The sequence below is a fragment of the Ambystoma mexicanum genome, chromosome 3p (genome assembly GCF_040938575.1).
Source record: "Ambystoma mexicanum isolate Mex_15411 chromosome 3p, UKY_AmexF1_1, whole genome shotgun sequence".
Classification (NCBI taxonomy): domain Eukaryota; kingdom Metazoa; phylum Chordata; class Amphibia; order Caudata; family Ambystomatidae; genus Ambystoma; species Ambystoma mexicanum.
The window spans coordinates 1,081,962,098-1,082,106,276 of NC_090925.1; positions in this window are offsets into that span (position 1 = coordinate 1,081,962,098).

The following is a 144,179-nucleotide window of genomic DNA, read 5'->3' on the forward strand; positions in this document are numbered from 1 at the left end:
CTGCCCCGATCAACACAGTTAAATGCAGCAGTTAAGTCGATCAAGGCCATATACGTGCATCCCCTAGTCGAAATCCATGCCTCCTCCTGTACACATTTGAGAACGAGGCTGTTAATGTTGGTAGAATGGCCCCTCCAAAAGCCTGTCTGAAATCGGTCCAATGGATGAGTGGTGTGTGCCCATTCTTCAAGGTGTGAGAGCAGAAACGCAGAAAAGATCTTGCAGTCGGCACTAATAAGCGAAACGGGCCAATAGTTGGCTGGATCCGTCCTGCTCCCACATTTGAAGATGGGGCCCACATCGGCCGTATTCCAGGAAGTGGTGGTTACACCTGTGGATATGATGTCCTTGAATTCCAGATACAAGAGATTCACCCAGATGTTTTGATCATCTTTAAAGGTGTTGTTCGTAAATCCATTAGGCCCTGGGGCTCGAGATCTCTTGCATTTGGTGATCAGATAAGGGATGGTATTAATATCTAATTGGGGATCCCAAGTGTCAGCTCCAGATAGATCAGGGGCCATCAAGGTAGCAATCCTAGGTGGCCCAAACCTGTCCTCCTAGAACAGTACCCAATCCTGTTCTGAGATTGAGTTAAATTGGGAGATTACATAATTGGGATCTTGTCAATTTACTAGGTGCCAGAAGACACTAACCTCAGCGTCAATCAGAATCCCCAGCATCATTTCTGTGTCACGCTGTAGCAGACAGTGTTTCAGTGATTTACAGTAGTTCTTATAGGACTGCTTGACCTTCCTAATCAACTCATTGCAAATACCCTGATCTGAGTTAGTACGTTGGATCAATCTCACTTCCCGCCTCAGTTTTTTTCTTTGCATCAACTAACTTCCCGTTGTAGCAATGAGTGTGTCTAGCAAGTCCTTGCCCCTGTTACCAGTCCCTGCGTCAAGCCCAGAGATTAGTGCTCAGATAAAAGTCTGAAACTCGTTTGCATTAAAACTATTAAGTTTCCACTTCAAGGTGGATACATTGAGTGCACTTTTTACGTTCAAATTCAGATGACGTATATTTATGTCTGTCCATCTAACTGCATTGCCCGCCACATTAACAGTGACTCAGGGCTGAAGCTGAAATTCTCTGGAGCACAACGGCCAATCAAACGAGGCCGTTAAGATGGAGTGATCACTCCAGTCATTTCTCAGTACATCAAATGACAGACAGAGATTCATTAGGAACGGGTCAACATAGATGTAGTCAAATAGGGAGGAACTATTACCTCTGTGCCACGTGTGCCAATCCCGGTCAAAGAGGAAATCAGCCTTCCTTCCCACTAAGGGTTGTAGCCCCCGTCCCCCAGAACTACATACCATTTTTGGCCCAAGTATCGCTTCCCTGAATGGCCAGTAGATATCCCAAAAAAAAGTTCCACGGGGAATGCTGTAAGTCACAATCTGCGTTTAGATCTCCCACCACAATGATTTTACCATTTAGAAATCTCCCGGACCACTCCTTGATGACATGACACACCTTCCCCACAAAGGCATACACCTGAATGATGCACCTATGCCAATAGATATTAATAATAATCAAAATATTGGTCATGTCATCTGCAGTACAAAAGTTCACTCCCAGATCCCCAAATGGCAAATTCTCCATTTTGAACACATTTAGACCCTGGGAGTTTTCAATTGCAATCAGAAGACCCCGAGGGCCTCCCCGAACACTATCTTTGGCTAGTTAAACAAAGACACTATAGCCATCCAAAGTAGGTAGAGAAGTCAGCCATGTCTCTTGGAGGTATATGCAATTTGCAAGTCTCAAGTTATTCATGCAAGACGGATTAGAAAAGAGGTGGGAGTTGCCATGAGTGTTCCAAGACTTTAGGCATAATGGCATCCCCTCCCAGGAGGTATCGACTCCAATTCCCTTTTCACACGACCGATTTTTGCCACAGGGAGGAGATAATAGTAGCCCAGTCCATATTCTTCCCGCTACATTTGGCATTCCTCCGGTCCATTTTCACTGAGTCAATTAATTGTGGCACAATATTTCGCTCATCTCCATTGGCAATAGTGCCCCCTTCTTCCCATCGAACATAAATGTGTTTTTATTTTGTAGTATTTACTTAAGGTTGACTGAGTTAAGCCTTTAAATTGCAAACATGGTTATAATGGAGTGGGTTTAACCTGAGCTTGCATTAAGAGTCATGTAAAAGTAAACAATTTATCTATGAGAAAGTTACAGCATTTTCCAGTGTTTTAACTTTCTCTTGTGTTGACTAGCTGTTGAGGCAACAAAACTCCTCTCAGAGAGGAAGTGTCTTGTTGAAAAAATCTTGCCTGGAAATTGTATTGTTGTTCCCTGTTTGCTTTTGAAGACATAATGCAGTCAATACCAGCAGTTATTGACTGCACTCTGAGCATTATGATTAGCTGTGAGGAGGCCAATAACGATCTCCATATGTTAATGAACAGTGCTTGGATGTATTGCTAAAACGCCTTTATTTTGAGTTGAGGCATTCGCTGGTGCACTTTTGAGTCCAGAAAGGAGCACTGTGTCGCACTGCTTTTGATGCAGTAAAACATAGAATCACATCTAATTGAAATGGCCCAATGACCTGGCTTTCACAGAGAAAGGAGCCTTCACTCCTGCATTGTATACTGCTAGATTCTGCTAGGGAATACCTAACCCCTGCTAAAAGGGGTCAAACGCAGCTCATGGTGCAAAGGACCACCAGCCAACTATTTTGCACTATACACAAATGTCTATGCTATCCTGCCAGAGACCGTCCATCTTTATAACGTTCTCTGTTAAGGCAGGTGCTCAGAAGGGACAGCGAGGGACTTGCAACACAGCCCAAAACCCAGAATAAATAATTAACTAAATCATGGTTAAAACACTTTCTTTACATGCAAATCGTGAGAGCTCTTAGAAGGAGGCTAATTGCAGAAATTGGGCGGATCTGAAAGCTGGCCATTTTCATCAGCTCCAATAGGAAACTTAAGGGTAGGCACTTTGGGGCCCTAACTTCAGGTTTGTGCCCGCTGGGGTAGTGAGAAACAAAGGGGAACATCCAAGTTGATCAAGTGGCTTGCCTCTCTGCTGAGTGGCACGGTGGCTATTCTAGCCACACGCAATGACATCAGAGCATGACTTTGAGTAGCTGCAAGGAAAGGCTAGATTATTCTCAAAATACTCTGCGAGGCTGCTAATACACCCTGTAAGCACACCGCAGGGACTTGTCGTGGCACTTTCCTGTTTTGTATTGGAAAATACATCATATGGCCCTTCGATTACACCCATGGGACTGCACTGAGCAAAACACGAGTCTGGCCTGCAAGCAAAACATCTTTTCAACATCCCCTCTCTTCCAGTGCTGTTTCCGCTTTTCTTCCAATTATCTGTTGCTTAAAATATTGCATTTGCATGTAGTACGGCACATATTTTAATGATTTCCGACAGTTCATTTACAATACAAAAAATGTATATTGATAACAGTGCATGCGTGTGTGTTACAGAGGGTGGGGGTTGTTGATGAGCAGGGAGTCTGGGCTATTCGACCCTCAGCCTGGCTGGCGGCACAAATCAAATATGCATCTGGCTATGTGGGTTCGGGCTGATGGGGTTCTGTTTGGCTGGCCTGAAAGTCATTGGGTCACCCGGGGAGATTCGGTGTGCTCTTGGATCCTCAGGAGCCCCATACAAGGGCCACACTGCTTTCACTTTCTCTTGTGAGATCGTATTAGGCTGTAGGAGTAGCAGTTTACAGGGCAAGCCCACAACGTGTTTCAAAGAGGTTTTGGTAGCTTTATTTTGGAGGAGTTAAGCCATCTTCTTTCACTAGTCTCGGGAGGATAGCTCAGCAGCAAAGTGCTCGCCTTGGAAGCAAGACACCACGGAACAAGATCCCTGGGTCTGCGCATAGAAACCTCTGGGTATTAAGTGCGTTATAAATAACCTATCATCTCACAGTGAAATAGATCTGGGTGCTTTGTGGTCGCCATTTCCCCTGTTTTGTCTGTGTCTTTATTAGGCCTACTTTGTCATCTTTCCTTTCAAACTTTCTTTGTCTCAAAAGAAGAAAGAGGGTAAGACATCTACATCAGTTAATTGTGAGACAGATCAATGGTTACTGATCAGTCACCCGCACTGAGTTGAAATGGAACAATATCCTCCAAAATCAGTTCAAGAATGGATTCATACTTATTCATGCTTTTGAAGTAATGTAAATTGAATACACAATGGTTCCAACTTAATGCTCCATTGTTGACCATGGCATATATTGGGGCCAATGGCCCTTTCCTAGATGGACTACAATAGACCAAAAATCAAAAAGAAATTCTTAGTATCCAACTACAAAATAATACAATACCTCATTGAAGCATTGTACAGCGCTTCCTCATCTGAACCTATCCCTGTTCTTACAGAAGGGTTAAGCCAGGCACAGTCAACCCATGTCAAGGGTAAGGCAGGTAGGGGGCATCCTGGGTCCAGGCAGTGTTCACTTCATCATGAGCCTGGGAGCACTTTAGGTTTCTGGAGGGGAAAACAGTGTGTGGGGGCAGGAAGACACTGTCATATGTAACCTATTCAACATGCCAATCAAGTTGGATACACCAAAGATGTGTTGTTCCTTGGGGACCACAACAATGCACAAATACATAGAACAGAAGCATGGCTTGACTTGTCCAATTTCCAATGAACCATCTACCACTTCACCTTCATTACTATCCTGGACAGATTTGAAATAGCAAATATCAGTAACTCTGCCCTCTCATCCTGCCCAAGCACTTCTGCTCTCTTGGTAAACTTTTCCATTGGCATCATCCACCAGTAGGGCCTAGTTCTCACTTCTAAAACCACCTCTAGAGCTAATTTCTGTTGGTATCCTTGTTGGAGTGTTGCTATTTAGCAGACATGGAGGGACCAAATGAGGTGGTGTTACATGACGAGCAACCAAGGAGAGCTGAACCACACAGCAGTGGTAGATGCATTGGAGGGTCACATGCTTCAGCAACACCCTATCCTCTTCTAGGTGACTGGCTGGGTGATGGGTAACAGGGTAGGAAAATGTCAGGTGGAGACACCGTCCCCATAGCCAGAAGGATAGTTCACAAATATTGCAGAATTGGATCTCCAAGATTTTAAGAGCGTCACAATGGGCTTATTACGACCCAGGCGGTAAGTTACCGCCTGGGTCGTACCCTTACCACCATGGCGTAATCTACGTTTACGCCATGGTGGTTGGCGGATTTACCGCCCCATTCCAAGCTGAGTGGGGCGGTAAATCCCCATTTCCCATTTTACCCTTCCCCATTCCCATTTTTGCCCCATAGGGCATAATGGGAATGGGGAAAGGCGCTAATTACGCCACCGTAAATTACGGTGGCGTAATTAGCACCAAGGTCCCTTTGCGACATGGGTTTTAACGCCTGCAAAAAGCAGGCGTTAAAATCACCATCCCGCAAAGGGACCTTGAAATCAGGCGTTAAGGGTCGGCGCCGTTTACGGCGCCGTAAACCCCTTAACGCCTGGGTCCTAATGAGGGCCAATGAGTTGCAGAAGCCACCTAGTTGCAGCACTGTCTACAATATTAAAAAGGGAGTGGACAAAGTTGAAAAAGATGTCAAGGAGCTCATTGGAGTAAAAAAGCAAGTACAGGCGGGACAAGATTTTGGTCTGCGTAGTTGTGATCTGCGAACTTAAGTTGCCTTGCGACTGTCTAAAAATGTTTAATGTTTTAATGGGTGGAATCCAATGACAGATATTCCTCCTGTTCTTTTGGTACATGTTTGCATTTACCATCAGCAGAATGCAAAATGCTGCCAGCTAGGAAAAAGCCCTTATATCATTCACTGTTCTTCATGGATGGAAGAGAGGACAATGTGGAGACATTTGGAAAATGTATCAAGCCACCCATTAATTCAATGTCAGTATTACCTGTGAAGAATAAAGTGGAGGTTATACTCTAAACCTTTGAAGAGGATTTAAGGCCATATAACACAGCAGAACATTGCCTGGCCTATTTATATTATTTTAGCTCAAACCACCGGTAGCAGAGAAACTAACCGAAAGTAGAAAAAAAGGACAAAACCATGTCGACATATCCCCCATGACAGAAGGGGATACAACAAGTTATGTATTCCACCACCAGACCTACAGGGCACAGTCCCTGAGGTCAATGTTCAATGTGTGCACAAACAACAAGAAGCACATTGACTGATATTGGGTGGCACATCCCATGGGAACAGAGGCAATTCACAAATTGCAACACATCCAATGTCATTTATTTAATAGCAAGTCCCTGTGATCTGAAATACATTGGTATGACAAATGGTCCAATTAAAATGTACATTATTGAACATAAGTCATGTATAACAACACGTAAATTGACTGCATCGATGGTTGAACATTTTGTCAATTACAATCAATCACCTAGTGATTTCACATGAATGGTATTGGAAAAGGTCTGCATACCCCTAAGAGGTGGAGACCTTACTGTACTCTTGCTAAACAGAGAACAGCAGGGGATTTTTCAGATAACGACTGCAACAAGTGGCTTCAACGAGATGATTGGCTGGCAAGCTTTAACCACCCTTTAGACTGCTAGATGTTCGCATGAGAAAAACATGAGATTCCTTACATTTAGGTCTTCATCCCACTAGGAATGATGGTAATGATTTGTACACTAAAGATTAGAGATTTAACGCTGGTGCCAGTATTAACACTGCACACAGAAGAGAGATAACCACAAAGTTTACAAGGTACTCTTTCCTGGGAATGTGCCAGTAATTTTGATAGGCTTATGAACATGGCCAGGATTTATAGAGCGGTTATTTCCCCTCGATGTATAGTCTGTGTGGATTTATGGATGAATAATACAGGAGGTATGATGCATTTTGTATGCTACATACACATTCAGTAATGGCCGCCAGCATGGATGGAAGCTCCAGATTGTCCTTGCAGGTAACGCAATGCCATTACGTGAAAATACATGTGTCCGTATTAAAATAGATTAGGGCTTAGAGCAGCACCATTTTGAGATGATGAATGAACCGGAGACACACTGGCAAGCAGCGCAGAGTGTGAAATGGAGCAGGTAAGCAGGAAAACGGATACAAGCTGTCTGATGCGATATTCGCATGCACGCTCTGTATGAATGGGATGTTTATGCAATACCAGCGTAAGAAAATCACCCCACGACATTCTAACGGTGGTGATCTTTGTTATAGATAAACCAGAGTGCCTGTCTGAATCTGTCCAGTAAATAAATAGACAAATGAGATGCTGGCAAATGAAAGGTAAGTGAAAAAGTGAGGCTTTCATATGACACCACTGATCTTGTGGGGTTGATATAGCTACAAAATATCTCAGATTTATGTCTCCTATACAGAAATCAGCACGAAGAAACTAATGTTAGTACTGAAAATAGCAAGAGAAGCATATATCCAAGGATACCTTTGCTGTTGTGTGCCAAGAATTGGGTAGCACCCTGACACTTTTATTGTTGTATGCTATATTTTGTGAGCATTTTAAAGTTAGCTCCTATAACGTTGTGTTTTGGGTCCTGAAGAAAGCGGCAGAAGTTGAAAAGGAGCCACTGAAACCGGTTGATCATATTAGATGCGGATATCAGTAAAACTAGGAGCTATCCCCTCATTCTTATTAACAAACAATTCTGCTTTTAATGTGCCAATTCATTTAGATAATTTGAAAAGATGAGGGGGAGTAAATTAAGGAAGAAATGCTTCCAACTGTTTCACTCTTTGTTAATTGACAGAGAGCTTTTTTATTAAGAGCTGTGTGTTTCACTGTCACCTGCTGGCTTTTGGAGTGTATGTGCTACTGCACACATACACTGAGGTGTCAATATGGGACTACATCCCCTGGGACCTCTTGGTTGGCCTATTTCTAATTGTATTGCAAATAAGATAGGGACAGTTGCTCTTATCTACCCCTCTACTAGATAGGTGGCACACCACGGCCAACCACGGTAAGTCTGGTCAGGCAGGGATAGTTAGCCTTTCTGAAGGGCGACATAATCAGTGATAGGCAATTGAAAATAACTGAGAACGAATACAGGGTTCATGAGAACATGCCCACACCATCTCCAAGTTCCTTGAGGATATACTAGACACATCTGAATATTTGTAAGAGAGCATGCGAACATAAACCACATGGTTTCAAGAGAGCATGCACATAGCATCTAAATGATTTATTGTAAGAAAAAAGAGTGGGGGAAGAGTTACATGGCAAGTCAAGTTATGTCAAAAAGTGAAGGCGAGATAGCAGGTGGTGAAAAGAGAAGCGGTTCAGGAAGAAACTGCCATCAGTGGTTAGCCAAGAGGCAGAGGAAGATAGAGCCAGGGGAGGAGGAGGTGTGGCTAAGGAGAGAGAGAGACAAAGCCAGTGAATTTGCAGAGGTGGGGAGTCCGTGGTGGAAGAGCTTGGGATAGGGGAAAGACTCCTATCTGAAATGGTGGAAGGAGAAACAAGCTTGTGGCATGGCAGTGAGGAGAGAAGGCTGGGTTCAGAGATAGGACAGGTCACCTGAAAGACCCAGAGGCTAGGTAACTCCAAATCCAAGCTCTCCACCAAGGCTTACACCTGCCGGTGTTAGACCTTTTCGAACATTTGTCTTTTCTCATGAAAGCCCAAAAGAATCTGAGACTGTGGAGAGTTGCTACATAAGACTGACTAAACCATTAATAATTATCTAAACACTGACGAATATGTGGTGAGGGGGCCATTCTGATGTGTGTGGGTAAACCACCATTTTAATATATGAACCATGGAAATATGTAGTCCTGTGGGGCCAGGTGCCAGCAATTGGTGTACAGGAGTTCTCTATCACAGCCTTAATATGCAGCATTGTGCAGTTGGGCATCAACATTAGATGCTCATGGTTGCCGGTAATAGGTGGCACTGTGCAGTTTGGCACTACCACATGCATACAGCAGTCGAGTACCAGACATGGTTAATAGGTGGTGCTGTTTAGTCGTTCTCAAGTAATCTACTCGCAGACAAGCTACCCGTGTGTCATGTTTTTCCAGGTGAAAGATGGGGCTGTGAATCTGTGCTTCTCTACATTTCTGAGGCTTTTGAACCAGCAGTGTTGGTCTATTACTGCAAGACTGTAATGTCAGCATAGTGCACTTGGGCACAGAATTGGCTGCATGGCCATGCGCTACTACACGCTGTTAGCAAGGGGTGCTGTGCAGTCTGGCATGAGTATTGGGAGTCCAGCCAAACTAAATGAAGGCCTCTGTTCCATTTGAAACGATGAAACATCCGCTTGTGTATATGTGCTTCCTTGTCACAGGCCTTTGCCCCAGCATGGCTGCAGTTTTTATTAATTGACCATTTGTCGAATTGTCCTGTTTGTGCTGTTGTACAAAACATATTTGGAAAGCACACAGACATGTGCCCTTATATGTGTATTTGCTATTGCAAGCACAATTCTCTAACTGTTACTATTCACACAGTGTTTGTGCTATTGGAGAAATTCTGCACATAGAATGGTTGCTACACACACATATATATCATAGAATACAAACATGAACTCCTTAAAAACGTGTGTTCCTCTACACATGTGTCCAAGGGACTCTAGCAATGATAGCCACAAATCAGGAGTACAGGAGACACATAAAGTATGGGGTGAGGAAAAAAGAAACCCTGGGGCTTTTCTATTGACACAGCCAATCTTAACCCAAAACAAATTGCAATAATCCTGTGCACCTTTGGCCCTATAGGTGTTACTATATTTATTGGGTAAAAGCAAAGTATGCCAGTTTTACAAACGTACTCTCTGAATTGTTGTTTATTCACACATTGCACACTCTGTATTGGCAATTTTAAACAGATGTTTGCTTCCAACTGGTAGTTTTCTTTTACTCAGGACAGCACTGTCACCACTCTAGGCCAGCATTATACATCTTTATATATAAAGCTGAATGTATGTATGTGCGTTTGTTTGTCCGACTATACAAATCCACACAGTTGAAGCCACGTCTACCAGATTTTGCATGGATTCCTCTTTTGTCTGGAGTAGGGAGCGTAGTCTATGTTTGGATGCAAAAATCTTATATGCAAAAATAATGTTTTATGTGTGTGTGTATGTTTATCCGGCTATACAAATCCACGTGGTTGAACCCACGTCTACCAAATTTTGAATGGATTCCTCATTTGTATAGGGCAAGATTGTAGTCTATGTTTGGATACAAAAAAATGAATCTGCAGACACCCTCATTTACTGATGCTCACCCCGATTCACGACTAGAAGGAGGTAAAATTTGAAAAAAGTGTATGAAGCAAAATGTTCGATCTGTACTCATTTCTGGAACGTTTCATGTAGATTCGTCAAACAGTTAAAAATGTTTGAATAATAGAATTTTGCAGATGTCGTGACATGACAGTGAAGTTTAAAAAAGCAAACCTCTGTAGCCACCATGCACTGCTCATTAAATCTCGGTGTAAATGTTTCCCTTTATAAATCGGGAGTGCTCTCCTTAAACATTGTGTTCCTGTACACATTTGTCCAAGGGACTCTAGCAATGATAGCATCAAAGCAGGAGCTTACGAGACACAACATCTCTGGGGCGAGGACAAGAGAAAGCGTAACAACAATGAATGTGTATTTTTAGTGTGTTTTTCCTCACTTTACATTTTAAATGACCCTATCCACTCTGGGGTTCTCTTTTCTTACTTACCTCTGTTTTGTTACTCAAGTCCTGTTGGAAGTGGTTGCAACTGCATATTGTTTGTGTTGACATATGTTGCAACTTGATCAGTGCATGATGGCGGTGGAGTTATATTTTTTTATGACAGTGTTTCAGTTATGGCTCCTTTAGAATCCATAGCTGACAATTGTATTGGGTTTAATTATTTTGCGGTGCAAACATATCATTCTTTTAATTAATTTAATTGATCAGCCTTTTTCAGGGAAACATAACTATAACACCCCTTTAAGCAAATGCTATTTTTAATGTTGTACAATATAATCTCAACAGTGAATGTTGCTACTTTGACCAAGATTGGGGCTTTGGCTCTGACCCAGAAACCTCTGAACCATCCAACAGGCCCATTGTGCATGTGTCTACTGGATGGGGGCTGTGACCTCGACCCTACCCCAGGAAAACACAAACCATGCAATTGATCCACTGGGCATGACCTGCAGCCATGTCTCGGGGCTACTTTGACTGGGCCCGGACCCCTGTTACGCTCATAGAGTAGTCACTGGCCACTGTACCCCTGCAGTGACACCTATCAATAGTCAGTGGCCAGTGTGCTAGTACCAGTGGCTTTAGCTATAGCACAGGCCTCTCACATGATTCCTCCTTTAACCAGTGGTCATGTCTTGTGGCATGAGGGACTCTTCTGACCTTTAAGGGACACAGTGCCCTTCCCACTACTAACTGGGGAGCCAAAACCTTATCGCTCCAGAAAGCTGTGCCACCCTGGTCACGAATCTCAAGTCAGTACAAATAGTACAACCTTGCTTGAGCCACTTCCACAGCAATGTTGCCCTTCAATCCAGCAGCCACAGTACTCCTCCCAGGCCCTCTCTTAGGCTCTCCTGCCCATATGCTGCCTGATGGATCACAGCCTATTTTGCAGCTCCTCTTGCTTTTCTAGCTTCTTCTGGGTTTCTCTCCTCCTTTGCTCCTGTTTCCCTTGTCTCTTTAATACCAGCGCTGCCTTCCACCATCCAACTCTCACAGCTCCTACAGCTCTAACTACATGTTTTCTAAGGCCTTGTAAAGGCCTTCTCAAATGATATCCATTCTCTTGCTGTTTCTGATTACACATTAGCCAGGCCTGCCACTGTCTCTTTCCCCCTCCCGCTGTGGTTCCACAGTTCTACAATATTATAAAAGGCTTTGTGGCCATATTTGTTATGTTATATGTCATTTGTATAGCATCTACTGCCTTTGGTATGGCCTCAAAATGCTGTGTGGATGAACGCCCTTCAGCAGACCATAGTCAGAGATGTGAGAAGTGAATAAAGGATTTCTAAAATGCGTGTGCGCATTAGCTAGTCCAAAGGCAGGTAGGGAATGGCTCGGTCCCTAACAGCAGCCCATAGTTATCAGATGAGAGAATGGGCGCCGTGACAAATTGTCAAGGGAGTAGGAGAGTCGAGGAGACAGATTATGTGAACAGCTGAAGTGAATTCTGCATGGGACTCAGCTGTATTGTGTTGGCAGTGGTGATGTCTGTTTGGTCGAGTGTAGTGGCGCAGTTTTGCAGATGTATGGAGGTGGGTGGGCCGTGTTCCATTGCGATGGAGTACTTGATGTTCCAGTGAACTAAAGCTGATAGCTAGTTAGAAATGGACTTGCTCAGCTTATTATATTGCCTGACTGAGATGCATTTAGTGTGGGGGCATCCTGTGAAGGGGTGCGCAATAGCCAGGTTTTGAGAGCCTTCCTGAAGGAAAGGTGATCTTCTATGCAGCGGATGGTAAATGGGATTAAGTTCCAGATGGTGGATGGTTGGACTGAGAAAGAGGAGCCCCCTATTCTGGTTGATATTGTCACTGGAATGACGAGGAGAAGTGCAGTGCCTGATCTGAGGTTTCTGGTGCACCTATGGCGGTTACATTTATGCTGCAGATATTCTGGTCCTGTGTTGTGGCGAGGTTGTTGGGTGATGCCTTGAAGGTGGATCATTGCCTGATTGGAACAAGTGAAGGGAATGGAGGGCAGGTGTGATGTGTTCTCTGGGGCCTGGTGCTACGAGGAGCCTCACAACAGTGGTTTGTACCCGTTCAAGTGTTCTTAGCTGTGTTGTGGGGGCCCCCAGGTATTGGGCATTAGCATAGTCTAAATGTGAAAGGATGATAGCAACGATTGCAGAGACTCTGTGAGGGAAGGCCAGGTAGGGAAAAATGCAGCAGACAATGCGAATGTGTAGGGAGCAGCTTTTCATCACACTTCACAGATTACAATGCTAATTTGCATATCTAATATTAATAATCACATAGGTGCTTCATTTATTGGTAGGCTCTTTCAGAGTGGGTTAAAGGGATGCGAGAGAGCTCAAGGGATGCTAGAGACAATTGAGGCAGCACTTTGGCACACCCACCCCAATACAATGTGATGTTTGAAGCTCTTTCTAGTAACCCCTTCCTCCGATTGCTCAAGGGTTATCACATGTGCCACATTACAATTTCACAACAAACATTGTAGAAATCCTCAAAACCTGGTAATTTTGCTCTGATGCCCATGCTATATATTTTTCAAAGTGTGAGGAGAAACTTGCACTGCTGCTGCGCAGTCTAAATATTCACCAGTTTCCTTTATGAGGGCTTGTACTGCTACTGTATATTCTGTATCTGTAACCTGCTCTGCATTATGCTGAAGGGAGGATTCCATATTTGCTGCCTGCATTCTACCTATTTAGTGCATGGAGTGATTTTGCAGTGCACCTGACTGCTCTACATGTTCTGTGAATGTGTGGGAAGCATGTGCCGTACCTCTTCAGCTTGTGAAGGAAGCTTGCACTGTGCCTGCCTTGCTGTGCATTTTCTGTGCATGAGGGAAACATGCACTGCTGTTATGGTTATAGCTTTCCAGTGTGTGAGAGAATTCTGAACGGCAAGTGCATATGCTGCATTTTGAGTGAGTGAATCTTGCACTCCTTTACTGTATCTGTTTGTGTTAAGGAAGGGTACACTAAGGCCTGCTTTTAAGTCTGGCACATTTTGTGAGCAGCACTCTCCCAGTTACAGAGGAGCCATGCAAAGGGGGACAGGTCTCTTGAAATGTGGCAGTGAAGTCAGTAGCTGGCTGTTAGATAGAAGTAAGAGTTCATAAAAAATATATTGCTGTGTGGCGAGGTGCAATTGCCAGGTACACAGTATCACCTGTACTCATGTGCACCCATGAGTCATGTGAAAACCTATTGAACCCTAGAGGCCCTTTTACTCAAGGTAACATGTCGTACTTTGGATGGGACAGAGAATAACTTCTTACACAAAGCAGTAAAAGCGACTCAGGAAGTCTGTTTTAATAACAATAGTCTAAAACTAGGAGTACAACGGACATCAACGGAGGTCACACAGCATGATCTCAAAGTATTTCATAAAAAACAACACATTTATATTAAAGATTCGTCATAAGTGATGTCATACTACGTGGCAAATTAAGAAAACCTACGGGAGATTGTGGTTGGCACAAGGGGAACATCTAAGTATAATTTCTACATGGGATAGGTTTGTGATTGGGCCTCTACAGTCAGGTGGGCACTCATGCCTTCCCCAAGTGCAAGTCATAGTGCAGGTCATCTTCAACAGTAATTAGAAACACAACACCTCATTGGTTCTTAAACTGTTATATGGCCTTCTATAATTGGTTGACATGCGTTTACCCCTCTGGAACATTCGATGCTCTAGCAGCACGTAAGATGGCACCCCAGGTGCTGGTGGGTGGACTTCACTGTATCTTCCTACCTAATTAGACTGACATCTCTCATTAGTCATGCCGTCTACCATTCACATTGTCTTGAACTCAGCCTTGTAGTAGCTTCTCATCTCTGGGAATATAAGGAAGTTGAGCACTCGTTATCTTCAATCTGGTGCACCATGCCCATTGTCTATTTTCACCCTCGTTTCACGTGATCAGAGACCGTGAATTTGCTTGTATTACGGTATTAAATTGTCCTTAATAAAGAAACTTGGCACTCATGGTGTTTTCTCCTTGCAACTTATTAAGGGATGCCTCAGCTTCTCACGTTTTACTGTTCTTCGCAGCTGTTGACCAGTTCTTGGCTGCTTCCAGTCTTTGACATCAAGCGAGACAGCCTCTTTGGTCTTGCTCTGAATTCGAGCCTATTCTATGCTGCGACACACATAACTTCCAATCCATCTTTCTTCATGGAGACTCACTTACTAAAATGTATCATCGAATGTCCAGAACTCTATATACAGTATGTTGGCGGCACCGCCTGCAGTAATATATACTACGTAAGGCCAGCCTTATGAATACTTAATCTACTAGCGTTGCAGCATCTGTACACTTGTAAAACGGCTTGTGTTTTCTGCAGTGCTCTTCACACATGCAATCTCCATTCCGCACATGAAAGTCTTCTCGATTCTTTACATCATCATCAGATTCTATATCCCCTATGCATTCTCTTCTCTAGTCATCCTTTTCAGTGCATCACACTCACTTCTCGTGACGTCACCAGCTTCTCCTTTTACATGTTCACACTTTTCCCGGCACTCCTTTTAGGAGACCATCAGTCTTACGGGGGTATTTCTCATAGGGTCTTCTCAATGGATACATTGTCTCGAAGATTCTTCATGGTATACGTACCATTACTGGTGTTGCACATGTCGCAATTTCTGATTTCCAGCAAATAGGCAGAATAGGGACAGGACTTCCTGTAGAGACATTCGGCTGCACCTCTACACTATCTTACAAACATCATATAATCGTGTAACACTTGCACTGGCTTTTTTTTGACGGAACTAGATATTTAAGATTCCTAAAACAGGAGAGCTCTGCATATAATAATTTGAGCATACTGCCTAAAACCTGGTGTTTCATGCAGTTGTTGCAGCAAGAACTTTATGTAAATTGGCTAGATCTTTTAGCATACAAGGCTCAAGAAATCTTTACCAAAAATATATAGCTTTGTATGACAGATGTATTGCAGGCAGTATGTGTCAAAATTGCCAAAGTGTCTCCTCCCTTCAAGTAGCCCTTCAAGGGATTTCTCAACATATTTGTGACAGTAAACAACTACAACAACTCAAGGTGAGGTGTGATACGAGCAATCACCATGGTTATGGTTGCTGTAATGCTCTGGGCATAGTAACCATACCTAGGAGCATAAGAGTGGACAATCAGAGGACCAAACTGTTGCTCGCAGTAAAAGGTGAAAACTATACCTCGAGTAACGAATAACTTCAAATACTCTGCAGATGCTCGCCCCACTTTGCCAGTACCCACTCTGAACCAACAGACGCCGCCACACTCAAAATCCGAAACTTTGAGTGTCTGCATGTGGATTTGTGGTAATAGCGTTTAGGATTCGAATGTAAGATTTGATGAGCAGCAGGAGCTGAAAGCAGCCCCTGGGTGTCGGGCCTCACCCAGTAGACAGGCGCTACCTCTAGGGAGCCAGGCGTGAGTGCATAACATGCTGTAAACCTAACAAACACGAAATACAAACTTTGACTTTTGGGAATCGCATATAATGCATTGTTCTTTAAAAGTCTACTAGATATGTTCTAATGCTTCTTTATACAATTGCCCAAACACACAAAGTTGTTATCACATAGGTATGATTGCATGGCACTGTTTGGCTGGGGAAGCAAAACGTAGCTCCTGGTAGGTGTTGGCGGCAAGCTAACCATGCTCTCCTGGGCTTCAAGCAGGAGCTAAATAGCACCCAGCTCCCAGCAACTTCGAAACCCTGGCGCGCCTGTTGTTAATAGCTTCTTATCCTATCTGGTATGATCAATGTTTATAATTGTGATGAGTTATTTCAGAAACTGAATGAATGTGAGAGAGTTGCATGTAAGAGTGTGAATTAATTTGATAGTCTTTTAACAAGATAGTGCAAAACATGAGGTTTATATATGTATTAACTTCACAAGGTACGCGCGCCCAGCTTGTGAATGGCAGGAAAAATGCTTGCACCAACCCTGTTAGTTGTACTTAGAGAGTGCTTTTAAGCATTTGTGCATATGATCGAGTGGAGTCCATTTCATCACATTAAATCAGCATTTGCAGGAAAAGGCCTCTACATGGGAGCAATGTAATAATATTGAACATCTAACACCCTACAAGTACATGCAAAGTTTAATAGAATGTACATATATTAAAGATCTACTTCAAAGCCATTTACTAAAATGCACTTGCCCCGGACTAGTAGGCTCTTTATGTAACTAAGATTGAATTTACTCCCGTGCCTGGCAGTGACAGGAGCGCGCTTAAAAATAGAATGGAAAGACCGTCACAGCAGGGCATGTGGAAACACCGAAATATTGGAAACTTTTAGACACCTTATCAAATGCGTTGAATTGACCAATGAAAGGATACTATTTTTAAGTATAGTTGTACATAAACTTTAGAACACATTGCCACAGATAATGTTGGGATACATTGCTTGTCTGGAGAGAATGTATCGTTAGCAACTGCACTAATGGCACTTTGGCAAGAAATAATTAGATGAATTTTAAGGTTTAATAGAAAGGATTATCAATGAGATTGTTAATAATGTTAACATATTCTCGCTTTTAATACTTATATGTTGTTGTATGTGCTTGAAGAAATGGTTGCCAAATGTATAAAGTTGTCAAACTGGATTACACGTGAAATTAAATTTTAAATCTTTTTTTTAAAAGTTAATCCAGCCATTGCTTTTTCAGAATGTGGCAGCAACAATCTCTAAAATGCCCAAAACTCCCCCACCAAAAAAAAACACACTGATATATAAGGTTTGTACAGTTTCATCTAACAGCGCTTGAGGTAGATGTGTCTGAAAGTGCTCTTCTAATGTAGAGTTCAACTTGACCATGACTACAGAGTTCCTTCTACTGACTCTGGGTCAGATGAAAGTTCCTCCACTCACCTGTTCCATGTTGTCCAACTGCAAGCTCCCAACTCATTTGCCTGAGTGATATATGATTTTGCAGGGGTTTGTTCCCCACGGTAACTTGTTACACGAGATGCTGATCTCTCTCATCCAATCCGGCATAGGTGTTCCCACAGGCTCTTGTTTTCAATCACAGAGTTTTCACAAGGCGGTGAAGTCTTCTTGGGCAAATTATTCTTTGGGCCGCAATATTCGCAGGCTTACAGCACCCGATGAATCCCTGGGTCTGCCGCGATCCTTACCAAGCCAATAGCTCTGTAGTAGAGCTCATTCCTTTCATGGATCTGCATAGAGGGGCTAGGGATTTGGCATTGGCCGTACCCCACCGGTACATTGTTCTCATACGAATCCAGACGCTTACTCACGGAATTGCTCTGAAGATGAAGAAGACTCTACAGCACCCACCCTGTACAGCCCCCAGGTTTCTCATGGCTCTGGCTAGATTACCCGGAGTGGCAGGATTTCTGGGCTCTGGAGATCCCCTCTCGTCCTTGGAATGAAGTTAGAGGTCAGTCATCACAGAGTTTTCAGAATTTGGGACTGCTGCCTTTAGTTCTCAGAAAGCACAGCCCAGCAGCTTCATGTTTCTGAGAGAGCATGTTCCAGCATCTCAATGATTCTTATAGAGGAGGCCCACAGTGCCTCACTATTCACGGCAAGTACGCACACTGCAACTAAATTTCTGTGAGAAAACCTGCAGGATCTCACTGGTTCTGAGCAAGCATGCCCATATAATGTGAACTAATCTAAAACCGTGCGCCTGCTGCATCTCCACAGCAACAGGCTAGTAGGACCTGCTGGATTACGGTTGGCACCTATCCAAAAGGTACAACGCACTCCGGTAATTTCTCTCGCCTCCGTCTCCCCTCGCCTCAGACTCCTGTGCTGTTTTCTTTCTCTCGCTCATAGCAACGCTAAACCCCCAGAGGGGGGCTAGCATTAAGAAGCTTCAACTTTACCCCAGAGTATCAATTGTTCCCCCTGTCAGGGGAAGATAGCACCGTCCTCCATTTCACGACCTGGGCAAAACCTAAACCTCGACACCCAGTTATAACAAAATGGATGAACAGGTGAGGAGAAAAAGAAATCAAAATGTGATTGCACGCAAAACATATATATGTGTTTTCAAAGGAACTGGCTGTCAGTTATTCGAGGAGCACTCTCATTCATACCATGCTTGAAAAATCAGACAGTCACCAGCATATCCGTAATGGCCTTTTTATTAGTAAAAATACATCTTTCAGTCTTACCAAAAAAAGTCGACGCGTTTCGCGGCGTTACTTGCCGCTTGCTCACACTATATATTCAGTAAAAATACTTTGTTAATGGGACGTTATGGTTAAGTTGCGCTACTAAAAACCTGTGAAATCCAGTAAAAAAACTTTGTTAAAGGGACGTTATGGTTCAGTTGCGCTACTAAAAACCTGTGAAATTCAGTAAAAAAAACTTTGTTAAAGGGACATTATGGTTCCAAGTACAACCAAAAAAACCCTTGAAATTCACCAGTTATGATCAGCTAAGCAACCATAACTTGCGCCACTTTGTGCACTGCTAAGACTAAAACCCAGGATATCAAAGATGACATCAGAAATATCGTAAATGAAAAAAATGGGAGTGTCCTAAGGACACTACCTGTCCGTACCGTTCGCAGCCAAGATGGAACTGTCCATAGAACAGGCGCGGTGTCCACGATGTCCGTAGTCAAACAAAATGGAGGTGTCCTAAGGACACAATACCTGGCCGTACAGTCAGCAGAACATCTACGCACATGCGCACCACACCCGTAAGTCCTGCGAACATTGCACCTGTCCGTAACTGTCCGTCTCACTTGTGTCGCACTTTTAATTCGTTTCAGGACCCGAACACTGTCCGTAGAACACCCGCGCACTTGCGCACGGCCGTTACTGCACATTTGGTGTCCTCCGGGCACCCATTTCCTTCGTGAATGTGTTCACGACGTCATCATGTGACCGCACCCACGCTGAGCGTGTGTCCTAATTTGCGCACTTCGTCCGCTTCCCCAACATTTTAAAAGAACTTATGCAGACAAGCCAAATTATTTTACAGTAAAAAATCACCATTTCACATGTCCCATACAATGGCCCTAGCGTTCCACATATTTTTTGGAACTTTTTGAACGCTTTTGAGTGATCGATATGATCATGAGGCACACCCCTCTACCCCTATAAAAGGCCACACCCCAGAGCTCATCTTCATTGTACTTCTGCCGATTGCAGATTGACTCTTGCTGCCTTTAGTGCTCTAGCGGAGATTACCTCACCAACCCTAATGGCATCCATGGCTGCATCAGCCTCAGCAAGAACCCCAAAAAATCCACCGACACCACCTCCCCAAGGGCCTGCAGAGGTGAATACGCGTGAGGATGTAGAGAGCGAGGATGAAGAGGATGAAGAGAATGAGGTCGAGGAACTCCCCACTACCAGCACTCGCCAGGAGTCATGGGTGTGGCGGTTGTTTACCATTTATGGTAACGTACCAAAAGCATGTGTGAACCAGGTCACCTGTAACCAGTACAAGTTGGTGCTGAGTCGTGGGAGACCTGGTTCTTACAGTTTTGGTACGACATCCATGAAGCGACACCTAACTTTGTTCCACGGTACGGACATTCGCAAGGTTGTACCTTGTGATGAACGTAGTATTTTGAGTTCCTCCGCAGCATCCTCCATTTCCGATCCTCTCACCAAAAGAGACACTCCTGTGGGAGAGCGCATCCCTCCAGCTGCTTCGCAGGCCATTCGCAATGCTCTTTACCCTTACCTTTCGAGGGTCACAATATTGTGTATGTACTGCGACGCAGTACTCTCCAGGGGGAGAGTCTTCGAAGTGCTTTCGAGACTACTGTCACGGAGCACCAGAAGAGTTGCTACCTACCTAAATAAGGCCCACCCTACATCTTTCTCTCACCACCTGCCCTTTCTTATCCCTGTGGTTGGTGTCCCTTCCTTACCCTCCTTTCCCCTTCTCTCCTAGTGTGTTGGGTGTAGAAAAAGCCAAAAAAATATATAAAACAACAAAAAGGAGAAAATAAAGGCTCTTTTCAGAGCTGCCTTTCTTAGTTTAAAAATAAAACTCTCAAGTAAACGGTGCAGGCCCCAGCGCATTTTTTAAAAGTCCATGGACAGTCTTAGGACACAAAAGATTTTGGGGTGCAACCCTAGCAAACCCAATGCTCTTTTCTCTGAGAGTAAGTGGTGGCTCTGAAAAGAGCCTTATGGTGGTGTTTTGTGTGTTTGAAAAACTGAGAATCGTCAACATGTAATAAAAAATAGATAACTATATTTCCAAAAAAGGTTGCAATGCATTTTGTACATTTTGAATAAAAATCTGATTGCATGCATATGTAAGATGGACTCCATCTCTGCGAAAAATGAATGTGCTATGAAACATAATATTTTCATTGTCGAAAGAGGACATGCCAACATCTCTTAGAAAGGCACAAACAGCCTTATTGACATTGCGCCTCACTTTCTCCATTTGTGGACCAAATGAAGAAGAACGGAGCCACATTTGTCTTTGCGCAATACGAGAAAAAACTACTTGGCAATTTGGAAACATGTCCATCACCTTTGCAAGTCCTTCCTTCATTGCAAATTGCAAAGAAATTCCGGACACATTTCCTAAACTGTTCCCTCCACAATGAATTATAATTATGTCAGGATGACGCTCTGTCTCTAAAGTAGCACAGAGAGGTACCAAGTCCAGCTTCTTCATTCCACGCACTCCATGCCAGTGCACTTCAACATGAGGGAATCCAAGATCTGCAGATATACCACAACGTTCTGCATGCACCTTCATCCAATGTATCCATGAGTCTCCCAAAATCCAGATAATCTGTTTTCAAGCACACACAGCCATAGCTGTCTGTTCTCCTCTTAGGAAAAAGACGTCCTCACTAAATCTCTCCATACACAACACACCCACTAAACTTTACTGACCAATCCCTAGCTCTGATCATTCTCATCTGCATGCCTCTCCACCCCAGAATCCCTGTATGTAATACGCGCTGTCTGCAGACTACCACCATGTCCGCGGACATGTAGAAGATCTGAGTGTGGCGAATGTACATTTAAATAGTGTTCCCCATTCCCCTTTAAGGTGGGCTCTGAAAAGAGCCATTTTTTTTGGTTTTTTTGCAGATGACTGACAGACACCTGTTATTTTGTATTTTTTGGGGATTGTTTTCTTCTTATTTTACAACTAAAATCTTCACATAACCTTCTCCAAAGCAACCCTTACATTCCAAAAAACATAGAACTTCCCAAAAAAGATAAAGAAACACCATCTGCTTCAAAACAAGCCGCATTACTCGAAACAATGCTCTCGTGGCTACAGAAAAAAATACCAGTTCTTAGCATGAAAGCAAGCATGCCTTGATTGATTGCACACCTAGCAATGCTTTGATCAGGACAAAAAACAGAACTATTGTCCCATTTTGCTCTAGGAAGTAATCCAGAAAAAAATACTTTTGCAGTTGGAAAAATGTTGATTACTGCTTCAACCAACTGTTCCAAATCTCCCAACAACTCACGTACCCCAAATGGAAAGCACCATAGTGCAAAAGTACCACATGGGGACTGTTCATCCTACGCATATCTCTGCAAACTTGGAGAATTCCCTCTACATTGCAGTCATTTGCAGCGCTCCACACCACCTCCATTCCTCTAGTATCGAAATTGTTTGCCACAGTGCTGTAAACCATGGACAAACATATCTCCGAGCACCAACAGCCTGACTGCCTCCACCTCTGCCATCTTCACTACACACACACACTCTCTTTCTACACAAATCAACAACGTCAACATCTGATTGGCTTATCCCTACAGTCCCCTTTCCATGCTGGATTTGCTGTAAAACCCTGTATGTGGCACACCCTACCCGCGGACAGGTGCGGTGTCCACACGGCACGTAACTCTTAGCCAGGCCTTCTACCCTTTCCACAGCACTTGCAAATCCATTCCCTCATTGTACACAACTAAGCAGTCACACAACCATCCACCAATCACATCCAAGACCTCTACATCTAACTCCAGCATCAGAGCTCCGCACTTCAAATGTACTGTTGATCACTCTGAATGCAAGTCTCATATCATTGGAAAGCACCTACTACAAAAACTACTCTGCAAGTCTCGAAGAATCCTACTTACAGCTACATGCATATCCACATGCATGATTACAAAGTACAGGTATGCATATTTTATTCAGAGTACATGTACAACTCTTATGAATCCATATAAAAAAAGTAATGCCACTAAATCTGCATAGACAATACATACAGGCCAACGCTCCCGCTTTAAGCGCGAGACTTCCGATTTTTCATTGAAAAATCCCACTACTTTTTACTATCTCCCCCATAACCTATACATACATGCCAACCCTCCCAATTTAAGCGCGAAACTCGATTTTTCATTAAAAAATGTCACAATTTTTTAGTGTCTCCCACCTAAATTAATGCTAATCCCAATGCGATCGTAAGAGAAAAATAAACGTTCCCGATTGCTGTGGTGAAATATCCCTCTCAGGTGCTTCCGATACTTTGCATGTCTAGTTATAATATGAAATTATTCAAATTTTTCCCATCTACTATAATGAACTATCACTTCCAATCCTCTCTGCTATCTACAACACAGATGCAAAACAACAAGTGAACTTCATGAACTTAAAATTGTACTCATTTGCGAAGCAGGTTGAACTAACATACTGCAAATAACATATAAAGGCTGCACATAGTCAAATAAAACATAAAAGTTAACGTGTACATTAATATCAGTGCTTTAAACAAACAAAATTACTAACTTCTTCCTTTTATAATTGCAGTGAAGACCACTCTCCTGAAAATCAACAGCATCTAAACTACAAACAACATGTCCGAAGAAACCTGCTCATTCTACAAAGAAAAAGGAAGTTGATTAATACCTTTATATTCTTACTGTTCCTCAAAAGAGACTGTGTGGGTCATTCATGTAATTTGCACACCAAAAAAAAACATTGATTTCTAAACCATTCTGCCCACAAATCCCCATTTAGTAAACAGAGATTAACAGGCAGAATGGCACAGAAATCCCTGTTTTTTTGGAACACAAATAACCTGCTGAAGCCTTAGAATGTTAGCACTACAAAACAAATAACTGTTTAATTTTATACCATTACGTTTACTATTAATGCTTCTCTTCACAACTAGCTCACTTTCTACTCTCATCTGAACCAGAGTGTAGCAACATACAAACAGAATAATAGCCTTCCCAACTCATTGTAACTGCCCAATGGACATTCACACACCGCCACAAACAACTTCCCCCTCTTCCCCATCAAATTCATACACGCATGAACACAGCACACATACATTGTAAAATAGACCAACCCATACCTTCTTTTTTTTAACAGACCCCAAAGAATGTGTAGTATTTGGGGTTCTTTAAAGTATGTAGGGACCAGTCAGGAGACAGGCAGGTACAAATGGGAGTAGGCTTTATTTGTTTCAGGGTACAGTTATGAAGAGGGAGTAGGAGCTATAAGATATACATCTTACTTCATGCAATCTCCCACCCTGAATCCTTAACTGCCATTCATGGAATCCTGAACCCAGCAGGATTCCATGCTTACCTCATACATTCTACTGCCTGCATCAGTGCACTTGAAGCAGAGCAGCTACATCCCAAAACAAGATACTACACATCCCTTTCCTTTCAACAAGCACACACAACCATAACAAAAGAACAGTCTCTCTCCGCAACACATCACATCCACCACAAACCAACCCGACACAACTGCTACACTCAAAACCATCACGGCGTAACTAACATTCCACGTAACTAACATTCCCCAACAATCATAAAAACACTAATCCACCATTTATTCAGATCTCTCACACCTGAGTCTCACAGCTGCCACCTGCAAGCACTAACCAACATCAAACCACATTCTATCACCTTTGCAGCTCTTACGTCAGACATACACTCCTTCCAATCTGCCTGCCACACGGAGACTCGGGCCTGCGACACCCACAACACTAAACTTCATCAACCACAACTTACTAACAATCAAATACACACTAACATACATCATCTTTCCTCACCAAGACCACCACGCATCACAACAATAGAAACCTGTAAATAGCATGGCATAACACTTCGACAACCATTCTCACATTCGCTCACTAACTACCCGGAAGAAAACATTGAAAAGTAGGAAATATAGGAAAAGTAACAAACAACACAAAGATCACATAAAAACAACGCAACTGCAGAGACACAGCACGTGAAAAGAACACACCATGGCAGAAAGTTGGCCAAACTACACGTCATGTGTACAGAACTCTCCATTAGAATAAATGCATTCACCAACATATGCGCAATTTTTCTTTTATACTTCATCTCACCATAGATTTATAAATATATGTTATTATGCCATATAACCAATATCCATACACATTGACTCAGAGTTCTTCCACAAATTACTCCTTGGGCATTACATACATCCAAATAACACTTAACTCTGGCTCAATTTTGATTAACAGACTAACATACCTCACATTGACCAGGAGCGCTACCACCCAGACAGCATAACTAATGTTGTAATCACAATGGCAATTTACTAATGCCTACTCTTACAATGGCATTGTAATTTTTAAACATGCCTAAATCATTTCACTATGACCAATATTCACCTATACACCCAATGTCATGGTCACCTATTTACTAAACACAAACATCACTATATGCCCATATGGATTATACTCAAAAATATTTGAACCAAAGTAATATCAAAAGTAAAGTAAACCCTTGCACAATACATCTTATTTCTTTTACAAATACCGTATATGCATTTGTTGCTATTAGACATCTTATTTTCAAACAAAATCATTGCCAAAGTCCTTAAATTCACATTAAAAACAATTCAAGTCCTTAAATTACACGTCGTCTTGTTCGCATCTCAGTATTGCTCCACAACATTCCATAAAATGAGAAACAATAAACGAAATTACTTCAGCCCAAACAACATTCCCAAAGTCATTTTTTTTTTATGTCACTGAAACTAAAACCAAAACATCACACTGTGACATTCCATAAACTGCTCATTGGCTCCTGAATCTGCCGACATCCACAGGAAATAAAAAAAAATAAACAGTACCTAATTTTCAAAAAGAGACGTAACATTACTTTCAAAGGCAGTACCACGCATTTCACTTCCTTGCCATTGCCTTCCATTTCATCTTCTTTTTCCTTTGAAAACAAATGCCTGCAGTTCTTCGTTGCCGACATAATAATATAAAAGCAATCTCTTCACGGCATACTTTAAGTGATACTGAAGTGCTTCATCATCCAATCCAACGTCACGTCAATTGGGCTTTTCACCGCAGTCCTTCCGCATTCGTCATGGCGTCAGGCCATTAACACTGCCTTTCCTCTGAAGTAGACTCTCATTAGGAATGCTGCATTCATCACATAAAGCGGAATACACAGAGCACGGTGTTCGCAGCTTCACCAACTCCCTGCATTTTTCCACTACGTCATCATTTCTCTCCTAGCAGTTGAACACAACGGAGCTCCAGGCCAACAACCGTATTAACGGTAACATAGATTCCAAAAGTTAGAATTGCAGTACTTTACTTGTACGCCCATACAGTATTGAACATTTTATTTTTACAGTACTTAAAAGGAGCTGGGATTTACTACAATCTTCCTTCCTTTATCCCTGCATTAGTAACACACTGATTTCTCTTCAGCATTCCCATTAGTTTTATATGGGGCCATTCTCAAACTTGCAATTGGGCAATTCACAGTACATATGATGCCTAATGCTGCATTTTCTTGGCTGTCATTCCTCATAGCAGTAATGCACACCTTACTTTACAGTACTTTAAGCAGTTTCTTTCTTTCTGCACTGCACTTGCTGCCTGCTTTAAGTATATGTCTCTTTTTTTTCTATTTTTTTTTTTTTTAAATAAGTCCAGTCCTCAATGCCCTTAATTTTGCTTAATGACTTTCCTTCATATCTCCTCTTCTCAGTAATCCTTTCACGGCATTTACAGTACCTTATTTTTCTTGTGAAAGAAAGGAGGGAAAGGCAGGCATTTTCCAGCTCACCACTTCTTTGGCAGCCTGCAAGGGAGAGTGTGTCCTCCCATGCCAAACAGGATTTAGGCCACGTCGCTGCTCAAATAATCTGTGTTTTCCTGGGCACATTTCTTCCTCTATCATTTTCTGCTATACCAGTGGGCGCCATCTCACCACTGAATTGCCAACTGCCATCTGCCATCTCTGGACCCTCATTTAAAAACATCCTTGTCGCCACTTGTAGTATTTGGGGTTCTTTAAAGTATGTAGGGACCAGTCAGGAGACAGGCAGGTACAAATGGAAGTAGGCTTTATTTGTTTCAGGGTACAGTTATGAAGAGGGAGTAGGAGCTATAAAATATACATCTTACTTCATGCAATCTCCCATCCTGAATCCTTAACTGCCATTCATGGAATCCTGAACCCAGCAGGGTTCCATGCTTACCTCATACATTCTACTGCCTGCATCAGTGCACTTGAAGCAGAGCAGCTACATCCCAACACAAGATACTACAGAATGCCTACCAAAAAGCAAGTCCTTAGAAAGGAACGCAGAAATAGAGCAAATGAAAATAAAGTGTCCAAAATAAGCATCCATCTCTACCAGAGTTTGTACAAAACGTTGAAACAAAACAGCTAATGCAGTCATTTAGCGAAACAAAAGAAGCTTCAACTACAGAAACTTTGCCTTCTCTATCAAAATGTGAAACGAAACAGAAAATGCTTAACACGAATTCGGCTACCACTACTGCCAACACTGCCCCTATAAATCCTCATGCATGAAACCATACTAAAAAAAGTATTTTAGCAAAAATGTTCCGCCACAGAGTCCTTCAGAATCTAATAAGAACAGGAGCGAAACCATCCACAACCCTTAGAAAATGAATCCTAGAAGCTCTCATCGACAGTGCAATCCTTCTCAAAAGGAAGTTATTTATTTTAGTTTTAAACAGGATGAAACCACTAACAAAACTAAGTACTAAACTACAAAAGAAACTTCTCAATAAACGGAATGTCAACAAAAATAACTTCTTAAATATCTGTGGAGGTGAATGGAGTCACACCATGACCACAGAACCATATTTTAATGAAGAAGCATACAAACAAAACCAAACAAACACAATTGCCATCCATAGCAGTGGACGAGGATATGAAAAAATCAATAATACCATCATGGAACAAGAAACACTGCTTACAAAAATAACCCCAGAAAACTCAGAATTACCTCTCCATTTGACTGAACCTAAACGTCCAGTATGCAAATGGCCTTGCACGTCAATGTGTAACATTCCCAACAAATGTTTCAAATTTTTCTGCCAGTTCCTCAATCAGTATGTGAAAGGTAAAGACAACATCAAAATGAAAGTGCTGCAAAATATGGATACCTGCCCAGTGCGCAAATACACAGGACTACAAGGACATTCATTAGCCTGCATTTCAGGACCTATTTGCAAAAGCACCTTCATGATATCAAAATGATATCAACACATCATTCAAATGTAAGAAATCTAGTATATAAACTGTACTATGCTAAAAGTCCTGCTTTATAACTAGCCAATTTAAATAACACTCTTCTACATGGTACACCCAAATACCTACAAGAAGAAATCGTCTGTATCCAGAGAAAATATTTTGGAAGTGAAAGCCACTTACAAAATGCAATAGCTTTAGAACAGACTAGCAACAATTGTGTACATGGCAACCTTCTATTACACACATACAAAAAAGAAATATGAAAATGTAAAAGTACATCTGCTTAAGTACCAAACCATGTGTGTGTGTGTTGCCGCAGAACTTTTTACAAAAGTAACATAAAAACTATAGACGTAACATACAAAATAGAAGACAATGAAGATTCCAAATTGTTTGAATTAGCTCTCTAGCTTTTAGCAGAAAACAAATAAGAAATAAGTGAATTCTTAATATGTTGCAGTTACTGCACTACAAAACTTGACAACAACCAAACTCCTTCACATGCTATCACAAATAACTTTGAATTATTCCCACTACCAAAACCCCTGCAACAACTCAATTTGTATGAGAGCATCATAAATCAAACAGTACACCAATTTCAAGCAATAATACGCCTTCAACCAAAAACAGCAAAATTACTTCCCTCTGAATTGGTGAAAGGCATTTGTGGCAAAGTAGTTTATTTGCCATTAGATCTGACAGAAAATGTGCACACTCTAGGAGTGCAACGTCCAATAGAGCATACTTTAATTGTCTTAGTAAATGGTGTACCAACAAAAGACAAACACATGTGGCAACAACTCGTGGACTTATATAAAGTTAGACAAGCCTTGCAATATCTGAAAGATAGTAATGAATTCTACAAAGAAATAAATATTGAAGAATGCTTTAGGGAAACAACTGAAATAATTCAAGAGTCATCAGAAACTGGTCAATGTGAACTTCTGGATCCTGCTGCAGTAACCACTCTTTTGGACCATTATACAATTCATCCATTGCACTCTAATGAGAGCATAGATGATGCACTAGAAACTTACCAAATGCGACAAACCAAAGTTTTACCAATGAGCATATGTGAAAAAAGTATAGAAGCACATGCTTTTCCACTACTATTTCCTACTGGCAAAGGAGCAAGATACGATGATAGACCCACTCAGATAACAGCATCAGAATATCACTCATTACGAATGTATTCTGAAGATCCCAGTTTTAGACACAATGTAGACACAATGTGGAATACATATTCCACCTACTCTTTGAAAGTGAACTAGCAACCCTATGTTACGGAGTTGCACACATATTGAAATCTGGAACACACTTTCAAAATACGTCAGCTACACAATAAATACAAAAAGTGCAAGAAAAAGATGACGTTTTACAATCAAGCATAACTAATCTGTTTGCAAACATGCGTGGTACAAAAGAATACTGGGTCTGACGTCACGGAGATGTACGTTGTATGATCAGAAACCTTGGACCACCCACTTGGTTTGTTACGTTAAGCTGTGCAGAATATGCATGAGAAGATTTACATGATTTCCTACGCATATCAAACAACAACAAAACCAACATAGATATACTAACACATGGAGAACTTTGCTCTCTAGATCGTGTTAATGTTTCCAGATATTTCCAACATCGTTTCATTGCTATGCTACACTTTATTTGTAATAAAACTGTTCCTCCCCTCGGAGAAGTGCAACACTTCTTTTGGAGAAAAGAATACCAAGCCAGAGGAGCACCACATATCTTCATGCTTTTATGGATTAAAGGTGCACCTAAATTTGGTCAGGACAGTGATGCCACTGTTTTGCAGTTCATCCAAAAAATATGTCACTTTTGAAATCCCTTCACAAACGACACATAGTGACCTTCATGGACAAATTGTACAATTTCAAAGACACAAATTTGGCAAATATTGTCGTCGCAAATACAAAAACAAAAGGAAATACTACACCAAATGCTGCTTTGGTTTCCCTAGACCAGTTACAAAAACAGATGAAGTCAACACCTTCATGTCTTCAGTTCAACATAGTGTTAAAGGTAAATCACCTAAGAACATGTATAACATAAAAAAACAGAAGAATCAAAATATATCAATGATCACAATGCAATCAATGCCCTCTTATGGAATGCAAACATAGATGTGCAGTACATTGCAGACAATTCCACTGCAGTTGCCTAATACGTTACAGCCTACTTAACTAAAGCAGAAAAAAAACAGAGCTTCAAGACCTCTGGAATGACCTATCATCAGACAAAACACTATCTCATAAATTGTACAGGCTAGGCATAAAAATGCTCTATCATAGAGAATGTGGCGCCTACGAAGCAGAAGATCGTTTAACCGGTACTGCTTTGTATGGAAAATCTGAAAATATAGTATGGGTAAGTCCTGGTCCTGCTAAATCTAGAAAAAGAGTTCTCAAATCATATGAGGACATCGAAACAATAGCCAAAAATGATCTCAACAGCCAAGACATTTTGAAAAACAATTTAATTTCACACATACTACCCGAACAGCAGTACCACTTTGGAAACCATGTGTCTATACCACATAGCCCAAAACTTTGCATACAAAAATAATATAAAACCCGGTGAAAAAAAGGTAGATATAGAGTGACAGATTGTGAAGGCAGCTTAGTAAAACTTACCTAACGAAGCTTAATAAATCATGTCAAATTGACATTAAAACTCCTCAACAGAAAGAACTATATTACATGTCCCTGCTACCACTTTGTAAACCAAACCATGGAGAAAAGAAGAAGAGCTACTAGATAACTATGACTGCTATGAAGATGCTTTCAAAGCAAATGAAAGCACTATCACCGATGTGAACTTTACGCAGTACAAAACAATGTTGCACAATGAACAGCAAAACGAAGAAGAACTCCAGGCCCAACTAGATAAGGACACTTCCGACAGTAGTCAACCTTCTGTAACAAGAAGCCAAGAACTACTGGGACAGCCACTAATAGCAAATGAGGCAGAATTAGCTATGACAGAAGTAGAAAACACCATATGCCACTATGAAGAACATACAGAAGACTTAACTGTACTACAATCAAAACTTAACAAAGACCAGCGCACCATTTTATAAGAAGTAACAAAAGAAATTGCACAGGGTGTACAACATGAAATTAAAGAATGTACCTGCCAACATTATAAACCTATACTGCTGTACGTCAGTGGTGAAGCTAGTTCAGGCAATACATTCTTAATCAAAATCATCAGAAAGTTCCTTCAACAATTGACAAACAACAAACTGTCAGCTGTTGTAACTGCCCCCACAGGTTTAGCTGCCTACAACATAGGCGATGTCACTTTACACCTATTACTACTCCTTCCAGTAGAACACCAAAACAAATTAGACTATTACAAACTTTCTACAGAAGCTGCAATGGAACTACACAGAGTATTAAAACAAATGAAAATGCTACTAATAGATGAAGTCAGCATGGTCTCCAACCTAATGTTGGCCTTGATTCACCTCAGATTGCAAGAAGTACTTAAAACAAACTACGAAGAACTCTTTGGAGGAAAACACATTATTTTTTTCAGAGATCTTCTGCAATTGACACCAGTGAAAGGTGAACCTATTTCTAAAACCTTAGGACACAAACTCTGCCGTAAAACTGTTGGCAGCATAGGAAATGTCAACCTTTGGCAACATTTCCAATACAGAGAATTAAAAGAAAACATGCATCAATCTGCAGACCTCACTTACACCAACATTTTAAAAAGTATTAGAGTTGGTGTACTATCTCAAGAAGCACAAGCAATATTGAAAACCCGCCACATCCATTCACTTTATGGCGATAACGCAAGTGCTACTGATGTTATGGAACAATTAGCGCACAAAAATGTCAATTGTATGGCCTTAATGTCAACTCTTGCGAGCTGTTCCAAATTCAATGAAACAATGTTAAAACAGAAATGCAACCAACAATTGAAATGTGCTCCACAGACAAACTGGACGTACATGGTATGACACTACCCATGTGTCAACAAGTCACAACAAGACTAAATACCTTAGAAAATTCAATCTCCAACACTGCTGGGTTGGAAAAAATATTAAAATTATCCTTAAATTGTAGAGTAATGCTTAAATGTAACCTTGACGTGGAGCAAGGACTAGTTAATGGAGCACTGGGTACAGTTGTTGGCTTTCAAACATACCCACGTGACAACAACATTCAGTTTATCAATATTCTCTTTGACAAACTTTCAGAAGTAAAAAGGATAGGGCGATCAACAGCTCGATTCCTTCTCTTCAAAGACATGTATGTACGTAGAGAACAATTTTCTCTAACTCTGGCATATGCAGTCACCATTCATAAATCCCAAGGTCTTACCCGGCCTAGACAAAGCATTTATAGATATTGGAAACACAGTCTTTAAAGAAAGCATGAGCTACGTAGCACTATCACGCTTACGTACACTTGACGGTCTATTTCTAATCAACTTTGATGCAAGTAAAGTAAACGCTGATATTCCGTGCATTTTATAATACAATAGACTACGTTCAATGTTCACTCCCCATCTGAAATCATATCCTGTTCCACAAAAAGGAAACCGTTGTAAAAGAAAAGTAATTCAAACAGAAATGCAACAGAATCTGACTGCAAATCCTTCAAAGACAGTAAAAGAAGCTAATACTTCATCAATTACCACAACCAAAGAACAACCTACTTCTTCAAAGAAGCAACACAAACTCCGAAAAAATGACTCGGACACAGAATGATCTGGTCCATTCAAATTTTCAAATGTAACTGGTGTAAGTTGCTACACAAATGTAGCAATGAATATTCTATTTCAATTGCAACCAATTGTTAACAACATTTACTTACACAGTACAGACCAATTGTGTTTGAAAATGTTAGTCCTTCATAGAAACCCAACAAACAATCCTGACAACACGTATAGTGGTCACAGAATAAGACAAGAATTGGACTACTGTGCTGGAATGGTGAGGTTCACTATGAACTCACAAGAAGATCCACAAGAATTTCTAATGTACTTACTAAAAGTACTGGAAAACAAAAACATACCGAGAAATGAAATCTTCTAGATTTCATACATGTTGAAACATACATGCACTCTCTGCAACAATGTGACACAGGAACAAATCCCTAATGAGCGCTTTGTGTATGTATCCATATCTAATTGTGAATCCATTCCATTTCAACAACTTGTACAAAATGCAAACCATGGCAGATTATGTACTATCTGCAATTAAGATAATCGCTCCACCTTAGTAATACAAACACATAGTAACTACGTGATACTAATGCTTCTACGTTACAGTGCAGATGGTACCAAAAACAACTACAAGCTGACTGTATTCACACACGGTCAAGTGTCACTTGGTAAGAAAACCTTCACAACAATAGGTATAATCTACCACGCAGGAGCCACAACCAATGCAGGTCACTACACTGCATATATTAAAAAGAAATGTGGATGGGTCGAATGTAATGGTAGTACCATTACTCTAAAGCAGAGATTACCAGCAAATCTTACAAACGCTGATTTAATCTTCTTAAAGCCAACATTTAATAACTAATCTGTACTTCAACATTTACAAAAATGCAATTAAAAGACTATAAAAAGTTAGAATACGCCAACAGGTATCTAACTGCCCAAGATTGTATAACAACCACAAAGATAAATGTAGAGCACTGAATTGAAAAAAAAAGACACAGTTAGAATACGCCAACAGGTATCTAACTGCTTCGAAAATCTGCAACAAGCCAACAGATAGGACATTAACCGGAAACAACAAGTGAACACTGAAAAGAAACAAACAAATAGTTTGTAGCATAGCAAAAAAAGTTTTTTTTTTTAATCCGACAAAGATTCCCCCCCCCCCCCCCAGACCCAATGATTTGAAAAACAAACACAGAAACTGAGCAAAATGCACAGTACACTGGTTTGTAAAGTAAATATGAGGGTACATAAAAAGCTAAAATGTCTATTATGCAATGTAATAAGTCTTTACAAAATACATACACTAACATGCTCTTTTCTTTTATCACAGAAATTGAAAAAGAATATTTCCTCCAAGTACTAAAGTCATGTAAAAAATATATCGAATCTCAACAAATGAAACAGTAAGTATAATTTCAAACATTTCATACATATTCAAATCTATACGTGTGATCTATGGCTGTAATATGGTGCGGTGGTTGTGGCCAGGGCCTAGAGGGTTGGGTGTATACCCTACGGCCTACAGCCTGCGACTATGCACCCAAGACTCTAGGTCCTAGCCACAACCACCGCAGCATATCACACCCATTGTGGCTTTTAACTTCAGTACTTACAACTTTGGTCTTGGGTGCATGGCCTTGGGCCATGCACCCAAGACTCTGCATCCTGCCCACAACCACCACACTATGTAAAACCCATGGTAGCTTATAACTTCACTGCTTATAACTTTGGTATTGGGTGCACGGCCTTCGGCCATGTACCCAAGACTCTAGGTCTTAGCCACAAGCACCACAACATATGAAACCCATGGTGGCTTATAACTTCACTTCTTATAAATTTGGTCTTGGGTGCATGGCCTTTGACCATGCACTCAAGACTCTAGTCCAGTGGTCTTCAAACTTTTTTGGCCAGGGCCCCCCTGAGCAAAATTTGGGCAGGTCGGGACCCCCCAGAAATGCCAAATGGACAGTATATATTGCGCGCCGTCACCTGCTCCCATCAAAGTCGCTGGGCTCCCTCATCCCACTCCTACCCAGTCGCTGGTCTCTCCCCACCCCATCACACACCCAGGGCTCTCCCCACTCTGCTCCCATCACTATCCCATGGTTCCCGCCCATTGTGCTCCCACCATAGTCCCTCGGTTCCCCCATCCCGTTCCCAACACAGTCCGAGGGCCAGTGGCGGCTGGTGAATCTTTTTTAAGTGGAGGGGCATTAAAGGGAGGTTCGGGGGGGTTTCCCCCTGTGAATTTTTTTTTAAATTTTTTTTTAAATAATAGGTTAAAATGTTGCATTGTAGACCATACTTTTAACAAAAAATGGGTAAATAGCCAAACAGTTTGCAATTGTTGCTGGGAGTCCAGGGGGCAGGCATTGATATTTTATTTCTATCGCGCTCGTACACAAGTGTTTCAGAGCGTGACAAGGCAAGGGAGGGGAACAGAGGAGAATAAAACAGCGATCTTACTAGGCCCAGTGACATTGAGAACGCGCAAGTGTGAGGGGAAAAGTGCATGGAAGGGGGGAGAAGTGGAAAGTGTGAAGCAGAGGAGAAACAGATAAATAACAATAAATAAATAATAAAGGCAACAAACAGTGGTAGTGCAGCCAGCAATTTGCAAGTGCTACGTTTAAGGCAGCAGACAGGGTAGGTCTGATAAGTGCAGGAAGAAAGATGGTTCTCCTCAAGTTTTAGAGTGGCAGGGCGCTGTTCCAGAGGGAGGCCCCAGCCGAAGACGGAGATCTACCCCCAGCTCGTTTCTTTGATAAACGACTGACCCTGAGGGAGTTGGAGGTAGAGGAGTGAAGAGCTCGAGAGGGGAGGTATTTGCGGAGGAATAGCTGAAGGTATTTTGGACCCAGGCCCCAGAAAGCCTTGTGGACAAGGCAGAGGGTTTTGAATGATAGATGTCCGGTAAAAAGATACCATCCCTGTCCCCTGGGCCCCACTGGTCCTAACACAATGAACATGATTATGTGTATATGCAAGGCGCTGCACATTCATACAGCAATCACTCTATCATTCACATGAGCATCCATCACCATACACTCACTCATAACGCATCCATACACATGTTTAAATAAAAACAATGAACATAAACGTACCTTCTACATTGGCCTGTGTGTGGGTGCTGAAACGGCCTGCTCCAGCTGCTCTGTCCGTATGTGCGAGGAGGCGCAGGAGCTCCCCCTCGGACATACAGACATGCAGTTCCCCAGCCAGCATTTCCAATGAGCTATGCATTACATTTTAACACAAAGCACCCCTTTGGGTACTATTGAAACAGTGGGCTTCATAACTACTCTGGCGGTAGCTGTGCCGGTAAAACCGGCACGGCTGCCACTGGAGTTGCATCCGGGTCTGGCACCCGCGAATGGGCACTTACTAGGTCATGCCGAGTTAGGCGGACATGATAATTGCCCTTTCGAAGGTGCCGGTAGATCCCCATTCCCATTTGAGCCCCATATGGCTCAAATGGGAATGGGGAGCTCGGATGCACCGGCACTGTTAATAACGGTGCTGGTGCATCCGACGAGCTGAGGTCAGACCTGGCGGGGGCTGTCAAGCACCCACGAGCACAACTCTTACTATGGCGGAACGGTAGCAACGGTGCCGGTAGCTTACCAGCACCGTTGTTACTGGTCCGCCATAGTAGTAATGAGGCCCAGTCTGTGACTAAAGGAATGAATATCCATTTACAACTGTGGGCCACTTTTTCATTGTTGCCTGAGACAGTTTCATGCTTCAGCCCGCCCATGTGGGCCACCCCTGCCAATTTCTTCCAATCTAAAAAAAAAAAAAAAAAAAAAAAAAAAAAAAAATCTTTTTTCATGCTGAGCTCTCAGGGCCCCCCTGGGATGCACCTGCGGACCCCTAGGGGGTCGCGACCCACAGTTTGAATACCACTGCTCTAGTCCCTCCCCACAACCACCTGATACATATTCGATACTACGGGTGTATCTATTGCTGTCATATGCTGTGGCGGTTGTGGCCAGGCCCTACAGGCTTGGGTGTATGGCCTACAGCCTACGGCCTATGGCCATGTACCCAAGACTCTAGGCCCTGCCCAAAACCACCTGATAGATATTTAATACTACGGGTGTATCTATTGCTGTGATGTGCTGCGGTGGTTGTGACCAGGGCCTAGTGTCTTGGGTGTATGGGCGTAGATCTTCGAATCTATGGGTGTGATGTATGGGTGTGATATGCTGCGGTGGTTGTGGCCAGGGCCTACAGGCTTGGGTGTATGGCCTACGGCCTACGGCCTATGGCCATGTACCCAAGACTCTAGGCCCTGGCCAAAACCACCGCAGCATATCACACCCATGGCAGCTTATAACTCAGTACCACACCCATAGAATAAAAAATATTAACTGTGGCATGTACTCAGTTTTAATGTCCGCTTATACCACGCATGTCCTTAGAACAGTTTCAACTTGCCTGCTCACAGCACGGACAGAAATACTATCCTTATGAGACCCCTCATTTTCAGTAATTACAAACATCCCAGACAGCGCAGGCATGGCGAATACATCATTAGCACCAGCCGCCTAAACAAATACAGTATTTCACCCATCTCTTACTCCCTAAACCTCCCGAAGCACTCTGGCACATCAAAACACTCCCCAAAACTGCATTTCGCCTCTGTTTGGCGCCACGCTGTCGGCGGATCCAAGATGTCAGGCGCATCAACCACCGCAGCATACCACACCCATAGTGTCTTATAACTTCAGTACTTATAACTTTGGTTTTGGGTGCATGGCCTCTGGCCATGCACCCAAGACTCCAGGTCCTGGCCACAACCACTGCAGTACAGGAAACCCATGGTGGCTTATAACTTCAGTGCTTATAACTTTGTTCTTGGGTGCATTACCTTTGGCCATGCACCCAATACTCTAGATCCTTACCACAACCAGTATAGGAAACCCATGGTGGCTTATAACTTCAGTGCTGATAACTTTGAAGGCCATGCACCCAAGACTCTAGGTCCTGGCCACAACCACTGCAGCATATCACACCCATTGTTGCTTGTAGCTTCACTACTTATAAATTTGGTCTTGGGTGCATGGCCTTCGACCATGCACCCAAGACTCTAATCCCTCCCCACAACCACCTGATAGATATTCAATACTACGGGTGTATCTATTGCTGTGATGTGCTGCGGTGGTTGTGACCAGGGCCTAGAGTCTTGGGTGTATGGGCGTAGATCTTTGAATCTATGGGTGTGATGTATGGGTGTGATATGCTGCGGTGGTTGTGGCCAGGGCCTAGAGTCTTGGGTGTCTGGCATACGGCCTATGGCCATGTACCCAAGACTCTAGGCCCTGGCCACAACCACCGCAGCATATCACACCCATGGCAAATCACCAAAATTTGCAAAAAAATTCAGAGTGGGCCATATACTTTTTTTGCAAAGTTTGGTGAGGATTCATCCAGGGGGAGCGGAGTTATAAGCCGCCCAAAAAGGGTTCTTCCTATGGTAATATATATATATATATATATATATATATATATATATATATATATATATATATATATATATATATATATTACACAGCCACAGTAGTGGCCGTGTAGTTATGGTTAAGTTGCTGTTTCCATAGGAAGAGCACTTTTTGGGTGGCTTATAACTCTGCTCCCCTTGGACGAATCTTCATTGCAAAAAAAGTATATGTCCCACTCTGAATTTTTTTGCAAAGTTTGGTGATGTTTGGTCCAGGGGGGGTAAAGCTATAGGGGGGGTCCCAAAACGTCTTTTTTTGCCATAGACTGAATGGGGGAAAACTTTGCGCACGGCTACAGGCCAAACCACTGGACGGATTTGCCCCAAATTTGCGGCAGGGGCAGGGGCTTGGTCGCGAAAGCGTGCTATTGTAAATTTTGTGACATCCGTCCAGTAGTTTCCTTAAAAACGATCAAAAAGTATGTCCCTTAAAATTTGTGATATCTATGTCCACTCCGCGGTCACACTTCCCTGTTCGCTCCGTGGAGAAGATTTCAATTGGCTATTCCGTGACGTGCTGCCCGCGACCATGTTACGCTTTCACCGATTGGTTGTGCCACAGCATGAAGTGCGTCATAATCTTTCCATACGCCTGCCATGTTTACTTCGTTTTCTGTTGTACGCGGACATCGCCGCCAACATACATAAACAAAGAAGACACCAATGCACTTGTTACTCTTATGGAACACTGTTTCGAAATGTGAGCGTTAATGAGATGTGGCAGTAGAAAGTCAAACATTGGTGTATTCTTGTTACCACTGTCATACGGTACAGTGGGACTTGCTACTCATTGTACGAAATGAACTTACTGCGTCCATGTTACAATACATAAACAACATTACTGCGGTTGGACTGGCGTCCTACAGTTTGAAATCGAAGCACGCCACCTGCACTTTTTCATACACACAACACTTCTGCACGTATACGGAGTAGCGCTTCTCATGAATAGCTGCTGATATGTTGTTGCAAAATGAGAATGTATTTGCATTCGGAGTGAAGGTCACTTGATGTTCTCTTTTCAATACGAGTTCTGTACGGCCACATATTTGTCGGCACCCATAAGGGTCAGTTGAGCAACAGAGAAACAGCAGAAAGAATGCAGAGAGTAACTGTTTGAAAAACATATCGTTTGATAAGGTTATGCTTCAAAAACGTTTGTAACGAACATGAAATATCAGTTCCCGAAGAGGCACTGTTCCAAAAACACTACTGTCTGACTGAATTGAACGCAATGGAGGCAGTCCACATCATGCACGTTTATTTTTGACGCCTGTATACCGACATGGAATTAAATTTAGAATTTCAAACAGAAAAAAAACATTTTTGCTAATGATTTTCAACTTTTCTGTGCCGTTGATTTTTTTTTCCCATTATGGATAGTGCACATTGTCGCTGTTTGTAGGGTGCCACTACATTTCCCAAAACAAATTAATATTTAGTAAAAATGGTAAGTGCTACAACTTTATTTTGTGCAGAGGTTGCGTATTGATACATGCTTTATTTCCCCTTTCACCGCTCAGCTACTTCCAAACAAAAATGTTATTATAAATGAAGATGTTCCAGCTTTCTGTGCCGTTGACATTTTTTTCCCATTATGGAGATTGCACATTGTCGCCGTCCATAGTGTCCCACACCATTACCTCCTATTGAATTATTTTTTACTAAACATGTTATGTATTACAACTTTGGTTTGTCCAAAGGTTGCGTATTGATTTTATTTCCCCTTTCTCCCTCAGCTACTTCCTTCCCTATTGTGATTGTCACGGATTGCAGCTGCCGAGTGACGGCTTTTTGAACCGTCAAATGCAACTGTTCTTCACCGGTTGTCTGTGCGTCATAATTCAGTGGGATGACCGTGTCGGACCTCTATGTCCTTACACTGCTGTCGCCATAAGGAGTAACATTCCATCCTTTCTGGTGGTGTAGATCACAGCTATTGACGTCGTCTTACAAATCAATGTGTGAGGAAACTGACTACTGTGCCGGCAACGCTTACTTTCTGTGTGCGAAAACAACAACGTGGCCATTACCATTAACATTTTCATTGTCGCCCAAAGAGACAAACTTAGTACTTCTATGGAAATGTGAATAGGATGATAATTTTGCAGTTTATTGTGAAACAAATCTACTTTACTAATTGCATAGGGCGATGATTTCGCTCAGTTTATTGTCAAATAAAACTACTTTACTAATTCTTAAATGTTAGTGTTTTTTTTACAAATTGCAGGTCGTAATGTGTTCTTTTGTTGGTGATGCATCACAGCACGTAAGTCCTTATGGATGCAATTGTTTACGCTGCCAAGGAACGTTATGGAGAAAGGTTTTGCATACCACTTCCTTTGGCTACGGGAAGGTGAGGCCCATCTCTTATGCTTTAGTGCCGTCAGGCCAATTTCTGTCACCGTTAGGCCAATTTCTGTCACCCAGATGCCCCATTAACCAACATTAGTTCAGAATGATTACTATCTTTCTAAAAAAAGGAGAAATGAGGTAAGGTCCACTGAAAGTGTTTGCTGTACAGAAATGTTTGTAAAATAATACATGGTTACACCCTCCCAATAGACATATCTTCACACCTTTCAACCTGTGCCACTTACGAAATTATGTGCCGAAAGGTGAGTGGTAATGGTGTTGTTTACTGTCATGAACCATGGACATAGCCCCTTCTGGTCTTCCTGGTCCTGGTCCAGACGAAGAGTGTGCTCCTTGATACTTCCAACATGGCCGTGCCCAGTGCCGTGTTCCGTACTAGCCTGTACGTCGGACACGGCACGTTCTATAAATGGGCCACGGCCCGCTCCTCCGTGCGTCTCAACGCTATCTCTAGGTAGTGTCTCGACGTGTGTGTGCTGCTCGGCGTTACCCTTCCAAGGTCCTGGCCAACTCCCTTATTCTTTCTTCCCTTTTCCCCTGTTTCCAGTATCTCTTACCTTTCTTCGATCCTCTTCCTGGATGTCCTGGAATACGCGACTTCCTGGAACTTTGAACGCTCGCGCTGGAGTCAGACTCGACTTGTGTGCACTTATACAAGTCCCGGTCCGGCCGGGAGAAGGAGTCCTCCGTGGAACGCCACAAGAAGAGAACTCAGGTGAGCCGGGGGGAAACCTTTGACAGATTGAGACGCCAAACGATCAACACTGATACCGCTATGGAGAAAGTGGTCCAGGACCTCATGCGCGGCATGCAGGAGCTAACAACCGAGGTACAGAACTTAAAGGCAGAAAACGCAGCCTTGAAACAATTAGTGCTGTCACGTGACTCTGCCAATAAGGAAAGCGTGATACTGGGTGGAGTGGTAGACAAATACGATGGCTCGCCAAAATCCTTACGTGGATTTCTGGATTCCTGCTTGGTGCATTTTACATTCAAGCCCTATTATTTTTCAACTTCCAGGGCCAAGGTGGGCTTCATAACCTCCCACCTTACAGGGAATGCGTTATCTTGGGCCACTCCCCTAGTGAACTCTGGAGACGTCCTCCTGGACGATTATGATGCATTTATTCAGGCGCTCAAGTCTATGTTTGACCGCCCCGAACAAGTGTTCAGCGCCCAGGAACGCCTACTTGATTTTCGGCAAGGATCCCAGGATATGCTAACTTTCGTTACCATATTCAAACAGCTGGTAAAGGAGGCTGATTGGGGCCCTGAAGCGAGTTTCACCTTATTTCGCAGGGGTCTAAATGACGATATCAAGGATGAATTAGCCAGAGTGGCTCGCCCCAGTTCGTTTCAGGCTTTGGTAGATCTAGCCTTACAAATAGACTTTCGTATCCAGGAAAGAAGGGCTGAAAGGAAAAAGGCTAAGACTGCCTTTCAACGAATCCCTCTGGAGTCGACTGTGAAATCCGATCCTGTCTCAACCCCTGATAACGACTCCGAACCAATGCAAATAGGCGCCTTTCGTGGGCCAATTACTCCACAAGAAAGGATGAGAAGAATTCACACTGGCCTGTGTATGTATTGTGCCTCAGACAAGCATCTCGTTAGAGAATGTCCTTTAGCCCCTCCACAGCGTTCGGGAAACGCCAGCTCCCGGTCCTAGATGGAGCGAGGTTTCGGGAGAACTCTCCTGGACAGAATAACCTGGTGGTGCTACAGGCCTTTCTATCGACCTCCAAGCACAAGACCTATCCCATACTGGCCCTGGTGGACTGTGGAGCTATGGGAATTTTCATTGATCAAGACTGGGTTATCAGACATAAAATACCATATGAGTCACGGAACATTAAACAGCCGGTAGAAGCAATTGATGGGAGATCTCTCTCTTCAGGACCCATAACCCTACAGACAAAAGAGGTCCGTCTCTCCATAAACCACCACTAAGAGCAGATTACATTCGACATCATCAAATCAGCCCATTACCCTATGGTTCTCGGTATGCCCTGGCTTCAAAGAAATAATCCGTACATTAATTGGACAGCAGGGTCATTGTTTCTGGGCTCTGAGTTTTGTATGTCCCACTGTTTATCCCTGGATCTCTCATTAACACCAGCTATTGAACATTCAGGTGAGCAAAAAACCTCACTCATGGTTTCCAACATTGTACAAGTCCCAGAGGTCTACCAAGGATATAATGATGTCTTTTTCGACTGCCATAGTCCAGGCTTTACCCCCTCACAGACCTGAAGATTGTGCCATTGAGACAGATCCCTCGGCAGTAATTCCCTTTGGCAGAATGTTTATCCTTTCAGAACCTGAGAAAAAGGCCCTCCGAGAATACCTGGACATCAATTTGGAAAATGGCACCATAAGACCCTCAAAATCTCCAGCGGGTGCCTCATTGTTCTTCGTTCCTAAGAAGGATTCCAAGGAACTCAGACCCTGCCTCGACTACCGTGGTCTAAATCAATGCACCCTCAAAGATCGGTACCCTCTGCCTCTGATTTCAGATATCCTGGAAGCTGTCAGAGGCGCCGTAATATTCACGAAGTTGGACCTCCGGGGTGCCTATCACTTAATCCGTATCCGGGAAGGGGACGAATGGAAGACCGCCTTTAGAACGCCCTTTGGTCACTTTGAATATCTAGTCATGCCCTTTGGATTAGCTAATGCCCCTGCAGTTTTTCAATGTTTCATGGATAGGGTGTTTTCTGACATGCTTTTTCTCTTTGTCATTGTCTATCTAGACGACATTTTGATTTATTCCAAGGATCCCTTGAAACATGAAGAACATGTCATGGTGGTACTACAACGGCTCAGTGAAAACAAGCTCTTGGTCAAACCTGAGAAATGTCTTTTTCACGTGACTTCAGTTCATTACCTTGGATTCATCCTCAGCCCAGAAGGAGTTGGAATGGACCCTTCAAAGGTAAAGGCCATACTGGCCTGGCCTGCTCCTACATCGGTGAAACAGGTTCAGTCTTTCTTGGGACTTGCTAACTTTTATCGAAAGTTCATTCCTACCTTTTCTGAGCTCGTCCAACCGATCGTTGTTCTGCTGAAGAAGGATGTTCCCTTCATCTGGTCTTCCTCGCAAGAGAAGGCTTTTCAACGCTTGAAGACAAGATTCACGCAAGCCCCCGTCCTGGCTCAGCCTGACTTAGATCGCCCTTTCATAGTGGAAACGGATGCCTCCAACCATGCCATAGGAGCAGTCTTGAAACAGGTGCTTGAGGACAAGATGGACCACCCAGTGGCTTACCTCTCTAGAACCCTAACAACCAGCGAAACCCATTACTCCGTCCTGGAAAAGGAGCTGTTGGCAATCCGCCAAGCCTTCACAGAATGGCGACATTTACTCCTGGGTGCTAGATATCCAGTCCAGGTCCGTACGGACCATCGAAATCTACAAATTCTCCAATCAATGGAGTGCAGGAACAGTCGTCAGGCGCGTTGGGCCTACTTCTTCGCCCAGTACCAATTCCAAATCACTCATGTTCCTGGATCACAAAACGTGATTGCGGACGCCTTGTCCCGGCGTCCTGACTATTTAACCACTGAAGATAGGACCTATCCTACAATGTTTCCCAACACAATCTTTATAGCTCAAGCGATCAACCTCTTGGAAGAGATTCGAGCCAAAACCCAGTCCTCTGACCTCTGGAAGGACGTCTCTAGGAAGAATCCCTGGAACTTAAGAATCAAGGAAGGATACTTATTCAAGGACAATGCCTTGGTCATTCCCACACCGAAACTTCAACATAAAATAATAACTCTCTGCCATGATACTTTTCATTCTGGACATCGTGGTGTAACCAACACGCTCCGTCTTATACAAAGACAGTTTTGGTGGCCGGAAATGAAATGCAAGGTACAAGAGTACATCAAGAACTGTACTGTCTGCAGTCAGAATAAGCATGACAATAAGAGACCGGCAGGCCTTCTATTGCAACCTACACTCCCAACAAGACCATGGGAATGTATAGCTACAGACTTCATCATGGAATTACCCCTTCCCGGGGTTACACAACCATCATGGTAACCATAGACTTGTTTACTCATATGGCACATTTCACGCCTCTCTATAAACTTCCTTCCTCTTCAGAGCTCACAGGAATTTTCCTAGAACACATTTTCCGTCTTCATGGACTCCCTTCCAAGATCATATCGGACCGAGGACTGCAATATATTTCACAATTCTGGAAACATCTCTGTCGTGTTCTAGGGATTCAACGCGCTCTTTCATCTGGATATCACCCACAGACCAACGGGGCCACAGAACGTGTTAATCAAACCCTGGAGCAATATCTTCATTGTTTCGCAACCAAGGTACAGGATGATTGGTCCCTCCTTATACCATTGGCCGAATTTGCCTATAACAATTCAGATCACTCAGCGATCAACGTTAGCCCCTTCTATTGCAGTCAAGGTTTTCATCGCTCCGTGTTACCTTCAGTTCTACCACATCCAACTCCAGTACCTTCACTTGATTCCTGGATTGAAACTCTCCTCAACATCCACAAGGAAGCTAAGGAACAATTGGGAAAGGCCCAGATTCGCACTAAGCGATATGCTGATTCCAAAAGAAGACCAGCACCCTCCTATTCTATTGGTGACCAGGACTGGTTGTCCTCGAAACTATTACCACGACATCTACGCCCTAACAAGTTAGCCCCCCGATATTATGGTCCATTTTCCATAAAATAAATCATCAATCCTGTTTCTTATCGGCTCAAGCTACCAGACTCCTGGAAGGGAATACATCCAGTTTTTCACACTTCTCTACTCAAACCCTACATCCACTCCACCCGGAAAACTGGCAGACCCAGTCCTGTGATTGTGGACAATCAGCTGGAATATGAAGTATCCAGAATATGTGACTCCAGGTACAAACGGGGTTGGCTTCAATACCTGGTCGAGTGGAAAGGCTATCCTCCTAGGGAGAGAACATGGGAACCACTATCCAACCTAAACACCCCTCGATTGCTGAGAAGATTCCATCTCATACACCCTGGCAAGCCTGGTGGGACGAGGTTTCGGAGGAGGCATGCTGTCATGAACCATGGACATAGCCCCTTCTGGTCTTCCTGGTCCTGGTCCAGACGGAGAGTGTGCTCCTTGATACTTCCAACATGGCCGTGCCCAGTGCCGTGTTCCGTACTAGCCTGTACGTCGGACACGGCACGTTCTATAAATGGGCCACGCCCCGCGCCTCCGCGCGTCTCAACGCTATCTCTAGGTAGTGTCTCGACGTGTGTGTGCTGCTCGGCGTTACCCTTCCAAGTTCCTGGCCAACTCCCTTATTCTTTCTTCCCTTTTCCCCTGTTTCCAGTATCTCTTACCTTTCTTCGATCCTCTTCCTGGACGTCCTGGAATACGCGACTTCCTGGAACTTTGAACGCTCGCGCTGGAGTCAGACTCGACTCGCGCGCACTTATACAAGTCCCGGTCCGGCCAGGAGAAGGAGTCCTCTGCGGAACGCCACAAGAAGAGAACTCAGGTGAGCCGGGGGGAAACCTTTGACATTTACAGTATTTCTGACATCACAGAGTTTGTTGGGATTTTGTGTAGACGTAAGAAGACTACTCCTTTGCGTGTTGTATGTACATTTTTACAGAAATAAATTACTGCATGTACAACACATGTATGTAAAGGTCATTGACAACGACCGAAAAGCTTCGTGTTGTGCATGTGGCAGTGTTTTGATACTTAACAAGTGTCATCATGTACATAACAAATCAACGGTACAGCCTCCGTCTCTGAGGGGTAAGCTCTATGTATGGTTAGTGGCCACAATATCGGGGTTGTGGCTACTGGCCGTTACTGGAAGGGACAAAACATTGCATTGAAGTCGCCATGTCCACCAGGGACTGGCTTTCTGGTAAAGCTCTTGCTCATAATGACGCATTTCTCAAGTACCAAAAATGTGGTGCTGCCATTATGGTCACACGGTTTCATTTTTGCTTTCTGCAGGCTGTACTGGAAAGCGAAGAAGGGTTTCTATCCAACACCTGTCTTCCCTTTCTATGATGGCCATCTTGGAAAAGGATTTGTTTTCTTCAGCCGGGAATGCCAGAGGCGTTCCGGTTGAAGACAAAAAATCCTCTTTTTTGGTACCACGGGTTACTGCTGTAAAATCTCGATTGCTAATGGCATTCATCCCCCATTTTCTGGGGAGGAATGGGGGTTAATCATCCAGAGACTTCTATATGCACTCTTGCTTCTATTGTACTGCAAACTTGTCCTGTGCAGTTCTGCGCAGGAAATTTTGCAGTTAGAAGTTCCTACAAGAATACACAATGTACTTCCGCACTATCAACCCGTCACACATGTTATTGTAAAGTGTGTATGAGTTTTCGAACACGCCCCTATGCTGTGCGCCAGCATATGATAATGTGGAATTCTTCGGAAGGTGGGCAGTTTCTTCAAATGTTCCTTTACAGCAGTATGCTTATGTGTTACTATTTCTTTTTTTTTTAAACTTCTTTTTATTGACTTGACAGCAAAACAAGGAAAAAACAAAAACAGAGGGAGCCACATGGCACCAGTGCAGAAAACGTGCAGAGAAAATTTTTTAGGCAATACAATTTGTATCAAAAAAGTGACCTTTTAGGAGAACAGTGAATACAGGTTATTAACATATACATTTTAAGATGACATCCACTATGGGGGACCGCCTGGGGAGGCAGTGGAGGAAGTTGATGGTGAGGCCAGGGCAGCAATGTAGTCTCGAAATTTCGGCCAGACATCCCTCGGCCTGGAGCGGGAGCACTGCATCGCACTCCAAGACTGCTCGGTATCGTGAGCCCATGTGACCGAATCAAGCCATTGTGTATAGGTAGGAGCTCTAGGACGAAGCCAACATAATAATATACAGTGAACTGCCAGCAGCATACAGAGACCTGCCAGTTTCCTAGAGTCACGAGACAACTGAGGGAAATCATGGAAAAAACAATGCAGTGGGGTAGGGGTTATCGGGTGTTCCAGAATGTCAGACAATGTAGAGCAAATATCTAGCCAAAATTGGGCTAACCGGGGACAGAGCCACAGCATGTGCATGTAGGATGCTTGGTCTGCGCCACACCTGGGACAGGAGGGGGGGTTAGTGTCGGAGATACGATGAAGTCTCATAGGTGTATAATGATATCTGTGCAGGATTTTGAATTGGATGAGTTTGAATTTAGTGTTGTAGGAAACCTCGTGAGTGCGGGCGCACATACGAGTCCACCTCTCATCAGTGATCTCCGAGCCGAGATCCCTCTCCCATTTGTGACGAAGCTCGGTGAAGTGGGGGGCCGCTCTGGACTGAAGTAGGGTGTAGAGCCTTGACACTTTACCTTTGAAGGAAAGGAAGGAGCAAAGCTCCTCTACTACCGGTTCATCGGGAGGCAAGGCGGGGAAGTCTGAATATCTGGCTTTAAGGTGTCCACGGAGTGAAGAGTACTGTAGCCACACCGAGGGTCGGCGCTTAAGTGAGGGGGGAAGGTCAGACCATTCTATAAAGTTCCCCTGCTCAAAGGCATCGCGCAGAGTCAGGAAGCCTGCAGTAGCCCAGCGGTTGACGACTGAGAGTGGAACGTGCGGGACACCGGGCAGGAAGTTCCACAGTGGGAGGTCCCCGTGGAACGGGCTGGGAGTGTCAACCATGGTCCAGAGTTTGGAAAGGGCCAGGGATGTGCTGATCACTGGATTCGCAGAGTTCGGATCGAGAAGGATCGGTTGGAGGATCAAGGAGCCTATCACCCGGTCACAGACAGACAGCTTCTCAAGGCGAACATGTGGGGGGGGGGGTCGACAGTGTTGAACCAAAATGCCGCAAACTGTGACTGGGCCACCACCCAGTATCTGACAAAATCAGGAGCGCCGAAACCACCTAACGCTTTAGGGGCGGATAGCGTGGAGAATTTGAGACGGACAGCTCCGGAGTACCATAGGAAGGTGTTACATATGCTGCGAAGCATTCGAAAAAAATTATCCCCTGGCCAGAGGGGTAGATTAGTAAATCGGTACAGTAATTGGGGTAATACAATCATTTTGAGTATACCAATCCTACCCGCAAGTGAGAGGGGAAGTTTAGTCCAGCTGGTGGCCTTAGCCTGAAGGGTAGTTAGTTAGGCGTGGAAGTTGTCATCGCGCAGTTGGGGTGTATGCCGGGAGACCACCACACCTAGGTAGGTGAAACTATTGGGACAGCAGTTGAACCCATGCAGCTCGGGGGGAGCCTGTGTGGAGTCTGTGAGCGGAAACAATACAGATTTAGAACAGTTAATCCTCAGACCGGATATGTCACCGAAACGGGCCACATCACTCAGTATGGGCGGAAGGTTGGCTGCAGGGGATCGGACATACAGGAGGGTATCGTCTGCGTAGAGGGAGATTATGTCAGTCTGGCCAGACGTGCGCAACCCTCTGTGCGAATGCAACTGTCTAATCATGTCAGCAAAGGGCTCCATGGCAATTGCAAAAATAAGCGGGGAGAAGGGGCATCCCTGGCGTGTCCCTCTAAAAATCTGAAGAGGGGAGGAGCACCTGTCTTCTGTGCGGACTTTGGCGGACGGGTTAGTGTAAAGGAGCTTTATCCAGGTGCAAAAGTTAGGGCCGAAGTTACATTTCTCTAGGACACACCATAGGTATCTCCATGAGACCGAATCAAAAGCTTTTTGCATGTCCAATGCAGCCGCCACAGCCTGGGTGGCAGGGTCGATTCTAGTAATCACATTGAAAAGTCTCCTCAAATTTAGGGAGGTGGATCTGCCGGGGACGAAACCGGCCTGATCTGGATGAATAATGTGGGACATGTATGGGGCTAAGCGGTTAGCAAGTAGCTTGGCAAATATCTTAATGTCACTATTAATCAGAGAGAGGGGACGGTAGGAGCCGCACTGCGTAGGGTCTTTTCCTGGTTTAAGAAGCACTGTAATCAATGCTTCCTGGAGGGACGGTGGGAGAATGCCCCTGTCGCATGATTCTTCCCAGAGCATTAGTAGGTGTGGCGCCAATTTGGTCTTGAATAGCTTATAGAAGTCCATCGGGATCCCATCGGGGCCAGGGGCTTTACCGGATGCCAGTGACTCAATGGCCTCTGCAATTTCCTCTAAGGTGAACGGCCTCTCGAGGGAGGCGCTAGCGTCGTCCGACAGAACCGACAGAGGAAGACCCTCTAAAAAGGAGTTAATGTCGGAGACCTGGGAACTGTCTACCTCTGAGTACAGGGAGGTGTAGAATGCGAGGAACTCGGAATTGTTGTCTTGAGGGGAGGTGGCAAGTGTGCCATCTGGTCTGGAAATGGCCGGGATAAGGGGGGCCCCGAACTCGAGGCGCAATAGTCTAGCTAGCATTCTGCCGGGTCGTTCACCCTCGCCATATTTTCTCGCTGATTGGGGGGAGTCTAGGAACCTGACCTCGCGCTCAGCAAGGCCACGAAACCTGTCCAACTCAGAGCCCAGGAGCGCAAGTGTGGCCGGAGAGTGGTTATCAGCGTATCGGGATTCATAGACGGAGAGGGCCGATTCGCAAACAGCGATATCGGCCCGAATGTCCCTGAGTATGCCACTGCACTTGGAGATGGCAACCCCTCTAGTGTGTGCTTTAAAGGCTTCCCATAGCACCGCGTATGTTGGAACAGAATGTAAGTTAAACTCGAAATATTCCTCGATAGAGGTCTCAAGTTCAGACACGAAAACTTGGTCAAGAAGCGAGTGGGGGCTCAGCCTCCACTGTCTAGTTTTGTTGGGGTCTAATCCCCAGTTCAAAGAGATTAGTACAGGTGAATGGTCCGATAGCGTCCTGGGGAGTATGGCTAAGTGGGTGATGCATCTAACGAGTATATCTGTGACGAGCCACCTATCTATCCTAGAGTGGGAGTCATGCACTGAGGAGTAGAAGGAGTATGTACAGTCATCGGGGTACATCAGGCGCCAGGCGTCTACCAACGCCAAGCGGGGGAGCGAGGTGAGGATAGAGTATGCTGCCCTAGAGAGTTGCGGGGGCGAGAACCCGATCTATCCAGGTTGACATCTAGTATCGTGTTGAAGTCACCGCCCCATAAGATGGGAATTAGGGGGTAGCACTCGAGCAGAGTGGCCAGGTGGAGGTAGAAGTCAGGGTCGTCGACGTTGGGACCATATATGTTCAGAATGGCAATTTCCTGTTGCTGTAATATACCGGTGATGAGCACAAACCTACCGAGTGGGTCTATGTGAGAGTGCTGACATGTAAACTTCAGGCTTTTATGTATTAGGGTGAGGGTGCCCCGACTTTGGGTGGAGTAATTAGTATAATACCTCTGGGGGCCCCATTGCTTGGCAAAATGCTCACAGTGTTCAGAGCGAGCGTGAGTTTCCTGCAGACACAGGATCTTCACTCCGTGGCGCTCAGCGTGAAGCTGAATCTGTCGCATCTTTTTATGATTGCCGAGACCCCTGACGTTCCAGCTCATAAAGGACAGAGTTGTATCAGCCATACTTGAGTGGTGGTGGGATAGACAGGAGTTGATTCCAGTAAGGTGAACGGTGTGTGCCCATGTAGTATGCGGTCCTCTGACCATATGTGTGGATTGATGGCATGTGGTGCCTGTGGTGCCTCTGAAAGCTGTCAAGAGTTTTATAAACCATAACATTCCCAAATTACCCCCCACCCACATCCCTCCCCAATCGGAAGGACGAGACCCAAACAAAACCACAGCAAACGCAAACTTATAGGCATCAACGCCAGGGGGTCTGCTTGCGGCCTGTTTTTTCGATATGTGCCTTTATGGAAGAGATGGTCCCGTTCATATCGTCCAGTTTAGTGTGGAGTGCAGTAAAACCCTCTCGCATGTATTCCATCATTTTCTGCGAGTCGTCTGAGGTAGAGGGCATTGCGATGACTGGTGCCTCATCAGCTAGCGGCTTGGAGGGAGTTTTGGCAAACATATTTAGCGAGGCCTGCCTCTTATTTGAGCCGGCTCCCTTGGTCATGGCGAAGGGGTGCGCCTGGTGTCCAGGATTAGGTACAGGTGTGGCAGGAGGGCTTCCAATAGGCGACCCGTTAAGCGGCCAGGTGGAGAGGAGGGAGGGTATGCAGAGCAGCTGAATGTGTTCGGGGGAGAACCAAGTGACCCCAATAGAGAATAGCGGGTGAGACCGCCGGGTCCAGGACCAGTGGGGTAGGTCGGAGGTGAGGCTGCCAATGGTGTGCAGGGGGAGCTCAGAAATTGTAGGGGGTTAGGGCCCCTCCTCTAGGAATGCTCCGGGTTATTGGCGGCCGCCAGCAGAAGCCTGGGAGTGTTGGGGAGCTAGTAGTGGGTCGGCTGGTAAGTAGGGCCAATTGTTCGTGGGCCAGAAGTAGCGTTGAGGGGGGTATTCAACGAGGGCCGCCCAGCGGGGTAATCAGATCCAGAATTGGGGGGGTGGGGGGACAGGTGAGATGGAGGCCGGAGAGAGCCTTGGAGTCTCAAAATAAGTGTCCGCCGGGGCCCAGGGACCAAGGGTGGTGCAGGTCGAGATCGCAGGAGCTGGCAGGGGGCAGCACCGTGGTAAGTGCGGTCTGAAGGCTTGGCTGCAGTCCAGGGCCGCAGCAGATGGGAGCAACACCAAGTGCCCCCCCCCGGACCCCCCTACCTTGCTCTGTCGCGGCTCAGAGAGGGCGCGCCCCGCCGGAGGGGGGCGCCGCAGGTAAGTAGGTGTCTGGTGAGCAGGTGTCCGCGGCGGGGGGTCCGCTCCCCGCGGCTCGCGAGAGGGAGCAAGGCAGTACGGGCGCCGCAGGCAGGGGGGGGCCGCAGGCAAGTGGAGCGGAGACGCGGGTGTCCGCCGTGAGGGGTCCGCTCCTCACGGCCCGCGGCAGGGATCCAGGCAGCTCGGCTTCACGGGCGCCGCAGGAGCAGGAAACCCAGGTTACCACAGGTCCAGGCAGGGTGCGCGTAGTCCTCAGGAGAAGCGATGCGGCCGAGGATGAAGCGCGGGAACCGGCCAGCCCGGCCGGCGAGGAATGCTCTGGCGCCCCTCCCCCACAGCGGCCCGCGGCGCCGCGTCCTGACGTGGATGGGAGAGCCGCAGCTGGTGGAGCCGTAGGCGGGCAGCCAGGCATAGTAAGAGCCCGGCAAAGTGGAGGGCAGCAGTACAGTCCACAGAAGGGGCAGCAGGGGCCAGAAATCAGCGGGAGTGCAGCGGATGTGTTGCAGATGAAGCCCCGCACGCAGACGGGAGGACAACCAGCGTAGAGGAGCGCTTTTCAAGTGGTCGTACGCTCTCCCGGCTCGGAGCTCCGAAGTTAGGCGGCCATCTTGCTTCGGCGCAACAGCGCCCCTGTGTTACTATTTCAACCCAGATAAATGTAGTAGAAACATTTTGTTAAAGTAATGTTATCATTCAATTACACTACTAAAAACCTATGGAATTCAGTGAAAAAAACTTTGTTAAAGGGAAGTTATGGTTACATTGCCCTACTAAAAACATGTAAAATTCACTACAACAAAACATTGTTAAGGGGACGTTATGGTTAAGTTGACCTACCAAAAACCTGTGCACTTCACTAAAAAAACTTTTCCAGCCTACCATTACGGTTCACATTACAACCTAAAAAACCCTGAAATTCACCAGTTATGGTAGGCTAAGCACCCACTCCTGCCATTAGCACTGTGCACTGCTACCACTATCCCCAAGAACATGAAGGATGCCATTACAAATGTCATTGATGACACCACTGACGACATGATATGTTTCGCCCCTGCAGATACATTTACCGAATCCATACACCATTGGCGTGCAAACACCAAGAACAGCAAACCATGCATGTAAGTGCACACAGGTTTTATACATTTTTCTTCTTACGCATTATTACTAAAGCATGGTTCAAATTACAGTCAACATTGCATTTCTTATTTTTATCACTGCAATAAACCGAACCCTTGCCAAACACAGAATGATGTGAAGGGTTACATGCATATTACATCGTGCCAGCCTGGGGCTTAGGACTCGGCTGTGCAAGATGCATCAGTTGGAATGAATAGATTTCAGTTTACTGCAGGGCACAGGATGGTTTAGCTTCGCAGCATGCAGTAGTTTCTTAGCAATAATGTCCCTCAATTACCTGTGGGACTTCTGACTCTGCATAGTCTTAGAATGAGATGGTTTCAAGGTTTACTTCACATGGTGCTTTTTAGCTTGGCCTCTCCAATTTCCAGCGTTACTCGTTCGTGTTTGTTCCTTTTCCACCCCGCCCCGCCCCCTCTCTCTTTGCTTGCCTTCATGTACCTGCTGGTGGTCGTTCATATCTGGGACCTTCCGCTCTGCTTTCTTCAGACTCTAACTAGATCAAAGCTAGCTCAAAGAGTTACCATGAGGAGGTGTTTCGGGTGGTGAGGGGCAGAAACTGGATGGGAATGGCCATATGGATTAGCATGGCCATGGGCAGTAAATGGGGGTCAGAGGGGCAATTACCAAACAACACCAACAAGCAGGGCTTTAAGTGGGCCGGGGCTAGTCGCGGCCAAGCCCCTGCAGTCTCCACAAAGGGATCCCAAGCCGGGGCCCTGCCTGGGCCCACCCCGACTAGGATGCCGACATCTCAGGCAGCGTGTAGCTGAGGCGCTGCACAGTTACATGGGCTGCCTGCAACTGTCAGCACTTCAGAAGTACTGAGATCTGCAGACAGCCAGTGTAACCGTGGCTTTGGCTACATGGCTGCCAGATGACTCTGAACTCCGAAACAGGAGGAGGGCTGGAGGGCCCATTCTCTCCTTTTGTTTCCAAGTAAAGAGTCATTATGCAGCATGAAGCCTTTTAAACGAGGCTTCATGATGCGTGATGACTCTTTACTGGGAAACAAAAGGAGAGACTCAGCCCTCCAGCCCTCCTCTTGTACAGTCATCATGCAGCATGCAGCCCTTTCATTGAAGGAGCTTGCGGTTTTTAACCACACAGCGCCTTGAATGAAAGGGCTTCCTGCTGCGCAGCCCCAAGGTGCAGGGTGAACCAAAGGTAATAATACCAGTGCGTCCCCAAGTGGAGAGCCCCCTCGATTTAGCATCACACTTAATCCACTCCCTACAAGCTTTGTGTCCCTCCTCATATGCCATTTCTCCCTTTCTGTTTCAGCCTATAGGTCGCCCAAACTAACAAGGTTTTATGAACACTGCTGGCTCTCAGCACATTGGATTAATTTCCTTAAACGGTCCCGGAGGAGATTCTTTCAAACCCCCGTCTCCCGTGAGCTCACACCTTGCCCTCAAATCCCTCCACCTGACGCGTAGTGCCTGGCGCCACTGAGTGCATCCGTAATGGCGTCCCCCTGGCGCGCTGGTGGGCCTGGAACCTTCCCAGGTTTTTACGTCCCTTCTGAAAGCATCGGCCAGTGAGGACGAGAGAACACACTGTCTCAGACTGAGGCCATGAATCTCTCTCTCTAATGCTCCCTCTGTCCGGGGAGTTGGCAGATCCAAATAATGCTTTGATCGCAGTTTCTGATTGAAATATCCCTAATGCAACCTCACGCAAACGCTGCTCGGCTAAAATATATTCCTTTCATACCATCGAAGCCGCAGCGGGCCGGCCTAGTATGTCCACTGTCACATCAATACTTTTACCTTGACCCTCTGATGTGTTCTCTAAATAACCACTCATAAACTATAAACTAGGATTTATTTTTTGTGCCCAGTGACACAGTTGTTCGTTACCCTCACATTGCTGTCTTGGTATAACGTTGTTTCATCGACAGTCATTTTTACGACTGCCTTAAAAAGGTTATCGACATTTTTTGGGGCTGGTGGGAAAGGGTAGATAAAGGGTTGTGGGGGTCGGGAATAGTTAGGAATAGGTGGTGGACCGGTGGCTTGGGGGGATAACCCCCCCAAAAAAGAAATTCAATGACCTTTTTTGTAATTTTGTATTAGTGTAAAAGGCAGTGGTAAAAAGGACCAACCATGACAGATCATAGAACCGCTCTCCTAACATCACAAGTAGTTCCTTTTCTCTAAGTCAACGTTTGATCAGGAATATAATAACATGTCTTTTTATACTGCGCGTGCACGGTTTTGCTGATGATAGCACTGTGAATAATGAGGCATAGCAGCCTTGGGGAGAGGTCTTGAAGAGGTCTTCTCGGTCCACATCCAAGCTATGGGCTTGAGGCAAAGCTGATGGTACATAACCAGGGTAAGGGGCAATAAAACTTATTACAGCCCTCAACCCAGTGCTATAATGCCATTACAATATGGCAACATTCCCAAAACTGGCTAAAAACAAAAGGAAACAGTAGGAGAAGGCGCTTGGATCTTTGGAGAGTGATTGTCAAGGTGAAATGTTGGCTAAGGGAGACCCTGATGCATCATTTTGGGAGAGACCGGCTTGTAACAGAAGTTAAGGCCCTACGCTGAGGCAAATTCGTCCCACTACCCCGGGTAATATTGCCATTTGCACACTTGGATAGTAGGTGCGGGGTAATGGTGTCTTCGGACATGGTTTTCTTTGTTGCAAGACAACATGCAGTGTGTGCCATTGCACCAAAGAAATAGAAATGCGATGCCATTAATAACGGTTTATCAAAAGTGAATATGGTACTCGAAACACAGTGGTGAAAGAACTCTACGCACTTGAGTGTGGAATAAAATAACACAAAAATAACAAAGTTGCCTTTGGAATACGAAATGTTCTCGCAATGCGCTCTGACAGGGCTGTAAATGTCAATATCTGATCATAACCATTCTTATTCAAATTTTGCATTTTCTTATTGTGTTTACATAATCAAATTGAACATAGATTTTTGTAAAACAGATTTATTATATGAAGCAGTGCTGGTATGTGGGTTTATAATGGCCAATGCATTTCGTTATGACTCTTGCCAGAGACAGCTGTGCTTCACTGTGAATGGCAAGAAGCCATTAGACTCCTGCCTGAACCCCTTGCAGGCTTGAATAATCTTTTCAGACGTGCAGGATCGGCAAGCGGCAAGGGTGGCAGCCATCGCACCAAAGGAAATCACTGACCCAAACGCCATGGGAGAAGTGGAGGTGGCTCTCTATACAACCCCTTTTACTTTCTATCAGAGGCGTTGCTTTGGGGCAGGGAGGTTCAGGGGGCTATAGCTCTGGGTCTTTTGGTTGTAGCCCCTGATAGAAGCTCAGAGGCTACAACCAAAAGGCTAGATAGCCCAGAGTCCGGACAGCCTCGACAGCATAGCCCCGGATCAAATCTATACGATTATTGCAACCCCCATCACTGCAACCCCGACATTGCAGAATTTCTTTTATTTCAACCCCCTTTACACCACATATATATGCGGGGACACCGCCCCCCCAAAACCACCAGTACTTGCATCGAATACCATTGTAGAGGAGCAGCCACATGCCTCTGCAGGAAGTCCCGCCCTTTACTATCTATATGCTGGGAGCCTGAAATCATGCCATGCTTGACACCTGCAGTTGTGACCATTCCGCAGCGAATATTAGAGAAAAGAAACTCATTGAGAAAGCCATATCAAATGTATTCCCGAAGAGAAGAGAATCTAATGGAGGAGTTCCCTGAAGGGATATGAAAATGAGAGAAAGAGGAGCTGGTGACGTCACAAGAGATGAGCGTGGCGCACTGAGGAGACAGGCTGAAGAAGGTGTATGAACCTTATAGAACCTGATGATGAGATAAAGAAATGAGTAAACATTCATATGCAAAAAGAAGATTGCACGTGTGAAGAGCACTGCACAAAATAGAAGCAGTTCAATAACTGTACAGATGCAGTAACGCAAGTAGATTAATTGATCATAGAAGCTGGCTATAGGTAGTGAATAGACTGTAGGCGAAGCCGCCATTGTATAGAAACTGGACATCAGTGGCACAAATATAGTAAGTTCAAACCCATGGAGAAGAACAACCGAGAGCTGTGTTGCACCAAAGAATTAGTCAAGAATGTGGAAGAATCGAGAAGGGCTGTCTGGCCTGGTGTCAAGGCTGAAGCAGCCAAGAATGGTTTACTACTCCTGAATGCAGTGAACTTGAGATGCTTAATCATCCTTTCCTAAGGTGCAAAGAAAAACACCATGAGTGTCAAGTTTTATTCATTCAAGACAATTAAATGCTGCAAGAGGGGCCACATTGCAGTCTCCTGTCACGTGAGCCAAGGATGGAAATAGAGTTGGGCATGCAGTCCCAGAACTATGATAGCACATGCTCACACTTCCTTGTATTCCCAGAGACAAGAATACACTGCAAGACCAAGTTCAAAGACAATCTACATGGCAGATGGGTGATGAGAGACGTTGGGCTAATTGGGTGGGGAGGTAAACTCAAGTCCACCTCCTGGCACCTGGGGTATGAGCTTATGTGCTGCTAGTGTACCAAATGTTCCAGACTGGCACGAGCGTGACAACTAACTGTAGAGGGCTATATAATGAAGGGCCTTATAGTTTGAGAGCCGATAATACCCTGTATACTTAATAATGATGAAGAATGACTTGCACTGGAGGTGGGCATAAGTGGTCCACCTGACAGTAGATGTCCAATCAAAACCCAATCTCTTATAGAAAGTATACTTAGATGTTCCCATTGAATGTATCACAACTCTCCGTAGGTTTTTCTTACTTGCCACGTAGTATGATGTCACGTATGACCCATTTTTTTATATATTAGTGTGATTTTTTATGAAATGCTCCACGAATGCTTGTGCGATGTCCGTTGATGTCTGTTGTAAGACAATTGATATTAAAACAGAAAACACTTTGCCATCTTACTGAGTTGGTTCAATTATTTGGTGTCAGAGTTATTCTGAAACACATCCATTGCATGCATGCTTCCAAAAGGGCTCTAACCCTCACCATTACCCCCCCCCCTCCCGTATATATAGGGGTCAAAATAAAAAAGAAAGTCAACATTTTCAGAGGTCTCAGTGATGGGGTGCAGTAATGGTCTAATTCTCCCGGATCTTGGAGGCCACAGCAGGAAATAGGCTGTAGATTGTATCACTGATGCCTACAGGAAAGCGAGAGCTGTGCTTAGGGGGTTATGGCTTGGCTGTAGCCCGCGAGGCCGCAGATATAGTGCTAGGGGGTGTTCACAGTAAAGCAGAGAGCGAAATAGAACCCGACCAGTGCTAGTGAAAACAGCCTGCATTCTCTCCAACCTGATTCGGTGTGCACGCCATACAGGGTGCTAGTGGTTGTTGTTGTCCATTTCACATTCCAGTACGCGTGTTTGCATCATCAGCGTTTATCAACAATAAGGATTCCAGAATATTCATTTGTTTGATGAAGCACTTTGAAGCGCTTTGAAACAAATGTGTGCTAGTCTAATCACTTGACATGAAAGGAAGCTTGTAGTTTTGGTCAGTGTTAATGGTCCATTGTGATTTCAAACCCATATTTTGCCACACATTTTACCAAAAATGTTCTTCCACCTGCTGCTCAAACATTTTGTTTCAAAAGGTCCTGAATTGCCTTTTGCGAATTTGGTTACTTTTATTTTTGATGTCAGATCTATTAGCTCATTCCTACCCTGACTTGGTCGATTAGGCAGGCAGTGAAGATGGCTACTTTGAACATGGAATAGAATTGACAGTAGGTATGTTGCATCTTTCTTGGCCTTGCATCTCTCCTTTGTGCTTGGAAATATGAAATGCGTGTGCCTCCATTGATTCCCTGCCGACATCTTTTTCCATATTAATTATTGATGTGATCATTTTTCCATAGTCTGGTATGGAGGCAATTTAGTGTAATAAAAATCAATGGTGGGCGCACGGCTGGTGGGTTAGTGTGCCAGGCATTTAGTGGCTGTACAGGTTGTTTCATGCTGAGTCTGTGTCAGAATAGGTAAAGGTGGGGAATAGGTAAATTATGGAAAAAGAACCATCCATCAATAAGAGAGGCTTAACTTAGGTTCCTCCATTTCATGTATGGGAGAAGAACTCTCTCGTCAGGATGCCCACTCTGGCATAGAAACTGGTATCACTTCAGGGTGCATGGACTGTATTAACCTGGGGCACAGACTGGAAGGAGCAAAGTCTGGGGACAACAAACTAACGGGAGTATAGTATGGAGTGGCAATTTTAGAGAAAGCACATTCTAGAATGATCAAAGCCTGTAGAGAGCGCTGTTGCATCTTGCATGTTCTGAAAACAATGCTGTCTTGTGGTGGCGGGTGGTGAATTGGGGATGTGTACACATTTGACTCAAACATGCAAGAGTGACCGAGTGTAGCGCGGGAACCCGAATCAATCAAAAGAGGTTTGAGGGAATAGCATTCGTCCCCTAAGACTTTTATTTAATAATGGGTTAAAATTGTGCTTACAGAGCACAATCTCTGCAAACAATTGGGTAAAAAGTCAGACAGTTTGCAAACGGTTTTGCAGGGAAAATCATGAAAAAAATCCAATAGATGCAAGTCACCAACAGTGCACAGTCGCATTTCTCAATGCTTTGTCATGAAGCCTTTCTCTGCAATATATGCCAGTTCCCATACATTTCTATGCTGGCTGCACCAATATATGCCAGTATTCTCATATAAGAACATACACATATGTTCTATGTGCATAATTCCAATAATTATACTATAAGAAAACATGTCCAAGTTGCCTCTGGTAATATATACCAATATCCTGATGTAAGAATATGCTCATGTGGGTTTGCCATGTAGGCCAGTCTGCACACGAAATAACAGTTATCATGTTTTCTTTATCATAGATGCCATTAAAAAATGCCATGCCACAGTAAGATAAAATAGGTAAACCTAAGTGCAAGTTTATCCATGTAATAACCCTTATCATGCTTGCTTTATCATAGATGCCCAGTAAAAAATGTCATGCCACAGTAAGACGTTGGTATGGCATGACACTGGTTGGCTGCCAGTCTAGCCACGGAATAAGACTCGGGCAGAGATGACTATGTTTCTCCTGATTGGCAAATGGGCAAAAGTGGAGGGCACCTGCTGAAGGAGAATTTTGAAGCTACTGCAAAGTGTTCCCACCCCATCAATAAGATATGAGCTGGGGTTGGTATCACTAGAGGCATTAGCTACTTGGAAAAATATCAACTTTCTAAGGAAGATCTAATTAGCCGAACCTAAGTCAATTTGGGAATTGTTAAAGCATGCTCCAGTTCACACATTTTCGGTTCATCTGGAAAGTTTGCAGGCACAGTGTTTGGATATTGTGTGCACTCTTGATGTATCAATTGAATTTTTACTAACTAAGCAAGAAAAGGTAAAACCTAGAATCTGGGAGAGGGACTGGATAAAGCCAATCAATATGATTAGAGGTTATCGTCTCTGTGCCAGATTGTTACTGGACCTTAGACCATATGGTGTTATGCCCTACTATTTGCTCAAATGTCTGGGGTATTATTGGCGCACTTGTTGCTTACGCCTCCGAATGAATGTTTACCTGACAAATGAAATTTTGGGAGCCAGTGGGATAGAACGTGGTCTGAAGAGGTGCAGGTTTTGTAACCAAGATGAGTGTGTGGAAACTCTTTATCATCTGATTGTAGAATGTACCTCACTAACTTCGCAACAAGAAATTCATTTTGTGTATATTTTGAAGCATTTTAAGGACGTTCAGGCTGGATGGCTATGGCAATGTATCTTTTTAGAGAAATCTTTTAAATGGTCTCTGGCAGCCATACATTTTTTACAAGAGGTGCTTGCCATTTATGCAGATGCAAATTGGAAGGTAAAAATGAACTATTGAGGATTTTGTGAATTATTTAACAGTGTGTGTGGGATTGTATTTTATGTGTTTTAAAGTTATGTGTTTCAACTCATTGATGAAATGTTTGATCTCTTCTTGATGTTTGAAATTAAATGAATGTAATATTGTAATTTGACTTGTTTTAATGTGAAAAATGACTACTGAATTATATCACAACAAAGGAAAACCATATAATTCTTGCTTTATCATAGATGCCAGTGAACAATGTCATGTCACAGTAAGAAATGGCTAGACCAAAATGCCAGTCTACTCACATAAGACTTATTATGCTTGCTTTATCAAAGATGCCCAGTAAAAAATGTCATGCCGCAGTAAGAAATGGCTAGATTACTTGTTCCAAAATGCCAGTCTAGCCACATAGTAACACTTAACATGCTTCCGTTATCATAGATGCCCAGTAAAATATGTCATGCCAAAGTAAGACATGGCTGGAATGGCTGCACCAAAATGCCAATGGAGCCACTTAATAACACTTATCATGATTTTATCATAGATGCCCAAAAATGATTTCCCCACTTTCTCCCTGCCCAAATCAGCACACCGGGTCGGCACAAACCGAACTCTAGCACACGCACATTGCCTCTCTCATTCATTTGCTCATTAAAAAACACACATTCACACAGCATTCACTCACTCATTCACACAGCATGCCCTAGCTCATTCACACCTGTACACCCAACACTGACTCATTCACACACGCTCATTCACATACGCATTCATAAACACATAACAAACACATTCATAAATACAAAATTCTGCAGTCTGCATTTACCTTCAGCCCTGGCCCTGGCCCTGTGACGCCACCTCCCATACTTAAGGCCCTCTGGCTCACACACCCAAGAACATCAACTTGGAAGCACAGAGCACTTCCTGACTCCTGCACATACGTGAAGGAGCCGGAGCTCTCTGTTTTCAATGCCCCATGCAGTCTGAATGTGTGGGAGACACAGGAGCTTCCCCGATGTGCATTTAGATGTACAGTTATCCAATCTGCATCCCAAATGGGCCATGCATGGGTGGGGAGGCTAAATGCCCCAGACTTGCATGGTCCATTTGACATGCTCACTGGGGAACATAAACTATCAAAGGGAAAACATGTTTCCCTTTGACAGATTAAGTCGCTGCTCCTCCATGATGCGCGAGGGCAATGGCACGTTGGCGTCCCTGTCTCCTTTATGGATGAGTCACACCCGCTGTCAAGAATAAAGTCAGTCTGCTGAGAGCACAATTGGAGAGAGCAGTCTGACCAGATTGCTGTTATAAGAGCACACAGTCTAGATAAAGCTCAGCCTGTTGGAAGCACAGTGTGAGGAAGTGAGCTCTGGGTGGAGCACAGTCTGAAAGAAGAAGGAGGGTCTTAAGTGAATTGGGGTCCAGTCTCTGGGGGTGCCCATAGTCCTCCACTATTATGGACTTGACTGCAATTCTTCCTATGTTGCGTTTTAAGCCTGAACTCACATGATGTACACTTTATGTACATGGTGTGTGCTTATAGGGGACTGAGCAGTCGTCCTCTGCTGATGGACTGCATGCACCTAAATTTTATATCTGGCCAAAGGAGTATATATGGCATATGGTTTGCAGGCACGTCACTGCTATGGTCAGTGTTGTGACACATGAAATAACACCTAGCCCAATGAGCCTTACATGCTCAGAAAGGTGGCATGCTTACATTACTATCACAGTCCTATTTGTACAATTGGGAGTCATACTTTTTTTCCCAAAATGCACTTTGATTTCTTGCAAAACAGCCAGCCTCCCACATTCAGGTCCGGTCCCAGGCATGAGCAGTAGGGTCACACAGGGCCCTGCTCTCTACGAGTCCACGTGTATGGCGTGCTTTGTGGAGGGGCTGCGCTTCTTCCCGGCATGAGGCTCTTCAATGTGCCTGTCACTGGCGAGCTTGTGCTGTGGACTCTCTTGTGAGGCCTGGGGATAAACACTGCCCAGCAGCCCAGTCGACAGGGCACAGCAGCAGCAGCAGCACGCGACCAACTCTCTTTGTTAAGGAGAGCATTTACATGGGACACTATTTAGAAGAAATTGTTTATTTGCCTTAACTTTGTTATCTTGAACACCTTGGGCTCGATTCATGGAATATTTGCCCGGTTCAAAGTGACTTTGCACTGCTGAAAAGTGACTTTGCACTGCCAACACAAACCCTGATTCATGGAACAGTGCATGTCGTATTTTTGCAGTGAAATGTCAGGGAAAAGTCAGTGCATAGTCATTTTTGCAGCACAAAATGACTTTGCCCGGGCTTTGCTCGGTAAAAATACGACATGCACGGTTCCATGAATCAGGGTTTGTGTCGGCAGTGCAAAGTCACTTTTCAGCAGTGCAAAGTCAATTTGAACCGGGCAAATGTTCCATGAACTGTGCCCCTTATCTTGTGGTGATAAGAAATACACGCAGGGCATTTTTGGGCTGAAAGTATACAAAAGACACCACTTAGCTGCCCAAATCTATGTCCTCTTTCAGGACAGCTACAATATATCACACAAAGCTTTGAACACCCCGTTTCTTCCTGTGAGCTAATTTGGCACATCAAAAAGCGTTTATTTGCTTGCAGAATTCCACATTTTCTTCACATTACATATGAAGCGGGTCATTGTGATTCAATGGAAAACAGCAGTGTTCATTGCTTCACAAATGATGTATTATTGTGAGTCATTACGTTTCAAAAGTACTGTCACAAAAAGCACAGGCCCTTTTTTGGCCTCGTGCTGAATTGCACTCTAGTATTTGGAGCCTTCCATTCAAGATGGCGGATCATAACGCTGCCACCATTCCCTCTTTGGTGAACATATTTCTACAGGGAAATGATGTATTTGCCTGAGAGGTTCATTATGATTTGAGGACTTTTCAAGGCCGCTCCATAAAACAGATTTTATTTTTTTAAAGCCAATACACGGGTGAGGAGGGGCGAGGAGGGGGCACATGATTCATGGGGATTCGCCAGGGATGTTGGACAAGAGGTTGCTGGCCTGGGGAGGTTGTTTTCCCTGGTCTCGACCCTGTGCTGATTTTGTTAACATTTGAAGTCCTCTGGAATCGCTTACTCTCACTACATCAGGACCCCACTGGTAAACAGGCTCTACCTTGATCACACTATCAGGCATTCCTGCCGTACAGGCGCTTTGCCCTGTCTGCCCCATGCCCCATCCATGCCCTGAGGTACTTGAAACCTGCAGTCACGCCAGGAGGCAAAATAATCCTCTTCTGTAGCTTTTGAATTAAACCATATTGCTAGTTTGAACATTCTGGCCAAAACCATGCACCATGCTAAAAATAAAAGCAGGCATGAAGCCGCTGAAAATACAACAGTTTACTCCAAGTAGCAAAAGTCAATACGATGTTTTTTGCACTGCATTCCAAAGTAAGATGGCCTTTTCAAACCAAATTTGTTAACATTCATGTGGCAAACAGTATTTCTACATAGGACTGCATGGAAGACATGTTTTCAAGTGCCTTCATTGCAGACTGGTCTGCAGTCCTAGCGTAGCCGCTTAACCCAACTGTGTGCTCCTGGGCAAATCCTTTTATCGCACTATACCTTATCTGCCAAAATGAGAAGTCCCTAGAAGTGATTCCAAAAAGAAACTCACTCATGATAGTGACCTATGCATAATAAGAGCAGTGACCAGTCACATATTGGACATCACAAAGTTTTTGTCTCTTGTGTTACTCACGGCAACTTCTTTTGATGTAACTTTGCATGGTACCCTTAAGTGTCAGGCTCATTCTGTGATGTCATTTTCTGTGATGTCACTGATATCCCTACACATTACGGGGCCTGCACATGTTTTGCTGCGTAGTGCCATGGAAACGTAGTCCTGGCCCTGCTCACATTGGTGCTGTCCTCCTCCCCTTTCCTATAGATGACCTATTTACACAATGAGTGGAATTGGTTATGCGCTGAGTGAGACAGTTATTGATCGAAAAAACATAGAAGAGGAAGGTTTATTTACAATGTGCAGAATAGAAGTAAATAGAGCCACCCAAGTCCATGATCTGTGACAAAAAATTCATATTTGCAGAATCTCCCAATATTTGCTTTGGGGCCCTTGCCGAAGCTGCCCACCCTATCTCTCCTCCCCCTTGGTAGGGCACGCCCGTCACTCTTCAGGCCAGGCCCAGCATTTATGAAACACCCGCCTTCCTAGAGGCCTCCCCGCCCTCCTTCGATTTAACCTCCCACTTTAAGCACTGAGAAGGAGTGCAGCATAGTGAGAGTGCAATCTAGAAAGAATACAGTCTGGGTTCAGCTCTTTCTCTTGAAAGAGAAGGGGATCTTGGTGTGTAGCCCAGATGCAGGAGTCTCAAAGAAGTACAGTCTGATTTGAGTGCACTCTGTTAAGGGCCCTGTCATGCGGGGGCCACTCTGGAGCGAGCACTTTCAAAGACACCACAGTTTAGTCACTTTACAGTTTGGAGAGAGCGCAGTGTGGAAGGAAAACAATCTATAGGTCTGTGACCTTATGACTCTGCGAGTCAACCCACTTGGTTTGGCCCAGTTTCGAGTTCAACAATAGATTATGTTTTTAACTTCCTCATAAGTACCACTCTTTCCTTTGTAGTGTCAAAATGCCTATAGTGATCATGATATGTTGGAGGGGGTATTGGTGCTAATTCGAGGTACAGCAATGTTTCCGTGAATAATACATCACACCAGGGTTGGCCTAGCCCCCAAAAAATGAATCAAAGTATTGAAAAGTGTTGGCTTGGTTGGTCATCCATTGAGAGAAAGAACCATTGTGCGCCTATTACCTTTACTGAAACTTTGCAGAAATGGCTGGGCTCCTCTTTTTCTTTAGAAAGTTGGAAGCAGTGCCCGTTTATTAAGGCCCCTGTACATGCCTTTGACACAGGGAAGTCATTTCCGCAAAATGGCAGGGGTAGCGGACGTGACATCACACAACCCTTGACCTCGGATGACATCACAGGAAGTGATGTCTTTTCATCCCAACCCGACGTGACATCACGGGAAGCGATGGAACACAACCTTTCACCTCTTGACAAAACAGGAAGTGGCATCACATAACCTTGTTCCTAAGTATACACGATAAATATGGTCACGATATCACTGAAATGTGATATACATTTCATACAAGAATGAATCACCATATGTATAGTTAATATCACTGTGTAATGGCCCATATTACCAAATCACTGTGAATGCAAGCAAACGTCCAAGGCCAAATGATAATGATGTGCTATTATATAGCACTTAAGGTAAAGCGCCTTATATAGAGCAAATATCAATACAGTATCGCCCAACCTGTGTTGGTACTCATTTATAGACCTCAGAAAGATGAAAGTCTGAGTTGGCCTTGCTGGCAATCAAACCTGCAGATTACTCACACATCGCAGCAGCAAGTGCTCAACCCACTGAGCTATCTTACAGCTAAAGCTATTTTACCGGCTATAGTAAAATGAGAAATTACCTGTCTGAATGTTCTCAAAGTCCGAAAGCAAATTACACTCTTTAGTGGATACCATTAAACTGGTAATTGAGATTTAACAGCAGGATAGTTCATCCGCAGGTCTGGTGTAAAGTTGCCCACCTGTCAAGCCTGCAAGGATCTACTTATCACGCTTCAGAGGTTGGCAAAATACATATCATTGGGATTGTTCATAACTGTGTATTAAAGAGTTTAGAGTAACGCAGGGAAAGCAGCGCACTCACACGGCGTCCCGTACTCTGGGCACTCGTTACCTCATACATGCAAACAAACATCCTGAACAGCATGCCAGTGAGATGGGAAAGATAGACACATTACAACAAAGCATTAATTGAGGCACAACGAAATAAAGGGCCACTTGATGTGCTATGGTTAAACATTTCTACACTGTACACAATCATTTAGGCACAAGGATTTTGTCAAGTGACCGAGGACACAGAGATGGAATGTTTTGTGATGATCGTAACATAGACAACGGCAGAAAAAAACATGCTATAACTGCAACTTGCAAAAAGCAAAATGCATATAGTTTTTGGCTGCATTGTGAATTTGAGGTGTTTAAGAACAGTCACCCCCTGAAGTGTGCATAAAATAAACCTTTAATGAGTCTAGCAATTATTGAATAGAATTCCAGAAAGACTATTTGTTTTCCTATTCTTCCTATTTAGGGTAACTGCTCAAAGTGTTACACTTGTGGAACCCCTGTTGTTTTAAGAGGCCTGTAAAAGAAAGCCAGCCACTCCAGAAATGAAGAGCCACATGGCGCTTGCCACAGCCCAGGAGCTTTCATTTAAAAATAAATAAAATAAAAAAATAGAAAATACATATTTTTTAGGGGGTAGCAAGGGAGACCACAGGGGTAGCAACGGAGACCTCAGGGGTCACAGTTGGGACCCCTGCCAACCCTCAAATGACGTCCCTGCTTTGACATAACTGTTTGAAATTGTAAACGGTTAATGCAGTCAGACCTTCGAAAAGTTAAGGAGGGTGATAGTTTGACTATTGTTGAGAGGGTTGCTGAAGGCATGAGGATTAGACAGAGTTAAGAATTGGCATACATTTTATAAAACTGATAATGATATAAAAGCAAATCAAAATATGATGAAATTGTTAATTGTGAAGTATTGCAGGGAAATCTGGCAGTTACTGAATGACTATGAGGATGAACAGATTTCCTGTCAAGCCAATTGTGTCTTCTTGGGTTCATCACTTTTTCACTAAAATGGAGGGTGACAAGAAGAACACAGTTAGGTTATCAAAGATCCCCTGGAAGTTGAATTTTGTTTTGTATGAACTGGAACTGGCCTTTTCTCGATTAAATAATTCCAAGGCATGTGGCCCGTATGGCGTTTCTAATAGGGTTTTTAAGAGGGAAATGTTACATGATCAGCTAATAGTCTGCAAACTCCTTTTGCACAAGTTGCTTTGGAATTGACCCACCGCGGCCTTATCTTCACAAACGTATAGGCCCATTTCATTACTTGATACCTCAAGCAAGGTGTTGGCAGGCTTTGTATCAAAGGATTTGATGATGTGGATTGAGACTTCTAGGAAGGTAAGTATTTTTCAAACTGACTTTTGACAAGGCATGCGGAATACCCTTCATGGATTGATCTATACTCGTTGCCTGACTAAAGCATGTAGGGGAAAGCGACAATCCCTGTACTTGGCCGTCTTAGATAGAGTGGATAGAGGTCGGTTCTGGGCAGAAATGGACAAGTGGGGCATTGTGCCAGGCCTTTTAAATATATTGGTCCTTTTTCTAACTGATAATAGCGTGAGAATTTATTTGAATTCTGAGGGGGGTGTTTCAAGGGATGTGCCTATTGAGAATGGTTTAAGGCAGGAGTGCATCTTGGCACCAACTCCCTTTTCAACCTGTGTATCTCGGATTTGCAGATGTTTTCGAAGTCCTCTTTCTGTCACGCGAAGTTGGTTTCCTTAAGGGTTGGATGGATCGCATATGCCGACGATTTGATTTTGTTGGACCAGACGCCCATCGGCCTTCAGAGGAGCCTACACAAGGCTTTATACGCTATAGAAAATAGCCTTGGGATTAATCCAGACACATCTAGAATGTTGACCTTTAATACAAATACGAACCATAAAACTTTAGGTGGCTTATTGATGACAATCAAAGTAGACCAGTTATTATAATTGGGGTTTACATTTGCCAATAAGAACCACTGTAATATCATTAAGGAGAAAATAGGGTCTAAGATTGTAACTTTCATCTCCCTTATGAAGATAATTCAGGCTGCATATTGTAACTATTCCTTACATCCCCTAGCCTAGGGAGGATCTGCCATCATAGCATGTTTATAGGGCTACTGATCAGATGCAAAGTATGCACCTGTCCATTTAGATAAGGTGTTGAGTGTCAGATATGGGGTTAAAGTTTGATGTATATGTTATATGTGATGAATAATACTTTACTGGGTATCCTAGGGAGGATCTGGCATCATAACAAGTTTGTAGGGATAATGATTATTATTATTATTATTATTTCTTTCTGATAATGCGCAACCCGCACATAGGCCTCAGTGCACACAAAACACAACAATTCAAACAAATAAATAAAACAGAGATTATAAAGCAGTGTGGTTTACAATCAATTTCACATCAGATGACAAATTTATGAAACAGTTGCAGTTAGCTAAAAAGCTGGCAAAGTTAGTACGACCCATGCAGCCCCTAATCACTTAAGAACATCAGCCATCCATCTTCGTCCTCCAAAAAACTTAAGATCAGAGCTTCTAATGATCCAGGTCCAGTTCTTAGTCGCAGCCAGGCCAATACCTTGTTTCTAAGAGCATCCCTGGGTTCAGGCCCCGATGATGGCATAGCATTAGTGATGATGATATTTCATTGATCCAAAACCAAATCTCTCAGGGAATTGTCCACAATAGCTGGCATCTGATCAGTTTTAAAGTGTACATCTGTCCATTGAGATAAGGTGTAGAATTTCAAACATGGGGTTCATATTACATAAATGTAACATGAGATGTAAAGGTAAGTACTAATTATGAAGCATACGGATTAGGTTGGGACATCATATAACGCAAAGGGCGTGGGGTGTTGAGTATGCGCAGGGACCCTGAAGAGGCTTTGGCGCCCATAAAGGTTCAAAGTAATGGTATGGTGATGCATTCTGTCATCAAGATCGCAATGAGGTAAGTTAGACCATGTCTTATTAGACAGGCAAACACAAAGGTGCTGTATGCAGAAGGTAGGCTATGCGTGGGAGCTAATATGGAGTCATGCCCTAAAGGATGAAAATATGGAGAGGTCCCAATCAGTGGCGTGCAATGTAATGAGTTCGCTAAAGGGGGATGCAAGTCTGTGTATTGCTCATTATGGGGTTCCTTACCTGGCGCCGGCTGATTGAATTGGTTATCATAGCACAAGTGGGTTGTGTGGTCCAGTAGGGTGTAATCTCTAATGGTCTGTATACATAGGAGCCATGTGGACAGAGAGACAATGTTCTCCCTTGGAATGCTTGTTGTTTATACAATTCTATCATCCACTTATAAAGCTCTAGTTTATATTTTTGGTTTACCATGCTTCATTTGTTCCCTTTAGATACAGACATATATATTAGGAAATGTAATTCGGAAATCACATAATTCTCTACATAGTTCCTGTGATAGGATCATCTGAGTATGCAAGGAATACTGACTGTCCTGGAGAGATAAACATTGTATAGGTTTTCCATATATCATGTGTATATTGATCTCCCTTGATCTCATAAGAAGTAATGCATCTCAGTGTCTGTTTTAAGTCCTTCCTTGGTGTTTCTTAGGTTGCAGATGATCTTCATTTCCTCTTGATAGAGTGTTTTTCTCGGTCTCCCAGTCTTGGGTCCGTTCTGATATGTCAAATCCAGAAGAATTTCACATGTCTTTTTCTCTTGTAGAGGGGTTTCAGACCCCTCTATCCCCTCAACTGAGTACAGATAACATAATAGTCAAATCAATGGTTCCAGTATTGCAGAAATCAGAATTATAGTGCCTTTATTTTTCAGTAAATAAGTGCACCTGGCGTGGTGCATGTTTGGGTTAGAATGATCCAGGAAGTGAAGAGTGCTTCAACTATTACACACATATCATGAATATTTAAACATATATTATGAAAAAGAGATAGTAAGTGAAAAATGCTTAAATAAGTGGATGATGGCTCCCCGTATGGTAGCACAGTGGCAGACTGGGATATATTTCAAAATGGATGCCCAAACACAAAATGGTGTCTTAAGGGCAGGTGTGGAAATACTGACTCATGCTGATAAAGGAATGATCTTTGGCAGCATCTTGCTGTGAGATAATTATACCTGGAAGGTTAAATTTAGTATTTGGTAGGAAAACCAGACAAGAGTCATAATGAAAAGGGCATGATGTACTTTTGAAGACCAATTTGACAAGACCAGCTGCATTACTTGGCACCAAATAAATGTGCTTATTTGTTTTTCCACGCTACGAGATACTGACTAAACTTGGCAGAAACTCGAAGAGTAGATAAGAATTGTCAAGTGATGAGATTATAATTGTTTTTGGCAGAAGATGAAGAAGGATGTAATTGTTATCAGTCAGGTTTAAAACAGCCTATCAGTCTATTTGTCAGACAACAAGTATTTGCCAACTATGAGCTAATATGGGCTTGGTGAGTAACAGATAAGATAATCAAAAGATATGGAGGGCTTTTCTCTGGCTAGAAGGACCTATCATATATATGCTCTGAAAGGAAGTAATTTGCATCAGGGTGTTGCATCATTCAAATAAGCCTATATAAGCAGGAGAAGGCAGAATGACTGTGTGTGCTTTTCCAGAAGTGTCTTGTAACCTCAGCTAATAAAAGACCAATGTAAAAAACCATCCAGGCGTCCGTTTTTTTTTATCTGTCTCTGAGTCAGAATTCACAGATACCAAAAAGCTTCATGGGATGGAAAGGGACCCTCCTGTATACTCTGACAGATGTTCCTTGTGCCAATGTTCTGCCACTGCAGTTTTTCATTCGGGTGTGGTTAGGCTGCAAAGATGCTCCCTTATTCTGGTTCTGAATTCTCGTATGGTGCTCCCCACATAAAGTTTATTGCAGATGCATACAATGATGTAAATTACATATGTCGTCCTGCAATTAATGAATTCATTGATCTTGATTACTTTGCCATAATTGGTGGTATGCACGTGTATATTGTTCAATGCATATCGACACATATTACAATTAGAGCATTTGTAGAATCCTGTTATCGGATTACCTGTTACGATGCTTGTCTTCCCGCCCTGTCTTTTGTTAGCCATGAAGCTTGACCTGAGTGTCTTTACTTGTTTCATACCTAGGGTAGGCGCCTTAGTATAGACAATGTTGGGCCATTTAGTGATATGATTTCTGAGGTCAGGATCCAGCATCAATATGTGCCAGTTTTTCTGCAAGATGTTCCTAACAGTATGGTTGTCATTGGAGTACTGGGTAGGTCTGACTGGATCCATCTTAGGTTCATTGGTCCTGTCTATCGGTGTCAATAGTTCCATTCTGTTTCTAGCCGTGATTGTTTCTCTGACCTTGTTGATACTTTTTTCAGAGTATCCTCTGTCTAGGAACCTATTCTCAATAAGTTTACATTCTTCATGGTACGTTTACTCTGTACTGAAGAGTCTTCTTGCTTTTGTGAATTTGCCAATGGGTATATTGCCAATAGTACTTCTGAGGTGTGAGCTATCGGCGTGCAAAGTTGCATTTGCCTCAGGTTTCTTACTATATGTTCTGGTCTGTAATTTCCCTTTTTCAATGTAAATGCATAGGTCTAGGTAATTGATCTTCTCTATACTCTTATCCAGTGTGAAACTTAATCCAAAGGAGTTCTCATTTAGGTATTCACAGTATTGATCAAAGTGCTCAGCATTACCATTCTATACAATTACAATGCACACTGGCAGACAGACCTGCTCCTACGTATAACCACATAGAAAGATCACTCACAGTTACAATTACAATTTGAACCCTGGATGGCAGGATGATTGCTTGGTCAGCACAGCACTCCCATTTATAATCCATTTGTACATTAATAAACGCTCCCTAACACTCCTTTTCATTCATTTCTTCTGTCCTCCTCTATTTCTACTCCTACAGGATTATTTATAAGACGGGCAGTGGTCCACTGTTTATATGTAAATAAGAACTTACTGTGAGAAATGACAACTAATTAATGTAACAACATAATGACAATAGGATCCTAATGCATGTTACTAATGCAGGAAAAGTTTATCAAGTGGTAAAAAATAAGATTAACAAAGGTTGCTAACATTCGAAAAGTGTTAATTAACCATACCAGGATATTCAGACAACTAATCGAATGTTACACACAATGTTACTAACACATACTTACCTGTAATTTGGAACAGGGTATTTTGTTTCTATTGTATAATTATTGCTATGCCTTGATAAAGCCTGCAGAAGGGTGAAACATTAGCACATGCCACCATTTGGTTAATGCTGGCTTACGAAGGTTTAGACATAACCTAGGATGATCGAAGATTGTGCCTAAGGACCATAGGTTTTTTAATTTAAGAATTAAAAAATCTAATTGGTCATATACGCTTGTTTTGATTCCTTTTTGTCATGGCGCAGAACTATACCTAACTAACTCACAGTCCTATTTTTACTCTTTGACTGATGAGGTGGATATAAGTCATAGTTAAGTTCTTGCAGCCGGCATACATATGACAATTATATACTGAACTACTGCACCCAAACAACATAGAAAGTCACAGAGACATTGAACTTATGGTTCTTTAGTATCGTGCATGCAATGGATGGGTCCAAATAATCGAACCAACTCAGGAAGATGGCAAAGGTTGCTGTTTTATTAACAATTATCTAAAACAGGGAGGTTACAACGGACATCAAAAGACGTTCATTCAGTTCTCGACACATTTCACATAAAAACATCCTTACATGCAAAAAATATGTCAGCAGAGACGTCATACTATGTGGCAAATAAGAAAAACCTACGAGGGATTGTGATGCATTCAAGGGGAACATCTAAGTATACTTTCTATAAGAGCTGGGATTGTGATTGGCTATCTACTGCCAGGTGGACAACTTATGCCTACCTTTAAAACATGTAATCTTCAACACTGTTAAGTACACAGTATATCATTGGCTCTCAAACTCTAGGCCCCTTTGTTATACAGCCTTCTACAATTGGTTGGCATGCTTGTGCCATGTTGGGAACATTCAGTTCACTTAGCAGCATGTAAACTCATACACAGGTGGCAGGAGGTGGACTTGACTTTACCTCATCACCCAATTAGCCCAACATCCCTTATCACCCATGCCTTCTGCCATGCAGATTGTCTTTGAACTGTATCCTTGTCTGTGGGAATATATGGGAGTACAGGCTTTCACTATCGTTGTTCTAGGACTCCAAGCTCAACTCTATTTCCATCCTCAGCTCACGTGACAAGAGACCATGATGCTGGTATATTCTTTAGCATTTAAATGTCTTAATTGAATAAAACTTGGCACTCTTGGTGTTCTTTCTTTGCCCCTCGATAATGGATGATTCATCCTTCTAATGTATATTTCTTTCGAGAATAGATAACCGACCTTGGCTACTTCTGTTTTGATGCCAGGCCACACAACCCTGCCAGGCTGTTGAGACTTGAGTGTCGAGTAGGCAGAAGAGGCCTCCGTCCCCAAATGCCGCACAGAGAGAACTTAAAGCCACTTTCTGTGCAGCCGTTGAGGCCACAGGCGAAGATGTTCAAGTCCGGGACCGCGAACCTCTGGGACCCCACACTGCTGCAAGAAAATGCGGATTAAGTACCAAGCAAGAAACAGTAACCACAGTGTTTAGTATAAAACGGAAAAGGTCTTACCAATCGGGGCCAAGGAAGAGGTAGTGAACCTAATGGAGAGGTGCGGGACCCACGTGGACGGAGGTACCCCAAGAGGAGTAATTCTCAGTAGTTCACCTGTTAGCAGGAGCTGTGGAGCTGTGAGGTAAGTAGTCCAAAGAGCCAAGGTGCAAGAGGGTGGTCCAAGAGGCAGTCCAATAACAGTCCGTGGTCAAGAGCCGTGTATCAATGTGCAAACAAATCCAAAGGGGCAAAATCCAAGAAGAGTCCAGTACAGCAAGCCAGGTCGATTCCGTGAGTTGTGGGATGTATTTACCCAGGCATCCGAGCCCTACCTCAAAACTGTGCAGTACTGACATGGAAAACATCATGATGGCCAGAGCTTCCCAGAAAATGCACAGGGAAATGCATGAAGAATAGGCTGCCACTCATTTTTGCCGATGTTATGGGCACAGAAGGACGCTGCCTAAAACCACCATTGGACTACCCACACAGTAGTCTGAAACCATTGGGAGTGGCAATGCTGATTGCCAAAAGCAAACCCATAACTGTTGGGAATTCATTTTCTTAAATCCCAAAAAGGGGTGCAGTACCAGTACTCACCACTATCCAAAAGCCGGCGTTTTAAAACCACCAGATTTTGTAGAAAACTGAATAAATAAACCCAAAACATGCCAAAGAAAGACATTTTAAGAGGTGGATCCAATGTAAAGTTATATTCTGAAGTGACTTGAAGGTGTATAACAAGACTGGCTGAGCTGTGGATTTCAGCAGTTTAAGTAAATTTGGACTGAAAGACATTAAAAATCTCAATGTTTAAGAGAAATGAGTGACCTACTTTTGAGTGTCACATAGGTTGCAATTGTTTAAATGTCATAGTTTTAAACTTAGAATCAGCATTCTAGCTGCATATGTGAAATTGTTAGTTTATTTGAATGCAGAAACTGGGGAACAGAAATGACATGTAGCTAAAAACTGGCTTAAAGAGATTCCAATTCTGCCTGGCAACTACCCCCATCAGGAGTGAAACTTGAGTCACAGCTGTGTTCCCAGGCCTTGCTGCCCTTTTGCTGCTCACACCAAAAGGGATATGACACTTCCCTGATTGAATTACCTGGGCTCTGCAGGAAATTGAACAAAGCCCTGTCTTGACTCAGGCAAATGTTTTATGGCGGGAGTCGTAAATGGAGATTTCTCCTGGAAGCACAGGGGAGGGGCACTGCCTGTGAGAGCAAGCTGGCTTGGCAGAACTGGAAAAACCAGAAATTCAACCTTGTGCTGGAGGAAAACCACACCCCTTTGGGGCCAGAACATAACTCTAAAAAGATGAATAACTCATAGAGCGGACATGTGAAAATTGTATAAATGACACCATAATTCTTGTGATTTTTCTGCCCACATTTTAAGAGGTTTTTAGAACCGGTGGCATGTTCAGGGGGGTTTTAGCGGAAAAGAGGATATTACTCAAAATGTGTGCATGTGAAAAATCTGACACTTCATCAACTAATGTCCATACTCCTTGCGCACATGTGTATAAATTTGGGTTAATGTCAGAAATTGCAAACCAGTTAAAAAGTGCAAAATATTGCCATTTCTGAATGCAAGCCCTCAGGAAGAGCAGATTTGGACAGGGTATACCTCCTGTAATGCATGATGGGTGCATATGATTTTAAAACAATATGTACCTCTGCAAATATGTATTTGGTTCAAATCTAGATTTGTGTGCAAGTTGACAGGAGGAGTGGACTTTCTGCAGGCTGTAAAATGACATCACTCTGACACAACTTAGCTCCCCCAATTAGGGGAGAAATGAAAGCTTGGCCAATGATAAGTGGAGAGGGGCTGGCTAGTGATGCTGCTCACACACACCCATTTTCAAAACACATAAAAGCAGACAGACAGGACAGATAGGGACATTCATTTCCATCTGCAGCGGGACGCTCTGCCGGAAAAATCCATACTTTACCTCCATCAACCTTCAGAGAGCCAACATAGAGACTTCAATCCATCAGGCCAGACCAGACCAGCAGAGTAGAGCTGACCTGTTAGCAGAACCAGAGAGAGAGCAGACCCAGCTAGTGATAGTCCTTGTAGTTCCTCTGTAATCGCACTCGGCGCATTCGCGAATTTTACCGCGATTTGCAAATTTCTCCACTTGCAAAAAGATAGCTGCTTTTGCTTTCCTCTGAAAGAAATTTGTTTGCCTCATAAAAACCATCCCTGCATCATTGCTAGTGTGAGCCTGGACTAATATTAACTAGATACCACTCACCCTGAACCTCTAGAGGGAATTAAAAGCATTTTAGCATATTTTTTCTTCATTTCCAGCACATTTAAAAGCATTTGGGCCTGTGTTTTCAACTTCTGTAGTCTAAGTTGCTGGGGTGAACTGAATCACATTTGATTGCATTTCTGAGAACTGTGTGCTTCCCTCCATTTGCTTGCATTGCATAAAAAGGGGGGGGGTGAATTGTACAAGAAAGTGATTACATTGTTTTTGCTGAAATCCTATCAAGTTATTTTCTGTACTGCATTTCATTCCACATTGCATCCATTTGAAACCATAAAAGTATTGTTGCTATCTTATCCATTTCATGTCAACTCCTTAGTGATTATCAAGAAGTGTGCTAGTGCCAGATTCTCCGTTGTTAATCTTTATCATACCAGATTAAGTGTGATATCCAATTATTAATTTATTATAAAGCATGATATAATATATATTGTTTAAGTTATCAAATAAACCTTTAAACTTGCAAAACAGAACTACTTCTTGGCTCAGTGGGGTCAGGGGGATTCTGAGAGAGGGGTGTTATATAGGGGTAGTCATCCAGAACGCATGAACTGGACATAAAGACATATCAATAAGGGTTTTCATTCAGTATTCTAGACTAGGCGTTGACTTGGCTGTAGTGCTGAATTGAATCCTCTTACAAATTGGGGGCTCGTGCCGGACGTTTGGGTTAGATCTACCATTTGTGCAGATTAATACAGCGTGCCAGCTGACCAGATACACATATCCGGTCGGATCACCATGCTGTGTTACGCTGTAAAGCACTCCTCATGGGAACGCTCCAAGGAAACGGTCTGTTTTGCAAGAATAAAATACTAACTCTTGTAAGTCAGGAAGGAAATCAAATTTCCAGAATGACGACACTCGTGGACATGAAAATAGCCAGAGAGCACCTCTTACATAAACTATTTGTGAGAGGTGAATGGACTGAACAGGGCCAGGATGCCTGGTTGCAGGCCATCACGCGACAGGTCACTGAAACAGGGTCAGACCTATGGAGAGATCAGGGTCCATTACATGTGGCCCTGAGTGAACTATATATGGCTCCTAAAGCCAAAGATGAACACAATAAGATTGCCAGGGTAGCGGCATATTTATATTTACATATGGGAGCCATGCAGGACAAATGTGCTGAAGGCCAAGATCTGGCGAGTAGGCAACTGCTGGCATTAGAGAAGGCCCGATCTGATCTGGCCTCTTCTGAGCAGAGGCTGCAGAGGAGCCAGGAGTCAGAAAATGATAGTAGGCAATATATCATTAAAATAAAAGAGGATATGGGCATCCTACAACAGGAAAAGACAGAACAGGATACCAGATTTCTGGCCCTGCAGAAGGAGCACCAAGACAGTTTGGACTCCTTACTGCAGAACCAGAAAAAGTTGGAGCAACAGATCAATTTCAACAGGGCATGCGCGGAGCTGGTAGTCACCCTGCAAAGCCAGCTAGATAGAGAGAAAGAGGAGAGCAATAAACTGATTCTGAAAGACCTGGATACCCAGGGAGAGTTTGATGAGGAGCGCCAAAAAGCTGGTGCCTTTCAACGACAGAGGGACGACCTGGCAGCACAAATGCAGGCTCTCAGTCAGGAAAGAGACACTTTAGGCCAGGAAGTCTGCCACTTAAAAAAGGAAATTGAAGAAAATCACCTGGCCCTCCAGGGGCTGGGTGACCTCCAAAAAGAAAACCGGAACTTGGTAGAGCACACCAGAAGGGTAGAAGATGCTCTGGCAAGAAAGGAGCAGGCCAGTAGGGATGGGACTCAGGAGGTAAACCTCCTGCAGCAAAGACTGGCCCAGTTCTCCAGGACCAACCAGGAAGCATAGAGGGAAAATGAGGCCCTCTGTCAATACAATGATAGGCTCCAACAACAGGTAGCGATGCAGGAGAGACTGATAGAGTCTAGTAAGGCCTTGACTGAGGAACTGAAAGCACAAATGCAGGCTCTTGCATTGCAACAGGGAGCAGGGGCGGATAGAGATGAGGTCCGCTGGGAAAGAGAGACTCCTGACCATAACCTCAGGAGCCCTAACACCAGGGGCCTTCATCTCTCCCAGTCCCTGGACTCTACCACCCCCATGTCCCCTGGCGCACATGAGCACAGGGCCACAGGGATGGCAGATTACTATCCAGCTAAAAGCATGGGGCTCATAGGCCAGTACCACCCAGGAATGGAGGGGCGGGCATCCGGGTATGGGCACCCAAGTACAGTACAGTTCAGTGGGGAACCCCAGGTGAGTAGGCCCATTAAGGGCATCCTGAAAACCTCTGCCCAGTTAGGTCAGTGGGGGGGTACCCATCAAATCCTGGCAGCAAGGAGGAATCTGAAGACTCCTCTGAACTGCGCAGGACACAGGAGACCAGGTCCCCACATTCTGCCAGCCATTCCCAGGCTCGCAGAATCCGGGAAAACCTGGAAGAGCAGACAGGAACCTCTGGGAGCAGTGCCTCTGAGTCAGAGGATGAATGGACAAGGGTTACCCGAACCAAAAAGGCCAATAAGGCAAAAAGGGCCTTGCTTAAGGACCCCTTAAAGCAGATTAAGGCGATCAGGAGCGTCATCACGCCTTACCATAAGAACGCTAAGTATTCTGTTTGGGAGCACTTAGAGTTGTTTGAGCAAATGATGGAGACTTTCCATTTGAAGGACAGCCAAAGCTGTATTCAATATGTAAAGTGGACCTTCTCCCCGGAATACTCCAGTTTCTTTGCGGGGCTGGAGGACCAAAATCATCTAAGATGGTCCACCTATAAGGCGGCCATCTTGAAACATTTTTCTGTTCACAGAAATCCTCAAGAGGCTCGCAAGGCAGCCTACAATTTGCAATGTGGGGAGGATCAGGCCCCACAAGAATTTGTGCAGGAGTTAAAGCGTGCTTTTGCGCAGACCACCAGAAGGGTGCGCACAGACAGTAGAGAATTTATTAATACGTTTTTCCATGCCTTGCCCAAATACATAATGACCCAGCTCGTGAGGGATTTTCATGAGAAAAGATCTTTAGACTGGGTCATTGAACAGGCTACCCGGATCTATGAGGTGCAGAAACCGGTAGATAGCAAAAGTAATGCCCAGAAAAACCCCAAAGCCAACAGCACCCCTGCTGCTGCCAAGGTGGCAGAGGTAAAGGTCACCCCCGTTTTAGAGTTGGAGATGGGGGGGCCTAAAAACCTACCTGCACCTAATAATGCTAGGCCCAGGAGGTCCTCGGGTCAGTCACAGACAGGGAGCCAAGGAGGCAGCCCCACAAATGGGGTCCCTCGCTCTCCTGATTATGTAAGTCCCCGCTACAAGGGAAATCGACCCATCCTGGGTTATGTGTGGACTCCCCCAGCCCAAGGGGGGGGATCCAACCGAGCACCGAACCCAGGGAACTTCCCTCCAAACTTTCCACAGGAGGGCAGAAATTTACCAAACTCTGGGCAGAACTTTTTCCCCAGATATCCACCCCACTTTCAGCCCCAAAACCATCCATCCTTCTTTCCCCAATTCCCTGAGCCCAGACAACCTAATCCGGGAGTGGGGAGGCCAAGGGTGGAGGGGTACCCAAATCTTCCCAACCAGGGGTACTACCAAAGAAGGGACAGCTACCCTTCCCGGGATCAGCCCAGGGGAGAAAACAGGGCCCCGTATCAGCCTGAGCGGGTTTCCCAGTTAGAGCGCCAGGTTCAAAACATGGCGCGGGATCTGGGTCACATACTGAGGGCTCAGCAGAACCCTCAGATCGGCATGCCGGCCCAGAACGCACCCAACTCTGGACCTGGTGCTCCAGAACAATGACGGGGGCAGCACCCCGATAACTCACCGGTTCCCAGGGAGGAGGCACAAAGGGAAGGGGGGTGTAAAGCCTTGGAGGAAGCTTCCTTCCTCACTTGTAAACAGCCCCTGGAAACCCAGTAACCGGAAACAAAATCTCCTGCCCCTGAAAGTCTGCCTCCTAAGGAGCAGAGGGGTGGTAGGAGAAACAAAAGACCCAAACAGACTCAGTTTGAGGAGGAGGTACAGATCTTCCAATTTGAGGGAGAGGGATCCTCAGAGGATCCTGGGAAAAGGATCTTCTCCTTCAGAGAGGGGGGAACTCCTCCCAAAGAAAAATGGGTCCCTAGGGATGCAAATCCAGACTGGGGAGATGTGGAGACTGAGCTACCGCCGCCCACCATCTCATCCCAGAACCAACCGCAAGAAAATCCCCTGGTTCAAACCCATCCTGATGACTGCCTCCAAAAAGGGGGGGGCGGCCCAGAACCGGAGCCAGGGGAACCCACAATGGCTCTGATCTCCAGTTGCCAAATTTTTCTTTCAGATTCCCAAGGCTCTCCACAGAATTCTGCCCAAATCTCTTCGCTAGCGATGTCCAAAACCAGAAAATTAGCCCACCAGTTGTCCAAAAATGTACATTATCTGTGCCCCCTTGAGGAGAAGGAGGGAAGATATTATGCCCCGGTACAAGTACAGGGGCAGGGTACATTTTTGGCACTGGTGGACACTGGATCTCAAGCTACCCTTCTGTCCAGAAGGGCCTTTGGCGAACTGAATGCAGGAAGGGGAGAGAATTACCAAATTCCTCTCACCTCACTTCCTGGACAACTCCAGAACTTTGACGGGAAGGAAATTCCCGTCGAGGGGACGGCAGACTTGGACATTAAAATTGGGCGACACAAGTTGAAACACCCAGTCATAGTTGTGACTCCAGAGGGCACCCCTTGCTTACTGGGGAATGACCTCCTGAGAAGGTTGTCACCCCTAATAGATTGTGTAAACAAGGTCCTCTGGACCCAGACTAGCCGACCAATAAAATTAAAACAGAGTGTCAACCATGTTAGTTTAAACGGCACCTGCCACATGGTTGAACAAAAATCTGACCAAGTAGAATTTCACTTCCAGAATAGCCAAATTCCAGACGTGACAGTAATAGCAGTAGGACAACAGACTGGTGATGGGGGGTCCTCTCTATTTCTGAAAATCATCCTTCCTTCCAGTCTAAAGTGGTATTCCACGCTGGAAGGAAACACGCTGAAATTCTATACTAATCCACAATCAGAAATTCCCACTCCTATAGTCCAGAAAGATGTGAAATCAGCTCAGAGCCTGGCTGATATTCAGCAAATTGGAGAGCAGTTGTTCATCCCTGTTCAAGTAAATGATGGGAAGGACTCTGTTCTCGCTCGAGTGTGTGTGAACAACGGTAAGAGCTTCATCAGCGAAGCCATGTTCCGCCAACTCTCAAAAGATCCAGCCATTCCCACATTCAAACTGATAGACAAATGGGAAATGGACCTGGAAGCACCCAATTCCAAACATCTCCTGCCAAGCAGGTGTATGCTCAAAATCTCCATTGGCAACAAGAGCATAGTCCATAATTGTTGGGTCGTGCGAGACGTCACTGCCGCCTTTTACTTAGGCAGTGACATTCTCAATCGCTTTGCCATTAGTTTGGACCTAATAAACTTCAAAGCTTGGTCTCGATTAGCGGATAATCCCATGGGCTTTGATGATCCAGAAAAAGCATTTAGGTCAGCTCAATTGCTACCTTATGCAGTTGAAATTCAGATTAAAGAGGAAGTCACCATCCCAGAAAGGACCCGACAATTCTCCCTGGAAGTGAAAGTTAAAAGAGGACAACATTTGAAAAACCCTGATGCTTACATACATCTAAATGCTTCTCTTCAACAGCAAGGGTTGGGGGTAAACCCAACTCCATTAGTCAACATAGAACATGACACCATTCCAATAGAGGTGGATAACAGCGACTTAAAGAGTATTACTCTAGCCGCAGGCACCATTATTGGAATGGCGGTTGATGACCGACATTTTTCCATAGACTTAGTAAATGAACTGTTAGGACCAATCCCCAAGGACTGCTTTGACAGTGACAGTGATGACAATACAACACCAGACAGGATTTTTACCCGGCATGGGGGGAACTTCCTGGTGTACACTTCCTGCCCCTATGGTAAGGAAGATGTGACTTGTGACTTCAGGAGGGATGAGGTGATTTTCCAGGTCCATGAGGGCTGCCTTTCCCACCTGAAGCCTCCAGTCCAAATCAGCACTCTGACCAGGGACTTCTCCACCCAGCTGGAGGAGGCCGCTGAAACAGCCAAACCAGAAGTCTTTCCAGGCTTCAGGCAGATGGTGGAAGAGAGAGTCAACCTAGCTGATGCCTGTGTGACTCTGGAACAAAAGAAAAAGTGGAAACAAGTTTTCTTGGATTTCCAAGATCTCTTTGCGGTAGACTCATATGACTGTGGTCGCACCGACATCCACACAACCACAATCCCCACGGACCCTGGCATGACTCCTGTGTTTGTGAAGCAATATCGCTTGCCTCTCGCATCAATGGAGTCCCTTACTGAAATAATTAAGAACCTTGAGTCCCGGGGAATAATCCGTCCAGTCCACAGCACCTTCAATAATCCGGTGCTGGGAATATTGAAGCCAAACGGCCAGTGGAGACTCTGCGCTGACCTTAGGGAGCTCAACAAACGGGTCCATACTTCCCAATGGCCACTGCCCTACATTGACCAAGGGCTGGCCCAGATCCAGGGGTCACAGGTATTCACTGCAATAGACCTGACCAATGGGTACTGGACCGTGCCTGTCAGTAGGGAGGACCAATACAAACTGGCTTTTACCTTTGGGGGCCAGCAGTACACATGGACCCGGACTCCTTTCGGATACCTCAACTCCGGCAATGAATTCAACATTTTCCTACATAAGGCCATGCCCGATCTGGGTGCGAGGGGTAACCTGGCTTATGTAGATGATGTCCTCATCAAAAGCTCATCTGTGGAGGAACACATAGCGGAGATCCGTTATGTTCTGACACAGTTGAGGGCCGCCGGAGCAAAACTTTCCTTTCAGAAAGCACAGTGGTGTAGAACCCGTGTTAATTTCTTGGGGCATGAGATTACTCCTCAGGGCCTCTGTCCCCAGGAAAAGAAAGTGGAAGCACTTCAGAAACTGAAAGACCCCACAACTCTGCGGGAACTAAGGAGCCTCCTTGGACTGACGAATTACAGCAGAAAGTTCATTGAGGGCTACGCAGAGATCACCAGACCCCTGATTCATCTCCTGAAGGGGGGGGTCAAGTGGGAATGGGGTCCAGAACAAGCCGAGGCAGTAATACAACTCAAAAGAAGCCTCTCACAAGCGCCTTGCCTAGCTTACCCTGTCAGAAACAAGGAGTTCTTCCTGGAGACGGGGTTCTCTAATACGTGCTTGACGGCAGGATTTTACCAAAAGCATGACAAGGTCAATAAAGTAATCTCCTATGCGAGCAAAACTTTATCCTCTGTGGAGGAAAAATTCAACGATTGTGAGAAGGCACTCCTGGCAACGGTGTGGGCATTGAAGAATTACCGCCCGTTTATCCAGGGGGAACACATCATAGTGGAGACTCCACACCAGCCTCTGCAATATCTCCAAAGTGACAGAATCCGGGCCGGAAATGTGAGTAATTCCCGAATTACTTCCTGGATTCTGTCAATGCAAGGCTTTGCTGTGGAGGTCAGATATGGCCAAAACAAGAAGAGTCCCCTCGCGCAAGGTCTGGCTGACTTGCATGATTGTGCCAGAGAAAACTGTCTCGAGGACGAAAGTCTAAAAAACAAGGACAACATGGAGGCATACCTTAATTCCCCACACAAAGTCTTTGAAGAAGACAAGTGTGAGGGAATGCCCACTGTCTATGTGGATGGATGCTCTTACCATGTTGACAACAACGGGGAGAAAGAACTGGTGGCTGGCGTAGGGAATGCATGGGTGAATGAGTCCCCAGAACCCTCCGCTGGATACAAAATTGGTCCCCGAAGTAGTCAGGTGGCAGAATTGATGGCTGTGCATCAGGCCATCCTCACTGCTGTCCAGCATCAACTCCACGAACTGGTCATAATCACAGATTCGGATTATGTACGGAACGGGTTCGTGGAGCACCTGGTTAATTGGAAAGCCAGGGGCATGTTATGTGCTAACAACAAACCCTTGAAACATGGGAAGTTGATCCAAAACATTGATGATCTGGTCACCTCGAATGAGATGACCATCTATTGGAAAAAGATCAAGGGTCATTCCAAAGTAGAGGGACCAGACAAAACTGGAAATGACTTAGCTGATCAGCTGGCCAAAACCGGGGCCATCCAAGGGGATCTAATTGAGATTGAGTCCCTGTTGGGGGAAATCCAGGTCACTGCTATCACTAGGTCCCAGACAAATGCTCACAACGACCTTTCAATTGCACAATGGAGTAAGGAGACCCCTGATGCTGATTTGATTACAGCTCAGAAGGGGGATCCAGTTATTGGTAAATTTTACCAGCACCTTGAGGACCCTGAGAACTTTCCCCTGACGGATACTGATTACATTGGGAAAGAGGACCTAAGAGTGTTGATGAAATGTCCAAAAATGTTCCGAATCCAAGACGGTTTGCTGGTAAGGAAATCCAAAGCTGGCCACGATCAGTGGGTGGTTCCTACCTCATTCCGAAGCCTGATGTTAAGTCACGCCCATGATGCGGCCACCGCTGGTCATAGGGGGTTTCACACAACATTGGAAATCTTAAGAGAGGTTGCATACTGGACACACATGGGGCAGGACCTCGACCAATACTTGAAGGGGTGTCTTGTGTGTGCACAATTTCAGCCATCATCCCTCACGCACCGTGCGCCTTTCCAAAAGCGGGGGATGACACTGCCATGGTCAGATTTACAAATCGACTTTGTAGGCCCCGTGATTCGCTCTGCTAGGGGGAATAAGTACATGTTGACTGTGACATGCTTGTTTACCAAGTGGGTGGAATGTCTCCCAGCCCCAAATTGCAAGGCAGAAACCGCAGCTGCCCTGATGATTAACCACATCTTTCCCGTTTTGGTCTACCTCAAAGGATTGAGTCAGACAGAGGTAGCCACTTCACCAGTGAAGTAATGACAAAGATGTGGGAGATACTGGGGGTCAAAAGGAAGTTGCATATTGCTTACAGGCCAGCTTCTTCTGGGGCAGTAGAGAGATATAACCGAACCATTGTGAGCATATTAAAGAAGTTTGTGGCAGATTCTGGGCCAAGTTGGGATATCCGATTACCTCTGGTCCTAATGGCCATCAGATCTACCCCTTCATCTGCAACCAAAATGTCACCATTTGAGTTGATGACTGGGCGCAAGATGGTGCTTCCGCAGCATTTGCTCTACAGGACCCAAGAGCAGACACTGATAAATGCCTCCACTACTCATGAGTATGTGGAGAATTTAAGGAAACACCTTCAACATGCTTTTGCTTATGCTCAGCGGAATCTAGAAAGATCAGCTGATAGCATGAAGACCCACTATGACCTGAAGACTTCCAGGAAGGAATATCAGGTGGGAGACCGGGTCTATCTATACAACTTCCAAAGGAACCAGGCCAAGCAGCGCAAATTTTTGCCTACATGGAAGGGACCCTTTGAGATCATCGACAAGATCTCCCCTGTGGCCTACAAAATCCACATCCCCAAAGGTCCTTTGGCAGCGGGGGAAGACAAGTGGGTCCACATTAACCAGTTGAAATGTTGCCATCCCAGGCACACTCTGCAACAACTGGAGGAATCCTCTGGAATCCTAGCGGGTACTGTCTCAGACTAATTCAGTTCCAACCATAAAACATACCACATCTAGTCTCTAAAATATTGTGATTTGCATGAAACTGTCTCTTAGTTATACTGTTTTTTTTTTCAAAATAAGAATGTAATGTTTTGTTATGATGAAATGCATATGCTGCCCCACTATCTCAACAGTGGTGGAAAAATGTCTATGAATAGGTATTGCCGCTCTTCCTCTGTCGTCCTAGGAGAAAGAAAACCTTGAGAATGACCAAGGAGGACGATCCGGAGACCGGGAACGAAGATCCAATGGGCCCAGTGTACCGCCCAATATTCCCATCAGGACCGGCGAGGAGAACCGATCGATCCGAGCGGATGGAGAAAAAGATGCTGAACTGTGCCATCTACCGGAAGAAGATGAGAACTACATCCCAGGTCTTGCGAGTCCCATCAGTGAAACCGAATGGCCATCGCAAGAGGGGGGCTTGTGGGATGTATTTACCCAGGCATCCGAGCCCTACCTCAAAACTGTGCAGTACTGACATGGAAAACATCATGATGGCCAGAGCTTCCCAGAAAATGCACAGGGAAATGCATGAAGAATAGGCTGCCACTCATTTTTGCCGATGTTATGGGCACAGAAGGACGCTGCCTAAAACCACCATTGGACTACCCACATAGTAGTCTGAAACCATTGGGAGTGGCAATGCTGATTGCCAAAAGCAAACCCATAACTGTTGGGAATTCATTTTCTTAAATCCCAAAAAGGGGTGCAGTACCAGTACTCACCACTATCCAAAAGCCGGCGTTTTAAAACCACAAGATTTTGTAGAAAACTGAATAAATGAACCCAAAACATGCCAAAGAAAGACATTTTAAGAGGTGGATCCAATGTAAAGTTATATTCTGAAGTGACTTGAAGGTGTATAACAAGACTGGCTGAGCTGTGGATTTCAGCAGTTTAAGTAAATTTGGACTGAAAGACATTAAAAATCTCAATGTTTAAGAGAAATGAGTGACCTACTTTTGAGTGTCACATAGGTTGCAATCGTTTAAATGTCATAGTTTTAAACTTAGAATCAGCATTCTAGCTGCATATGTGAAATTGTTAGTTTATTTGAATGCAGAAACTGGGGAACAGAAATGACATGTAGCTAAAAACTGGCTTAAAGAGATTCCAATTCTGCCTGGCAACTACCCCCATCAGGAGTGAAACTTGAGTCACAGCTGTGTTCCCAGGCCTAGCTGCCCTTTTGCTGCTCACACCAAAAGGGATATGACACTTCCCTGATTGAATTACCTGGGCTCTGCAGGAAATTGAACAAAGCCCTGTCTTGACTCAGGCAAATGTTTTATGGCGGGAGTCGTAAATGGAGATTTCTCCTGGAAGCACAGGGGAGGGGAACTGCCTGTGAGAGCAAGCTGGCTTGGCAGAACTGGAAAAACCAGAAATTCAACCTTGTGCTGGAGGAAAACCACACCCCTTTGGGGCCAGAACATAACTCTAAAAAGATGAATAACTCATAGAGCGGACATGTGAAAATTGTATAAATGACACCATAATTCTTGTGATTTTTCTGCCCACATTTTAAGAGATTTTTAGAACCGGTGGCATGTTCAGGGGGGTTTTAGCGGAAAAGAGGATATTACTCAAAATGTGTGCATGTGAAAAATCTGACACTTCATCAACTAATGTCCATACTCCTTGCGCACATGTGTATAAATTTGGGTTAATGTCAGAAATTGCAAACCAGTTAAAAAGTGCAAAATATTGCCATTTCTGAATGCAAGCCCTCAGGAAGAGCAGATTTGGACAGGGTATACCTCCTGTAATGCATGATGGGTGCATATGATTTTAAAACAATATGTACCTCTGCAAATATGTATTTGGTTCAAATCTAGATTTGTGTGCAAGTTGACAGGAGGAGTGGACTTTCTGCAGGCTGTAAAATGACATCACTCTGACACAACTTAGCTCCCCCAATTAGGGGAGAAATGAAAGCTTGGCCAATGATAAGTGGAGAGGGGCTGGCTAGTGATGCTGCTCACACACACCCATTTTCAAAACACATAAAAGCAGACAGACAGGACAGATAGGGACATTCATTTCCATCTGCAGCGGGACGCTCTGCCGGAAAAATCCATACTTTACCTCCATCAACCTTCAGAGAGCCAACATAGAGACTTCAATCCATCAGGCCAGACCAGACCAGCAGAGTAGAGCTGACCTGTTAGCAGAACCAGAGAGAGAGCAGACCCAGCTCACTGTGAAGTGCAGAGACCAGAGTCCCGTCTAAAACCTGACCAGATCCGTGGCGTGGCCCATTTAACTCAAGAATATAGTGTGAGTACCTAGAAAACTGTGCAGAACCAATCTCTTAGTTAAAATAATATAATCAATTCTATTTTAATCTAAGTAGAACTGCCTCCTAACTGTTACCTGTCATTTGTAAAGCTGTCACTTGTCATTTTCTAGTTGCAAGCTGCACTTGTCTTTTTGAACTTTAAAATTTCAAATCTGAAAAACGACCTTTATTTAATCGCTCATATCTCCATGACCGTTTGTGCTAGAGACCTGCAGTAACTTTCATCTGGAAGCTGAGATCCTAGGCTTTCCTAGGACCCCAAAACGATAGTGATAGTCCTTGTAGTTCCTCTGTAATCGCACTCGGCGCATTCGCAAATTTTACCGCGATTTGCAAATTTCTCCACTTGCAAAAAGATAGCTGCTTTTGCTTTCCTCTGAAAGAAATTCGTTTGCCTCATAAAAACCATCCCTGCATCATTGCTAGTGTGAGCCTGGACTAATATTAACTAGATACCACTCACCCTGAACCTCTAGAGGGAATTAAAAGCATTTTAGCATATTTTTTCTTCATTTCCAGCACATTTAAAAGCATTTGGGCCTGTGTTTTCAACTTCTGTAGTCTAAGTTGCTGGGGTGAACTGAATCACATTTGATTGCATTTCTGAGAACTGTGTGCTTCCCTCCATTTCCTTGCATTGCATAAAAAGGGGGGGTGAATTGTACAAGAAAGTGATTACATTGTTTTTGCTGAAATCCTATCAAGTTATTTTCTGTACTGCATTTCATTCCACATTGCATCCATTTGAAACCATACAAGTATTGTTGCTATCTTATCCATTTCATGTCAACTCCTTAGTGATTATCAAGAAGTGTGCTAGTGCCAGATTCTCCGTTGTTAATCTTTATCATACCAGATTAAGTGTGATATCCAATTATTAATTTATTATAAAGCGTGATATAATATATATTGTTTAAGTTATCAAATAAACCTTTAAACTTGCAAAACAGAACTACTTCTTGGCTCAGTGGGGTCAGGGGGATTCTGAGAGTGGGGTGTTATATAGGGGTAGTCATCCAGAACGCATGAACTGGACATAAAGACATATCAATAAGGGTTTTCATTCAGTATTCTAGACTAGGCGTTGACTTGGCTGTAGTGCTGAATTGAATCCTCTTACAGAGTGATCCAAAGGTGATTCAAGGTTCGTAGCGCCAAACAGGATGCAGAGCACAGCTGTGAAGCAACGAGTCCTCGGGTTTCCGAGTTTAAGTACTCGCGCTTCCGGTCACGTGATGAGCGGCTGAGTCACGTGATCGGGCAAGAGCATCACGTGACCTTACAGTTCCGCGATGCGGAAGCTCAGGGCTAGCCCTTCGCGATCCTAAGCGCCAAGGCAATTGCTAATGTAGGAACGGCCGTAACCTGACAGCCGTCCTGTTACGGACCAGGCGCGGGTGCGCTCGCAAGACATGCGAGAGTCCACGTGAGTCCCTGGGAAGGGGGAAAGAGAGGGAAGGGCGAGACGGGGGATGGGGGAGTGCCTTGGGGACCACATGGTGAGGGAACGTGACAGAACCCGCCCCCAATGGCCCACGACCCCGTGGGCAGGAAGGGTGATCCCGGTGGAAGCGAGCCACCAACCGGGGAGCGTGGACATCAATAGCAGGAACCCAAGAGCGCTCCTCCGGGCCATAACCGACCCAATCAACCAGGTATTGCAAGCGCCCCCTGCAGAACCGGGAGCCCAGGATGGAGGACACTTCATACTCGTCTGGGGATGCCAAGGACACCGGGGCAGCAGACGCGCGCAAGCGGGAAGGGGCCGGACACGGCTTGAGTAGGGAGACATGAAACACAGGGTGAATCCTCCAAGATCCCGGGAGAACCAGGCGGTACGTGACAGGGTTGATAACCCGGGAGACCACATAGGGACCCACAAAACGGGGCAACAACTTCCTGCAACCCACTAACCTCAAGTGACAGGTAGAAAGCCACACCCGGGAACCCACCGAGAAAGTCGGAGCCAACAGCCGCTTCTTATCAGCCTGGACCTTCATGGATGCCTGGGCCTCACGGAGATGTAATGCAGTCTGGGCGTGGATAGAGGACAGATCCCTAAGACAGGTACTAGCGGCCGGATTGGTGGAGGCCGCAAGGTCAGGGACCGGTAGCGTGCGGGGATGTTGGCCATAGAGTACATAGAAGGGGGAGAACCCAGTGGATGCATGAACCGCATTGTTGTAAGCGAATTCAGCATGTCGGAGAGCACGCAACCAAGAACACTGCTGTTGCAGGATCAAACAGCGGAGATATTGCTCCATCGTCTGTTTCGTCCTTTCGGTCTGACCATCCGTCTCCGGGTGGTAGGCTGAAGAGAACCGGACATCAATACCCATCAACTTGGTCAGAGCGCGCCAGAAGCGAGAAGTGAATTGAGAACCCCGATCTGAGATAAGAACAGAGGGCAATCCAAAGAAGCAAAAGACAGTATCAAAGAACAGGGCGGCCAGGACGGAAGCAGAGGGGATACCCTTACAGGGGATGAAGCGTGCCATTTTTGAGAAGGAAACTACCACCACCCAAATAGTGTCGTAACCCTGTACCCGAGGAAGTTCTGTAACAAAATCCATGGTTACTGTATGCCACGGTTTCGGGGGTACTGGTAAAGGGAGAAGCAGTCCTAATGGGCGTCCCCTACGGGTTTTGCATTGCGTACATATGGTGCATGTATTGACGTAGCAATCCACGTCCCTCTTCATGCCCGGCCACCAACACCAACGCTTCAGGAGGGATAACGTACGGCGTTGGCCAGGATGACCGTTCACAGGGGTATCGTGCGACCATTCCATGGCCATATTGCGTGTATCGGCAGTGGGCAAGAATAGGCGATTCAGCACAAATGGGAGACCATCCTGGAATACCGGATCCCACTCTGATAGCTGGTCGGGATGCAAGGACACCCACTTGCGTACCGCGTCCACTAAGGGCACTGAGGGGGTGCATAGACAAATAACCTTAGTGTCGTCTAGCATTGTGTCAGGGAATACCGGCAGAGAAACCCCCCGGGAGAGCGAGACAACGCATCGGCTTTGCCATGTGCAGAACCAGCCCGATGTCGGATTTGGAAGTCGAATGCTGCGAAGAAAAGGTGCCACCTCACCTGTCGGCTGTTAAGACATTTCAGGGACGCTAAATCCTGCAGATTCTGGTGATCAGTGAACACCGTGACTCGATGCTTGGCGCCCAAGAGGTGGTGTCGCGACACGCGGAATGCGTCCATAACCGCTAATAACTCCTTCTCGGTCACGGTGTAGTGTGACTCGGGGGAGGTAAATTTGCGGGAATGAAATGCAACCGGGTGCAGACGACCCGTGGCCTGACAGGCTTGGGACAAGACGGCACCAAGAGCGAAGGAGGAGGCGTCGGCTTCCACGATAAAAGGGAGTTCTGAATCGGGATGCTGAAGGACAGGGGCTGTGGTGAAAGCAGTCTTCAGCGAATCAAAGGCCTTCTGTTGTATATTAGACCAAAGAAAGGGAACTTTAGGACTGGTTAACGCGGTGAGGGGAGACACTATAGAAGAGAAACCAGAGATGAATCTCCTGTAGAAATTCGCAAAACCCAAAAAGGACTGAAGAGCTTTCAGGTTCGTAGGAATAGGCCAATCCAAAACCGCTTTAACTTTGGAGTGGTTCATGGACAACCCCCCAGGAGTGATACAGAACCCGAGGAAATCAACGTTATCAACATGGAACAGGCACTTTTCCGGTTTGGCATATAGCGAGTGTTTGTGTAAGCGCGATAATACCTCACGAACGTGTCGCACATGCTCTTCTAGAGACTGAGAAAAGATTAAGATGTCGTCGAGGTAAACCACGACGTAGACATCTAAGATATCGCTCAGGATGTCATTCATAAACCTTTGGAAGGTCGCCGGGGCATTACACAACCCAAAAGGCATGACAGTGTATTCATATAAGCCGTACCGGGTACAAAAAGCGGTTTTCCATTCGTCCCTGGAACGGACGCGGACCAGGTTGTAGGCTCCGCGGAGGTCCAGTTTGGTGAAAATGGTAGCGTGTGTGAGTCGGTCCAGCAAGGGCGTGATGAGGGGAATAGGATACCGATCCTTCCTCGTGATAGCATTCAGGCATCTATAATCAACACATGGGCGTAGATCGCCTTCTTTTTTTGGCACAAAAAAGATAGGGCTTGCTGCAGGCGAGGTGGATGGTCGTATGTGCCCTCGGCTCAAGGCCTTCCTAATGTACTCCTTGAGAGCCGTTTCTTCAGATGGTGAGAGGGAATAGATCCGCCCTGTGGGAATCACTGTGTCAGGGAGTAGATCGATGGGGCAATCGTACGGACGATGTGGAGGCAGTGTTTCAGAGGAACCATGATTAAACACAGTTGCATAATCTTGGTATACCTGGGGAACGTCTTGCACCACTAACCCAACTACATGTTCTGATGGTATTTCTTGTGGGTCCTGTACTGTAAGACGAGCTATAGCCTGGGCAGGATTGTCGCTGGGTGCGTCTGTGGGAAGACAGAAATGTTGGCAGACGTCCGACTCAAAGTGAACCAAACCCGATTTCCAATCAATGAGGGGGTTATGTTCCTGAAGCCAAGGGATTCCCAAAATGAGCCCAAACTGTGGCATGGTGATAAGATCAAAACTTATGGTCTCCCTGTGTCTGGATTGTATGGTCAATAACAAAGGGGCTGTTTGTTGTTTTACTGGGCCCGAAATCAAAGAAGAGCCATCTACAGCCTGTACCGGTTCAGGCCTGGTCTTGGTCAAGAGGGGCAGGTTTAACAAACGGGCCAAGGAAATGTCCATAAAGTTACCCGTTGCCCTTGAGTCGATTATCAGAGTAACAGGATGCGAAATGGACGCTGTGGGCTGTAGAGTGGCTTGTACATGAATGGGCCGGATACGCCCGAAAGAGGGTGTTGGGTTCGGGGTGTACGTGGTATAGCTCGATCCCGTCCCCGGTACTATGATCGAGCTATCTGAATACCCTGTGGCTTGTGTTTGGGACGGCGTGGACATTCCTTAACAAAGTGACCTAAGGTGCCACAGTAGTAGCAAGCGTTATCTACCCTCCTACGTTCTCTTTCTAGAGGAGATATCGGGCTCCTGACGCCCCCGATCTGCATGGGTTCTTGGGAGGAGTCAGAGGAAGGAACAGCCGTGTGAGATGCGGAGGACTGAGCGAATCCTGCTTCCGCTCTTCTTTCGGACCTACGTGCGTCCACCTGGAGTGACAAGTCAACCAGATCCTGGAATGCAGTGGGTAATGAGGGTACTACTGATAAGGCATCCTTCATGGGATTACTGAGACCCCTATAGAAGACTACTGCCTTCTTGACCTCGGGCCAAGAAGTCTCAGCGGAGAGCTGGTTAAAGCGGGTTATGTATTCAATGAGGGAACCCCTACCCTGGCACAAATCCAGAAGTTCCAGATCTCGAGACTGGACCTTGTGTCTAGTATCAAAAACCCTGGACATCTCGGTGACGAGGAGGTCGAAGTCATATAAGGCCGGGTTGTCGTTCTCCAACAAGGGGTTGGCCCATGCAGCGGCTATCCCAGCCAAATGAGAAAGGGTGAATGCTGCTTTCGTGGTGGAATCTGGGAAAGCCTGAGGTCAGCACAGGAAATGCAACTTGCATTGGTTTAGGAAGGTCCTGAATTTCTTGGGATCCCCATGATATCTCTCAGGGGCCGCCAATGGGAAAGGAGTAGGTAGTACTACGGGAACGGGGTTCTGAGGTGGGAGAATCGGCGGAACGGGTTGGGAAACAGAGGGTGTATCTCCGAATTCTGCATCTGGGGGTAAGGGGTGTCTGACACTTTGTATGTTGTCGAGACGTTGGTGAATAGCCGTGTTGGCTGCTGCCATATCGGCTCGTAGCACTGTAATGGCTTGGACTATAGCAGTCATGGGGTCTTCAGCGTTCCCCTCCATTGCCTACACGACAATAGGCTTCACAGTCTGTTGAGACTTGAGTGTCGTGTAGGCAGAAGAGGCCTCCGTCCCCAAATGCCGCACAGAGAGAACTTAAAGCCACTCTCTGTGCAGCCGTTGAGGCCACAGGCGAAGATGTTCAAGTCCGGGACCGGGAACCTCTGGGACCCCACACTGCTGCAAGAAAATGCGGATTAAGTACCAAGCAAGAAACAGTAACCACAGTGTTTAGTATAAAACGGAAAAGGTCTTACCAATCGGGGCCAAGGAAGAGGTAGTGAACCTAATGGAGAGGTGCGGGACCCACGTGGACGGAGGTACCCCAAGAGGAGTAATTCTCAGTAGTTCACCTGTTAGCAGGAGCTGTGGAGCTGTGAGGTAAGTAGTCCAAAGAGCCAAGGTGCAAGAGGGTGGTCCAAGAGGCAGTCCAATAACAGTCCGTGGTCAAGAGCCGTGTATCAATGTGCAAACAAATCCAAAGGGGCAAAATCCAAGAAGAGTCCAGTACAGCAAGCCAGGTCGATTCCGTGAGTGATCCAAAGGTGATTCAAGGTTCGTAGCGCCAAACAGGATGCAGAGCACAGCTGTGAAGCAACGAGTACCCGGGTTTCCGAGTTTAAGTACTCGCGCTTCCGGTCACGTGATGAGCGGCTGAGTCACGTGATCGGGCAAGAGCATCACGTGACCTTACAGTTCCGCGACGCGGAAGCTCAGGGCTAGCCCTTCGCGATCCTAAGCGCCAAGGCAATTGCCAATGTAGGAACGGCCGTAACCTGACAGCCGTCCTGTTACGGACCAGGCGCGGGTGCGCTCGCAAGACATGCGAGAGTCCACGTGAGTCCCTGGGAAGGGGGAAAGAGAGGGAAGGGCGAGACGGGGGATGGGTGAGTGCCTTGGGGACCACATGGTGAGGGATCGTGACACAGGCTCTTTCAGGATTTCAGCTCATTCGTGCTGCAACACAATTCTTGTCCTTTCTTCTTCATGGGTTTCAGCTTACTAAAATTCATGACACTGATGCCCAGCTTCTATACAATGGCAGCTTCGCCTGCAGTCTATTCACTACGTAAAGCCAGCTTCTACGATCCCTTAATCTACTTGCGTTTAAGCGTCTGTACAATCATTGAATGGTCGCATTTCTATAGCACTTCATATGCATGCTCGATTCTTAACTTCATCATCATTTTCCGCACGATCCATGATCCATACATTCTCTTCAGCCAGTATTCTCAGTGCGTCACACTCATCTCTTGTGACGTCACTGGCTTCTCTTTCACTCTTTTTCATATTCCTTCAGGGAGTTCCTTCCTCTGATTGTCTCTTCGGGGATACGTTCCATAGGGTTTTCTCAGAGGATACCTTTTCTCAAACACTCACTGTGGAATTGGCACAACTGCTGGTGTCAAACATGGCACAGTCTCCGACTTCCAACATATAGGAGGCAGGGGGTGGGATTTCCTGCAGAGGCATGAAGCTGCCCCTCTACAACATACTATTCACCCTACCTTTTGAAAAGACTTTTGTATATAGTCACACTGTAAATTGAATCGTTCTAGGTTCTGACGGTATGCTATATCTTCAGGAGGGGTGTGAGCTGTTTCTAGTAGCAATCCAAATAGCTTTAGTACAATGGATCCAAAATAAAAGAATGCCCAAACAAGGTTCTAGAAAAGAAGTAACTTTAATAAAAACAATCAATGCAAACAAACTCATTAGAAACACTTAAACATCCCCTATAATAGAAACATAGAGAATGCAGATCTTTGATGTGTAAGGCTACCCTGGGTTAATACGCAGGTCTGTAGGGCCAAGATACTTAGCAGCAATGTCATTTTTTCAAGGCTATGGGCCTCATTTCGACCCGGGCGGTAAGGGATTACTGGTACCGTTAAGGGCACCGGTACCGGTAATCCCTTACCGCCCTATTACGAGTTCCCTTTGTGGGTCCTCCCTTAACAGCTCGTGAAAGCAGCCATTAAGGACGGGACCCGCAAAGGGACTTTGGAGGTAATTATGGTACCGCAATTTGCAGTACCGTAATTACCACCTTCCCCATTCCCATTGAGCCCCATAGGGGCTCAATGGGAATGGGGAAAGGCCATGGTGAATGGGGAATTACCGCCCCCGCAAACCTTGGAATGAGGCGGTAATTCCACCATTCACCATGGGGGAATCGGTAGTTTAGGTTACCGCCTGGGTCGTAATGAGGCCCTATGTCGTTGGAAATTATAGCACGGGGCTCAAAGGTAATTATGGTTTCTTAAAATGGACCAGGGGTACCGGGTCTCTTCAAAATACCTTTGTTTGGTCTTTGGGTGCTCAACATAATTGAAACTGGGATCCTAGGTGTTTTTGCTGTGGTCGAGCCAACGTCTAGATGTTTTGAATCATGTGGTCCCACTGGTGAGTCTGCTTCGAGTCAGTTCAATGTGTGGGCTCTCATTGGGCTGAGTCAGTGTTTGCAATGTTTAAGTTGATGGCTTCTAATGGCTTGGGATGATGGTCGAGTCACTGGTGAGATGATGCTTCTGCTGGGTGAAGTCAACTTTCAAGACGGGCGAGTGGATGGCTTCCAGAAATCGAATCAGCATGCAAATCAGTTGTTTTCACAGAGTCGACTGGTGATCAGGTGGATTGATCATGTCCGTGCCAATGGGTAGAGCTGGGTGTCTTGATGGCTTGAGGTGCAACAAGCAATTTGAAGGTTCGGAGAGTGCCAAAAGCAGCACTGCAGTACCTGTAACTGCTTGAAGTGCATCGCGCATGGAAGAGATGGTTTGAAGATGCCATCACCTGCGTGGCTGGGTTGCTTAGAAGCCCAACCCAGGGTCTCTCTGAGAAGGAGTCTCTCTGAGAAGGTGAGTCCTCAGTTCTGCCCTTCCACTCCAGGAAGTCTCACCTGGCATCTACAGGGGGTCTTTCATCTTGAGTGAAAAGGAACCTGGTTCCAGTACAATGGCCGGCAGATAGGCCTTTGCCCACATCAGTTCTCAACACTCTTGCTTGGCGATGGTTAGGGAGCAGAGCTTGCCACTGCCTCAAATGCATTCTCTCTTCATCTCTCTAGAAGGAGCTTTGGAATAGGCTGTAATCCCAACAGAGTTCGAGTGAATGTTTTTTCTTTTCTTGAGAGTCCAAATATAAATTCAAGAAGGTGGGGATATCCCCTTCTTACATAGCCAAAATGTCACAGGGAACTGGTCAAAAGCAAGTATGCTGTAAGCAGTCCAATCCAGGCCATTGTAATAAGTCCACTTTCACTTCTGACCTCATACACAGAGTGTCTTGTCCGGCAGGAAATTAGGTGAGCAGGAAGTTGTAGAGAGCCCAAACAGAAACAAAGATGCTGGAGCTCCTCTGTCAGCCTATCTCTCCCTTGGCTACTCTACCTCGTCCACTTTTGCATGCTAAGTCTCACTGAGTGCCTCTCTCTTAAGAATCAAAAGTCATGTACAACGAGTTTTAAGTATTAGAGAGTATATTTGTGTATTAGTTGACATTACAATAAGAGGTAATAATTAGTCAGTTACATTAAACCAAGTCATCAGACATTTTTCAAACTTGTACATAGTGCATCAAAAGGTCAGTGATTCAGCAAATCAAGCAAAAAACATGAGTAATCAGCCAACACGTGTTTTGAGCTTTGCTCTTCCACAGGGCTGTTACTGAATATATACATTTTCGAAACCACATGTAAATCATAATACAAGTGCATGACAAACAACCGAAGAACAAACGAACAACAGAAATACTTAACATAAAGAGAGAATACGATTTCACATTAGCAAGTCATATCACTTATCACCTAAAATGTAGAATATAGTACATTTATTAATATATTGTGATGTTGAAGCTTTATTTCTAACTGCATTTGCAATAATGTGTTATTATGTCTTGTTAGCATTATCACTGTGCCGTGGGGTTTCTGCAGTGCAGGTAGGCAGGTCTTGTAATGTGATTGTCAACACCAATCCCAAAAATATTTCCTAAAGTATTGTAACTGTGTCATGCATGTTTCACCTTAACAGTGTGCCATGGTGATTTTTAAATGTAGTTGTTATTGAAGTATGGCAATATACATATTGGTCCTACCTGAATATGCGCTTTTTCTCTCATCCAATATTCAGAATGTATACAAAGGGTATGTGGATGATACTCAAAGTAGTGCAAACACTAGGATGCTTTTTAGATTTATAATTATGCTCAGTGAGCCTTTATGTGATTGTAGTTCATTTCAAATTTGGGGTTTGCTAGGGAAGCACACCCAACTGGTCTCAAGTGCGACACAGAGCTCTCTCATAAAGGGCCTCATTAGGACCCTGGCGGAGAGGGTATTACGCCAGCGTAGTGCATGGCGTACCTCTCCGCCATACTACGAGTTCCCGTAGCGCCATGGAGGTTTTCTCCGCCTGGTTTTACCAGCCGGAGAAAACCATGGCGCTACGGGACCTCGTTGTTAATTACGCCACCGTATTTTACGGTGGCGTAATTAACTCCTTCCCCACTCCCATTATACCCTATGGGGCGAAAATGGGAATGGGGAAGGGCAGAATGGGGATTGGGGATTTACCGCTCCGCCGAGGTCGGAATGGGGCGGTAAATCCGCCAACCCCCATGGCGCTATCGGCGGCTTTCCGCCATGCTTCGCGGTGCATTTAGCACCGCGAAGTCCGCCTGGGTCGTAATGAGGCCCAAACACCCATCAGCTGAGCAGCATACTGGTTTACTCCCACCACTTTAGACACTTTCGCATGTTGGTGACTTAAAAAGGATTCCCGCGGCCAGCACCTTGATGTGGGGGTGGCTTTGTTAAATCAGTGCTCTCTTTGGGTGTGGAGTGAAAAAATCTATCATGCCCCAGAAGATTTCAGTCATCGGACCATTTCCTCAGCAAGACCGAGATCCAGATGCTCGGCCTTGCATTTCATTACCTGCCACCTAAAGCAGGACAGGTGACTGGTTGGTTCCACCAGTCAAAGGGAGGAAGACACCTTGCCGTGTTCTTCCCTGTCAATTAGATGGTCAGGGTTTACGATGCAGTGGTATTGGCTGAGCTGGTTACTGTAGCTGTCCTCTGGCGTCCCTCACTCATTTTCGTCTTCTGGTTTTCTCAGCTCCAGTGGTCGAGTTGTTTTATGGGTCCAGCTTAGCTCCTTATTTCCAGAATATGGGCTTGGAGCGACCATAGCCTTTCAATATGGACACTTGCAACATTGAACCTTGGAGGTGGCTATCCAATAGACTCCTAGAATCTTCCCAGCAACACTCAAGGTACTGGAAGAATGTCGATTGGGGACAGACAGTGCCCCTCCCCACGTTCTGCCAGCACAGACACAAAGGAGAGCTTTTGCAGGTTTCTTGCAAGAAGCCCAAGAAGGTGCATGTGAGGAAAGGGGGCCCTACACTCCCTGGCAAGGTAGAAGGACAGCCAACAAAGGACAGGCCATCTTTACCAGGACTTAAACATGCAGAGAGGCCATTTGAGTATATGGCCCTCTTAAGTGCATTATTACAGCTAAAAAGGGAATGAGTGATCTGCGAAAAAGGGTAAATATTTAATAACTGCCATCGGCCTGTTCAAAAGATGACTGGAAAGTGCGAAAAATGCTAATTAGGACAAACAAAAGCAGACACAAAGTGTTCCCAAAACAATCCATATAGGATGGCTTGTTCTGTGGAGGTATAACACAAATGTCGTAAAAGGGAGATGTCTACTCCTTCACTGGTAGACCCAGATCTAATGGGCTTGTTGATCCGCATTAGGAAATCGATAAAGCTCCTGCGAAGTGTTTTAAGAAATTACTTCCATAGATTACGGCATTTTCCCAGCCCCTCGTCAGAGCCCTGGAGTTAATAAGATAAGAATTGTAGTTTTAGAAGATCCCAGTGATTTATGTTAGATGTTAGTAGAATAAATAATTGCAGTTCATTCTGTGTCATAGGAAGTAATCGTGTTACAGAAACCTCATGTGGTTACATGGTTTCTGTTTTTAGAGGTGAAATACTCACTCTTTAGGGCCACTCTTGCTTCATTAATCCTACTGTCTAGTTATTGGCCACCTGGGACCTGATTTTCAATAATGTTTCACAAGGTTTCCCTCCTGCTGAGTAATACATATGCCTAGTGCGTACCTGTTGGGTTTTTATTTTAGCATATTGCCTTGTATGCAGGGAGTATCACCCTAACCCCATTTCTGTGTTTTAAATGCTTTGTTGGTATATGCTTCTTCACAGTTATTTGCTTGTCTTATTTTATCCTACCGGAAAACTAAAAAGAATGTATGTGGTAGATGTTACTTACCCACAAATAGTCTTGCTCTCGCTTGTATCTGCCAAGAGTCACATGCTACACCTAGGTCGCCATCCAGCGGCCGGTCCAGAGCACTACAAGTTATCCACCTCTAAAGCAAAAGAGTGCTGATGTTGCAATTGTTAGGCTTTCTTAACTTGGAGATAAACTGAGCTTTCAAAGCTAAAGGCAATACATACTATAGGCTTAACACTGGGGTAACTGATATCCCACTGAAACAAGAGCCAGCCTCTGCCACTCAGTTGCTCTGCCCACTTCCAGTTTTCGGCCACCTTCCAAGCCTCTCCTTAAGGACTCTAGGCCAGCTCCAAACAGATAGCATTGAGTAGGCTCCCTACCACTCAGTTGCTCCACCCACCTCCAGTCTTCATGCCTTGCAAGCTTCTATTTAAGGACTCTAAACCAGCTCCAGACAGACAACATTGAGTAGGCTGATGGTTTCGTGACCAGGCCCTGCCACTCAGATGCTCCGCCCACCACCTATTTAATCAGTTCTCCTTAGGCATCCACATCACCGGTGTCTTCAGCAAAGGACGTCGAAGACAAGGACCTCGCCCGTTTGTGCCTGTTTGAGCCTGATAGGGCTAAGGGACTGGCCTGCTAAACTGCATTTCACCTACAAACTAATCGATACTACTGTTACTCACCAAAAGACCTCACAATGTGTCTCCTCCCTCCACAGCCAAGCCACACTCTCACTAGGATTCGAATGGCCAAGTGCCCTGTGCAGCCCCAGCAAGCTAACCTAGAAAACCTCATCCCATCAATATTGTTCTTGCCTCCATGCAACACCCACAGATCACATGTGCACGCCCTCTCACGTTGATCAATGCTCACTCAGCAGTCGCTCACATTGCAGAGATCGCGTCCCTCATTTCGTACAATAACCTTGATGCCCTGTTGATCCCTGAAACATGATTTACCCCATCTTCCCCACATGTTTTCGATGTCCTCCTATCCCAAGGATACTGCATTAAACATGCCAACCGGCCAGGAATGGCACGAGGCGGAGTGGCAATCATCCACAGGAGTGATTGGCCATGCTCCATCATCCCGTCTCCCAGAACAAGCTCATTCGAATCATTTGCCTGCCGGTTCCCTCTATCGCACAAGGAATCTATCACCTTCCACCTCATCTACAGACCACCTCACAGGTGAATATGTTCATGTGTGTGGGCGAGAAAGGTGAGTGGAATAACTTTTCACATTGGCTTTTCCACCAAGAGGGTTTGTATACTGTGTCCCATGGTGACATAATTACAAAACATGTTGAACAGCAATGGGACAGGAATAACCTAATCTATGTATGTCTTTCATGGTTGGAGCAAATATTAGCATTGAGCTATACAAATCAAGAATGTGATTGTGTACACATTTGCTTTCCCAGATACATGTATGACTATAAGTAGCTAACTGCGTCGGATTTTCGGCGGTATTAGCGCCGATTACCGCCGAACATGGACTTGTGATGCGCCTGTGTTTGCGCCTCATGTGGCCGGCTGTAATAGTGCCGGCAGATTTTGTAGTCGGCGGTATTTGTGCTGGCTCATTATCCAGGAGAGCAGTATTGGCGGCGCTAATTCTGTTACTGCCGCTTTTAAGGGTTAGCGCAAGACTTGTGATGAGGCCTATTATTGACTCTGTTTCCTTTCTTTTTTTGTGCAATTAGACAGATCCATGAAGGTTATATTGTGACTGTGTTCTGACTCTTAAGCCTATAAGTACAAAAAGCAAATTGGTGATTTATGCAACATGCTCCACATACAACATATATGCTGGCTTTAATATAGCGCATAGCTATGAAGCCAGAGAACGCTTCACAAGGACATAAGGTAAAAAGGAACAAAATCGGATGCAATTAGAAGGATGGACTATTAAGGGTACACCTGGAAGGACTTTGGGAGAGGGAATACAGAGGGTTTCAGACATGGGATACATGTTAGGAAGGGGTACACACACCCTTTTTCATTTGTTGGTGGATCCGCAGCTTCGTTCCTTTGAAGTTAGATTCCTCTGGTATTCGCCCAATCCGGCTTACATGTGGAGTCACTGGGTTTGCATCAGCAGTTCCCTCCCAGTGACTTCTTTTGCTGTAAGAGGGGAAGCAAAGTGTGTTCCCTTTGTATGCCCTTATAAGACCCCAAAGGCAGCAGGCCTTTGAGCAACAACTTACACATTTTCCCACCTTTGCTTTTTGCCAGTGTTTGCTGGCTTTAGAAAGCAACTCTAGATTCAATGTCTCAGTGCTTCACCCAGGATTCCACACTTCCGACTGTAGTTACTATTTAAGACAGATACAGCCGGGAAAAAATATCCAACAAAGAATAAAGCACTTATTGTTTCAGAGGTGGGTCCCCTACATAAATATATAGATGCCCAGGTGTTATGCCGAAATTGTACACTACGCTGCAGGACTAGATGGGCGGGCATCCCATAATACTAGGGAGGCCATTTACAGGTGTGGGACAGAAGAGGATGGTCAATAAGTAGGTTTCCGAGGGGCCGCTTGTACGACTATTTGGAGAACCCTCTGGGGCATGAACAGCAGCAGGACCCCATGTCTCAGGATATGCCCCAACCACATAGGTATATGGCTCACGCTGGTGTTTTTATGCAACAAATACTGATGAAAGCAATTGAAAAAACCTGGGGGACATTGCACACATCAGACAGGCTGCAGGCTCTGAGAACAGAACTCCTAGATCAAGACAAGTGTCAATAGAATTAGCACAACTGTTGTGTTTTATGCTGAAAATCCCACAGCAAACAATTGGAAACACAGGCAGAAATTCTCACTCCAGATAGGCCTCAAAATAACATACATCATGGCGCAAAGGGACGCCAAAGAATGGGGAGGCGAAAGAAAATGATAAAGACGGGGAGTGAAACATTAACGTGAGAAGAAAGGGGATAAGGACCAGAGGAGACCATTCGCAATAGTGGGGGTTTCCTATTTCTGGGTCTGAAGCAGCTTGCGTGAGGTTAGTGCTGGTGATACAGGCATACAGGGTGTTATAGTCGTGCATTCAGGACATCAGGGATTGTTTAAAGCCGCTGTGACAGGTTGGTACAGCGTAGTCTGCTCGATTGGCCTCCTGAATTTTGCTGGGTACTCCAGGTTCTTGAGGTAGAGCAAGTGATTTTGCCACAGTTGGGGGCATTAGAAGGACAAACCACTAGTTCCTGTTCTGGGTTTCTTGATTGGGAGGCACAAAAGGTTTTTGGCCGAAGATGATCTGAGAAATGATGATAGGGGTTATTTGGTGATGTGGGAGGGCAGATATCTGGGCCCTTAGTGGGTGCATCATGTTAGGTTACGCGACTTTGGTATAGTACCTAATTGCTATTGTTAGGGCCTCAAAGTATTGTAGGTTGTCTGGGAATTTGGTAGACCATAGACTGAACAGTGTATGATTTGGGTCTCCATTACAGTGCAGGAATATAACGATTGCTTTGACAGAAATGACTAGTGCTGTGACATGGGAACCAACGTGAGTTGGGAGGCAATTATCTATCATGAAGTAACGCATAACAGCTGTGGGCTCTGCAAGTACATGATGAACAGCGCTTGACATTGCTTGCAAAGTTACAGGCAGAGAATTTAGAGCTCAATCCCTTGCTCCACCTGGAGCCAGCAGACATCTTTTAAGCTCCGGGGTGATGAGTTCACTGGCTCTGAACAACTCTTGCTGCTTTAGTCTGGATTAGTTGCACTTGTCTGTTGGTATTTTTAGGGAGGCTCATCTAAAGATTACTGCAGTAATCCATGTTGTATAGAATCATTCCCCAAGTTATATTCTGGGGTTCATGCTTAAATGCTTAAATTGGTAAGCAGTTGGTTATTTGTGACAATTAAAATTTACAAGCTACCTTGTTTTGGCGCAAGTCTCTGGGAGACTCTTTTTCATCCTTGTGCATTCTATGGTGGTTTATGTCTTTCCCTCCACCTACTCTGGGGAGACGCAACATTAGTTTCTAATCTTATCTATTACAATTATTGTCAATAGCATAAGAATACGAGTCAAATATTTGAGTCGCCAGCAGAAGAACAGTTTGTTTGTTTGTTTGTTTGTTTATTTGGTATAGCGCAGAACCAAACCCGAAGGGGTAGCTGGGCGCAAACAGTACAAGATTGCTTAAGAACTTAGTTACAGGAGAAATACACGTTATGCAGTTCGCAATTAAATCAAGAAAAGTGCAGTTTATACAGTTCACGTTAGATCAACGAAATAAAGAAATGCGGAACTACGGTTCAGTCTAGTTGATCGGATGTCATTCAGCTGGTTGCAGGCATCTAGTGTCTATGTGGGAGGGGGAGGTCGAGCTAAGTGTCATTGGCACGGATCCAAGTGAGGACTTTTCGCCTGAAACTAGAGTAAGGTTGGTCCATTCTGAGATCCAAGGGGAGTTTGTTCCAAGTTTGCGCAGCTATGATTGGGAAACTAGAGCCGGCGGCTGTACTCTTTTTGAATCTAGGCACCACTAAGGTGAAGGCGTTGGTCAGTCTAGTGGGACGGTTAGAGGTTCTCTTGTGGATTCTGTTGGCCAGATAAGGGGGGGCAATGTTGTTGAGACATTTGGATGTGAGGGAGAGTATTTTGAGGGTGATCCTGTCTTTGATTTTTAGCCAATGGATATTTTTCCTAAAGGTGGAGATGTGGGCTCTGTTAGGAATATTTAAAGCTACTCTGATAGCGTTATTTTGGAGAGTTTGTAGTTTGTCAAGGATATACTTGTTAGAGCCTGCATAAAGGGCATTGCAGTAATCCAGCTTGGATATGACGAGAGCATTGGCTAATGTGATGCAGCTGGTCTCAGTTAGAAAAGGTCTGCATGCTCGGATCAATTTGCAAGTATATGCCGTGGAGGATGCTAGCGAGTTCGTTTGCTTTTTGAAGGTGAGCGCTGAGTCAAGATAGACCCCGAGGGTTTTGACTGCAGGCATCACTTTAATGACGTTATTGTCAATGTTGAATGAGGCATAGTTGGGGTCAAGTTTTTTGATAGCCAACGCTGAGCCAGTGATTAGTAGCTCCGTCTTGTCGTCGTTCAGGCAGAGGCCATGGGATGCCATCCAAGCCTGAATGAGGAGATATATCTTATTTACTAAGTCCGTGTCTTCCAAGAAGTTACCCGAAAGGGGGATTAGAATCTGAGTGTCATCTGCGTAATTAGTGTAGACAACACCCAGTCTGTCCAACTTATCAAACAGGGGCTTAGTAAAGATGTTATACATCGTCGGAGAAACACATGATCCTTGGGGAACACCGCATGAAACTTGTATGGGATCAGCGGCTGCTGAGGGTGAGAAGACTCTCATTGTCCGGTTTGCAAGGAAGGATTGTACCCAAGTTATGGCATCACTTGAGAAATGAGCGGCCGAGCTTAGGTGATTGCATAAGACTGCATGATCTACCAAGTCGAAGGCCGCGGATAGGTCAAGGAGGAGTAGCATCGCTGTTTTACCATTGTCCTTCAACTCGTCAATTTGGGTCTTGAGGTCAATCAAGGCTGTTTCAGTGCCATGAAGGGGACGGAAGCCAGATTGCCGTGATCCTAGTAAATTGTTAGTTTCTAAGTAGTCCTGGATTTGGAGGTATGCTACTCTGTCTATGATTTTAAGTAAGAAAGGGACAGTAGTGATGGGTCTGTAGTTAGTTGGTATAGCAGGGTCAAGTGTTTGTTTTTTTAGCAAGGGAAGCACCCAGGATTGTTTGAGGTTGTTCGGTACTAGATTAGACTTAAAAGATGCATTAATGATTTTTGAAATGAAGGGTGCAAGGTCTCGAGCTGCATCTTTTATAATTTGGGCCGGACAGCTGTCACCTTTACAGTTGGAGGGTTTTAGAGATAGTATGATTTTTTCTGTCTCCAATATGGATATCTTTCTGAAGCTAAATAGGTGGGGGGTGTTAGATTGGTTTGGGAGGAGCTGAGGTTGCAATATGGGTTCTGTTGGCAGGAGCAAGGAGGCTTTTTTGTTAGCAATTTTAGATTGGAGCGAGCTAATTTTATCCGCCAGGGCATTTTGTATATTAGTGCACCAGGACTTGTTTTTGGGAATGTTGTCAGGTGGGGTTATGGGTGATTCCATTTCACGGAGGATGGAAAATAGCTCCTTGGTGTCTGATTTGGCTTTAGAGATTCTGTCATTGAAGGTATTTCTTTTAGTGTTTATGATTTCCTTTTTATACTGTTTGGCAAGGGTGGCTAATTTGGTTTTGTTCTCCTCGGTGGGTGAGTGTTGCCAGATAGACTGCAACTTTCTTTTTTGGATTCTAAGGTCTTTCAGGTGTGGCGTGAACCAGTTGTTAAGGTGACAGAGTTGTTTGCTTTTGCGCAGCTTGGTGGGGGCAATCGAGTCAAGTGCCTTGAGCATAGAGCTGTTGTAAGCTTCTACCAGCGACGTAGGGTCTGTAATGTTGTCTAAGTTATTAAGAGTAGGGAGAAGGTAGGGTAGGAGTTGTTCTGATGTGATGTCTTTTTTACTTCTGGTGGGAAGTGGCGGGGCCATGAGTATAGGTTTGGGCCGGATAAGGTCTAGTGAGGCATTGAATACAATTAAGTGGTGGTCAGTCCAGGATTGTGGTATTATGTTGGTAATACTGATGTTACAGTTCCGATCAGCAACCCAGTCTAAGGTCAGTTCCGATCAGCAAAACAGTCTTAGGGGAAGCAGTATTTACTTATATAGGAATCACACACTACGTCCTTCTCCTGTATTTCACAATTTTTAGACCCACCTTAACTGCACAGTGTTGACACTTAAATCAACAGGCAAGGACCAGACTCTTAACTTGATGTTTCTATATCAGTTTCCTTTGTGATATAGAAACATGAAGGTACGAGTCTGAGAAGGAGGTAGTGTGTGATTCCTATATATATTGCTATTTATACCCTATTACATCACATGCCCATCGACAACAAAAAATTCAGGGTTTGACCTGTTGTATATATCTGATGGAGTACTACATTTCCTACTGAGTTCTTCGGACAAGCTCTCTCGCACCTCTCTGGGGTACTTTGTCATTTTATATTCCAACCCAAAAATCCTCACCTGCTTTCGAATATAAACTGAAACAGTCTTACTGCGTAACAGGTTCCTTAACCACATTGTTTTAGCATTTACTGTAATAGACAATAACTATTTTTCTTGACGCTTAAGAGAAGTACATTTTATGACTTCTTGTTGGGTGTAATTGTTTTCTTTTGTTTTTGTCTGTTTTGTTGTAGGTACGTTTTTGTTCTAGTGTTATGTTGCGCTAAATACATTATTTTGCTACTACTGCTATATTTTCGGCACCTTCACTGAAATTCATACAACCATACAAACTGTTAGCGCCCTCCCTCCGGGACGTCAGGAAAGCACTATCCCTGCTCCTGGGGGGGAACCCTACATCGATTGATGATGGCAAGATTCGAGTGACAATGCCACTTCCCAACACTTCATCGATCGTGCAGCCCATCACTGATCTGTTTAGATGGATTAATTCACTAGTAATAGCATTTGAAAAGCGCCTGTGCCTGTAGCAAGCTAGCTAACAATGCAGCCTGTAGCGAACAAGCTAACAATGCAGTCTGTAGCAAGCTAACAATGCAGCCTGTAGCGAGCTAACAATACAGTCTGTAGCTAGCGAGCTAACAATGCAGCCTGTGGCGAGCTAACAATGCAGCCTGTAGCGAACAAGCTAACAATGCAGTCTGTAGCAAGCTAACAATGCAGCCTGTAGCGAGCTAACAATACAGTCTGTAGCGAGCAAGCTAACAATGCAGCCTGTGGCGAGCTAACAATGCCGCCTGTAGCGAGCAAGCTAACAATGCAGCCTGTAGCAAGCTGACAATGCAGCCTGTAGCGAGCGAGCTAACAATGCAGCCTATAGCGAGCTAACAATGCAGCCTGTAGCGAGCGAGCTAACAATGCAGCCTGTTGCAAGCTGACAATGCAGCCTGTAGCGAGCGAGGTAACAATGCAGCCTGTAGCGAGCTAACAGTACATCCAACAGATGAGACATGGCAGAAAGCTCAAAATGCATCAAAAGAATTTGCTCAGCGATGCGGGTACGAGGGTGAAAGTTGGGCATTGGGTGGAATCCCTCTTAAAGACCCAAAACGGCCACATTTGGTCACTGTTATTTGCAAAGGCGTTTTTAAAAAAATGTTTTCACATGGAACCCCCAGCATTTGTTTTTTTACATTTCTCTCCCCTTCTGTTTCTTTTGTAGGGCACTAGTCTACGCGGCTGCTGTCGGCAGTCCTGGCTCTCTCGGCATCTCCCAGGTGGTCATTTTGGTAGCCGCTGTGCGTTTTGCTTCCTGTTCTTGAACTTTGACAACCTTCTCTCTGCAAAGGAAAAAGGATTATCTTTCGTAAATGATATTCATATGATGATAGAGCGTAAAAAAAACGGAGTTTCTTTGATTTTCGCAGTGCGCATTGAAGTGGAATATCAGAAGCCGGGAGGACATTTTAGTTTTGATTAATGCCACTCTCTTACAGGTAAGTGGGTGTCGGTCAAAGTGTCCTTCTTTGGAATAATCAACAGCACGCTTCGGTAGAATGTGAGAAATACACACGGCATCGGTAAGGAGCGTGAGGTGACTGGGTGTGAGCGAGCCAGTTGATGAGTAAGTGAGCGAGGTAAGACCATTAGTGGGTGAGGTAGGACAACTGAGCAGTGACCAAGCCAGTGAGTGGCCAAGGTTGTGGGCCAAAGGGTGAACGAACAGCTGGATAGGGAGTGAATTAGCGTGTGAGCGAGGGAGGGAGAGAATGGAGGGAAGGACCGAGGGAGGCATTGAGGAAGCGAGAGCAATGGGACATCTTCAGGTAACGCCTCCTTCCCATTACACACAATCACCCCCGTCCTTTGTCCTGGAGGTTTTCTAACCCCCTCTGAAGTGTATGTGTTGCCATGGAGATGAAGATGTGAGGAAATCCCTCCTACTTTATATCCTTCTTTTAAAGGGCAGACGCCCCGTTCTGTTTCACGCACATTGCATAGCTCGAATCCATTGCAAAACTTCATACACAGAACACGAAACATTCACAAAGTTCATGCAAAACGGCGCAAGCAAAGACCAATGTGTGTACCCATATTTATTTTCAGCATGCAATGTACGTAAAAGCGATTGAAATGGCGGTCAATGGGGCAAATTTACAACAGGTCCAATGCAAAGGATGCAAAAGAAAATGATACAAATAGGCCATCCTAGCAAAACATACACAATTTGAGGAAAAGACATCAAAATGTGAGATTCTTCCAAGTCCCTTCTCACTCCTGGAAGTCGGCACTCCCTCCATGTCCTCCAAATGTAATACACTATTGAGAAGATCAGGGAAGATCCTGTGCTCAAAGCCCACCGCTGCGCGTTCCGTACTGTCCGGAGGCTTTCGTTTATGATTAAGGCCTGGAGTCAGCTGTGCCTTTGCAGGTTATAAAGTGGGCTCGAGTGCAAGAGAGGAATCAGAGTTTTGAGAGAACTCCTGTCACATTGCACCAGAAGTCATGGACATCGAGTTTGTGTCATGCCGCTGTGCAATGGATCTTCCCCCCAATGCAGGAATTCCTCATTGTGCTATTTTCCATTAGCACCTTGGTGGGGGCGGGGGGTGCCAGCCAATCAGGTTGCTAGGAACAAGGGCTTGAACCACCAGTACAAGCCCGCGTTCCATACTGGTTGATGGCCGGCTCCCCCCGCCACCATCTTTACTCCAGGCTTCGCTCTGGCTTTTAACTTGGGCCGCCAGGCCGCTAACACCCAGGCCGGTGGCCCGTTAACACGCGTTCCTGCGGCTGAAAAGGGTGCTTAACGCCACATTAATTCTAAATGCTGCTCCATACCACCGCCCTCCTTGTGGCTAAGGGGAAATAACTGTATGGGGTTATGACGGGTTTCATCTTCTGCCGATTCCCATTATCATTCTTGAAACGTCTTAGGACCTGATTTACAAAAATGATTTCAATGGGACTTTCCCATTTTAAAACTGTTTTTAAAATAAGCCCTGAATATCGTCTTTTTAAGTGTTCTTTGCCCAGTTCCACAAATGTCAATGTCCTACTCATGCAATGCACCCCTTATCATGTCTTATACACAGATGGTTCGGACATTTCTCTGCTGGTTCTGCATTTGGTCTGTGCGTTGTTCATTGGGTAGATAGAGGTCTGAGCATAGATTGCTGGATTTGGGTTGCCAAACCACAAGTTCCCACAAGAACCAAACTCAGTCACAGCTAGAGGCGAGGCAGATTATTTTAAAACTATCCGGGGCTCTGCTCCTGACCAAGTTCAGTTCTGGAAATGAAACAGGTGCAGGAGAATTGCTAAAAAACATACAGTTTAAAAATCTTTAAGAGGTAAAGAGCTTAGGGCTATTGTATGTGAAATATTGGAAACTTAAAAAAATTAAGTTTGGTACTGGCACAATGTCTACCAAATGCCTTGGCAAAACAGTGCAGAATGAACTTGCCCCATCTGTGTTGCTTCTGGAGCACGGCTTGCAGCAAATAGAGTGTGCTCCTCTCCATATTGTGTAAAGTGTTTGCACTTGTTATACACTAGAGCTGGTTCAATTTTGTCTCTTTCATATGTAATCATATCTGCGGGGGAAGTGATTCTGCCTGGAACATTTTCCCACCTTTCACATTTACCAAGCAGAGCAAAATACATTTTCTCCCTTTTCATAAACAGGAAAAATAGTGGAACATGTTAATGTTGTATGCGCCTGGATCAATTTGTAGCAAAAAGTGATAGCTACATTACCATCAAAGCTAGCAACAAACGTGGTGCAAAATTAGGTTTTGGCTCCATTTTTTATGCACCATTTCAAATGATATCTAATATAACCCCTACAAGACAAGAATAGTAAAAATAAGAAGAGGAATGTATTCACTAGTTACCTATAAAAATAAAACATTAGCAATTGTACCTTATGCATGGAAAATATAGGCTTAAGCAACCTTTGTCTCTCAAGATGTTTTGGACTACAACTCCCATCAGCACTAACCGGCATTTTTTCTGTAGTGAGGGATCACAGGAGTTGAAGTCCAAAACATCTAGCGAGCCAAAGGTTGCAGACACCTGGGCTAAGGCAATAAAATACACTTGATTATATTAGCAATGGTTTATAGCTGGTCAGATCCCTTGTTGCATGTCTGACAGATCTAAAGAACATGTTTGAGTAAACAATTCACAGACGCAAGACATCAAAGACACTGTGGAATGTAAACGCCCAATGGGCATTGCTACATCTTCCAAACCTGGTGGACATTCAATTTGCACCACAGTTCTCAGTCCCTAGTAGCTATTGCATGCCATTCCAGTTTAACCTGGCGCTATGGGACCCGGAACATTTACTCTTCCCTCCTTTCCCTCTTTTCTCTCTTCTGAATCTTCCTCACTTCTCTCGCATGCCCATCCTACTGCTTCCCCCATTGTTCCCATCCGTTCAACTCTTGTTCCCAATGGTCTATCCCCCTCTAACATCCTATCTTACCTCACTCATTAATCTTTCTTTCTCTCCCGCCTCTATCCCTAATCTCTTTAAAGATGCTTTGTTAATTCCTATTTTAAAAAACCCCACACTCAATCCCTCTTCTCCTTCTAACGTCCAACCTACTTTTATTCTTCCCTTTCTTTCTAAACTCTTACAAAGACCTGTTTACTCTCAAATCAGTTCTCAACTGAATCTTCACTCTCTTCATACCACTAACCAGTCTGGTTTTCGTTCTGCTCACTTGATGGAAACTGGTGTTCTTCATGTTTCCATTTCTCTCCTTGGGCCAGGGAAGTTCTCCATGGACCAGTGACGATCAGCTTGAGAGAACACGGTATTCACTACCTTCATTTCAAATCCCTCCTTCCCTTAATCCCACTCAGAACCCTCTGGTTCCCCACACCTCTATGTATCTATGTAGAATAGAGGATTTTATTCATACAGACCGTAGTGGGGTGAGGAAGAGTGAGGCTTACCTAGCTAGAGTAAATACGACCACTGACAGGTGGAAGATCAACCAAGGAGGCAAAAGCCTACCACAGAACCAACTCATGCGGGGCAGTCTGTTGAAGACCGCTTTGGTGATATAAAGTGAGGAAGGACTATGTGCGAGGAGAAGATAGCCCATAAGCAGAGATGGAACAAGCCAGTGAAGCCCAAGCAATCTAGAGACAAGCAGCAGGGTACGTGAGAGAAAATTAACTGATGTGCAGCCGCCGAGGACAGAACACCGAACACAGCAGTGAAGAAGTCCTTCGCTACTCCCAGGACCGACTGGAGACCATGACAGCATTTCCCAAAGGTAGGAAAAGTGTCGGGCAGGTGGTGCGAAGGAGAGGGCACGAAACAAGTTAAACAGATACACACCAATTTCCTGGGAGACAGAAATGGATAATGAACGAACTGTAAAAACTGGAACAAACTTTGTAAAACTTCCTATGTTGAACAGTACCTGGCAGGTGAGTATACCAGGTCTGTTCAGTGGGGCATTGAGTGAAGATGGGATAGAGAACCCACAAAAGTAGCACGCCAGGGTCTGGGACCCATATGAAGAAATAGAGAGGGATAACAGGTGAACTGGAAAAGCTGGAAGGAACTTTGCAAAACTTCATATGTGGAACAGTACCTGGCAGGAGAGTACACCAGCTCTGTTCAGTGAGGCCTTGCGTGAAGCTGGGGTAGAGAGCCCGCAAACACACACCCCAAGGTATAGGATCCAAATGAAGAAGTACAGAGGGATAACGGATGAATTGTAAAAATTGGAATAAATCTTACAAAGTATCCTACATGGAATAGTACCTGGCAGGAGAGTACACCAGGTATGCTCAATTGAACATTGAATGAATCAGGGGTAGAAAACCCACATCAGCAACACACCAGGGTCTGGGACCCAAATGAAGTTGGGAGAGGCCCAACATAGCCAAACAAACAGGTCAAGGACACATAAGATACACACAGTCATGGGGTTGGGACCCATAGCCAGTTGGGGAGAGCCTGAGAGAATATAAAGGGGTCTGGGACTGGCACAGAGAAAACAGAATTTGAAGAATAAGTCTGGGAGACCCTGATATATCCCAGAGGGATCTTGGACTCATGTGAGAAAGAAAGAGAGGTGCAAAAAGCTGAACAAAGGGGTTGCGGACCCATTACCAGAGGAAGAGACCCTTATTCGAACTACAAGTTCTAGAGTCAAGCCTGGCAGAATTGTGTACCAGACTGGACGCTGCAAGTTTAAGTTGGAGAAAGAAACAAGGGGAAGGTTCTTTCCCACATGATACAAGGAAATTCTATTTTTGTGATAAGAAGGGCTACAGTTAATCTTGCACGAGAGTGAACCAGAGTTAACATTTCATTTGTGAACTGAAGAAAAGAGCAAGGGGAAAGAAACTCCCTTGCTACTTTGAAATTGTCTTTAAAGAATCAGGCACTGCATATTTTTAATCAAGAACTGAACACTATATCCAGAAAGAGAGAAGTCTCCTTTTGGGTCAAGAAGACAGACTTAGTTTAGTGTAAGGGACGGAAATAGGTTTGGACACGGGAAGGTGGACACCTTTTGTTACAAGACATCCTGACTGAGCCCTACCCTTCTCCCTGGTCTTCCTTCCTCTTACCTCACTCCTCTACATTCAGTGTTTAACTCTACTATCTGACTTCCCTTTCAGCTTTCTCCTCACTCCCCCCTTTCTCCATCTCTTCTTTCTATCTTTCTATCTCCGTGCTTCCTTTTCACTCTAGGCTCCTGTTCCATTTTCTTTGAATTATATTTAAATGTTATCATGGCCTTAGCTCAGCCTTCCTTCTTTCTTCTCACAGTCTCTGAGCTCTCAACATCTTCATCTTCTTGCTGTCCCTAGACCTGCCTGTGCTCCCTCCCGCTTTCGCTCTGTCTCCCTTCTTGATCTCAGTGCTTGGAATTCTGTCCCTCCTGACATTCGATCTTATCCATCTCTTCATATTTTTCAAAGTTGTATCTGCTTAAATGTCATATGTTGTTATTATCTTGCCATTTCTTATGTACTGCTTTTTTAATTCCTGTACCGTGCTTTACCGAACGTGATTTATCAGTACCAATAAAATTAAATGAGCAAATAACAATATGGGGACAAGTTGATGAATGTGTATAATGGCTTTTTTGTTGTTTCAAGCATGCCAGATAATACGTATCTAAAAAGATTATCTTAGACACTTAATTGAGTGACCTTAGAACATATGCATATATATCACTGAAACAAACTTTAGTTAAAGTGCAGTTAAATTGATCAGATTTTACTGCAACAAAACCCTTGAAATTCAGCAGATGTGGGAAGTCATGACCAGTTCAACTCAGCGCGCTCCCGTCGATGTCCCCTATAATGCTATTTTGTATGTCATTGTGAATCCCTTCGCTTATACTATGTATGTGCTCATGGGCTTTGCTTCCCACATCCACTGAATTTCAAGGGTTTTGTAGTGTTACGTCTGGTCAACTTAACTCAAGTTATTTCAGTGAATTTCAAGGGTTTTGTTTTACCATAGTTCTTTTACAGGACTCTAGCCATGGCCTTCAGCCATGTCCATTGTCTATGTTCCCCCAATATGTTATTTTTACACACACAAAGTGATCACGGCCTTGGCCACTATACATGTCTTTTGGCCAACTGGCCAGGGCCTTTGGCTCTGGCCAGTGAGTACAGCCTTTGGCCATGCCCACTGTATATTTTAAAATACTACAGGGTCACTAACCATGGCCTTTGGCCATGTCCACTGCACATGTTCCCCCAATATGTTTCTGTTGGACCCACTAGGTAGCCACGGCCAAAGGCCACGGCCACTACACATGCTGTGCCACTATACACTATTCACACCATTCTTAACTTTGTCATTTTTTGACAAATTGTTCCAAACATTTCCAGTTTGGGACAGGCCCTTGAAAATCCCTTAGTTTAGGAAATACCATCCAAATCCATTCAGCAAGTTAAACGCTACTAGCCTCTCTCAGCCTCTCTGCTGCAAGACACCAAGACCAATATAAAGGTTTCAAGGCAGAGCGGGCAACCCGTTCTCTGTTGAACATTTTAAAAACGACTGGATGGATTTACACCAAACCAGTCAAGGAAATTAAGGCAATGCTTTGTGCTCAAATTATTTCTTAGTTGGTCTAAATCTGCCAAGTGGTTATGATGCTAGAGCTGTTAAAAAAAACGGCCAGTTTCTGTATGGGAAATTAATCTAAGTAGGCTGAAAACTGTTTTTATATTTTCTTAATAACATTTTCATTTTCTAACGAACCATTCCCAAAATGTTCAGTTTAGTTAGGCTCTTGATAAACTGTTTGTTTGGAAAATGTCATTCAAATCCATCCAGCAAGTCAAATGTTATTAGCCTTGCTCAACCTCTAAGCTTTAAGAAGCACAAAGGGCAATATAAAGGTTTTAAGGAGCAGTGCGCACCCCATTCTCTGTCAAATATTTTTAAAACTACTGGATGGATTTACCCCAAACCAATTAGTCAACACCTTTTCTCTATGGGAAATTAAATGGGTTGAACAGTGTGAAACTGTAGTGTTTTGTTTTCTTAAAAACTTTTTTATTTTGTAATGTAGTGTTCCTAGGATTTTCAGTTTAGGGGCAGAAGGTGTGGTCTGGGTGAGGGGGAGGGGGGTTTGACAATCTGTTTTGTAAGTTTCATCCAAATACATTCAGCAAGTCAAACGTTATTAGCACAATAGAATTTTGAGGAATAATGGCTGCTTTTTCATTTTTGAAAATCCTGTCAGCCTCTCTGCTGCAAAGCACCATGGAAGATATCACTATAATTTTGCGAGAAGAGGACACCCTGCTTTTCCATCAAACATTAAAAAAACTACTGGAGGCAATAATCCCAGACACGGCCGGAAATCGAGTCAATGCTTTGTGCCCAAGTTGTTTCGTACCTGTTCCAATTCTGTCCAGTGGTTTTCACTGTACACTCGAAAAAATATTGGGCTTTTTCCTCTATGGAAAAATGAATGGAGACTAGGCCGAAACTGTGTTTTTTTGTTTTCTTAATAACTTTGTTTAACCGATATTTTTCTAAATGTCCAGTCTGCGGGGCTACGGGCATGTAAGTACAACTTTGTTTGCAATATTCAAGTCAAACACTATAATATCATAGGGCTGCAGTCGCTACCTATATTTACAGTGAAACTATTGTACATGGACGTTTCACAAAATTCTATTGCTAATAACTTTTGACTCGCTGGGCGGATTTGGATGACAGTTGCTGAAAAATAGTTTATCTCAGCCGCCCTCTTCCCCGCAAACTAGAAAATAAAATAAATCTATTTTTGGCCTAGTCTCATTCATTTTCCCATAGAAAAAAGTGCAATTTGTGGGAAGCCGTGGCGCAAAAAACCACGGAACGGATTTGGATCAAAAAAGAAATTATTTGGGCATGAACCGACTTAATTTCCTACACTGGTTCGGGGGATATCCGGCCAGCAGTTTTTAAAATATTTGACAGAGAAGGGGGTGCTCTCTGCTCCCAAAAACTTTATATATCTCACATGGTGCTCAAAAAGCTATTTAGAGGCGGAAAAGGGATAAAATGGCATCAGGCTAGAGGTGGGGAGGAGCAAAGAGGACACATGTGAAGCTGGGGGTGTTGGGGGAGTTGGCGTGGTCAGGGGAGCAAGTTACAGTTTGAAAATGTTTGTCTTTGGGGAATACCAAAGGATTCTCGCGAGATAAAAGTTCTTGCGAATGTCCCACAGCAATAATGCGAGACGTGCTTGGAAAAGTAACTGCGTCACATGGGGAACTTTTACACCTGCATTGATTACATCTACTAGGCAAGGGGGCTAGTGGGCCCCAAATAATCTAATTGGTGCAAGATGCACTGTGGCCATGGGCGAATGCCATGGCTAGTGTGAGCCAAAGAAACCTATTGGTGCAACATGTACAGTGGCCAAGGCTGAAGGCCATGTCTAGTGTGCCTAAAAAAAACTATTGGTGCAATATGTACCATGGCCATTGGCCATGGCCGAATGCCATGGCCAGTGGGCCCCAAAGAAACTATAGTTTAACAAAACCCTTGAAATTCAGTGAAAATACTTTAGTTAAGAGATAATTAAGGTGATCAGGTTTAATGTGAAAAATACATGGCAAAACTTTTGAAATTCAGTGGGAAAACCTTGGTTAAGAGAAAGTTAAGGTGATCAAATTTGACTCAAGAAAACTCCTGAAATTCAGCACTCGCATCTCAAGCAAGTCCACCTATGTGGCCCCTGTTGCTCAGCGTAGGACAATAATGATTACATCACTGAAGACATCACTAATTACATTATACATGACATCGCTGATGACATCACTGATGGAGTCACTAATGACATCATACATGACATCACTGATATCACAGGTTTGATTAGTTACCTTTTGAAAAATGACAACTCTTGTTTTGTTAGATAACATATATGTACATACTTCATACTTACACAGTACATTGTATTCTGCCCTTCTTTCTTTAAATGTAGTGTACGGTCCACAACTGACGAATAGCATATCAGCATTGATGTACTTTGGAAGGAAATCTGTTCTGTTTGAATAAAAAGTCATACTTTATTTTCAAAATGAATGATTAATCTCATCAGTGATGTCATGTATGATGTAATTAGTGACACCATCAGTTATGTCCTCAGTGATGTCATGTATGATATAATTTGCGATGTTGTCAGTGACCTCATCACTGATGTCATCTGTGATGTCATCTTTATGGTTATACATTGTGCAATATAGGGGTGTTGTTGCATTACATCTGATCATTTTAACTCTCTGAGGAACTCCCTAGGGCATCCACCATAATGGCATATGCAAGACTATGCTAAATGTTCATTCCTTTTCTCCTCATAGCTCTAGGTAACTCTCCGCATTTTAACACGTGGCCTAGCATGTTCTGTCATTTTCTCCATGAAGTGGAACTGGCTGCATTTTTGCAGAAAACATCCTTCGCCATTCAGCTCTCTCTACCCATCTGTTTTTATGATGGCTGCATTCCTGATCACTTAATGCTCACACCAGCAACAGGAGACAGGGCCCTACCTGATCGCCACCTACACCCCTCACAAGTATGGCAGGAAACATCTGTACCATTCCACGTGCAGTTTATATTTTGCTCTTTCACTTCAATACAGCTCAAAACTGAGGTAAGGTATTTTCTGTTTACTGTCCTCCATAATATCTCTGTTTATTTTTAATGCAGTGTTTGGATACATGCGGATGGCTGGACTGTGGAGAAGGGCTGACTCTCTATCTAGGACCACAGAGACCATTTTCTGGATAAAGTACCAATTCTGCCATATATTTGTTATGTATTTATAGATTCATTGAAAAGACTTTAGTCAAGGAACAGTTAAGGTGATCAGATTTAACACGCTCTGAAACACTTGTGTACGAGCGCGATAGAAATAAAATATCAATCAATCAAAAACACAACAAAATCCTTGAAATTCAGCGGATGTGGGAAGTGCTGATCATCTTAACTCGGCGACACCCCGTTGCTGGCCCCTAGTATCTAATGATGTGATATTTATATAGCGCTCATGCCTTAGCGCTCTACATAGAACACATATACATACAATATAATCCAACCAGTTTTTGTACTCGTTTATTGACCTCGGAAGGATGAAAGGCTGAGTTGGCCTTGCAGGGATTCGAACCTGCGACCTAGAGTTCACACACAGATCCCAGCACCAAGTGCTCCACCCACTGAGCTATGCTATCTTGCCAGCCTCTAATTTTGTTTTTCATGGGGAATCCCATTTGTTGTATATGTGCTCATGGGCTTGGCAACAGGGGAGATGCAGAGTTACGATGATCATCACTTCCCACATCCGCTGAATTTCAAGGGTTTTGTTGCATTAAATCTTAACTGTCCCTTAACTAACGTTTTATCCATGAATTACACTGGTTTTGTTATACCATAGTTTATTCAAGGGCCATTGTACATGTTGCACCAATTTCTTTAGGGCCCACTAGCCATGGCCTTCAGCTGTGGCCACGGTACATGTTCCACCTATAGGTTTTCTTGGGCCTCACTAGTCTTGGTCTTTGGCCAAGTCCATTGAGCACAGCCACTCTGTATATTTGAATACACTAGTTTTCTTTCAAGCCCACTCATAATGGCGTGCGCCCATGGCCAGTGGTCAAAGCTTTTGGCCGCGGTTACTGCACATGTTGCACCAATAGGTTTCTTTGGGGCTCACTGTGTCACTGGCACAAAGACCCATTTCACCCTGCCTAATATATGTGATCACAACAGAGGTCCCCCCTTTTCTTTTTTTCTCAGTTTGCATTCCCCTGATAATTACCGCGGTAATCTTGTGCCAATTACTGCGATAAAGCTAAAAAATGAAAAAGTCCTCATAGGTGCTCCCCATGTGCCTCCTACCTTTTCTCTAGGTCCCCATCAACCACCTCGATTTATTTTTACCTCCCTGGTCCACTCCGATTACTCCCCTTCTATCTTTGCTTCGTGTGACGCATTTCCGTTTCCAAGCACGTCTTCCATTATTACCACAGTAAACTCGTGAGATTCCCCTGAAATTTCCCCAATAATTCGAAAGCATACAAACTGTAAGTGGCTCCCCAGACCACCCCCAAATTCACATTCTTTCTTCTTTCCCCCTCTCCACCTCTAGCCTGATGCGATTTCTTCTTTTTTCCTCATTTAAATCGCTTTTTTTGCACTTTTCGTTTTTCCATTCCCTCGAGATTACCGCAGAAATCGATTGCAAAGAGCAAAAAAAAAATGACGCCTTTTCATATGACACGAACTATACGAAGCACAACAGACACTGTGCATGCAGAACTGTGGCGGTATCTACTTAGCAACAGATGTATGCAAAACATGGCAGAATATGCAGGGAGAGAGACACCCAATACATGACATTGCAAATCACTGTTATACAGCGCCCTCCGATGGTGAGGACCTTGTTTTATTTGGCCATGCAATAGTGGTTCGAGGGCAGCCCACAGCAGAACTCCCCAGCAGTCTGGCCAGAGACATCTGCACCATTGTTGCTACCCTACACCCACACCACCTGCTCCTCCACCTTCTCCTCCTCCTGGCGGGGAGGCTACCAGGACATTCAGTTCTCCTTTGGTCCACAATGACATTGCCAGAGGGACCCTGCCGTACTGTCTGCTGCTTTACTACCTCTGGACGACTTGACACTGCTGCCCAGCGCTACACCCTGAAAGCTGCTGGATTTCTGAACGTGGATGTCTCCAAGGACATTGTCAAAGCTGTTGGCATATCTGGCACCACTATCCCACACCGGTATCACCTGGATTATCTGTTTCCATTGGTCCCATCACTGAACACCATGCCTTTCTGTTAACCTCTTGCTCACCTACTAATAGGTTAGGTATTGATCTGCTATGCAAGATGCATTATATGCCATATATTGTTTTCCTGGTGGTACTTATCCAGAGATTCCACAATGTAGGCTAGATGAAAGTTGTTTTTTTCTTCAACAGTCCGCTCACGAAGAGCCTCCTACAGAGCCTTCTTCACTACTCACACCCGCACAAGCTACACGGGTACAGCACATGCCAACAAGGTAGGACACATTTTCTCTGCCTAACCTGTTTGCATCACTCTCAATTCAGGGGTGTTTCTCCCATATGTGCCCCAATACCAAATATCGTCTCAGAGGGGGGTATCAAGCATGTAATCTCTCCCCTCTTTTCACAGACTAGTCCTGCCTCTCTTTCGTTTGTCCCTGGTCCAGATGCCTATCTTGTTTCTGAGTTTTCATACTCTCCCTCGCCTCCCATTCTCATATTCATTTTTATGCTGTTTCCAAACTCTCACCCCACTCCACACTCACATTTCTCTTATTTCTCTCAATTTCCAGACTCACTCACTTCTATTATTCTTCCTCGTCCTACGTGCCCGGAACACCTTACGACCTCTGTGTCTCTTATTCCTGTTTCTCCTCAATGATTTTGACTTTTGACTCCATCTGTCTGTTCTCCTCCCCAATGATTATGCCCCTCTCGCTTGGTCCAGGCCAATTGTCCACTGTGTTCTTGTGTTCCTGACGTTCCTCTGTCTCCAGGAACTCTCCCTCACACTGTTTCTCAGAGTTTTGCTTCTTGTCTCTGTCTCTTAATTCTGGCCTTTCCTCTAGCTCTCTTATTTCTGATTATCATGCCTTCTGTCAGCAGGTAATATCCCCCTCCCCCCTGTTTTGGGTCTTTATTCTTCTGTACTATGCCTGCTTCTCTTACTTGTTTAGTTTTCTTGTGTGATCAGTTGTAGTAATTTGTTTCTATCAGGATCTCCTCCGTTAGTTTGCTGCTCATTTCCTACAAACCTCCATACCCTTTTATTCCATCCCACCCATCCTCTGGCTGCTGACCTCTACGTGGCTCTGTAGGCCAGAGGCCTGCGACCTGCAGCTTTCCATATGTGTTGTACTATGACTTCCATGATACCACGCTAATTTTCCACTTGCATCGGGCCTCTGCCTTCTTCTCTGTCCTCATCCCCATACATGGACTTTATTGACTACCCATCTCTCTTCTCACAGATTCTGCAGGAGGACCTCCAGGATATCATCTTCCCAGGGGAAGGGGAGGTTCCACTATGATCCAATATATGGAAGACCTTCTGTTAGCATCACATCACCTTCCTTTCATGTCTCCCTCACCGAAGGGCTCCTCACTGCTATGGCTGCAAAAGGTCACAAAGTATACAAAGCTCCATTGCAGCCCTGCCTATTTACAGTGCGCAACCTAGAACATGGTATTTCCCTAGGTGCTAGGTGCCTTGCTCTCTTTCATGTGTCCTGCATCTTATATTGTCCCATGCCCGTCACTAAAAGGCGACTCCGCTCCTTTTTTAGGAATGAGCCATTTTTGTCACCCCTGGAGCCTTGATTATGCCTACAGGGTTGCACCTATGCAGGAGATGTTACGTGACTACACGCCTGACTAGCTCACATGGTCTCCTGATACTTCCATAGCCTTTGCCAATATCAAGATTGCCCCCTACATTGCTACCACCCTGGGCCTTCCTGACTACTCTAAATAATTCACCCATTTCTATGATGGGAAAAAGGGTATGCCTTAAGCGTACACACATAGAAGTACGGGGACCTACAACACATTGTAGCCAATATTAGCTCACAGTTAGACCCTGCAGCCTCTGCCTTTCCAAAATGTCTCAGATCAGTAGCTGCTGCTGCCCTTCTTCTTACAAAAGCTGGCACCTTTGCCCTAACATGGGCTTGCACGATCACCACACAACGCACAGACACTATATACACTGATTCACGTTACGCTTTTGGTATATCACACCAATCCGGGACTCTCAGGAAACAGAGAGATTACCTAACTACACAAGGTACTACCATTCTCAATGCACACTAGGTTGAAGACCCACTTATTGCAATTGTGCTACACACTGAGTTTCCCATTATGAAGTGTAAGGCCCACATTCGACTTTCTGCCAGCACCCTCTATGGCCCTCACGCTCCTGTTGATGTGCCACTGTTATTCCTATGATTTGGGGCCCCATAGCATCTCTTTCCATCCTGGCCTTACAGTTACATAAACTGTGACAGAGGTCTCTCCCACCACGAGAAACCCATGATAAGGCCAGTTACTGTGCCACCTTCCCCTGAACTCATACTTACAACTGAATGATGATCTTGTTGTGTCGAATGGTCATTGTTAGTTCTCACTTCCAGCAAATGTAAGAGGCTCACAATTCAAGCCATCTTTTATAAACATAGAAATATTTTAAAAAGATGGCTTGAAAAGTACGCAATCCATAAGGTACGCACACAAATATATAAATGTGATATATGTGTGTGCCCACCTTACTATGATTTGTGTACTTTTCAAGCCATCTTGAAGTACACAAACCATAGTAAGGCATGCTAACACATATATAAATGTAAGCATTTATATATTTATGTGCATACCTTACTATGGTTTGTGGACTTTTTAAGCTATCTTTTATAAACATAGAAATATGTTACATATTTCTGTGTTTATAAAAGATTGCTTGCATATTACACAAGAAAGGAACAGGAAGGTGGTCACACGGGTAAGTACAAATTATGTAAAGCACAATTGATTCAAAGTGTGGAGAAGGAGAAGGCTCAGACAGATGAACAAATTCTAAACCTCATATTTTAATATTTATCGAAATTGACATAATAGCATAAAACACATTTAATATCACACCATAACTTCATAAAATACATCTAAATATATAACACTAAGGACAGATTATCCAAAATTGTCAAAGCACAGATCTAAAAATGAGATTAACCTAACATATATTGGCAGATATGTTAGAAATTCATCTATGAATCATGGGCCATATATGATGGTCATTTCTGAAAGTGCTGACTCCATTTAAGTCTTAACGAGTGATGGTGACCCTGCCATGAAGCCCACCTCAGTGTGCCCCCAACTACAATCAGACCTCTGTCAAAGTATATTGCACTCTAGAACTAACAAACGTCAGAATGCCCTCTAGTTTCTTTGATGCGCTCAGACCCACCCCATGATCAATGTTATCCTACTTGCCAAGACCCCTAAGCCCAGTACTCCATATAAGTCTTAATGAGTGATGGTGTAATCGTACATATACAATTTATAGGTTTGTGATGATTTGCTCAAAGGAGCTGTAGCGACTATTATTTAGTGCAATGACAGTATCTCATGTTAGCTTAGTTAGTGGCCACCGTGCTTCACAGCGACCTGACCCTCACCCTGCCTGGACACTGGCAGCTGGACCACGTGATGCTCACCCTCACGCCACTGGAGCGACCAATCCAGATGGAGCAGTACCCATAGCCATATATGTGTCAACGTTATTTACCCGATCCCAAGCATTTGTAGTCCCATATAGTATGATGTCAGTGATGACGCCTTTTCTCTTTATAAGCTAATATCTTTGTATTGTTTGCCAGAGCGCTCTCGGGCAGCAGAGTTCTCTGGATGCCAATTTTACATAAAGACAACTAACTCTCGCAGCCTGCTCTCTTAGTCTCATTCTCCGTTGGGGTGTCTCTTATTTCTTTGCATTGCACGTTTAAGACAGTTTGGATATATTTTCACACTCTGGCATGCATTTTGGTTAAGCCAACTGGGGTATGTTGTGGGGGAACTGGTACATATTGGCAGAAACCAGCATGGACATATTTTCTAATAGTACCATGACTGGCATTATGTGCTAAGAAAAAAAGAGTATGTTCTTATAGGCAATACTAGCATATATTGGTGTAGCCAATATGGAAATGTATTGGCAAAGCCAGCGTGAAAATGTTTTTATACTTCCAAATATTGTGGGCAAAGGCATCATGAATATACGTTGGAGAAATGCTCCTGTGCACATTGGTAACTGGCATTATTGGATTTGTTTCATGAGTTACCCTACAAAGCCAAGTGCAAATTGTTTGCCTTTCCAGCCAATTTTAGAAAAAAGTGTGCTGTAAAATGCACACCATTTTAACCCATTATTATTTTTTTTTAAATGCATGGTGTGAGAACTCCCCCCTGCCACCTCCTTAATAGGTTTGGGCTCCCTCGCTACGCTCGGTCACTAAGACATATTTGGGGGAAATAGTTACGTTCCTCCACTTAATACCTTCACCCGTCACTGCTGTTTCTTACTGTGGCATTGTATATTTTTCTGGGCATCTGTGATAAAATAGCCATGATAATTGTTACTGCTTTGACTGGCATTTCGGTGCAACAAGATTAAGTGTGTATTAATGTGACATGGTATGTTTTACTGTAATATGTTTATTACGTGTCTATACTAGTCTACATTGTGCAGCCAGTTGAACATGATTTCTCTGCGGCATGGCATTTTTAATAGCAACGCATTACATTAATTAAAGCATTAATGTTCTTGTGCACTGTTGGTGACTTGCATGTATTGGATTTTTGGACTGGTGTAACCCTACAAAACAATTGCAAACCCTCTTTTTTTTGCCAATCTTTCTCAGAAAGTGTGCTGTATAATGCATTAAAACATATGACTGCATTGTGCTCAATTATGTTGCAAACATTGGTACAGTCATTGTTTCTTTTCTAGAAGGTTCACCCTGTACCAAATGGTCATAAAAAAGTATTTAGCTGAGGTAATGTGAGCCCACTAGTGCCACAATTTACCTTATACAGTCAAAGGCAGCGCCTCAGGTGGTCAATTAAAAGAATTACACTTCCTTTGGGAACAATGTGGGCGGGGGGAAGCAGATCATGCACTTTGCTACTGGAAGCTGGTCATAGAGAGATTGGAATGTCTCTCTGACAGTTGTCGTGTTCTGGTCCATTAGTGTGTGGTTGCAATGGACCCTGCCCATCTGTGAGGCAGATGTCCGGGGTTCATCGTGTAGGCTAACTACATTACAGTCCATTGTGTAAGTATCCATAGGGTGTAGTGTGGTCAGTATGTTAATGCAACATAGCAAGTAAACATTTTTACATTTCAGGTGCAGACATTAGAAAATAACATGTATGTGTTACTTATGTTAAGACAGAGAATGTGATTTATTTCGAAAGCGCACATTGTCTTTTCATTTTTGAAAGACGTTTGTCATATTTTCAAAACTTGAAATGTAGTAAGCAATGTATGATGATCCAAAGTGTTATTTCTTAATGGGAGCCATTTTGTAGTGTAGCCACCACTTTTGATGGTGACCCATAGAAGCATATCACTTGCTGAAGCTTATTGAATGTTCCACTGACCAACACGTAATAGAAAATACCTGAAATGGTTTTCGGACAGTAATTAAGCCACCAAGCTGTATGTGACATATAGGTGTCCTAACTAAGGCCACCGGCTAAAATCCCAGAACAATGGAACATTTCAGCTAGGTAGAGCCAGGCATTAGGAGGATAGAAATGTGAACGTAGCAGCTCTGAGTGCAATTAAAAATATGAGTTTATTATAAATTCTATGCTTCACAAGAGAATGAGACGAAAGTCACACCATTTACTCTCCCCCTGATAATGGACTTGTGAAGTAGGACGTGACTGGTTACAGGTAAATGGGGTACACCTTGGGATTTGTTTGTGCTATGTCAGAGGCCAAGAAGAGGGACACAATCCCAATTATTAGCAAATAAGATTCAACCTGTAGTTTTTGGGAGGGGAATAGAGGCCTCATGAGCCATTGTTTTGTGTTACATCGATACATGATAAATCATGTCACGGCATCCTGCTGAGTCAGTGTCCTGGTTCTGGTGTCATATGAATTTGGTTGGGTGGACCGTTGTGTGGTTCACCCCTGCAGAAAGAAAGATTGCCAAGCCTTTCCAGTGGGGGGTAGTAGATGAGATGGCGTCCCACCAGCCTAAGGGAAACCTCTGCTAGTGAACAGGGTCCTAAATCGTTTCTCCAGGAGGGCGTCAAGGTCACACAGAGCAACGACCAGTCACAAATTGCTTTGCATTGTATTTGTTTTTGTAAAATGGAAATTATGCAAACAGGAATGATTTCTTTTGTTTTTTTGAGGGTTGGTGAAATGAACCTGAAGGTGTGTCTCGTTGGATGATCTCATTTCTTACTCAACTGCAGGCAAGTACAATAAGAGAAAACGGAAGGTGTCCTGTTTGCTTTGCAGAGTATTTGGAGAATTTGTTTTTGTGCGGGGTCTTCATTAAGAGTCCCTCGCAGAGCTAGCTAGTATTCAAGCCTCATTTTCAGGAAGTGCACAGACTGTCTGGCGTGAGCCATAATATCATCAAAATTGTTCAGTCACTTCCAGACCAAGGTATCTCGATGTGAGCAGCAACTGCGGGTGTGTTTTTTAGGGAAGAACGGGCTCTGCTTTGTGCTGGAAAACAACAACGATCCTTTACGAATTCCTTTTGGTGTGGACGCATCATTTTCAGTATTAAAAATGTGTTTTTGATTGAACAGACAACAAGCTAATCAACGCTTCTACCTGTGTATAGATCGATGTATTTTCCGGGTTCTGAAGTTCACAAGCAACTCTTGTCTGGAAAAGACCAATTATATCTATATCTTCATGTCTTCCTCATACATAAGTTGGTGATGTCGAGAGCATAAAAGACAAATAACATAACATACCTAGGGACTTCTCTATGATGATGTCCAAGAGCAGCTTTTATGTAATTTGCCAATGCAGTGAGAAGTCTAGTTGGACCCACATCCAGTAGGGCAAGTTTACTGGAGTGCTCAAATGGTTTGGCCATGGAGCCATTAAGTGTTGTCCAATTAAAATAACAGTATTTATTATAAAGAGATGACAGCATGGTGAGTGGTCACTTGCAGGGCTGCAGATGAAGAGACATTAATTAACCCAGATTGTACATCAGGAAATTGGCGGAGTTTGGAATATAAATGCACTGCTGTACCAAAGTATTGGACATGTATTTAATGCAATAAGCCATGGAAGTAAGAGGAAAGGTCTCAATCAGCAAGCGGCAGTGTTGGCATTTTAATTTTAATGGGACGTGCAGATAGAAAAAACACTTAATTGAGAAACTGAGAGTCTCCTAAAAGAAATTAATGATTAGACATATATAAACAAAGATAGGTTGGAGACGTTGGAACAAGCACTAAGGGAGCGCACTGGTTTTTAAACGAAATGTTAGCAATGACGCAGCCCCAAGGGAGGCAGGATGACTGGATTTCTATCAAATCACAGCTACCTTTCAGCAATAAAGATTTATTGTCTAATCCAACATGTGAAACCCAGATTGAGCAAATAAACAAAGCATCTACTCACAGGGCCTCAGGTTTGGAAACCCATGTGAAAAAAATTCAGCCCTGATTTAAGCAAAAAACAAATTATTTTTCTTTTTTGATCTTTAGGAGTGAGGAAAGGGTCTGTGCACCCATCCAAATTCTAAAGCGTACAAAGTTAAACCCCTCGGTGACAAAGGCACAGAAGCTACCATCATCCAGAGGATTATTCCACAACAGTAATCAAAACTGAAAAAACAACCACAAGCTGCTTCCTCGACCTGTTACTAAGCATAACAATGAAACTGCAGTGCAAGTGACTGCTTGAGGTGTTGCCATCACATTTGGATAAGATGAACAACGTGCCCCGTCCCCAACCCGAGACCAATTACATGTAAAAAGGTGGCACATCACTTTCATGCACCCGTTGCATGCTACGTCGCAGTCAACACCAAAACACTGTTGTGGTGTGCCTCCAGGATAGACAGACATCACTATTATTCCAATAAGCGAACCAGAGAAAATAATTGAAACCATTGAACCAAACCATAGCAAATGTAGGTGAGTGAAGAGACGCTGAGATTGTTCTCACATGAGGAGACAGAAGAAGACACAAAATCAGCTGGGGAAACCAAAGGCCTGACACCTGCATGTCCTGAAATAGAGGAAATATCAGGTCGGACTAACTAGAATAACTAGAACTGGAGCTAACTAGAATAACTAGAACTGGGACTAACTAGAATAGCTAGAACTGGGGCCAACTAGAATAACTAGAACTGGAGCTAACTAGAATAACTAGAACTGGAACTAACTAGAATAACTAGAACTGGGGCTAACTAGAATAGCTAGAACTGGGACTAACTAGAATAGCTAGAACTGGAGCTAACTAGAATAACTAGAACTGGAACTGACTAGAATAACTAGAACTGGGACTAACTAGAATAGCTAGAACTGGGAAGAGATTCAGGATGCACCTACATTAACACAAGCTTAAATAATAATAATAATAATTTGGCATTTATATAGCGCTGCAAACCCTCAGGTATATGAGCGCTGCTTTTTTATTACCCACGGTGCTCATTTATCGACTCGGAAGGATGAAAGGTTGAGTTTGGCCCCGCCGGGATTCGAACCTGCGTTAGCAGACTCTGCACCGATGTCAAAGCGAGCGCTCTACTCGCTGTGCCACTTGACCGGCTAGTGGCACAGCGTGCGGTGTGCTGCCACAAGCTGTGTGAAGCTCAACCAAGAGGCAGCAGGGGGAGGATCCCCTTGCCACCCCACCTTGCAACCTGTGGGGGGGCAGGGAATCGCCACATGTTGACATTACGCAATGCTGTTCCTTTAAGGAAACAGAACTTATAATGTGAAGGCTTCATACAGTCTTCTCTGCAGTAAGAAATATCTCTAGACCCCTATAATACTAGTTCTACTATTTTACCAACACTTAGATTGGGTAAAGTTATATTACAGGCAGCTTCATATCAGGAATACAGAAAATGTGAGCAGGAGATGCCTCCCGCCTGCTTGCATAACTCATGGATACCATGGGTGTAGAGAGAGCAGCTTGTAGTGGAAGCGGGAGAGCCATGGGAGGTTTTGAGGCTGCAGCAGGATCATGCACAAGCTCTTCACTTAACGCACAAGAGCTGGTCATATGGAAAACAAAGATGGCAGTCCAGGTTATTACTGTGGTCTGCTGGCCCATGAAAGGATGCCCCGAACCATAACCCTAAGCTAAGAAACCTCTAGTCTTAAGCAAATTTAACAAATCCAGAACACTTACAGTGAAGCATACATGGGAAACACATAGAGAGATTGCAGCTCCAACTACCGGTTTAGACGACATAGGAAATAATCAGCTTAGAGATGTCTGACTGGGTTTTTTGGAATATGAGTCAGAGCCAGAGGAGTTAGGGGAAAGGTTAGGGCAGCAAGACCAGGAGGCAGGGGTCCTCAGAAGGATGGTAGAAGGAGGTGGGAGCAAGGTGTCAAGAGGAAGGAGAAGAAGGGGATACTTAAGATATGGGGATTGGCTGAAAGTGTCAGGAGGAGAGGGGTAAAAGTGAAACTTTGTGGAGGTTGGAGGAGAGGAGGCAAGAGTAAACATCAGAACCAAGTTGGGGGAATATTGGGAGATGGTTGGAGAAGGTGAATATATGAAGAACGTTGTAATAGAAGGAGAGAAGAGTGAGGGAAGAAGAAAGAAGAGGAGGGAGCAGAAGAGTGAGGAGGGACATCTGATATTGGAAGAGATATACTTAGGAGTAAGGAAAGATGGAAGGCAAAACTGCTAGAAAACAATGGGGAGCGAGTCAACCCCTATAACCAAGCAGAGAGAAGATTGGGTGGAGGAAAAGGTATGTGGTGGGAATCAAGAAAGTGCAGAAGAAGGCAGTGACTTGTGGTCTGATGAGTTACCAAATTGCCCCTCTTTTGCCTCAATCAACCCACCAAAAGCCAGCACTCCCATCCCCTTCCACATGAGCTTTCTTATTTAATAATTTAAGATGTGGCCGCTGTGACAAGAGCCAGTGAATGTCATTGAATGAATCTAGGTTCTCCTAACGTAGGCTATTCCAATCCCCCCTGAGCATGCATGCTTCTCAATTTATGAAATTAGACTCTGCTAACATAAACGCGCTTGAAACACTTGTGTATAGGCGCGTTATAAATGTCATATCATATCAAACCTCTCTAGCCCATCCCAAGGCTCCACTGAATACTGAAGCCTTCAATGACTTTCATTCCCAAATCCTCACCCATAGGAATTCGGCCTCTCCCTCAGGCTCCCATACCAGGATAAGTGGAAAGGATCAGGGAGTCTGAACTTCCAGCTGGGAAATGGTCATTCAAGAGACTCAGGTGGGTGGGTCAACGAGAGGGGGTAGCAAGCAGTTTTTCACTAGAGGATCGGTGGCCTCAAGACTGGCATGGAGGGCCAGTCCTGTATATTTCTATAGGTGACTATGCATTAATGCTGCCATGTTTAAATCCATTATACCACATTTTACTGCACTACCGAGATGGTACAGACAAGAGGGCCCGTGCTGGTGGTATTTCTTTCTATCTGACAACTGCGCATGTAATTTGCATGTTGAGTGCATGTGGGCCCTTGATGCATGTGTTCTGCGTGTAAAGTATAGCCTCACCCTCATCTGTAGGCTGTTGTCCTAGGGGTTGATAGACTATTTCCAATACCGTTCCCCCCTCTTGCGCTGTAACCCATTGAATACAGCTAAGTCCCACAAAAAAATGTGGTGCAGCTGTCACATAGCCACTGACATAGAGTATTTCCTGATCCCTTTGCAATGTGCGCTGCATTATTTAAAAATACTTCTACCTAGTCATCTTTGCTTATCATGGAATGTCGAAGGGCATTCATCCACCGCAGCGTTACAAAGCCATACTAATGGCAGTAGGTGCTATATAAATATGAAATAACATAACAAAATAACATTTGCTTTTAGCCATCTTTTTCTTTCTATGGGTTCTCATATCACGGAAGGGAGAAGAAATACCTAACTTTAATACAAACGATCAGTGGGGTCATTAAATTAAATGAACATGTAAATTAACATACGCAGCAAAAACCTAAATCATCCACATGTGGATTGTCAAAATATGATCAACATTTACAGGGTAATTCATAGAAATTCGCACAAAAATGGCGCACGCGGCTGGCACACAGTGTCCCCGTGCGATACACTGCGCCAGCCGCGTGCGAAAAAATCCCTTTCATCGCACAGCGTATTCATGGATTTTAGCCTCCGAAACCAGCCGTGGTGCAGAGTGGCACAGCGGCCCTGCAGCAGCGCCAGTTACACCCCCAAGAAAGCCCATACGCAAGGAAAAGCCTTCAAAATCCCCAAATCATCGCAAAGGGCTGCGCTAACCCTGGACCAGTTCACAGGGCTGGCAAACAGCAAACGCCAAGCGGGGAACGTGTATTTCAGTGGTTCGCGGGAAGTTCCACACGCGATTGTCCTGTGTACGTGTGCATCAGGGGTGCGTGGGAAGTAACACACGCAAAAGCAGCAGGGTATGTGTATTTCAAGGGTGCGCAGGAAGTATCACACGCAAAAACAGCAGGGTACGTGTATTCCAGGGGTGCACGGGAAGTATCACACGCAAAATCAGCGGGGTACGTGTATTTCAGGGGTGCGCGGGAAGTATCACACGCGATTCCATCAGGGTACGTGTATTCCAGGGGTGCGCGGGAAGTAACACATGCAAAAGCAGCAGGGTACGTGTATTTCAGGGGTGCGCGGGAAGTATCACACGCAAAAGCAGCAGGGTACGTGTATCTCAGGGGTGCGCAGGAAGTATCACACGCGATTCCATCAGGGTACGTGTATTGCAGGGGTGCGCGGGAAGTATCACACGCAAAAACAGCAGCGTACGTGTATTCCAGGGGTGCACGGGAAGTATCACACGCAAAAGCAGCAGGGTACGTGTATTTCAGGGGTGCACGGGAAGTATCAAACGCAAAAACAGCATGGTACGTGTATTTCTGGGGTGCGTGGGAAGTATCACACGCGATTCCATCAGGGTACGTGTATTCCAGGGGTGCGCGGGAAGTATCACACGCAAAAGCAGCAGGGTACGTGTATTTCTGGGGTGCGCAGGAAGTATCACACGCGATTCCATCAGGGTACGTGTATTACAGGTGTGCGCGAGGAGCACCACACGTGAATTGCACGTGTGGGTCCTCCCAGGTGTTCCCTCTACACCCTCCACGGCCCCTGCAGGTGGCCCACACCACAGGGGCCTACCCTGCACATGTCCTGCAGGCACCCCTTCCACCATGGCCATGCCCCCCAGCCAACCCACATGTCACCGTGCACTACTGCCCACCAACGCATGTCCCCCTGCACCCCCAACCACCAGGGGCAGCCTCCACCAGGCCCCCACCCATGTCTCCCTGCACCCCCACCCCCCAGCAGTGCAGGGGCAACCTCCACCAGGCCCCCACTCATGTCTCCCATCACCCCCACCCCCCAGCCACCAGGGGCAGACTCCACCAGGCCCCCACTCATGTCCCCTATCACCCCCACCCCCCAGCAGTGCAGGGGCAGCCTCCACCAGGACCCCACTCATGTCCAACTCATGTCTCCCTGCACCCCAACCCCCCAGCCACCAGGGGCAGCCTCCACCAGGCCCCCACTCATGTTCAACTCATGTCTCCCTGCACCCCCACCCCCCAGCAGTGCAGGGGCAGCCTCCACCAGGCCCCCACTCATGTCTCCCACCACCCCCACCCCCCAGCCACCAGGGGCAGCCTCCACCAGGCCCCCACTCATGTCTCCCACCACCCCCACCCCCCAGCAGTGCAGGGGCAGCCTCCACCAGGCCCCCACTCATGTCTCCCATCACCCCCACGCCCCAGCCACCAGGGGCAGCCTCCACCAGGCCCCCACTCATGTCTCCCATCACCCCCACCCCCCAGCCACCAGGGGCAGTTTCCACCAGGCCCCCACTCATGTCTCCCACCACCCCCACCCCCCAGCAGTGCAGGGGCAGCATCCAGCAGGCCCCCACTCATGTCTCCCACCACCCCCACCCCCCAGCAGTGCAGGGGCAGCCTCCACCAGGCCCCACTCATGTCTCCCATCACCCCCACCCCCCAGCCACCAGGGGCAGCCTCCACCAGGCCCCCACTCATGTCTCCCATCACCCCCACCCCCCAGCCACCATGGGCAGCCTCCACCAGGCCCCCACTCATGTCTCCCACCACCCCCACCCCCCAGCAGTGCAGGGGCAGCCTCCACCAGGCCCCCACTCATGTCCCCTATCACCCCCACTCCCCCAGCAGTGCAGGGGCAGCCTCCACCAGGCCCCCACTCATGTCTACCACCACCCCCACCCCCCAGCCACCAGGGGCAGCCTCCACCAGGCCCCCACTCATGTCTCCCACCACCCCCACCCCCCAGCAGTGCAGGGGCAGCCTCCACCAGGCCCCCACTCATGTCTCCCACCACCCCCACACCCCAGCAGTGCAGGGGCAGCCTCCACCAGGCCCCCACTCATGTCTCCCATCACCCACACGCCCCAGCCACCAGGGGCAGCCTCCACCAGACCCCCACTCATGTCTCCCATCACCCCCACCCCCCAGCAGTGCAGGGGCAGCCTCCACCAGGCCCCCACTCATGTCTCCCACCACCCCCACCCCCCAGCAGTGCAGGGGCAGCCTCCACCAGGCCCCACTCATGTCTCCCATCACCCCCACCCCCCAGCCACCAGGGGCAGCCTCCACCAGGCCCCCACTCATGTCTCCCACCACCCCCACCCCCCAGCAGTGCAGGGGCAGCCTCCACCAGGCCCCCACTCATGTCCCCTATCACCCCCACTCCCCCAGCAGTGCAGGGGCAGCCTCCACCAGGCCCCCACTCATGACCCCTATCAGCCCCATCCCCCAGCAGTGCAGGGGCAGCCTCCACCAGGCCCCCACTCATGTCCAACTCATGTCTCCCTGCACCCCCACCCCCCAGCCACCAGGGGCAGCCTCCACCAGGCCCCCACTCATGTCTCCCACCACCCCCACCCCTCAGCAGTGCAGGGGCAGCCTCCACCAGGCCCCCACTCATGTCTCCCACCACATCCACCCCCCAGCCACCAGGGGCAGCCTCCACCAGGCCCCCACTCATGTCCCCTATCACCCCCACCCCCCAGCATTGCAGGGGCAGCCTCCACCAGGCCCCCACTCATGTCCAACTCATGTCTCCCTGCACCCCCACCCCCCAGCCACCAGGGGCAGCCTCCACCAGGCCCCCACTCATGTCTCCCATCACCCCCACCCCCCAGCAGTGCAGGGGCAGCCTCCACCAGGCCCCCACTCATGTCTCCCACCACCCCCACCCCCCAGCAGTGCAGCGGCAGCCTCCACCAGGCCCCCACTCATGTCTCCCATCGCCCCCACCCCCCAGCCACCAGGGGCAGCCTCCACAAGGCCCCCACTCATGTCCCCTATCACCCCCACCCCCCAGCAGTGCAGGGGCAGCCTCCACCAGGCCCCCACTCATGTCCCCTATCACCCCCAGCAGTGCAGGGGCAGCCTCCACCAGGCCCCCACTCATGTCTCCCACCACCCCCACCCCCCAGCAGTGCAGGGGCAGCCTCCACCAGGCCCCCACTCATGTCTCCCATCACCCCCACCCCCCAGCCACCAGGGGCAGCCTCCACCAGGCCCCCACTCATGTCTCCCACCACCCCCACCCCCCAGCAGTGCAGGGGCAGCCTCCACCAGGCCCCCACTCATGTCCCCTATCACCCCCACCCCAGCAGTGCAGGGGCAGCCTCCACCAGGCCCTCACTCATGTCCAACTCATGTATCCCTGCACCCCCACCCCCCAGCCACCACGGGCAGCCTCCACCAGTCCCCCACTCATGTCTACCACCACCCCCACCCCCCAGCAGTGCAGGGGCAGCCTCCACCAGGCCCCACTCATGTCTCCCACCACCCCCACCCCCCAGCCACCAGGGGCAGCCTCCACCAGGCCCCCACTCATGTCCCCTATCATCCCCACCCCCCAGCAGTGCAGGGGCAGCCTTCACCAGGCCCCCACTCATGTCCAACTCATGTCTCCCACCACCCCCACCCCCCAGCCACCAGGGGCAGCCTCCACCAGGCCCCCACTCATGTCTCCCACCACCCCCACCCTCCAGCAGTGCAGGGGCAGCCTCCACCAGGCCCCCACTCATGTCTCCCACCACCCCCACACCCCAGCAGTGCAGGGGCAGCCTCCACCAGGCCCCCACTCATGTCTCCGATCACCCACACGCCCCAGCCACCAGGGGCAGCCTCCACCAGGCCCCCACTCATGTCTCCCATCACCCCCACCCCCCAGCAGTGCAGGGGCAGCCTCCACCAGGCCCCCACTCATGTCTCCCACCACCCCCACCCCCCAGCAGTGCAGGGGCAGCCTCCACCAGGCCCCACTCATGTCTCCCATCACCCCCACCCCCCAGCCACCAGGGGCAGCCTCCACCAGGCCCCCACTCATGTCTCCCACCACCCCCACCCCCCAGCAGTGCAGGGGCAGCCTCCACCAGGCCCCACTCATGTCTCCCATCACCCCCACCCCCCAGCCACCAGGGGCAGCCTCCACCAGGCCCCCACTCATGTCTCCCATCACCCCCACCCCCCAGCCACCAGGGGCAGCCTCCACCAGGCCCCCACTCATGTCTCCCACCACCCCCACCCCCCAGCAGTGCAGGGGCAGCCTCCACCAGGCCCCACTCATGTCTCCCAACACCCCCACCCCCCAGCCACCAGGGGCAGCCTCCACCAGGCCCCCACTCATGTCTCCCACCACCCCCACCCCCCAGCAGTGCAGGGGCAGCCTCCACCAGGCCCCCACTCATGTCCCCTATCACCCCCACTCCCCCAGCAGTGCAGGGGCAGCCTCCACCAGGCCCCCACTCATGTCTCCCACCACCCCCACCCCCCCAGCCACCAGGGGCAGCCTCCACCAGGCCCCCACTCATGTCTCCCACCACCCCCACCCCCCAGCAGAGCAGGGGCAGCCTCCACCAGGCCCCCACTCAAGTCTCCCACCACTCCCACCCCCCAGCAGTGCAGGGGCAGCCTCCACCAGGCCCCACTCATGTCTCCCATCACCCCCACCCCCCAGCCACCAGGGGCAGCCTCCACCAGGCCCCCACTCATGTCTCCCATCACCCCCACCCCCCAGCCACCAGGGGCAGCCTCCACCAGGCCCCCACTCATGTCTCCCACCACCCCCACTCCCCAGCAGTGCAGGGGCAGCCTCCACCAGGCCCCACTCATGTCTCCCATCACCCCCACCCCCCAGCCACCAGGGGCAGCCTCCACCAGGCCCCCACTCATGTCTCCCATCACCCCCACCCCCCAGCAGTGCAGGGGCAGCCTCCACCAGGCCCCCACTCATGTCCCCTATCACCCCCACTCCCCCAGCAGTGCAGGGGCAGCCTCCACCAGGCCCCCACTCATGACCCCTATCAGCCCCATCCCCCAGCAGTGCAGGGGCAGCCTCCACCAGGCCCCCTCTCATGTCCAACTCATGTCTCCCTGCACCCCCACCCCCCAGCCACCAGGGGCAGCCTCCACCAGGCCCCCACTCATGTCTCCCACCACCCCCACCCCTCAGCAGTGCAGGGGCAGCCTCCACCAGGCCCCCACTCATGTCTCCCACCACATCCACCCCCCAGCCACCAGGGGCAGCCTCCACCAGGCCCCCACTCATGTCCCCTATCACCCCCACCCCCCAGCAGTGCAGGGGCAGCCTCCACCAGGCCCCCACTCATGTCCCCTATCACCCCCAGCAGTGCAGGGGCAGCCTCCACCAGGCCCCCACTCATGTCTCCCACCACCCCCACCCCCCAGCAGTGCAGGGGCAGCCTCCACCAGGACCCCACTCATGTCTCCCATCACCCCCACCCCCCAGCCACCAGGGGCAGCCTCCACCAGGCGCCCACCCCCCAGCAGTGCAGGGGCAGCCTCCACCAGGCCCCCACTCATGTCCCCTATCACCCCCACCCCAGCAGTGCAGGGGCAGCCTCCACCAGGCCCTCACTCATGTCCAACTCATGTATCCCTGCACCCCCACCCCCCAGCCACCACGGGCAGCCTCCACCAGTCCCCCACTCATGTCTACCACCACCCCCACCCCCCAGCAGTGCAGGGGCAGCCTCCACCAGGCCCCACTCATGTCTCCCACCACCCCCACCCCCCAGCCACCAGGGGCAGCCTCCACCAGGCCCCCACTCATGTCCCCTATCATCCCCACCCCCCAGCAGTGCAGGGGCAGCCTCCACCAGGCCCCCACTCATGTCCAACTCATGTCTCCCACCACCCCCACCCCCCAGCCACCAGGGGCAGCCTCCACCAGGCCCCCACTCATGTCTCCCACCACCCCCACCCCCCAGCAGTGCAGGGGCAGCCTCCACCAGGCCCCCACTCATGTCTCCCACCACCCCCACACCCCAGCAGTGCAGGGGCAGCCTCCACCAGGCCCCCACTCATGTCTCCCATCACCCACACGCCCCAGCCACCAGGGGCAGCCTCCACCACGCCCCCACTCATGTTTCCCATCACCCCCACCCCCCAGCAGTGCAGGGGCAGCCTCCACCAGGCCCCCACTCATGTCTCCCACCACCCCCACCCCCCAGCAGTGCAGGGGCAGCCTCCACCAGGCCCCACTCATGTCTCCCATCACCCCCACCCCCCAGCCACCAGGGGCAGCCTCCACCAGGCCCCCACTCATGTCTCCCACCACCCCCACCCCCCAGCAGTGCAGGGGCAGCCTCCACCAGGCCCCACTCATGTCTCCCATCACCCCCACCCCCTAGCCACCAGGGGCAGCCTCCACCAGGCCCCCACTCATGTCTCCCATCACCCCCACCCCCCAGCCACCAGGGGCAGCCTCCACCAGGCCCCCACTCATGTCTCCCACCACCCCCACCCCCCAGCAGTGGAGGGGCAGCCTCCACCAGGCCCCACTCATGTCTCCCATCACCCCCACCCCCCAGCCACCAGGGGCAGCCTCCACCAGGCCCCCACTCATGTCTCCCACCACCCCCACCCCCCAGCAGTGCAGGGGCAGCCTCCACCAGGCCCCCACTCATGTCCCCTATCACCCCACTCCCCCAGCAGTGCAGGGGCAGCCTCCACCAGGCCCCCACTCATGTCTCCCACCACCCCCACCCCCCAGCCACCAGGGGCAGCCTCCACCAGGCCCCCACTCATGTCTCCCACCAGCCCCACCCCCCAGCAGTGCAGGGGCAGCCTCCACCAGGCCCCCACTCATGTCTCCCACCACTCCCACCCCCCAGCAGTGCAGGGGCAGCCTCCACCAGGCCCCACTCATGTCTCCCATCACCCCCACCCCCCAGCCACCAGGGGCAGCCTCCACCAGGCCCCCACTCATGTCTCCCATCACCCCCACCCCCCAGCCACCAGGGGCAGCCTCCACCAGGCCCCCACTCATGTCTCCCACCACCCCCACTCCCCAGCAGTGCAGGGGCAGCCTCCACCAGGCCCCACTCATGTCTCCCATCACCCCCACCCCCCAGCCACCAGGGGCAGCCTCCACCAGGCCCCCACTCATGTCTCCCACCACCCCCACCCCCCAGCAGTGCAGGGGCAGCCTCCACCAGGCCCCCACTCATGTCCCCTATCACCCCCACTCCCCCAGCAGTGCAGGGGCAGCCTCCACCAGGCCCCCACTCATGACCCCTATCAGCCCCATCCCCCAGCAGTGCAGGGGCAGCCTCCACCAGGCCCCCTCTCATGTCCAACTCATGTCTCCCTGCACCCCCACCCCCCAGCCACCAGGGGCAGCCTCCACCAGGCCCCCACTCATGTCTCCCACCACCCCCACCCCTCAGCAGTGCAGGGGCAGCCTCCACCAGGCCCCCACTCATGTCTCCCACCACATCCACCCCCCAGCCACCAGGGGCAGCCTCCACCAGGCCCCCACTCATGTCCCCTATCACCCCCACCCCCCAGCAGTGCAGGGGCAGCCTCCACCAGGCCCCCACTCATGTCCCCTATCACCCCCAGCAGTGCAGGGGCAGCCTCCACCAGGCCCCCACTCATGTCTCCCACCACCCCCACCCCCCAGCAGTGCAGGGGCAGCCTCCACCAGGCCCCCACTCATGTCTCCCATCACCCCCACCCCCCAGCCACCAGGGGCAGCCTCCACCAGGCCCCCACTCATGTCTCCCACCACCCCCACCCCCCAGCAGTGCAGGGGCAGCCTCCACCAGGCCCCCACTCATGTCCCCTATCACCCCCACCCCAGCAGTGCAGGGGCAGCCTCCACCAGGCCCTCACTCATGTCCAACTCATGTATCCCTGCACCCCCACCCCCCAGCCACCACGGGCAGCCTCCACCAGTCCCCCACTCATGTCTACCACCACCCCCACCCCCCAGCAGTGCAGGGGCAGCCTCCACCAGGCCCCACTCATGTCTCCCACCACCCCCGCCCCCCAGCCACCAGGGGCAGCCTCCACCAGGCCCCCACTCATGTCCCCTATCATCCCCACCCCCCAGCAGTGCAGGGGCAGCCTCCACCAGGCCCCCACTCATGTCCAACTCATGTCTCCCACCACCCCCACCCCCCAGCCACCAGGGGCAGCCTCCACCAGGCCCCCACTCATGTCTCCCACCACCCCCACCCCCCAGCAGTGCAGGGGCAGCCTCCACCAGGCCCCCACTCATGTCTCCCACCACCCCCACTCCCCAGCAGTGCAGGGGCAGCCTCCACCAGGCCCCCACTCATGTCTCCCATCGCCCCCACCCCCCAGCCACCAGGGGCAGCCTCCACAAGGCCCCCACTCATGTCCCCTATCAGCCCCACCCCCCAGCAGTGCAGGGGCAGCCTCCACCAGGCCCCCACTCATGTCCCCTATCACCCCCAGCAGTGCAGGGGCAGCCTCCACCAGGCCCCCACTCATGTCTCCCACCACCCCCACCCCCCAGCAGTGCAGGGGCAGCCTCCACCAGGCCCCCACTCATGTCTCCCATAACCCCCACCCCCCAGCCACCAGGGGCAGCCTCCACCAGGCCCCCACTCATGTCTCCCACCACCCCCACCCCCCAGCAGTGCAGGGGCAGCCTCCACCAGGCCCCCACTCATGTCCCCTATCACCCCCCACCCCCAGCAGTGCAGGGGCAGCCTCCACCAGGCCCCCATTCATGTCCAACTCATGTATCCCTGCACCCCCACCCCCCAGCCACCACGGGCAGCCTCCACCAGGCCCTCACTCATGTCTACCACCACCCCCACCCCCCAGCAGTGCAGGGGCAGCCTCCACCAGGCCCCACTCATGTCTCCCACCACCCCCACCCCCCAGCCACCAGGGGCAGCCTCCACCAGGCCCCCACTCATGTCCCCTATCATCACCACCCCCCAGCAGTGCAGGGGCAGCCTCCACCAGGCCCCCACTCATGTCCAACTCATGTCTCCCACCACCCCCACGCCCCGGCCACCAGGGGCAGCCTCCACCAGGCCCCCACTCATGTCTCCCACCACCCCCACCCCCCAGCCACCAGGGGCAGCCTCCACCAGGCCCCCACTCATGTCCCCTATCACCCCACCCCCCAGCAGTGCAGGGGCAGCCTCCACCAGGCCCCCACTCATGTCCAACTCATGTCTCCCTGCACACCCACCCCCCAGCCACCAGGGGCAGCCTCCACCAGGCCCCCACTCATGTCTCCCATCACCCCCACCCCCCAGCAGTGCAGGGGCAGCCTCCACCAGGCCCCCACTCATGTCTCCCACCACCTCCACCCCCCAGCAGTGCAGGGGCAGCCTCCACCAGGCCCCCACTCATGTCTCCCATCACCCCACCCCCCAGACACCAGGGGAAGCCTCCACCAGGCCCCTACTCATGTCCCCTATCACCCCCACCCCCCAGCAGTGCAGGGGCAGACTCCACCAGGCCCCCACTCATGTCCCCTATCACCCCCACCCCCCAGCAGTGCAGGGGCAGCCTCCACCAGGCACCCACTCATGTCTCCCATCGCCCCCACTCATGTCTCCCATCACCCCCACCCCCCAGCCACCAGGGGCAGCCTCCACCAGGCCCCCACTCATGTCTCCCACCACCCCCACCCCCTAGCAGTGCAGGGGCAGCCTCCACCAGGCCCCCACTCATGTCCCCTATCACCCCCACCCCCCAGCAGTGCAGGGGCAGCCTCCACCAGGCCCCCACTCATGTCCAACTCATGTCTCCCTGCACCCCCACCCCCCAACAACCAGGAGCAGCCTCCACCAGGCCCCCACTCATGTCTACCACCACCCCCACCCCCCAGCAGTGCAGGGGCAGCCTCCAGCAGGCCCCCACTCATGTCTCCCACCACCCCCACCCCCCAGCAGTGCAGGGGCAGCCTCCACCAGGCCCCACTCATGTCTCCCATCACCCCCACGCCCCAGCCACCAGGGGCAGCCTCCACCAGGCCCCCACTCATGTCTCCCATCATCCCCACCCCCCAGCCACCATGGGCAGCCTCCACCAGGCCCCCACTCATGTCTCCCACCAACCCCACGCCCCAGCAGTGCAGGGGCAGCCTCCACCAGGCCCCCACTCATGTCCCCTATCACCCCCACTCCCCCAGCAGTGCAGGGGCAGCCTCCACCAGGCCCCCACTCATGTCTCCTATCACCCCCATCCCCCAGCAGTGCAGGGGCAGCCTCCACCAGGCCCCCACTCATGTCCAACTCATGTCTCCCTGCACCCCCACCCCCCAGCCACCAGGGGCAGCCTCCACCAGGCCCCCACTCATGTCTCCCACCACCCCCACCCCTCAGCAGTGCAGGGGCAGCCTCCACCAGGCCCCCACTCATGTCCAACTCATGTCTCCCTGCACCCCCACCCCCCAGCCACCAGGGGCAGCCTCCACCAGGCCCCCACTCATGTCTCCCATCACCCCCACCCCCCAGCAGTGCAGGGGCAGCCTCCACCAGGCCCCCACTCATGTCTCCCACCACCCCCACCCCCCAGCAGTGCAGGGGCAGCCTCCACCAGGCCCCCACTCATGTCTCCCATCGCCCCCACCCCCCAGCAACCAGGGACCAGGGGCAGCCTCCACAAGGCCCCCACTCATGTCCCCTATCACCCCCACCCCCCAGCAGTGCAGGGGCAGCCTTCACCAGGCCCCCACTCATGTCCCCTATCACCCCCAGCAGTGCAGGGGCAGCCTCCACCAGGCCCCCACTCATGTCTACCACCACCCCCACCCCCCAGCAGTGCAGGGGCAGCCTCCACCAGGCCCCACTCATGTCTCCCACCACCCCCACCCCCCAGCCACCAGGGGCAGCCTCCACCAGGCCCCCACTCATGTCCCCTATCACCCCCATCCCCCAGCAGTGCAGGGGCAGCCTCCACCAGGCCCCCACTCATGTCCAACTCATGTCTCCCACCACCCCCACCCCCCAGCAGTGCAGTGGCAGCCTCCACCAGGCCCCCACTCATGTCCCCTATCACCCCCACCCCCCAGCCACCAGGGGCTGCCTCCACCAGGCCCCCACTCATGTCTACCACCACCCCCACCCCCCAGCAGTGCAGGGGCATCCTCCACCAGGCCCCGCTCATGTCTCCCACCACCCCCACCCCCCAGCCACCAGGGGCAGCCTCCACCAGGCCAGCACTCATGTCCCCTATCACCCCCACCCCCCAGCAGTGCAGGGGTAGCCTCCACCAGGCCCCCACTCATGTCCAACTCATGTCTCCCTGCACCCCCACCCCCCAGCCACCAGGGGCAGCCTCCACCAGGCCCCCAGTCATGTCTCCCATCACCCCCACCCCCCAGCAGTGCAGGGGCAGCCTCCACCAGGCCCCCACTCATGTCTCCCACCACCTCC